Consider the following 107,803-nt stretch of genomic DNA (forward strand, 5'->3'; position numbering starts at 1 on the left):
AATCTGTTCTCAATCTGGAATATACATTTGTAAGAAGTACTGAGTGGAGAAAAAAAAAGAACAAAATATTTCTGAGTGTTAACCCTTGAAACTACTTTTAGACACCTTTTGCAAGTATTTAAACCCTTTAAGCCCTGAGCAAATTGGTGCATTGTTTGTTTTTTTTTAACAAAGATTTTTTTAAAAAAGATTTTTTTAGATTTAGATCATTCTTTTTTAGAAAGCTTGGGGAAAATGTCTACTGGGGGAAAAAGAAAAAAGCTAGGGAAAAAGCTATATTTAAAGCTAAATATCATAATTAAAAAATTAAAATGTTATGGAAATATATGAATTTTTAAAGCACATTTACAGGTCATTCCCCTTTTTCAACATTTTCTTTTTTAATGTTTATTTTATCTATTTATTTTTTATTTGTACTAGTTTTAAGGTAATTTTCTTGTATTTTGTTTTACTATTTTCTTGCTGATTTTTTGGGTCATTTCTCCTTTTGTTGCTCTAGCCCTCTTCTCGTGTTTTTGAAAGAAATCAAGGCAATTTGTATTGGTTAAAAAGGTTCAAAGTCCAGTGTGTAGGATGGAATACAATGTTACAAGTATGTTTTCTTTTGTGTATAATCACCTGAAAACAAGAACTGTCTGGTTTTCTACCTTATAGAACAAGCTGTTTACATGATATCATAGGGAGCAGGTCCTCATTCATGGAATCTGCCATGTTGCATCATTTCTCTACAGTAGCCCAGTATGAACAAACCAAACACTGGCCATTCATAAAAGCCCAGACACACCAATCCAACTTAAAAGCACCAGTGGTGACAAAGCCGACTGCTGGGTTGCCTCTCATTGCCTGTGTCTCAACCAAAAAGTAGCACAGGAACACACCGCAAAGGCTAAAGCCAAATGACAACAAGCACTCTGAACCTGAGTGAGAGCAGAGAATAACTTTCTATACCAGCAGGCGGTGGTAGTCTGTATTTGTCTTTCAAAAAAAAAAGGAAACCAGTAGACTGACAGGGCAGATTCGAGATGTTAGTCAGTCAGATAACAACATAACCCAGTGCTGAAAGAACAAATTATATTGGCCATGCTCTAGCCAACAATAACACAAATGATTAGGAACCATTTCTGCGAGTTCAGTGGCTAAAAACATAATCTATGACAGTCTAATTTTATATTTATAATTTTGGAAAAAAATAATGACAAACAATATAAAATAAATACATATGTTTTTGTTTTTTCCTTTGCAGCACATTTTGGGTCATTTATTTATTTATTTATTTATTTATTTTCAGGTAATTTTCTTGTAACCTCTTACAGACTTTTTGCTGATTTTTGGGCCATGTCTTTCTAAGTTGCTTTTTGTGTTCTCCCCATGTTTTTCAAAGAAATCAACCCAATTTGCTCAGTTTTCAAAGGATTGAATTTCCCTAAAATCTGACATATTATTTACCATATGAAGTTTGGTGGAAATGTTATCCCTGGCTCAGTTTTACTTCTGGTTGCCCTTATAAGTTGTTAGCACTGTAATTCCAGGTATTCAGACACCAACATTATCAGCTCTTAAATCTTGTCATCTTTATGATTCCATGATGCCCAATCGGCCAAAGCCAGATGCATCCGCCAGAGGTTCAACACGGTGAATTCCACGTAAAATCTGTCCGTGTGCATGTGGGTGATAACCACTTTATACCCCGCAGTAGTCCCATACAATTCATGTATATCAGAGCATCTATTATTCTTCTTTTGAAAAAGAGCTATTAAACTTAAAATATAGTCCATAACAATCCCTGCAGTGGTATATAAAGCCCTCAGTTTCAGGAGCTCTCCAGATTTACAATCTAAGTGCCCCTTTCACTGCAAACATTGTACAATCAACCAAAATCACTGAACAAATTAAATCTAATTATATGAACCACTGGAATAACAAATTCAAAACTCACAGAAAAACGATATGCTACACGGCTCTAAAGAGAGACTACAAATTGGCAGACTATCTCTTCAGACGCAGTCTGCCCAAGTATAGACTTAGCCACCATCAAATGAGAGGAATACACAATGTGAAATGGCCCAAACAGGAGTGCATACGGTTTGTATTCACTGCACAACAGGGGATGGTTGAGAAAGAGATGCACTTCCTCCTTTACTGTAGAAAGTTGAAAGAATGTAATTACAGCCATCTGTCATCACAGAGCAATAAAGAGTTTTTTTTTTTAAACTTTAACTTATTATGAAATATGTGTTGATTGCCCAAAGTAACGGCTAAAATGATGACACCATTGCCACTTATTAGATATAGATTGGTTCCCTATAAGCCTCTCTTTTACTATGCAATACTGTCTGTGAGCAGAGAGAATTTCTTCAAAAATGAAGGCTCAATTTACAGAAAAGGAAGTGTGTCAACATTTGCACAACCAAAACAAGGAGAGAACAGCACTTTTGTTTTCCTAGTAGCCATCGGTAGCTATCGCCAGTTGCCAAAGAGTATCAGTATAAGCTTTCAGTTACTATCTCCAGTGGCAGATATGGTGAACTGCATAAATCAGTGCCCCAGTGTGGCCACCACTGTAAAAAAAAAAACATCTGGACACACCACACAGTGGCATCTAGGTGTGACATTGCAGAACTGAAACTCCTCCCGTGCACCAAGAGTGTAGGAGAAATATGGAGGCTGACATGAAACGAGAAAACACAAATGGACCTGTCTAGTGCTTGATTTGTCCCTTCTGCTCTACTATACAACACAGTGCATTCCTTGGAAGAGGACAAGTTATGTATGAAGGTATAAACAGCTCATTCTAGGGTAACAATAACACATTGATTCTTATTTTCAGGTGATTATAAGCCTATGAAAACACAAAAATGTTATATACCATTTCTGCCCTTAAATCCTACACACTGGACCTTAAATAAAGCTTATTGAAATGAGATAGAATGAGAGAAAGAGGATGTTAAATTGCAAGGTCACCTGGTATAACACATCATGAATGCATATTTGCCTCCCTGGAGAAAGCAACTAAAGAGACAAACACCCATCTTGGAAAGGTACCACCATGCACTCTCCCCTCAGCCTTTCATGTCATTCAAACAAACCTCCCATCTCCTCTCTCCATTTTCCAATGAGCAAAGTGATTTATGTCAAGTGAAGTCAAGCATGGGCCAGCATATGAATCAAAATTTGTCAAGTTGGCTTTTCCTACTCAGGTCTATGAATTGATACGGCTTAGTTTTGAATATGAATCCCCGGAGAGCGCAGTGTTGCTTTTAACTGACTGTAGCTTCAGCCGAGCAATCAAACCCTTTGTTTTTTCACACCATCCCACAATCCCACCTGCTTCGGCGAGACGATGGAGGGCCCTTTGAAAACAACGAGGCGGCATGATTTATTATTCTAATTAGGCGAAGTGAGACTTTAGCAAAGCCACAATTACACTAAATCGCCAAAACAGTTTTCTGGTTGGCTGGCTCCAGTTCTGTTCAGATGTTAATCAGAGGCAGCTATTGAGTCAAGGTGCAAACTGCTTGTGAGTCACACTATTGCTTAGTAATATCTTCCACAAACACCCAAACAATCAAACAAACAAACGCTAGAGTCCTGTATTGAATTACAAATAAGCATTTTGGCTTATTAAATAAAATTGTGTTTAACGGTCTAAACCAACACAAACATACAGCTTTCCAACCACCTCTCCATCACACAGAAGGCTTAACGTGCCGCGATACCCGGTTCAAATCTACTGCGGTGTTTAATTCCAGGTCATTTCATAATCTCTTTGATACTCACTCACATCTGCACATCTCTTCGCTCTCACTCACTGACAATCAAACAGCTGCAAGCTGGCATACTCACTAAATCCTCCGCTACAACACACAAGCCACACACACAAACATATGCAATCACCCACCACATGCACACATATACACAAGTGCCCATTAGAGAGCACGCACACAATGCTCATATACCCACATGCCTACGTGCACACAAGCATCCAGGCGCAAACACTTATGCATGCAAGTGTACACACACACACACACACACACACACACACACACACACACACTCAAACTGCTACCGCACTCATGCAAAAAAAAAAAGGTTTTATTCAGCACAGATATTCTTCTGAATTAAAAGTCCTCCATCACGGCATACAGCAGAGACTCTGGAAAAAACTAAATTTATTGATCATTTGTGGAAGGAACACACACATATATTCACAGCACACGCACAGGAAGGAAATAAACACACACTGTGGGCTTTTGGTATGTATGTACGTGGTTCCCACCCATCCCTGTGCTTCTCATCACCTTTTTGTCCCCTCTTCCCCTCTCTCCTTTCCTCTTCCTACATCCCCACACGCCCTCGAAACACCCCAATCATCCTGCATCAACAGGCATGTGAACCCAGTGTTCGGTTCATCTCTTCCTCTCTCTCTTTTTCCCTCACACTCTCTCTCCGCCTGCTCTATTTTCATCTGTGTGCTTCCACTCTCCTAGCTTTCGGGTAATTACCTGGCATTTGCATTGCAAAGTCCCCCGTGCCGCCCTCAGCTCCTCCGCAGGTGATTGAGCTTCATTTCCCCAGCAGATAAGAGAGAGAGAAAGGGGAAGAGAGAGGAAGAGAGAGGGGGAAAATGGGGTATTGCAGCAGGGTGTGATGTTATTCTGGCTTGCAGGATATAGGAACAATGCCCTGGATTCTTTGTTACTGTTAAATTGGCTGGTTCAGAGCATGCACATGAAGTTCCCACATGTAAATAATCACCCTCATTACTACCCCGTTACTGGTCGGGCTCCATCTGTGACAGAATGTAAAGCATTTCTGGCGTTTGATGACTGAGAAACATTCTGGACATCAACATTCAGTGTTGCACAGTTGTCCAGATGATTGATACGACTTGCTTGAAGACTTTGGGCTGCAATTTGCAACTTTCTGCACGTCTAAATCCCAGCAAAGACGACGAAGCATTGGTGGTGGATGAAAATGAACAAACAGATCTTTCTGAATGACTCTTTTAAGTATACGATAAGTAACGGCCAGTCAAACATCAAAGTGGTCATCAATCCCTGACTTTTCCCACTCTCCCACTTGTTGTTATTAATGTAGCGCAGCAACAACACTGAATGAATGAGTGAGTACCAATGAAATCAGGCTCGAGTTAAGAACTTCACTGACTGGAATCAGGGTCAAATTTACCTCAGTTGATAGCCCCTATAAAAACAGAGTTCACAATGTGCTTTGCTCAACAAAGCAAAGCAGAAGCAGGCTATCCCAGTGGCTTCCTGGGACTTATACCAAGACAATATGTTGACAGTCCACACAGACATGATAAACCATTCAGTCTGGAAAATTGTCTGAGACTTTCTGGTACAGCCCTAAACGGGTCCTGTCTGCAGGTGTGTAGGTGGTTTGTGTAAATACATAATACATGATACATTTGAGTGATCACAAATGACATGTCGATTGTTGGGCCTCTTCTGTTCATCTGTGATTGGACATTTCAAAACGTCCTCCCAAATACCAAAGATAAAAGTTCTAACATATATACATAAGACGGATCATGTTTACTTAAAATTACAGAAAACTAAATGATACGAGAATCAAAGGATTGTAAATGCTAATGTTGATTTCACTTCGGACAAAAGCTAAAATTTGTATATTTTTTTTGTTTTACATAATATACAAATTAACTGTTTTGTTATCGTGCAGCTCAAACCTGGAATAACCTTCCAGATAATGTTTGACAAGCCCCGATGCAGACCACTTTTAAGTCAAAGCTAAAGACGTTCTCTTTTACACTGCCTACTTCACCCTGTAATGACAACAAACTTATTTTTAAACTTGATTTTAAATAATTTTAAACAATCTTTATTATCTTTGCGCCTCCTATCTGCACTTTTTTTCAAATTGTAAATCATTTAAAAACCTTGACCTTTTATATCTTTTATCTTTACTCTTTTATTGTAAGTCTCTATCCTCAAATATGTTTACATTTTATTGCTCTGTAGAGCTATTTGAATTACCCTGCCTTACCTTGTGTAATAATGTTTTGGGAAGAAATAAGTGAACACTTTGCAATGATGGTTGTTTCTTAGAGTGGTTTATACTAGTTGGTATGCCTTATATATTTAAAAGTTTGGTAGTATGAGGGTTAGAGTGTGTGTGGATGTCGTTTGCAACACTGTATTGCAAGTTACATATGTGTTTTATGTATTTTAATGTTTGCATGTATGTTGAAATACTGTATTGCATTGGTATCTTGGCCAGGTCTCCCTTGAAAATGAGATTTTGTAATCTTTGTGGAATTTACCAGGTTATGGGATAGTAATAAATGGCAATATTATTTAATCTCTTTCTATAGGAAGCTAAAAGAAACATCATGAACACAATTTGGTTAGTGACAGCTCCTAGCCCACCATACACAGACAGTAGCCATGGGAACATGACCACTTCTTTCCTTAGAGATGCATTTTAAGACTTGTCTTTGCATGCAGAGGTTAAACCATTTTGCAGGCTATTAACAGTTGAGTCTTGAAGCAGGTACTCATCAGGATTAACTTGCATTCCTTGATGTAAAATGCACCACAAAGGGAGACCTACCCATCCATACATTCACACTCCAACCTGATCTACCACAAGCACCTCCCACCAAATGAGAGCTGATAATTGGCGCGAGCTCATTTGCATGCGGAACGGCGTGGATATTTATTTAAATTTAATTTCGTTCCCGCACACGGTGCACTGTAGGCTTTTGTGCCAAAGTCATATTAACCCCTTGATTAGTTAATATGCAGTGCACGACGGTGCCCACGCACGATGAATATTCATATTGGTTGCGTTTTCGCCGCCGTCTCTCCACTCCTCCCCTCCTCTCCCCTCCCCTCCCTCTCTCTGTCCCCTATCCCCGCCGTCAACAGCCAGCGTGGCGCTATGGAGGCATCCCGGAAGAGGCTGTCATTTTTACAGTGTTTCTCCCAAACTCCATCAGAAATCGTTTGCGTTATAATAGTTTCTGTGTCGCTCGCTGCAGCCGCTGACTCAATGGCAGATAAAACTCAGATACCGAGCAGAGACCGCGCTCTGAAAGGAAGAGAGGAGAAAATGGCCGTGGCAGGTAAAGAAATAACACACGGTGACAAGTTGTATCCAAACTGATGGGAGCTAACCTGAGCTGACACCTGATAAACTGTCCATGCGCTCAAAATACGCACGCGAGTTACCTCAGAGGTGTTCACACAAAAGTAATGACAGAAGATGGCTTCATGCTGTTTTATTCAGTTACTGCAATAACAGGCGAACGTCAATATTGAATATTTAACTTCAGTTATTGATGCTTGATTTAACCATTTAAAACCTAAGCAAATTGGCGTGATTTCTTTGAAAACGAAAGTGCAGGGCGACGAGCAGCTTAACTAGAAATGGCCCGATGTGCAGGAAATAAGTTACAAGAAAACTGCCTGAAAATAAATGACAGAAAAAGACCCAAAGAAAGTGCTAAAAAGAATTAAATACACATTTTCTTTTCTTTTTCTTTTTTTGTTCTATGTAACATAATTATGTATATATATATATATATATATATATATATACATATATATATATATATATATATATATATATATATGAGAGAATTACACATATAGTTTCTGGACATTTTTCAATCATTTTTGATATTTAATAATCCTACCCAACAAATTTTAAGATAATTTCCTTGTCAACATTTCCGGCCAAGTTGCTCATAACTGGGTTTTTTTCCCTGCATTTTTTAAGAAGTCAAACAAATTTTCTCAGTTTTCAGACGTTTCACTTTCAATGAAAGATGTCCAAATGCAGCACAAGTGGACTGATGTCTATCTAGGTGTTAAAATGTTAAGACAGAGGTATTTGAATAAAGTAAAAGTATGCCCATACAATCTTTATACACTATTAGGCTACACTTACTGTAAATACTTTGTGTGTGTAGCCTATACATGCAGCCTAAATAAGTGACTATATGTGTTTTTATATTTTATTTTATTCTTTTTGAAATATTTATTGGTGTAGAATGAAGTGGCCAAAGCTTACATTTCATTGCGCAACCCTGTATTGTTAAAAAAACAAATAAGTAACGCTCAAACCTTGATTGCACCTAATATAGATGAAGCACTCAGGCTTACCAGATTCAGTATGACATCATGGGTTTGAGGAAATCTACCCCAGCTTTCTCAGAAAATTGGCTGTTGGTTAGAATTTGACGGAGAGCATGAAATGGCTTATTTTTACCACAAGTTTTAACTTAAAAAAAATACCTTTCTGCAAAGAAGACACACAAAAAAGGGGGGAAAACATAATCTTAATAAAAGATAAGATTCAGGGTCAAAACCTTTCTCACATTTGCATCTGTGGCTTCAAGTTGTTTTTTAATAGTGTGATTCCTTGACATGAGAAAATTTAGATTTTTTTTATTAATTGGAATTCATCTGTAGATCTGTATTACGGCTCAAGTTTTAAGCTCACTAAAGCAGGTTAATGTGTAGTATCTCCCTTCGTATCGCTCCATCCATTTGTCCTTAACTTCTAACAAGATGCTCAGCCCCTGCTGAGAAAAAGCATCCCCACAGCCTGATGTTACCACCACCATACTTCACTATGGGGACTGTGTTTGCTGAGGCCTGGCAGGTTTGCACCACACGTAGTACTTGAATTTTGGCCAAAAACCACTATTTTGGCCTCATCTGACCACAAAACCTTATCCTGGGTGTTTGCTGGGTCATTCTCGTGCTTTCTGGCAAGTTCTGCTTTGATTTGGTTTTTCATGGGTAATGGCTTCTCTGTAGCCATCCCCCCATACAGGCCAGTTTTATGCAAAGCTCCTGATATGGCTGACTAGTGCATCTTCACTCCACTCTCAGTCTCTGTACTGTGGAGCTGCCACAAAGAGATTCTTGGTGACTCTTGGTGAGGGATTTTTGTCTAAGCAATGCGGGGGTGGTATCATGTAGCTTTCATTTCCTGATCCAAACATTTGGATATTGTTTTGTAGCCCTCTCTTAATTTGCGTATGTCTGTTATTGTATCTGCAACTTCTTTGAGACGTTCTTTGATTGTCACACCTGCTTTTGCCAGCCACTGTATGCTTGTTATTAAAAAAAAACTTTCAGAAAAAGTTGAATAAGCCCCCAAAAAGTGTAGATTCCTTCAAACTAAACCTATTGCAGGTTCAAAGTGCAGCATGATCTAATATTTGTCAGGTCTTATGACTCTTTATATAGAAAAGTCAGTCTGACTTAGCAACATCCACCAGCACTTATTTGAGTTTGCAGTCAATATCATTCTTTGTGCCACTGTTTAAACATATAAAAACCGGTTATACCAGATTTTGAATTCAATCATGCATATACTTATGCAGAATGTTTTCTTACAATTTACTTCCTTTATGAACAGCGATTTCTCTCTTTGAGTTAGGGCCATGGGAATCTAATCAAGCATCCTTAACCTTTAAAATCAAGAGTCTGAGGTGCATTAACTGCGTTACCTTTTAGCCTGTTTGGTGTCTTGTGATGTGGGCAGTAATGAAATCTTTGAGTCAACAACAAAATCTGAAGTGGCAGCAAAATCTTGTTGGTTTGTAAAGTGGGTTATATATAGTTGGTGGTTAAATCAACCTTAAACATATCTGTAAGTATCAAACTCTGTTGGAGACACGTTGGTGCTCACAGAAATTCTGTATCAGTTTTCAGTTTTAAAAATGTCTGTTTTATTGCAATTTTCTTGGTTTCAGTGATGTGAACATGCATGCTTTCTGTTTATTCCTGTTTATGATCTCATCCACTCTTGCAATGTAGTTCAGAGTCGTTTCTACTTCTATCTTTTCATTCAGCTTTTCATCGTCCGCTTTTGGGACAGGATGGCTGGTAGGAGTGTACGACAAAATTGAAACATGGTGCGATTTGAACCTTGCCGCTGTCTTCACCTACTCAGACTGAGGGGTCTGTAAAGTGCGATGTGGGAGCTGTGTGTGAGTGCATAGAAAGAAGCGGTGCCGCAGCGTCCAGGGGCCCATCTGGGCATTATGCGCATGAAGGCTCCGCCCCGTCGTAAGTTCCTGCTCCGTCTGTCGGAGCAGCTCGGAGACACCGCATGGCAGAAATCTGTTCCTCCCCTTTCACCGTGGGGGGCAGCTTAGGTGGGGACAGGGTTGTTCTTGTGTGTGTGTTTGTGTGTGTGTGTTGGAGTAGCCAGCTTCTGTGTTTGTCGGTGTGGGCCAGTAAGCATGAGTAATTTAGGGATTGCAAGGACTGTCTCCACATATGCCCTGTGCCATCCCATCCTTGTGTGTGTGTGTGTGTTTGTGTGTGAGTGCACACATTTGTCCTCTCTACAATGAAGATCACTTATTTTGAAAGTTGCTTCTTCTCCCTCCAGCCTACTTAAAGAGGCTCCTTGTTCAGACGTCCTGGCGTCCTGTGTTCCCTCCCTTGCTCCACTCTGTATAATGTACTCTGTGACCTTGGCGAGAATGATCCAGTGGCAGATTGCTACATGGTAGGGGCACAGTAGCTATTATTTTGAGTCAGTGCAGGATTGACTGCCAATATTTCTTGCAAACAGGATGGGGGAGGTCAGCTGACCAAAATCAATCTCTGTTACATGCTTCACTATAACTCTTCAAAGCAGGTTCATGGCGAAGATATATTTCTGGCATTATTGCTCTGTTGTTTTCCCATCTCTGCGGTCTCCAGATGCCCTTGATTTTTTTGGCTTTTGCAATAAGCTCAAAGGGGAAGAAAAGCTGGAAGTAAATGGGAAAGCATGCAAATCGAGTACACAAACAGCAGATAAATAAATAAGTAAATAAATGAGAGAGATTTGCTCTTAGGCAGCACTGTGGCTTACTGATTATGACTGTTGCCTCAGTACAAGAACGTCCTGTGTTCTCACCTAACCTGAAATGCGGAGTTTGTATGTTCTCCCCACGTTAACGTAAGTTTCCATACCACCATCAGGTAGGATGCTGTATTCTCCATCTTGTCCAATACACACTGGGATTGACTCTAGCCATTGAAGAGTATAAGCAGTGTAGAAAATTAGATTTGCTCTCCTCAGATTTTGTTTCTGAGTGAGCGTTCTTGACTTTCATGTTGTTCTTTACAGTTGTAGAAATGCTGCAGCGGTGTAGAGAGAGAGCCTGCATTGTAACGCGAAGAAGTGGTGAATTTACAACTCACAGCAAATTAATATGACACAGTCTGTCTTTTGTTTGTGTTATAGCATCAGTAAAAATGTTGCACATTTGCAATCCGTCGTTAGCACCGTTAGCTTGTTAACTGTATTACATGATTGCCTCTGTCACACTGAGAGTCCTGCTCAGCTCCTTTAAGAGTTTAAAACTTAATACGTAAATCAAAACAAATCATCAAATATTAGTATTGAGCAGATACATTTGATTTGACTGGCATAATTCTGAGTCTGGCACAGCCCTATGGTATACATATTCCATTAGTGTTTCCAATGACGGCCCTGCAAAAATGTAAAATCAATACATGACAGCAGTTGTTTTTAATCAGAGCAGGCTGCCACAAATAGATGAATGTGTGTGGAACCCTTTACTACCCAGAATTTAACACACCATGAAGTTGTTGCCTATTCTCTATGAGTGGTATAGAATATTAGATTTGCTTTGGTATGTTTGAAGAGGAGAGTTTTTAAGATGCATTTTTTTGTGTACTTTCCCTTAACTAAGTTTCTAAAAACAAGATGCATTTATTCATCCCCTTTTTCTCCTTGTGACATCGGTGTTTGAGTAAAATATATTCATGCAGGCCCCAACAGGATGTGCCTCCATCTTGCTGGAAGCGGATAATGGAGCCACTGCTATAGTAGGTAGTCTTCTCCATAGCAACTGTTTCCGTTGCTAGGTTACAGTATGTATGGAATGCATGGATTGCTTCAAAGTTGTACTCCTCTGAGTCGAGACAGTTTCCCCACCCTGAACACAGCCAGCTTTAAATGTTGACTGGAGTTGGGTTGATTGTTTTAAGGCCACAGCAGCATCGTCTCTTTCACTTACCTCTCACTGTTTTTAAAAAACCCACCACCTCCCATCAGCCTCGCCTCTTTCCTCCCCTCCCCTCCTTTGCCCCACTCTTCCTCGCCCCTACCCATCCTCCCATACAGCAGAGGGTAGTTGGCACCAGTATAAAGCTTCAGCCTCCTCCGACGACTCGTGCCTGACTCTCTGCCAACCTGTGTGAAGCTAGAAAGAGGAATAGCGAGAGGGAGGGAAGAGGGAGAGGGAAAGAGAGAGAATGGATTTTTTGGAAGGAAATAAACAGAGCAGCCTGGAAATCGACCTTTCCGTCACCAGTTTTGGCACCCAGGGATAGTACCTCTCCCGTGTCTCTGCATGAGGGGGCAGCAGCGCTTGGACTTCAGTTTTCCGGGTGAGAAACACAGGACCCACGGGTAGAATTGAAGGGTAACAAAGACTAAATACCATCCGAAACAAGTCAAACTGGACGTTATTATCCGCTAATCAACAGATACATTGTTGTGCCCTTGACTGATGCTAACTAGGCAGGGTGGCGGGGTCCGATGTTTTGGTTCTGGTCCAGCCGCCTACAACCACCAAAGCAACAAAAGGTGACCAAAGTATTCCGCTTCAGTCCTGCTGTACTGTATAGCCTGCACTGCGCTTTCCAGATATCCTCGAAAAAACAAAGGCGCACTAAAGAAATTACGCCCATATCTCATTCAAGTTGGGAAAAAAGAATCCTTTTCATGAATCCTTCCCCCATATTCAGCCTGTTTTCTTCTTTTGTAAACTCACTCAGTCACCCTCCCAGCTTGTTTTTTGTCGTCCTCTGTTCTTTCTTTTGCTGGCGTAGTGAGGCAGCGTAGTGAGGGTATTCAGCCAGTTCTTTCTCTGTGTAAGGTGGGGTAATTCTGGCAGAATGGGGTGTGGGCGCTGGGCTGGCAGGGGGGAATGCTGGGCTAGGCACAGTGAAAGGAGCCAGCCTGGCACCACCTGGACCTCTGCCAGCTGCTCCATTGGAGAAATACCCACAGCAGAGTTCGGTGTGCGAGCGATTGTGCGCCTGATTGCGTGCTTGTGTGTGTGCGCAAGAGGTTGCGCACGTGAAGGAGGAGAGTGAGGGATGCTGGGAAGGGCAGTGTGAGGAAGAGAGTGTGAAGTGAAGATTGAGAGGTCGAGGGTGAGGTGAGGGGAGCTGGCTCGGAGTTGGCTTCTCTGGACAGTGCTGTGTCCGCATGTTCTTGGCTGTCTTCATTTTTACCTCTCTTTTTTTGTTTGTTTATTTGTTTGCTTGTTTGTTTTCTCTGTGTTCTCTCTTGGATGGAGTGCTTGGTCTTTTTATATAGCGCCCAAAGGCATGGTGGTCTGAAAGCCAAAAGAATCCTTCACTGCCTCTCTGCTACCCTCATCTGTTGCTTCTCACTGGCTATTTACTCCTTTTATTGTTTTGGCAGGCTGATCTCTCCTCCTCCCACTCCTCCTCCTCTATCGCACACTTGTCTCTCTCTCACTCTCACATTTTCTCTCTCCGTCATTTGGCAACTTCAGTACTTTTTTATCTCCGCGGCCAGAAAATACAGGACAAGAGGGCGAGAGTGAGCAGAGGATGGAGACTAACAGATTCGCAGAAGAAGGATGAATATTTCTTCTGTCCTCCCACCACCTTAAGTCACCCCTGTGGACTGAGAATATTTAGCCCGTAGAGTCACTGACACAGATCTACTTTGATTGCAGCTGACTGTGCCCGTGAACATGACCTGGCAGCGCCAAACAACCTGCTGCTAAAAGACAGAACTGTCGCACAACGGGAGGGCAGGAAGGGACAGCCTGAAGGCAGCCCGGGCCTCTGTGACATTTTCGGAGTCCTTTATGCTTCTGCAGTCCGTTAGTGCACAAAAAACCAAACAGTTTTGTCTAATATCAAAAAGTGCCCTTAAGGTGGCACACCAACACAGGTGTTATCAGCTCAAGTGCTGTAGTGCTTCATGTACTCTTCAAAACACTTGTTAATCTTTAAAGGGTAACTTCAGCATTTACCAAGATGGACCTTATTTTCTCCTCTTTTTGCATCCAAGTCACTCATGGAAACAGCCGTTTTTGAAAGTGGTCCTATATAGAGCAAGAAGGCTGCATCCGGCAGCTGCAAAACAGGCTGTAATGTAACAACTTTGGGCAGTTGAGCACTATCAATCTGCGTCCACTAAAAGTGCTTGTTTTTGCCATTGACAGGCTCATGTTTTTCTAAGTGTTTGACAGCTTCATGGAGTTAATCCCTCCAGACTTCAACCTCTTTTTTTAAAGAGTGAGATCGAATTTTGTTTAACAAGAAGCGGCCTCAGTATAGCTATTATTAAACCCACCAGATTCCATTTAAAAAAACAGCAAGTTCATCATCATGAAACACAACATTTTAAGAAGACAGTCTAAGTCGCTTATGGGAATAACAATTTTTTTCTATATTTGTCCAGTATTGACCAAAACGTAACCACTTAGGGTATTTGTACACTGTCAATTTATGTACAGGACAGTGATAGTGTGCAAAGGGGAGAGAGGGGAGGACATGCAGCAAGGGGCCGAGGTTGGAATCAAACCTGCGGCCACTGCGGCAAGGACATAGCCTTTGTACAGGCTGGTTATATCAAGTGAGCCACTGGTTGCCCCTCATATTGTCATTCTGTGTGTCTGACAACATTATGGAAAGGATCCCCACAGAGAATTAAGTGCAAGATTGATTTTGTTTAACAAGGAGCAGCTAAATTGCTATCCTCAAATGCACCAGATTTCATTTTAAAATGCTACATTCAAAGTTAAAAGAAGCAAAATAAAACTCATTAAAATCATCTCTGTTCACCTATCCATTGTTCCAACAATCACCAGCTCTGGTTTGGTTGATATAAACCCTTAATTTAACCAAATAGATGTGAAAATATGCAAGCTATACACACCAAAATTGCTGTTTATTTAAATGGAGTCTGGTGTGTTTGCCAGTGGCTATTTTGGGTCTGTTTATTGTCAAACAAAAATGGATCTCACTCACTAACAAAGAGGTCTATCTCTGTTGGGATCCTTTCCATAATGGTGTCAGACACTGAGAGAAATGATCTAGGCCTGTCGGTGGCAAAAAAAAAAAGTTTTTGTGGATGTACATTGATGGTGCTCAATTGTGGTTACACTGCAGCCTGTTTTGCCACTGCCGTCTGCAGAGGTCTCACTAAATACTGGGCCAATTTCAAATTTGTGCTTCCCATGATTGACATAGACACAGAAACATGGGAATATAGGCTCCAGGTTAGAAAATATCAAAGTTACCCTTTAAGAGCCAACCACTGTTTCTTTCAATGTGTATATACAATCTGTCTTTACAGGAATAAACTGCAGGTAACTGGGATCTGACCTGTTGTTACAGTCGGAGACCACCCCCGGTCTATCTATAAAATGAACTATTGAAGCTCTATCAGATTAGAGATTGCTTGTATTCAGGTCAATGTCACACATCGCATCTCTTGAGCGGCCAGAGAGCAACCACACATTGAACTTAGAGCAAGCGTCCATTATTGGTATGTGCATAAGCTCTTAGTGTACCCTGTGGCCTGTTTATCTGTAGACTAATATTAGTGGTTGCAGTACAAACCAGCCTTGCTTAGTGGAGATTTGCACGCTAAGTCACCTCAGTCTTCTTAAACCCTAATCCTCCTCACACATCTGTGGGCTACACACACACACACACACACACACACACACACACACACACACACACACTTCCTTTTTAGCGCTCTAATTCCATGCAGCACAGTTGGCAGTAGAGTGCCACCCCCCTGCCACCTCTCAGCACTCCAGTTTGTTTTACTTATCGGGTATTTTTAACATAGTGAAGATTAGGAAGGCATCGGGTCTACTTGCGAGGCCCTCCCCTGCTCGTGAGGTTACGCAGGCGCGTGCCCCTGATGTGTCATCCTTGGTTCGCTTTGTGGATACCCAATGGTGCCAAGCCACTTAATACACCCCATTTGAAGACATATAGTCGAGTCAGAGAGAGATCAGGAAATAACTGCGTGATAGTGTTTAATTGTGGGTATTGAGGAGAGGACAGCGGGGATAGAATGGCGGTCAAAGCCGTGTAATCTCTTAAATGTCTTCCAGCACAGAAGCCTCCGGCTCTGATCCGCTGGCCTGGGTCAGCCTGTAACGAAGTGCAGACCTCGGAGGCCTGATCGGGGCCGCTAATGGGCCTCTTTACACACACACACACACACACACACACACACACACACACACACACACACACACTCTCACACTCTGTAATTTGTACTGTTGAAACACAGTGTTATGATTTGATTTCACATTTGTGCACTGTTTCTCTTTACAGTCAAGCATGCAGTTAATGGGAATCCCACTGTGGAGCCTTTTCCAGAAGGCATGGAGACCATCATGTTTGGTGAGACTGCACAATCACACATTTTTGTAGTCAGAACGAACCCAATATGGAATCCTCTGTTACCAGTTTGTGGTTATTGACACATTTTTTTGATAAAATGTTTAGATAATATGCCAGCACAGACACACTAATACTGTGTGTGTGCTGCACGCTGTCTTGACATCCAGGTTTGGGCTGCTTCTGGGGAGCTGAGAAACTTTTCTGGAAGCTTCCAGGAGTCTTCTCTACGCAGGTGGGCTACGCTGGTGGCTTCACACCCAACCCGTATTATGAGGAGGTCTGCTCAGGTAAGGTGCACATTTTTTTAGGGTTCCCATGGTCATTTAAAACCTGGAAAAATCATGGAATAGTACATTCACATTTTCCTGACCTGGAAGAGTCATGGAAGTAGTAAAAAACATTAGCCGCTTTTACACAAAGATCGTGCCACAATGAAGTTCCCCCTTTAAACCGCCCCTGCAGAACACAGAACCAAAGGACGGCGGCATTATTACACTCCAGTGTGTGATTATACAGCTTCAGCCTCGAGCATGACATGTAATATATGCGCTGGCAACGCTTTCTAAACAGTAACAAAAAACAAAACATCTCAATCACAATCATTTACCTTATCTGTTATACGGTAGCTGATCTCGTCCTCTGCTCGCAGGGTAAGGAACTCTTGAATCTCATTCTTTTTACAATTTGCGAACATTAATGTCCTCTGTTCTGATTCTTTGAATTAGCCGCTATGCCAACAGCTGTTTTTTAAATCTCCCATGGTGGGTCGCACACATAAACACGTCGTAACATTACACCCGTACTGCCAATGTTCACGTCTCCCCGGCTTTACGTTTTACACAGACCTCGTTTTGGTGCTGTTACCAGGCGAGAAAGCTCTGTCCCTCCTGTCCGCAGTTGGACGTTATATACAGGATGGCAAGGCTGCATAACGAGATGATATTCCTGCCTTGAACAGGCAGTGTAAATACAGCTATTGAAAATTTTGGAAACAATTGTTTACAATGAAATTATTACATTAATCTGTATAACTTTCAACATAATGTAACATAACAGCAAATTAATGTGTCGATGCGAGATGCTTTATTTCCCATGTTTCTTCATTTCCTCCCCGCGTCTGATCTCTCTCCTCATGTCTGCCAGCGAGCTGGAATAATGCTTAAACAGAGTTTGAATCTGATTCGTTTGAAAAACAGTGGGCAATTGTGACTTACAAGAATTTTTTTTATTATGGCTCCTTGAAAAGTCATGGAAAAGTTTGAAATTTTCTCCATGAAAATGTGTGGGAACCCTGATTTTCACGAATGCATGCCCTCTACACTTTGATTTGTGTTACCTGATCGTGTTCCCTCCTGGGGAGGAGGTGGAGTGGCCTGGCAGGACATTTCTCTGTGAAATCAGTCAGGGTTCAAGAGACCAAAAAATGCAAAGGGAAAAAGAAAAAGATAGAGTCGGAAAGGGTGTTTTTAAGTACAGCGCTCTCATCCTCTCGCCGCCTTCCCTTCATCTGCAGTCAACTACTCAGAATGCACTGCTCCAGATGGGCTGCACCCCCCGTCCCCACCCCCCCATGACCTACTTGTAAGGATTGGGCTCTGTACTGTGCTGTACTGCGGCGTTTTTGCCAACAGAGGTTACTGTGTATGAAACGCCATAAATGAGCTTCTTTTTCTGCGACTGCGATTTGGCAAATACGATGTCTGAGATTCAAGCTTGAATTCTGTGTATTTGCTGTCAAAGTCCACGATAATATTTGGCTACGTGTCCTTCCGTTTTTCTCATTGTGAGATTCAAAGAGATTCATGTAGGGCGCTGATATATAATTCAAATGAAGATGTCTAGCTCTGTCTTACTCCGTGCGCCTCTCGTGTGTTTTGGGAGTCGTGAGCTGTTAGTTTGGGGCTCCTCCATTTCGAGGGCGCATCATTACAGGCAGGCATGGAGTCTAGGTGCAGGCACAGCATGGGGGACATGGAGAGGAGGGGAAAGACGCTTTGGGCTCGGCTGGCAGACTTTCTGAGCAGAGCCCTTCAAGGGATTGCATGTTTCCTATCTGTCTGCCGCTCCCAGTCTCCCTTTCTGTCAGCTTCCCAGCAACAAGATGGTCAGCTATGGAGGATGAGATGGAGACAGATGACAGAAAAAGAGACTGAGAGCTGCAGCAAGTGAGCAAACGGGTAAAATAAACTTTTTTTAAGAGGAAAGAAAAATTGAGGGGGAAAAAGTGCGTGTGAGAGAGAATAGTTGCCTGTCCATCGGCTGAGAGAGTGCAGGCGTCGCTCCAGTGGCCATGACGGAGCAGAACACTGCGACGGCATGAGACCGAGGAGCTGTCAACACAGCCAGGGCAGGACAGACAGCTGGACGGATAGACGGACGGACAGAAAGAAGGGGCTGATGGAACTGTCAGCAGAGCCAGGGAAGGATGGAAGGACAGACAGGCAGATAGCTAGGTGGATGGTCTGACAGACAGATATGGGAGAGGTTGAGGCGCAGTCAAATTTGTCTCGGGAGGACAGGCAATACAGACAGCTGAGAGATGGATACAAGGAGATGTGATTACCAATCAGCATATTCTATTTTGACTAATTTGCTAGACAGTGTTACTTTGTAGTGCGTTTGCAAAACAGAATAAAGTAATCTTTTGTGCTTTAGCTCGACAGTGTTGCATGGGGTTGAATCCAACAATCCTAATACCCATTTGACAAAATAGGTTGCCAAAGTTGTCTCGCAAACTAAGTAAGTTTTCTTTATAAAGCACACATTAAAAGACAAAATATAAAAGTATTCACACCCTTGTTGCATTACAACCTGTAATTTCAGTTTTTTTTGGGGGGGGGGGGGGTGTGTGACAAACAAACAAACTGTAAAGTGGTGCTTGCATATGTATTCACCTCATAGACTGTATATAAAGACGGACGCGTCCCTATTTACCTCCCATATGCCTAAGTGAAGCTAGAATATCTTGAGTAGCTGCTTCCATCTTGCGCTGCTGACGTCATTCAGAGTCTGCGCAGTGGTGCGAGCAGCCCCACTGAATGTGAGCACATGGATTGGCTGTCACAGCTGTCAATTGTGTGGAATTTAATAACTCATTAAAACTGAACTTAGAAAAACAATCACTTGAACAAACATCAGGGTGATGAGAAATACCTTCAGTGGCAGAAACCATCTTTGGGAAACATTTATTTGGTGTGTACTTTGAGTTTTTAGTTTGGCCTATGTCCCATGCTACAGTTCCTAGGTTAAACAATGTTTTCCTCAAAACGGTACGAAATGGTGTGTAACAGGCTTTGGGGTATGTTTTCTCCCATGTGGTAGCTTTGTCAGAGGTGTACCCAATCAGCAGTGACATTAATATAAACCAAATTCAGGGAAAGCTTTACTTGCTGTTCATAGATTTTTTTGTTTTTACTTCGCACTTGCTTTGGCAGTGTAGATATAACTTTTCCCACGCCAATAGAGCCCCTTCGAATTAAATCGAATAAACCTCACAGTATGTAACAGTAGGGAGCCTGAGTAACACAACAGGGTGTTCAACACACCATTGTGTCTGCTTAAATCAATGTTTTGCTAAGTTTTGTCAGGGCTGAACAGCCCTGGTGTTACCATTTACCTTCAGAAGTCACGTATTAGTTGAATAAAGTTCCCCTGTGAGCAACCTCAGTGTAACATGATCTCAGAATATATAGACCTGTTCTGAAAAGCCACAGAATCTTCCTCACCAACAAGCAAACGGCACCATGAGGACCAAAGAGCTCTCCAAACAGGACAAGTTTTGGAGAGGTACAGATCAGGATTGGGTTATAAAAAACATCTGAAACTTTGAACATCCCACAGAGAACCATTAAATCCATTATTACAAAATGGACATTAATCAGACAGACACCAAAGACACCAGCGAAGACTGGAGTATCTGTCCATAGGACCACTTTGAGCCACACACTCGCCCAGTCCTTGAAGAGCACCTGATTTTTTTTACAATCTTTTTTTTTTTTTTTACCTACAAAAGGCGCTGGTCTATCCATGAATTAATAAAGGAATTTTAACCATAGTTGTTGCACCTCAGATGTATTTTTGGACAGCTGGCTCATACCTTGGACTTTCACACTGCATAATTTGGATAGTCATAGCTTTTTATTCTTGTGACTACTTGCCCTTTCTTTGAAGAGTATCAATTTTCTTTTCTTTTCACTAGCATCTGGTAACTTGAGCCATTGCCGCACCCCTATATTTTTTTCTTCATAAACATTGATTATTTTAAATGTTTGAACACACGGCCAGTACTGCCATTTTTCTGGTGAGAAGTTGAAAGTACATCAAAGCTCTTCCAATGAAATGTAATTGTTGTCCCCAGTAACTTATTCTGTATAAAAATTACGGAAATAAGCTTTTATTTTTGGACAGGCCCAAAACAAATGGTAGTGGTTATTTTATTCTAGTACAACTTTTAGTGTCCGTTTCCCACCCTTTTTTTTAGGTGGTTCGTCCAATCTTGCCCTCCTGAAGTCCTCTGTATAGCCTTGAATTTACTTTAAGTCCTGAGTCTGACCTATAGACACTTATGAACACCTTCAATAAATCATTTTCAAATGCTTTTTGACTCTGTACCATAGAGCCCTGTATGTGGTGACGTATCTGAAGCTTCGTGGAATTTTACTGTTTCCAACAGTGGAGAACAATTAAACAGAAAAGGGCAACATGATGTCGTGATGATTTGGGAGGCCACGCTCACCCAGAATGCTGTTCACCCTGCTGAAGTGTCCTTCAGAAAAACATTGAATCTGTTGCAGCTTTAGTGGCATCACTTCTCAGCCTTTCACCCCCTTCAGATGGGACAAGCGTGGTAAATCATGCTGCATATTCACCTTTTTTTAACAGGTCTCAACAGCTGTTTTGCCACATTTTCCTTTTGTACTGCTTTCTACCATTCCTGTTGACTTTCCTGCACTGTGACTGCAAGCCCACAACCCTGCTCACTGCTGGCTGTAACCACAGCAAAATCTATCCATATGGTGTGAGAGTGTGCATTGTGTATTGTGATGGCGACAATTGGTTGTCAGCTCACCTGGGCCTTTGGCTATAAGAGCTGGCACATGTGCTTCCTCTTGCCTCTCCCTCGCTACAGCTGATGTCCACCCTGCAGCCTCCTCTTTTTGTTTTTGCACATTCAACACCTCCGCAGCACACGTGCCACCCATACATGCATTGCTTTCATAGCTGACAACACTAACTTCCACTTTCTATTCATCATTTGTATTAACTTTAGTTTTAATAAATGTTTAAAATGTGTGTAGTCTCCCTTCTTGTCAAACTGTTAAACATACACTGATAATATTCCTGTATTATATGTTGGTATTTTATTATTAAAAAAAGGTGAAAGGCTCCAGCAAACACAAACTATTAATTGTCCTAAAAAACTGCTAGTATCTACTGAAATGTCCCCATTCTTTATTTTAGGTAACAACTGTTTAAACAGGTGAAGTCTTCCCTGTTCATTTGGCACGAGATGATCCTCTGGGCATGCCAAGTGTCATTTAGAGACAGAAAGTGGGTCTCAGGCCAGATGCATGAATTTGGCAGCCCTTCTCCTATTGTCTGCAATGCACCTGATGCATCTATTTGTGTATGTGTGTTTGTGTGGGTGTGTGTATTGTGTGTATGTACACCTGTGCACGTGTCTGTGTAATGTGTGCGAGAAGGGAATGGCTGCCTATTGATCCAATCCTAAACTAACACTGCTGTATTTACATTAAGCCAAAGGTATATGTTTGCATTGAGGTTTGCAAGTACACTCTTCCTGCTGTGAATGTGTGTGTGTGCATGTGTGTCTGTTCACATGCACCTGCATGTGAGACCCAAAGCCTCCCCCATGTTTGAGAATGCCTGCAGGCAGCTTGTTGAAGCTTTGGGGTCCTGGCAGCTGCAGACAGGAGCGAATGTCTGTGTGCTTTTGGCAACTTCCACCATAAGCCTTAACCTTTACCGTACCTTCTCTCTCTATGTCTGCACCTCTCTCTTTATTACTCTTTCTTTTTCTTTCCCTCTCATTGTCTCTTAAATGTGGTTCAGCCTGAATTCCCTCTACCTCTGGCACATACAGACATCGTAATTTTAGTGTTAGTCAACTGTCTTGTCCAGCATTTTGCAGCGATTTGAGCGTTGACGCCACACAACTTGATTTTGACTAATCCAAGTCGGTCCCTCTTCTTTTAGGTCTGACTGGTCACACTGAGGTGGTGAGGGTGGTCTTCTCCCCTAAAGACATCACCCTTGAGGAGCTGCTCAGGTGCTTTTGGGAAAACCACAATCCAACACAAGGTAGCAACACACATACACAAACCCAAAAGTCGCCCTCAAATAAGACCCGTCCCGAGGGTCACAGGGTGTATTAGAGCAGAAGGATGATGCCCAGACGTGTGCCTGTGTGTGCGTTGTGATGGGGGGGAGGTCTCAGGGGTGTAAGTCAATGCCAGACAGTGTTAATGTGTCTGAGATCCAGCCATCCATGGAGAGACGCACCAGTGTGGTGCATGTTCTAACTGCAGAAACCCCCCTCTCTATGTTGGAGCATGTGCATGGCATGTACTTTATCCAGCCTTTTGTCATTCACTTCTCATAAGGGCTTCTGACTGATGCAATGATGATACTAAATTTGGTCTTTTCTGGGTTGAATAATGTTTGAGAATTTTTGTTTTGTTGTGCATAGTGCGTTTGATGGGTGGGTTTAATCCCTTGACGGCAATTCTGAAGTTGCTAATCACAGGTGAAACTTTGCCATGGTGTAACATTTCCCCCAAATGATTCAACAGAGTTGTCTGCAAATATTTTTTGACTCAGGTTGATCCATATTCCTAAACTCATTACAGTTTGCCAAATATGATTAACTTCATAGCATTTGAATCCAGGTCTCCTCAGCTCTCCTCTTTAATGACACACGTCTCGTCCCCACCCGTCTCTCAACCCCCCAACGGCATCAAGAACCCCATCCCCCATAACCCATCTCTCCATCTCTTCAGGTCTCTTGTTTTTTTCTGCTCACTGGAGGAGGTGATGTAAGAACATTAATGCACCGGGAGGGCACAGGGAGGGTGTGTGTGTGTGTGTGTGTGTGTGTGTGTGTGTGTTTGTGTGTGTGTGTGTGCGTGTGCGCATATGTGTCTGTGAGAGAGAAAGGACAGGCAAAGAGGTACTCTGCTCACTCATATTGAATGTAGGGAGGGGCATGACAAGTTGGAAAGAGATGGATCAAAGATTCATAGGCCCGACCTTCAGCCTTAAAAGTAGCTCACTCACACACACACAAACTCAGTGACGTTCATATCAGTTCTGTCATCTCTTTTGCATCCGTCATAGATGTTTTCTCATACGCCACGTGACCTAGATACACTAAAATGTCGGCCATGTTTGTGCATCTACAAAAAAAAGCTGACAGACAGGCTGCACGTTTTGGTATGTTCTTCACATTCCACTTCACCTGTTTGACTAGAAGTGGCAGAAGTAACTATCTGACATCACCCCGATCAGAGGACATTCTCCTGTTCACTGTAGCCAAGGGCAGAGACACGTCTTACTACGGGCAAAGGCACAGGCAGAGTTGAGCCGACATGCCATGGGGCGAAGGCAGTGAGGCCAGAAGTGTAGTCATGCATTTCCCCTGACTCACTGCCTTGTCTCATCTCATGTTTTATTAATAGCATGCAGCTTATTGACGACAAACTCTGCTCGTTGTTGTTTTTTTTTTTTTTGTTACAGTTAAGACCAGGCGACATATTCCGAAATAACTCAAATATCCTTTTTTTTTTTTTTCTAGGAGTGTTACTCCTTGTGCGTGACTTAAATGTGAATCCCTGCCACTTCTCTCTCCTCGGTTTCTGGGTTCACGTGTAGCAGAAATTCCTCTGATTTGACAAATGTGGCGTGGAGTGGTGGAAAGGGGCCCGCTGGCTGTGCCTTCACGCATGCTTAAGCTCCAATTTATTCTGTCCACCTTAGAGCCGGGCTTAAAAGAGAATAGAGAAATTAAGGAAGTTCGCTCGTTTCCCTTTTAACTGCACGGAGTCACCAGAGATCATTATATATGGAGACAAGCCTGGGAACATTATGAATTCTGTTTCCGCCTGACACAAGCCCATCCTGGTTTATACATACACACTATGCTGTGGAACTATCATGTACAGATGCATATTCAGTTGCATGCAATACTTCCTTTTAATGCGTGCGTGTGTAGTTGCAAGTGTGTATGCACATATGTGTGTGTATGTGTTTTGAGATCTGTGCCTCTCTGCTTTGCCTCAGTTCAAAAGGGTTTAGTCCCGACAACGTGATGTCGGGCTGCGTCAGCTCCACCAATCCCAGCCTGGATAGCAACATTAGCAGCCAATCAGAAACTCCCAGCAGCCTTTGCTGTGTGCCCTCTTTCCATATTCAGCAACACTAGTCTCAATCTGCTGGCTTCCCTGGGATGTTGCATAAAGACCCCCCATTCAACATGCTCCCATATTATAAGTTTCTTACGTCTTCAACTCTTCAGTAACATACCTACACATGAGTGTGCGGACACACCAGAGCACACATGAACTCTGAGCAGTGACATCTGTGTGTCAGAGGGCAGCAGCAGAAGCAGCAGCAGCTCGGTTTCATCGTTGAAAACATGATTTTGATGCATTTGGAATGATCACTGGTGAGATGCAAACACGTCTTGCTGTTCTTTCACACACTGCAGATCAATTGCGCACACATTTCCATACACGAGCATACTGTTCACTTCACATCATGCACAAGTGCTCATTATACCTACTCATAGACAGCTTTACTCCATTTGTGCGTACATGCGAATAGGCACACACATACTGTGCATGCAAAAGGGTGCACACAGCTGCACCAGTGGCATGTTAGTTATTCGACACTTCGTTGTTGCAGAGCGTAGGCCCTGTTTCACTCCCAGTACCCCCGTCCCCTAACTCCCAGTGGAGGATGGAAGCACCTCTTTACTAACTTGTCAAGTCATGTTTTTATTTTACTCCACTGCTACTCCAAAGTTGCACTTCCACACATTTTTGCTCCTTGTTCAAACGTAAGGCCACCTCCATTTTTCTATGATTTCTTATGCCTCTTTTCTCTTCCACCGTTTAGTTCCTTCCCCCCATTCCACATTCTTTCCCAGCTTCCTGCTCTCCTCCTGTCTCATCTCTTCCCCCGTCACCCGTCTCACCTGCACCCCCCCACCCCTGTCCTCTTTGCAGCGAGCAGAGCGGAGGGGCGAGTGAGTGAGCAAACGGCCTGGAGCCCGTCAGCACATCCGCAGAGCAGCGCAGTGAGTCGACCGCTCCCCGAGGCCATCCGCTCATCACACAAACACACTCGCATCCACTCACTCCACTTTTATCTCTTAGTCACTCTCTCCTCCCTTGCTCCTCATCCTCCCTCCCCACCCCCCATTTCCCTGTTCTCACATCTCTTCCTCCGTCGCCCCTCCACCCTCCTCCGCCGCCCTTCTTAACAACCGAGGCTTTTCCCCTCCTCTTTGTTTCCTCTTTTCCTCTCCTCTCCTTCCTCTCGCCTCGTTCCCTCCATCCTCTCTATTTTTTGAGGCCATGCAGTATTTATGGTGTGGGCTGCTGATGCTGCGTCAGTGAACAGCGATAGACACAAAAACACAAATGCACAGCTAAGATGGCCGAGGCGGCTGTCCTCATTTGATAACGTCTGCACGTACATGCACGCTCAGCCTTGTAGGTAGATGGTAGAGTCACACGGTAGAAAAGAGGTACATTATAAAATAGGTGGTTGCAATTCAAAAATCAGTCATAGTGGTCATTTTTATTCATTTGAGCTGTTTATTTTGAAAGCTGCCACGTGTAGTCGCTGCATAGGGTATATACTCAGCCTCAGCTACAAAAATAGCTTATGACAAAGAATACAACAATGGCTTATCACACAAACACACAGGCGGGGATAAGGTCATATCACAAAATAGACATAAATCAAGCTGTCTTCCATCTGCCGAGTCACGCTAGTGGCAGTTACCTTCTAACAATTAAAATGAGCATGAATATTCCCTTATATAATATCTTCACCCCAGCTGGCTGTGACACACGCCAATTCCCTGTTGGGGTCCCCCCGTGTCCCCCTTAGTGTCACCACATCCTTCAATTTAGGGTTGCCCCAGTCATCTAAAGTCAATCCCCACAGGAGGTGACCTTGACCCCTGACCTGTGACCTCTGCCACCCCCCACACTTCTTTATCCAACCCGCTCTCTCTCCCCTGGTTGGCTGAGAATGGCATGCTTATTACCAGGTGTCAGTTATTACACCCTCACACACACTGACAATCCTAATTTATGGAGATTGCGGCACGTGTGTGCATGCTGTGGGGGTTGAGTTATGTGTGTCCGTTTGATTATGTTGAGGTTATATATTTTATACCTAAAGAGTCTTTTTACATATGTCTGCTTATTTTTTTTAGACAAAAGCCTCAGTATTTTTGTTCGCTCATTCACCTTGGAAATAAATAAACGTAATTAAAACAATGTGGGAGATATAAAATGAAAAAGGATGAGGGGGTTGTTGTGATGAGGAAGAAAGAGCCAAATACAAAGATGGTTACAACTTTGAAAAAAAAAACAACCATCACATCCGAACCTGAGCTGTTATTGCTGATTAGAGACAGAGACCTCAGCATCAGTGTTTTGCATAATAATGACTGACACCAAATTATACACACGAACACAGAAATGCACACAGAGCCTAAATATTTGCAGCGTTAATTTCAGGCTGTCAAAGTTGTTTTCTGAGTGTTGGGAAAATTGAGTCGACATCACGCAAAATCAGATGAACTGTAATTAAAAGATTTTTGCTCTGAAAGAAGATGCGGCATTTGAAAAAAAAAAAATACTTTTTTTTTGTGCAAATATATATATATATATATATATTCAATTCCGTAGTTTTAGTTTACTACATTTTGAAATTGTTAGATAATGGATCGAAATTGAACTCCCAAAGCTGTGTGTCAGCTGTGAGAATGATGAGTTACGATAGAAATACCCGACATGTATTTGCATGACGCAAACATTTTCATGGCCAAACTTTAACATACAACATCACTGATTGAATACGTGAAATTTAACTTGTGCTCTCATCTGCACTGATTTGAGTACAACAGTAGAACAAGCTCTACTTGTTAGATTTAGATGCAGCTAAAAATAAACAGCGTAAGGGCCAGAGTCACAGTGCTCTGACAACATGCCCAGAACCATGAAGTGATCATGTTAGAGAGCACAGCTTCAGCAGAGAAAATAAAATGGAAGCTGAGGAGAGATGGAACAGATTTTTAAAAGACATGACGATAGTAGCTGCAGCAATCTACATAATGTGCACGTGCAAATCACACATATATACACACATGCACAGTGCTAAGGCCAAGAGACACATAGTTCAGCTGTTGGTTTAAGGTTGCCTCTGCATGCGTTGTGTCACCATCTGACAGCCAGCAGCGCATGGCTTTCTGTTTTGCTCTGTATGTTTGCATATGTCACATATTCACTCCCCTTAGTATATATATTCTGTCTGTGTGTGTGTGTATATGTGTTTGCACGTGCAAGCGAGTGTATGTGTGTGTCCGCTGGGGATGCTCTCACCAACCCAACTCCGTACTCTGCCTCTGTCTCCAGCGCGTCAGGAGCAGCTTACATAAGAACAGGGCAAAAATAGCAGCTGAGAGGGGAGAGGAGGAGAGGGCTCTGCTGGCACGCACACAGTCGTAACGGGACCGCGGGGCACGGCACAACCCTGAGTACTATCATACGCACACACACACACACACACACACACACACACACACACACACACACACACACACACACACACACACAGGGAAGACTGCAGTTATCAGGCATTATATTTCCTTTCATTTGCAGTTTACTTTTTTGACAGAATAGTAGAAATAACGATAGCTGGTCAGACTTCATCAGCGTGAAAAATGACAAATAATCCTCGCTGATGTCTCAGCTTGGGTGCCGGGTTAGGGGTGCTCTCTCAAGACCTGAAGTCGGTGAACAAGTACTGCATCATGTGACAGTGTACAGAAATGCAGGTAGGAATAAAAATGAGAAAAGAAACTATTTTGGATTGTTCATTAGTGCTCACTCTGCTGCAGTCTAATTGGTACGCACTGCCAAGTGCAATAATTCCGAATTCACTTCAAATGTTTTTCTCTCCACGCTCAGAAGGATGCAAAAAGTCACCAATTACGCCGAAACATTTCTTAATTGCGGACACTGACAATAGCTTGACTGCTGAAATGTTTATTCTTTCGTCTCCATAATTAAATGGGCTTTTTTTTGCCTCATTTGCAATCTTTTCTTGTTTTACATCTATGTGAATGCTCCTGAAATACAGAGGGAGCTGAAAGAGACGGAGGGAAAGGAGGGGACCATACATAAAGAGGTGGAGAGGTGAGGCTAATCTCAGCTCTTACAGTTGTTAACGGATGAAGGATCGTCTTGTAAAAAAGACGCCAGGGGGGAATAAGCCGGGGTCAGGCCACTGGTTCTGGAGAGGGCCGTTACACGCAACGCTACAGCGCTCTCACTCTATGCTGGCCGGTAATTTCTACCTCCGTCTCTTCATCTTCTCCCTCCTTCCCAGTTCTCCACCAGCATCCCTTTTAATCTGATTACCTTCTTACTGTTTTATCTCCTTTTTTTAGCCTGCAACTTAAAATCGTCTGGCAACGCTTTGTGCATCCCCACCCCCTCTTTCATGCAACCCTCACTGCGCGTATGCACACATAACGTATATTCGCAGAGAAAAAGGAGCGGAAGGTAAAGGGAAATGAGTGAGTAGGGAATAAGGAGGGAGCCAAACACAGAAGGTGAATGAGCACAATTTGCAGATGGAAGGAGTGAAGGTGAAGTTGGAAGTGGGAGAAATAGCAGGCTTTTATCCTCAACAGCCAGCAGGGACAAGCTGAGCGCTGCCATTTTTTTGCGTGCCAGGGTAAACACTGGAAGAGATTTTACAGACTTGCAAGAAATCTCAGCGGGTTTAAACACAACAAGCCCTAAAAAGTGTATGCATGTACATTTGTGTACGCAGGTTTGTGCACGAACGTCTGCTGGAGAGAGCAGCTACTCCCTCGGAGACTCGAGAAACCCCGCCACCCTCCCACTTTGTCTGATTTTGGCTTCCATTTGTGTCAAAGGGGGTACTTTTACATTTTCTTGTGTAGGTGGGGGAGCAATTAATTAATATTTTTGGCTTTGTGGGCGTAGGTCAGTGACCCTGAGAGGAGGTGTGCATATGTGTGTGTGCGCGTGTGTGACCCGTAGCCCCTCCCCTTCTGTCCACCCCCCATTACCCTTTGCTTTCAGAGGCAAGGCTCTCATGCATAATGCAGAGAGAACAGGGAGGCTCTCATTAATAATTACTGCCGCCTTTGATGGATGGAGAAAATAACGAAGGGGGCTGTTAAAAATGGAGAGAGCAAGAGAGAGACGGCGGCGGCGGGTGGGGGGGGATCTGAGTTTTTTGGGTGGTATTTGTTGCCGTTGTAGTTTTTTGAGGAATGAATGCTTATGGGGGATGGATTTGGACTTAGTATAGTCGAAACTGCGGCTGATGTTTTGGATGGTGTTAATATTTTGATTAGGGAGTATCTCCTCGTCTGATGGTGGAGAGATCTCTGAAGATGTGATGAATCTTAATTGTCTTTGTGTTGGAAGCAGCTACAACCACTCAAGGGTGTTTGTCTCTTGACTTTCCTTTGATATCCGTATCATTAAGCATTTCTTTGTGATGAAAAGACTTCTTTACTTTTTAAATTAGAGATATTAATCGTCTACCTCTCTTGCAAGGTTCCCATGGTCATAGAAAACCTGGAAAAGTACTTACATTATGTGCAAGTAACCTTGCACATAATGTAACATTACGAAAAATCTATTTTTTGTAGCTGTTGATGTAACGTTGCTCTGTAATATGAGTCAGTGTGTGACGTTTCGTTTACCATCATGTTATGTTTGTTAATTTTTTTTCCCCACATTACCTCTCTCTTTTCATTTCAAATTATTTTTGAATAGAGTTTGAGTGTGACATGTTTGAAAAACACTGGGTAAGTTGGGCAATGAATCTTTTTTTTTTTTGTTTAATGGGTCCTTGAAAAGTCATGGAAAAGTTTTGAAATTTTGTCCATTAAAATGTGTGGGAAACCTGCAGTAGTTTCATCATGTTTATCTCCTCTCAGAATCAATATGCATGTTTTGTTCACACATGATCTCGCGCGCAAGCATAGCTGTGTGTATCTGAGGACGTCGGGGTCAGCAGGGAAGGTCACAGGGAGCAGCAAAGCTACCAGACCCCTGCCAGCTAGCCAATCAGAATGAAGGCTCTGGTGGACAGCCAATGGCAGAGTGGCTCGGTGGTCTTTGATGCAGGGGCCACCATTAGCCCCAACAGAACAACAGCGCTGGGGGCAAGATGGCCGACATCCAACACTGCAGAGATGGAGAGGAAGAGGGTGAGGGTAGACATGGATGCAGAAACAGAGGGAGACAAACAAGAGAGTGGGTTGAATTGGGATGGTACAACAAGGAAAAAATAGATGGAAATATAAAAAATGCACAATATATATTACTACTATCTTCAAGTAGTAGAATATGAAATCAGGGATGTTTTTAGCCACTCTGGGCATGTTTTTCGGGATGGCAGCGGTGGTCTGCAGATTGGTCCACAACTTTGTTGCAAACTGAAATATTTCAACAATTATTGGATGGATTGCCATGAAATTGTGTACAGACATTTACCATTCCCAAAGATGAAGCCTAATGACCTTAATAATCCTCTGGCTTTTGCTCTCACAGCACCAGTAGGTTGACATATGAAGTTTTCAGTGAAATGTCTCCATCAGTATTGGATGGATTGGTAAAAAGTTTCTCGTGTTTCCAGCCATTGCACTGAGCTTAGCGTTAGTTCCAGTTCATTTAGCTGAACAACTTGCAGACAGAAAATAAACCAAATATTACAGGAGTGAAGTCTATCATTCATGTCCATCATTGTCTCAACAAGAAGCTGTGGCTATCAGCAGCATGCCACTCTCCTTCCTTTCCTGTCAACTCCTTGCATCTTACCTCTGACAGGCTGATGTTAGATAAGACCAGCCCACTTAAGGCTTGGCAACCAATTGTGAGCATGTTGGCATTTAGCGACAATCACTACTGTGCTTATGTACAGCCTTGCAGATCCACTAGCATGAGTGCAGATTCGAAGTCATATTTATATTATGCTGAAAGATGGAGCACGAAATGTTTTCATATAAATGAACATGTTGTACGTGTAAACCCTTGCTCAGAAAGTTCACACAAAGCTTGTAAAGAACCCAGAGAATGAGTCCTAAAACTTTGAAATCTGCAGCACCTCTGGTTCCCTCGTCTCAAAGTCAGCAGGTTTTTTGAATGGGTTTTTGGTTAGAAGCCTGAAATAAGGTCTGTGGTTGATACAAGCTGAAGAGACTTTAATGTTTTGTGCTACAACATAAAATATGTCAGCACAAACCCCACTCACAAAATTTGAAGCTTTTATGTGTCTTGAAAAAAAAGGTTGCTAGCAAGTGGCTAAATGAGACTACACAACGTCATCAGCCCAAACCACCCCGAACACGACTTTACAGCCTCATAGCGGTGGCAATGCGATCGTAGTGTAGTTCATGTTAGCCTAACAATAGCTTTTTACTTCTAGCAATTACATTTGGGCTTCAAAAATCCTCAATGTGGTGTTCATTTGTGAAGATTATCTTGCTGAACAAAATGTTTAAGTATCATTAACGTTTGTTTACCACAGAGCTTATTTTCTGTAATGACCCAAAGAAAAACATCATCCCTGGGGAACTCTATTACGCCAATCACCACTAGGGAAAGTTCTCTCTATTTCACATAAGAACAAAGATGTGGTTTGGATGTTATGCATTTCACGTCAGCCAGTCAGAGCGAAAGGGTGGCTGAAGGGGGAAGAGACACTGGTGACGGAGCAGCAGATAGGAGTGTGGCAGAAGCTATGGCAGAAAATCCAAAGAAGCTTCCAAGAAAAGTGTCTCGACTGGATACTCCAGATAAAAAAGAAACTCTGCTTTAAGAGCAAGGATTAAAGTCAATTTGTTGACGAGACCACCAATGGAGATGGAATAGTGTGAGAGGTTAAGAGTGGAGGGAAAGACAAGAGACACAGATAGTGTTTGGTTCAAAACTTAAAATCTGCAAGGGTGCGCTGTATCTCTCAGTTTCTCTCTCTAAGGCCATTTACTTAAATGTGATAGAGATGTCCGTTTGCTTTACTCAGGGCTGCTGTGAAAGATTTAAAAATAAAAATGTATTGCTTTTTGATAAAGAAGATATTAAAGGGAAAGCTCTGTACTGAGTGACTGATACGCACACATTATGTTCAACATGGTTATCTCCACAACATACTGTTTTATCATATTTGAACAACTCAAGCATTTAATATTGTTGAGGAAATTTCCAGTGAAGCATATTCTCTGAGGCATTCAGTGTGCGTCGGAGAGCGGGCGACGTCTGCTTGTCTGCTCTCATTTGAATGAAGACCAGATGAATACTTATAGCCGTAATATCTGAACAGACTGTGTCACAGATAGATTGTGACACTCTGTGATGTAAGGTAACATTTAATCTAAAGAGAACAAGATATGCAGATCACTGTGTCAGGGAGATGCCAGCATCTCGTGGCTGCGGCTTGTCAGCACATTCAATGGAAATCTGTTTTCCTCCACAATATAAATAGAAACAGCACAGAGAGATATTAACAGGTGTCACGTACGTCTGACAAAATGTAAAACACATGAAAGCTTATATGGGAAACAGACCTTATCTCCTGAGGAAATCCTATGAGGAAGAGCACTATAACTGTGGCAAGGGAACACTGTGGCATGACAATGGCCACTTCTGATTGGTTAATAATGTTGTTGTTGTTGTTTCTTCATCATAGGTTGTTATTAGAGCTTCCTATATATTATAGCTTGACATATATCTCTTTTCTGTCGCACACATTTCAACACACTAATTGACTACCTTTACAACACACTGCATTTGAGAGAGGTACTTATCAAACACTTATCAACATTTTATGTAAAGGCTGCGGTCACATGTGACCAAATTTAATGCTGATGAATGTTAACCTCTCATTGGCTTTTAATTCAATGCAAGCAAAGGGGTGACTAATACATTCGTAGGCAAAGAAAATTTGCAGCCTTACATCATGTGGAGTTAAACTTTCGTGAACTTTGACCAGTGAAGTCAAAGAAGTATGTGTGGTTTGACCCAGCTTGTTGGCATGTCTAATTAGCTGACATTCTATGATATTGGCCACGAGAAGCTGCAGCAGTGTGTAATCTGCAAACTGCATAGTTAGGGGAATATTCATTTTCATTAGTCATGTAAACAGCTTAGAAGGAATACTGTCTTTTGGAAAATCTGGAATATTGTGTGCATGTGAATGTAGGCATGTTTACATTGTCATTGTTGTGTTTACAGTTTGTATTTCTGCCCCTTTGTAGCCAAATTATTTAGGTAATAGCGCTTTAAAAAAATTCACTGGAAAACAGGAAGAAATGGACACAACAATAAGACACAAAGACTCTGAAATGGAAAAGACACTGCGTACATAAAAGTTCAGAGTACTTCAGCAGAGACAGAACCAGCTCCTCCACTCATGTAGCCTTTGATACCACTAATCTGAGCAATCTCTGAACAAAAGTCAAAGTTTGACCAATTTAAGTGACAGTCGCAACACAGAGGGGGAATCTGTTGTTCAAATGAACTAAGCCAATATTGCTGTCTGCAGGCTGAAAGGAAAAGCTGTAAAAGCCAGAGAGAAGAACACGCACTGTACCACTGCCCCAGCCCATATTCAAGAGGCCAAAGATTGAGAAAGACAAGGATTTGGGGGGATAGATAAAGAAAGCATTATGCTCTTCAGTAAAGAGGAGAAACAAAGACTGAGTGGGTGAGAGGGTTAGAGATAAAGACAGACAGAAGCTGTCATGGAGTGGTCCATGGATGCCAGAGCTGCTCAGGATTGTAGCCTCTGAAAAGCATAAAAGTGATGGCAGCGGTTTGGCCTCCTAATCAAGGTACATTAGGCTTGGGCCTCCTCCAAACACACTGATGTAAACCTGATGAAAATTTTGACAGTGCCACATAGATGACAAAGAGGAAAATACACCCACCTCCACGAGCCCATACACCTCCACACCGCAGGCCTCCCTAATGAAAGCCCAAATCTGCTGTGATCTCTGAATTCATTTGGCTTCATGAATTCAAGATGCAGGATGATGACATAATTGTGAAAACCTTTTACATGCAAATGACATTGTGTCCATGGCAATTGTGGTACTTATGCTTATTTGCGGGGTGTCTTGTTTTTCTTTTGTGTGTGTGTTTACGCAGGTATGAGACAGCACAACGACCGTGGTACTCAGTATCGTTCAGCCATTTACACATCCAGCCCCACTCAACAGGAGCTTGCATTGAAGAGCAAAGTGGCCTTCCAGCAGGTAAAATACCCACACACACATCACAAGGTTTCATTATGACACGTACTCAAGCATGGCGTTGCGTATAAGCAAACCATGTGTGAAGTACGGTAGAACATCTGTTGTAAAAAGTGTGAATAATGGTTAACATTTTTTTGTAATTTGCTGTTCAGTGTTGAAGCATAACACAAGCTGCTTTGCTCCAACTTCACACACATCATCTGTGTTGTGCAGTAACTTTCAAACATTAGATGTTTGTAATTTGAATCCTGTCAGTGACAAAATGAGAATGATCAAAAATGTCTTTTTTTTAATGTGCTTTTTATTTGCAACTTTTAAAACTACAGCTATATAAAAAACTGTGTACAATACTTACAATGATAATTCCTGTATAATGCAGATGCAGCATAATTTACAGATGCATTTCATTTCTTTCCCTTACTTTTTTCCTCATTGCTTTTCATCCACATATGCTTATTTAGTTACGTATAAACATGTGCACAAGCATTCACAAACTTGTGTATATCTAGCCATCTCAAGCTCTTTAAGTAAACTTAATTATTTACATTTGAACTGCGGAAGTGTACATTGCTACAGGTTCTATGGCAAAGAGGAGAGGAAGTTAAAACAGTAGTAGGTCATACAGAGTCTTCTTGAATGGGGTTATAAATTCAATCCATTTATGCTTTAGAATAAATGGTATTTAATCTTTTGGTTCCTCGAAGAGGGGGTTAGCTTTTTCATTTTAAATATTTCTGAAATTCAATACCAGCCTTCCAAGAGCAAAACATAATTTCAAATTAATTTTTTGTCCGTTAACGAGGGCTGCCCTCTGAAAGTCGGAGATTCGAATCATCAGTTGGAGACCCTTAGCCAACTAAGATTGCTTCAAGTCGGACAGTCTTTGCTCGTTTTTGTTTTGTTTTTTGCTTGTAAGGTCAGTGTGCCATGCAGCGTGCCTCTGGGGGACGATTGGGTCCCCAGACTGCTGTACAGTGAGTGATCGTGGCTTTCATGCTATTCTTTTGAAGTTGGAGACATGCAGACAGCGGCACAGAGGAGGACAGACCTTCTGCTTAGAAGTGGTGAATTTGCAGCTCACACAGCTTAATACAATGTACCCTCTGACTTTTGTTTCATATTTAGTGTTGGCCAAAAGTGTTGCTGCACATTAACAACCCGCCATTAGCTCCGTCAGCTCTTTTACTGTATGACATCAGTTCTGTGTCACACTGAACATCCCGTGGAGCCCGTTCAAACTTTAAAATTTTATACGGAAAACAAAACTAATCTTGGAATATTGTTATTGAACAGCCAAATCTGATTTGGTACAGCCCTGCTGTTAAGCTGTAGTTTTGGGTTGTCCCAGTTATTTGACTCAGAATTAAAAGCCAGTCTCTAGAGTGGTGACCTCTAAAGAGTTTGATGCTGTTTAGTCAAGCAAAGCCACCTCTGCTGACTTGATCCCCATCTACATCCAATATTTGACGTCCTTTTTCTCAAACTGAAAGAGAGGATAAGGGTCGATAGGTCATCAAAACTCATTTCTAAAGCTCGTCCTTTCAATGGGGCACGCGTCCCCCTTTTGTTCTCCCATCCATCTGTCCGTCCCACCGTCCATTAGTCCATCCATCCGTTGATCCCTGCATCACTTTGGTGCGTCCGTCTCTCTAAATGGTATTCATGGACAAGCTGGCAGGGGGGCAGAGGGGAGCAAATTATGATCGTCATGGTTACTTGGGGGGTCCCGGGGTCAGCAGTCACGGACCACAGGGCTTTTCATGTTGCCATGGCGACAACCTCCCAACCTTGGCCTTGGGCTGAGGTCAGAGGTGACAGAGGAGTGGCAGCTGAGACCAGGAAGGTGGTGAATGAGAGGGGGAGGGACAGCAGGGGAGGAGAAAGAGGGAGGCAATCAGATCAGAGGGCCATGACTGACTGACTGACAGGCTATCAACTGACAGTGACCCCACACGCACACACACGCACACACGCACGCATGCACACCACTTAGGTGTATAAGCCGTTAGCCATCTCACTCTGGAGTGGGATGAGGAGTGTAATATGTAAAGTGTGTATTGAAGAATGCACATGCTTAATAATATGTATTGCCTAAAGCTTGATTAAAAATGTTTAGAAATTTTCATCACAAATAGAAACTAGAGACCATCTTGCAATAGAATCTCTACACCGCGGTGCCCTTCCTCAGAGCACACCCATGTCCCAACTTGGCCTTCATTTTGCTCTCAGTTACACACCTGTAAAGTCAAGGATTCATCTTGCATGGTTGCGATGTTGTCACGTTAACAAAAATTTGTCCTCAGACTGGTCAACTCAAGTCTGTTTTGAAGCTGTTCTAAGGCTTTTAGTCATATGACATGATCTTCATCAGTAAGAAGTAGTTTATGTCATTTTCACTGAATCATAGTTGTTCAACTTTTTTATTTTCAGCACTGTTACAAGTTTGTCTTTGAGTTAAGTTCTTTCTAGCAGTTGATAAAATTATCTCATTGTATGATATATATGGATTATTGTTGTTAATTATTAAATGTTAATGCAGTAATCATTAAAGGAATAGTATGCAGGAATTGTCAGTTAACGTTTGTAAACAGTGTTGCTAGTGAAAATATAAGCCAACCCCAGCTTTGTCTGCTTGGCCTTTCACCTTACCATTTGCATTTTTTCAGCACCGTGTCTGCAATTTTCATAGCTACAAATTTATCATGCGCAGCTGAAGTTGGATAAAGGTATTGACCAGGTGCCAGACAGTAAGCAGTGTCTTCTTTTTAAGAAGAAACTATGAAAGTTGTGGACACAGTGTTTAAAAAAACTATGTTAAAACTCAGTACTGAATCTATCTAAATCCATGCAGTATATATATCTATGCTGCTGAAAACATATAAATATTAAAGGGTAAAAAACTGTCCCAGGATACTGATAGTACCACTGACATCCCAATTGATGACATTTGTGTATTTAACAATATAAAATATATAATATAGCAGTATAACAATATAAGACATGTAATGACTACACTATATGCCTGTGAATTAACTGTATGAAAACCAAGCAGAACCAGCCAAAGGTTCAGTGGGTTCATGTTACAGCACAGAAAAGGCCATTATATCAAACATTATCTTCATGTCACCTCGATGCCACGGAAAGGCTGAGAACCTCAACCCAGTTTACAGCTGATTCTCAAAAAACACACCCATTTACGAACATCCAGAAGAGAAACGCACTCAGACTCTCCCCTCCTTCTCTCTCGTTCTCCCCTTCCCTCTCCCCACCAACGCTGCTGACACCACCGATCTGTCAACCACTTCAGTGGCACCCCAGTTTCATCTGAGGGCCACTGGGACACATATCTTCTCAAAGCAGCTGACACGCTCTGAACCAAAATGGCAGCTTCCTGCCCTGAAATGGTTGCCTTGCCGCATTGATGCTGAGTCTCAAGAACGCCCTGGCTTGAAAATGGCATCTCTACAGAGGAAGGGCTTCCTGTGTGTGTGTGTGTGTGTGTGTGTGTGTGTGTGTGTGTGTGTGTGTGTGTGTGTGTCTGTGTCTGTGTGTCTGTGTGTCTGTCCGTCCGTTTGCGCGTGAAGTTGTGTGTGTTTTATCCTAAAAGGCCAACGCTCTCTTATCAGGGAGAAGTGAGTGCATGTTCGGTAGAGTGACAAGAGCGAGTGGGTGGAGGCGATCCAAGACGATCGGAGATAAGACAGGCATCACAAAATCCAGATTCCACCCCACTGCCAGCCCGTGACTCACACACACTCACATGTACGTACAGACACACAGAGAGACATACATTTGGCACATACACGCACAGCCCAATGAATAATTAACCCATACGAAGAGTCTCTTCTGCAGGGCTTTCAGTTTCTTAACTTCAGCATTGGGTGGAGTGGGGGTGGGGGTGGGGGTGAGGGAGTGAGGCAGAAAAGCTTGTTTATGCGCGAGAGCAGAGAGGGGGAGGAGAGGGAGGGGAGAGGAGAAGGGGGTTCTCTATAATGAAATTTGAAATTTGCAGAACATCAAAGGCTTCTGTAGCCAAGCCGCTGTGGCAGCAGAGCAGAGAGGAGGAGTGCATCTCTTTCTCTCCCTCTGTCTCCCCTGTCTCTCTCTCTCTCTTTCCCCTTCTCTCTTTTCTCTCTATCCCTCCCTCTCTGCTAAAATGTGTCTCCCCAGAGCTGGGTGAGTTGGGGGGTTGAGAGAGAAGGGATGGGAAGAGTTGATTAGGAGGAGAGTGCGGGGTGGGGTTGGGTTAGAGATGGGTTAGGGTTTGGAGAGAAAAACGGAAGAACAGGGGTTCTCTATATATAAATGTGTGTGTGAGAGAGGGTGCATGTATGAACAATAGGTTTTATCAAGCCAGCTCGAATATTGCATGTGAGCGCGCACATGCATGTGCGTAGGGCCTTGGAGGGGTGAGTGTGCCCTCTGATAAGGCATCCCAACTTAATGAGCTTGAAAGGGGGAAGCAGGGGAGGGTGCACAGGGGTTCGGATGATGGCTGGAAAAAAAAATGGGGGGATAGTTTGGGGCTAGAAGTCTGGAGGAGAAGCCCGGGGGTTGTTAAAACGGGGCACAGCATCAGCAGGTTTTGTAATCAGGCTTCAAGTCACACACGTCTCTCATTTTGGAAAGTCTTCAAAAGTCAGATTTACCCTTCCAGCTATTCCCCAGCTCCCGCGTTTTATAGTCGGCTTGTGCTTTACACGAAAATATTTTTGCTGAGCTGATCGATTGCAACAAGATGTCTTTCGTACCGCAAGGCAGTATTGGTTAAGATTTAACCGTTAATAAAAAATTCTAAGACGTGTATTGTTCACAAATAACTTTTATAATTGCCAGAAGGTAAATGTCCATCCCTTGGTGAGATATTGACAGTAAGGTATTGAGTACAGTGCAGCTGAAGTGTTAAAAGGGCGCTCGCTTTTCCCGAGAATGCAGAGATGATCTTCAGCGTTTTTCGGTCTTCAGATGTTGCGCTACTTGTTGTCTGCCCCTGGAAAAAAAACAACAAAAAGAAAACAACAACAACGTAGGAGCGCGCACCGCCTCGCTCCGAGACTGAAGTGTGTGCATCCTCTCTCCCTCTCAAAATGTAGGAGTGTTGGCTTCGTCGCTCACAAAATGTAGGAGCGCTCGCTGAAGATTAGAGCCCAGCTAAAATGGATGCCTGACCCGCACTGACGAAGAGAAAGAGATATGAACAGAGTAGGGCAGAGGGGGGGAAAAACTCTTCATCCTCTGTGCATAGACAGACACACAGAGGGAATGCACATCCCTTAGCTCACACACACAGTGATGAATGTTTTACATATATGGCATTTTACAGAACCTCACAGAAGCATTATACCACTCTTTCATTATCTTTTCTCTCTTTCAGACATTTTTTTTTTTTACCACAGTCTGTTTTCATTCTGTCAGCCTCTGGATAATCTCCAATGCTCTCCTCCTTTACCTCCCTCCATCTCTTCCTGCGTGTCTCTGCACCATCCCTGTGTCTCTTTCTCTTCCCCGTCTGTCTTCCCTCCTCTGTCCTCTCTCCATCACTCGCGCTCCGTCTCTCTCCCTGAGGTCATGGAGGGCAAGCGTGGTGCTGCGGACTAGTCGATAAGTATCATGTCAGCCTCCTTCATGTGTTTTCAGGCAGAGCCACGGTCTATCTGTTATCAGCATTGTACCGCAGAGCGAGCTTTTGCTTTCGGCGGTACTCAAAGTGTATTTACATTTTTAAGATGTTGAAGGGCTTTTTGTGCTCCGGCGTTCAGGTGTGCAGCTGTGGTTGAGCGTTACATCGGTTTTAGGACTGTGCAAATGAGATCAAGAGTTTGCAGTAATGTGCAAACCATCTGTTGTCTTTAGATTTTGAAAATTAAGTAACATTTAGGGACTAAGTGCTTCACTTATGTACTGTATTTTTTTATTTTATTTCTACTTTATACTCTAACTCCTCACAGATTTGACAGGTAATACTTTATTTCATTAAATTTTTGGGGCAGCTGTCATCAACAGTTAAAGATCAATATTATGCATATAAAACATGCAATTTGCTGGTGAAATTTAATTCTGTTTTCATTTGGTTATGTTATTATATTATGCAATCAATTAGTTAAAATTACCTTCATCTCAGTGAGCTACAATATCAAATGTTGCTCACACAGCAAGGGTCATGAATTCAGGACACGTTAGTTTTGGGTATGTGTGTATATTTATGTAACAGTAATGGAACAAATCCCATCCCAGAGCAACATTATGGGAACTTAATGGATTTATGGGGACATTATGGGGACTAATACATCAATAATTATAATACCCAAAAATTCAACACCTTTACAGGCATCATCCAGTTGCCTGATGAGTACTTCTGTACTTCAATATTATGAATTTAGGGCTTAAAACTTGTAATGTTGTGTTTTTACAACAAGGTTTTGCAATTTTGCTGGCAGCAGAAGATCTTAATACTTTTTCACTGCTGCTAAATCTTTAGATTTACATTGTAAACCTTGTAAAACATGCATTGGCACTTCTGTACTTCATTATTTTAATGCCAATAAAGCAAATTTTAATGTGCAATCAAGACTGAGACAAGGACACTGAGAAAAATTAATAAGACGACGAGAAGAGGGGAAGAAGTGAAATGGTAAAAGGCGGTAACCGCATACCAGTAGCAGGAGTGGACTAAGGGATGATTACATAAATCACCGAATTGAGGTCATATCCCTCTTCAAATGTCTTCACCATGAGTCATCGGGTGTCACAAACTCTATGTCAATGTGTGTCTCTTCCCCACCACTCTGCAGCCGTAGGCCTTCCGAGGGCAAAAACAGAGACAAGACAGTGGGGTAGGACAAGAGGAGAGAGTACATTTTTTTCCTCCTCCTCCTCCTCCTCTTCTTGCTCCTCCACCTCCACCCTCTCTCTCGGGGTGTCACGTCCTATTTGTGTCCCGAGGCCGTCTCTCTGGCGATGGTGATGGCGAGAGGGGCTCTCTCGCATGGCTGGAGAGCAGGGAGGACTTGGTAGCACGAAGCGGTGGTCTGTGCTCACATGGGAGGGAGAGAGAGCTATGGAGGGAGAGTGAGGAAGGAGGAGAGAGAGAGAGATGCACCCGTTCAGCCATGCCTTTGACAGGGGAGTCTTTCCGACAGGCGTGAAGAAAGGAAGGGCTGACTGGGCTGAGTGAGCTCAGCCCCGCGCACACACAAACATGTTTTTGTCACTTAGGAGGACATTGCATTGACTTGCATTCATTCGTTGGCGATTTAACCAAAAGCAGCAGTACATGCCTAATCCCAGCCATAATCGTAACCAAAAACCAAGTCTTAACGTCAAAATTCAAATGTTTACCTCACGGGGATCCACTTTTTGTCGTCAAATGGGATGCAAGTCCCCATAATGTGGCCGTGTGACGTGATTTGTGTCCCCACGGTTATACAGAAATACACACATGCCCTAAACTACACCCGTCCTGCATTCATGACCCCCTGTTTCAATCCACACACACACACGAATGCATACACAAATGCAGATATACACATTTCTCTCCCTCCATTATTTAAACATCGTCAGCATCAAAATGCTCAACTTGAGGACCTCTCGTTGGCTCTTCCTCTCTAGAATTTTCTGTCCTCCATCTTTGGCGTTTTTACACTCCACATCCTTCCCTCCATTCCTCTGCTGCTGCTGCTGCAGTGAGAGAGAGAGAGAGAGAGCGAGCGAAGCCACATAAGGTTATACACAGTGGCGTGACGCCATGCATTCTGATTTATAGATCTAAAATGGCCGCCGTGTTGTGACTGCTGTAGAGGGCTGGATGGAGAGCGAGGGAGTCGCGTGGGGGAGTCAGGGCGGGGGTGTACGTTTGCGCGGGAATAGCAGACCTTTTCTTGGACGTTGTGTTCTCCTCTGCCCTGGAGGGTTTGCTACTACAGTGGTTTGGTGATGATGAGTGATTAATTAGGCCATGATGTACAAAGCGTCCATGCTTGTGTCTACGCTTGTGTGGCTGGTTTACTACAATGCTGTTGGACAGAGGCAGGGAAAAAAAAAGGGCTCTCCTGTGTCAGACTGCACACAGTGTGTATTTTAAAGGTAAATGCGTCGGTGCTTGTGAGGCTGGTGTCCTGGCTGTAGTTTGGTTTGTGGACGTTGGGTCCTTCCTGCAGGGAGATTAGAGTCCTCACATTGTAGCGGCAGCCACTGAGGACTTAGAGGTCAGCCGCTGCCTCAGACTCTCTGTGGGGCGCAGAGCTTTGATTTACTGACTCCACTGCATCACCTCCAGCACACACACACACACAGAAACACACACACACAGCTGGTACCACACTGCCTCCATGTGGACAACATGATAAACTACCCCACTTTCTCTCACTGACGGTTTTCCTTCTCATTATAAATCGGTGGTGATTCTCTTTTATATACATTTCTTTCATTTATGCGCAATTCCAGATGACCTAAAAGTGCCAACCTGTTCTGTCCAAAATAATGATTTACATCCTTTCATAATTTCAGTGGCAGCATTAGCAACAGATGGATAGTTACGTATGTATCATGTATGGTTTTAATAGTTTTCTCACAGATCCTTAAAAAGTCTTAAAAAGCATTGAATTAATTCATCTACAAATAAGGCAGTAAATGGTATTCAATTGACTTCAATTCATATTTTAAAAAAGTCTTAAAATTATTAGACATGGGAAGTAGGATTTTATGAATATTTGTTTTTCTGATGTTGCATTGTAAAATCTCAAAATGAACGGTAAAATCTATTTTTTTGTTATATAATTGAATACATTTCTCTTCTTAAATTTGTTGCGATGGGAATCCAAACAGTGAAATCTCAAACACAGAGTGAGAAACACACAGAAAACTGGCCAGAAATGTCCTACTTCTGTTGGTTAACTAAATGGGTAGGTTTATGAATATGAATATGTTCATTGTCTTCCACATATTTGACTCTAAAATTGATTTTTTTTTTAATTAATTTTTTAAAACATTTGATGTAGATAATCTAACTTTTTTTACAGGACAAAAATAACCATTTTATGTTACAATAAACATTTAGGCAAAGTAAAACTTCTTAAATTTTGTTTATTAGAAATTTGGTTGTTTGTTAAAGAGCAAGAGCAGAGAAACAGTCTTAAAAAGCCTTAAAAATGAGAGAGCAAGAGCAGAGAAACAGTCTTAAAAAGCCTTAAAAATGAGAGAGCAAGAGCAGAGAAACAGTCTTAAAAAGCCTAAAAAAATTGTTTTGATTTCTTTTGAAAAATTGGGGAGAAGAAGTGAGCAACTTGGTAAGAAATGTTCCAAAAATTCCAAGAAATTAGCAGATTTGGAAAAATGTCCAGGGAAAAAGAGAATAAAGATAGGAAAAAGCAATATATTTATAATTATCATAGTTACATGCACCTTTTCCAAGTCATTTCCTTGTTTGTTTGTTTGTTTATATTTTTTTATTTGATTTTGTTATTTGTTTGTTTGTTTTTCCTAATTTTCAGGTAATGTTCTTGTACTTTTTGCTAAATTCTTGCTAATTTTAGGGTTATTTCTTTTGTCATTGCTCATTGCCTTCTTCCCATGATTTTTGAAAGAATTCAAGCCAATTTTCTCAGGTTTCAAAGGGTTAATTAAAGTAAGATTTTGATTTTGGGACTTTTAATTGTTACAGAGTATTTTTAGATCGAAGCATTGTTACTTTTACACGCGTAAAAGCAATGATACTTCTTCCACCGCTGCCTGCAGAGGGTCAAAGGATTGTCAGTATTGGACTTTTAATCATCACTTGTCCAGAGACGATTCTTTATTAATCCAAATATTCTGTCTCTGCTGAGTTAGCTGCTTTGCTAGCATGTTTGCAACCTCATAGAGTGATAACATGTTAATGTTTTGTTTACAGGTTATTCTGCCTTCCCCAAGTGCCAAATAAAATCAATTAATGAAGCTCTAAGAAAAAACATGCATATATGGCGTGACAGTTCAATAGGAAAAAACAACAGAAAGCGTCTCTGTTTTAAGGGAAGGGATCAACGCAAACCTCCAGAAACTCCCAGTGCTGTTTACCTGGGTTGAGATATGATGAATGCCAAGATCATAGGATACTAAAGACACCATTGTCATACTCATCAAACATAAAGTGACCCTTTATGACCCGTATGGAAACATTAGTTCTGTTCCTCCACACATTTACTTAGGTTTTTACTTTAATTTGTCGTCCACCTGTGACTAATAACTGTGAGTCTTCTCATTCCTTACATCTCAACTGTTGATCAAGCAGTCACGAGCTGCGATTAGTAGCAATTATTTCCATTGTCTATTAATCCAACAGTCATTTTTTATGGATTTGATTTGTCTCAAACAGTCTTTAAAATGTCATAAAATAGTGAGAAATGCCCACCACAAGTTAATCACATGTGAGAAGCTGGAACCAGAGAATATCTGGCATTTCATCGATTAATCGATTAAGGTTAACGAGAGCAATGAGAGTGAACCAAAACAGTGACACTGCAGTTCATAAAACCAAAACAATGTGCCAAAGGATTGTAAATTTGGGTAATTATTTTCTGTGGGTTCAACACTTCCAGCAGCACCTTTTTACTTTACACACAGTTGGAGACATTGAATATGTAAAAAATATTGATTAATGCAGCTTTAACGCCTTTGAAGCCTCTGCAAACTGGCTTAATTTCTTTTTTTTAAAAACAAGGTTTGAAGGCAATGAGCAATTTGAGAAGAAATTACCCCAAAAGTAGAAAGAAATTAGGACATGTACATGAAAATTAGCATAAAAACATGAAAAAGGAAGGTAAAAAACAAAACAAAGAAAATACTTGGAAAAAAGTGCTAAAATGTAATAAACATTTTGTAACTTAATTTTCAGTATATTATTATGATAGTTATTAGGGCTGTCAGTGTTAACGCATTAATTGTGATACGATAAATATCTATAATTAACGTACTGATTTTTTTTTTTACATCGCGTTAATTGCCTTCTGAGATTCCTGCCTTTCAGAGGCTGTACCGGGTTGAGCTTTTAAAGCTACAGTGATGACTGATGGTATCATATGAAGGGGGAAAGAATAAAGTAAGACTAAATTTTGGCAATAGAAAAACAGCATGGCCATTTCACAGGGATCCCTTGACCGCTGATCTCCAGATATCTGAATGAAAATGGGTTCTGTTGTTATCCATGAGTTTCCCTCTAAGCAGGTTTTTGCTGATGTTTGATTCCTGATCAAAAGATTCTGGTAACAACTGGTTTACCTTTTCAATATGGACTTCATAACTGTGTTGTGATGTGAAATAATGGAATTAAAAACATGCGATTAAAAGAACTGATCAATCACAATTAAAAAGCTAAACATTTAACATCCCTAATAATTATAAATAAAGTCTTCTCGACATTTTCCCTCAGTTATTTTTAATAAATTTCTAAATCTACTAATTTCTTGAAATTTGTGTAACATTTCTTGGCTTTAAGGCATCTTAGAACAGGATAAGAAAAGCTTCAATCCATGTTTCAAAGGGTTAAAGTGACGTGCTGTCTCACAAAGTCTGCATTGTTGTGCACGTGCATTAAAACAAAGGCTATATTTTACTAAATTTCTGTAAAAATGTGACTTTTGTGAACATGAGGAGCATTAGTGTTTGACAGTGCAAATGTTGACCAAGCTGAAGTCTCTTGAGGAGCTTAAATAAGACATTTTGGAATGCTTTTTTTCCTGCCTTGAAAACTTTGCATCCATCATAACCTTCCTTAAATTCTCCAACAGTATCCTTGACAGTATCATGCAGAAATGAGACATATGCAGAGGCCGATAAGAACATGCAGAGCCAGAACTAGATGCATTCAGCTTCTGTTTCATGGTGCTTGCTATGCCCTGCCAACTGACGCCCCCATAAAGCAAAGCTTCTCAGTGCTGCACACAGTTCTGAGGTGTAGCGCACTACATGCAAGCTACTTGTTGCCCACAGACACTCCCAGTGCACCCTGAACTTGTTGTTTTGTCAGCTCTCAGGAGCATTGATCTAGAGAGGACCGAGTGCTTGTATTATTAGATAGAGAAAACCACTCAGCTCAGCAGGTATTTGATAGATCTGTCAGAGGTGTTTAGAGTGTGTGTGTGAGTGTGTGTGTGAGTGTGTGTGTGTGTGTGTGTGTGTGTGTGTGTGTGTGTGTGTGTGTGTGTGTGTGTGTGTGTTTGTGTGTGTGTGTCTATGTGAACGACTGTGGTTTTTTTTCTTTCTTTTTTTAAGTGCGTTTGAAGCCTTTTCTCAAGGTGTTTAGAAAAGTGTAAGTATGAAAGTGTCTTAAGGAGTTCTCAAAGAGAGCGGATACTCTTTGATGCTTTGTCCCACAGAGAGAGCCACAGAGGCAGGCTGCACTACTGAAAGAAAAAAATGTTCCTTTCTTCTGTCACTCAATCACCCTGCTTTCTAGCTGAGGAGCAAAAACCCTTTACTGTATTAGCGAGAGGTATTGAAAGTTCACATCCAATACACCACAGAATAAAACAACCATTTAAAGAGGTGTGTTCATTTTGAGGAAGTTAGAGAAAATGCAGAAAGTAGTGCTGAATGTATGTCATGAGTTAGGCGGTAGGAACAGGCTATATAATCTGATCACAGATTATGTAGCCTGTTTCAGTGATTTTAACTTTTATCAGCACTGCTGTTGATCACCAAGGCAGGAATTTCTGCATCCCAAACTTTTAGCGAATACACGTCTTAAACCTTACCTCAAAATCACTGTCACTGTGTGTGGTGCATAAAAAAATAGGTTTAAAAATGTTTGTTCATAAAAGATTTTTAGTTAAACAACCTAAATTATACAGTTTATTTAAATGAAGTCTGCATGTCATCACTTTGGGTTTTTTTGTCTCAAAGCGACAGGCGTGTCCAGAGGCATTATGTTTCTAGGCTGTCCATCCATCCAACCCATTCTCACAATATCTCAAGAATACCTTAATGCCTTGAGTGATTTTTTTTTTTCAGATTTGGCACGAACATCCACCCCGACTCGATGATGAACAGATACAATTTTGGCAGTCAAATGTCCAGGTCGCTGTTTCCTCATGTCAGTCTCATTCTCGTGAACACAAAATCTTAAGAACACCTTGAGGGCATGTTTTCAAATTTTGCACAAACGTCCACTTCGACTTAAGGATGAACTGATTCGATTTTGGTGGTGAAAGGTCACTGTGACCTCACAAAACATACTTTTGGCCTTAACTCAATAAGTCATACACTAATTTTGACAAAATTTCACACAGATGTCCAATAGAATAACATGATAAAATGATGGCATTTTATTTTCAAAAGGTCAAAGGTCAACATCACTGTGACATCATAATGTTATTCAGAATAGGACACAATTGGCCAGATACTGAAAACTGTGCTGACTGTACAGATCTGATTTGCTGAGGGGTTGAAGATGTGTGTGAAGCATCTGGGTTTTAGAATCTGTTGCATCTTTGCAGTGACATCCATATCTGATGCATCGTCTCCTGTCATGGCTGCATATAAGTATGGACAGACATGGACATGAACTGTAACTGCAACTTGACTGGTAACTGTACAGTAACAGTTGTTGGTTATGTTTGTGTTTTGTCCCTAGGAGCTGGATAAAAAAGGCTATGATAACATCACTACAGAGATACTGGAGGAGAAGACGTTTTACTACGCTGAGGACTATCACCAGCAGTACCTGAAGAAGAAACCTAAAGGCTATTGTAGCCTCAAAGGCACCGGAGTCTCTTGCCCCATTGGAGCCGGGAAGGATGAGCTGTGAAAGATGTGCGGTGAGACACAAATGGATGAGGATTTTTTTTAAAGCTAATACATCATCACTTATCTTTAATCTTAATATTGATCGTAATCAGAATCAGAATCATTTTTAAAAGTATTTGATACACTGGTAAAATTGCTAGTCAGATTGCAGATATTTTACTATAACTTTTATGTTTGTCAGTTATGGAGAATGAATGTAGTGTCAGAATCAGCTTTATTGGCTGCTTGTGTACATGTAAAAGGAATTTGACTCCGGTTTGTTGTTGTTCTCAATGTACACACAAAGAAATAGATACCGCTAAAAGGACATCTGGCTGGACAAAGATAAAATATTAACATTTGACCACTATGTACAGATAAATGAGTGAACAACAGTTATCATCTCATTATAATACAGGGAAACCTTTAGTCCTGACATTCATGTGGATGCTACTAGACACTCTACCCACTCAAACACAGTTTCAGACCAAGTACACACTGTCATGGCAACAGCACTCCCCAGTAGCAGTGGTCACCCCTCAGCAGGACAGTGTGCCATACCACACTACAAAAACTGCTCAGGAATAGTCAGCAAAACATGCCAAAGAGCTCAAGATGTCAGCCTTGCAATATATGTGCAATAGATTGCATATGCAGTTTGGATTATGTGCATTTTATGGGTGATTTGAGACAGCTAGTGCTGTTTTTTTCATACGTGATTCATTTTATTGTGGCTGTGAAGCATGAAGGGGCGCAGCCTCTGAGTCCAAGACAAATTTATCCACCAGGACAATAAAGTGTATCGCATCACATCACATTGCACTGCATTGTATGGCATCGCATCGTGTTGACTTGGTCTCCACTTTCGCTAAATCCCAATCCAGTTGAGCATCCATGGGACGTCCCGGTGCCTCGAAGGGGTCCTGTACCCCAGAGGTCCTGTACTGTGTGGCACCAGGGCGTTGGTAGCAGATCCTTGAGTCCTATTATGTGAGGTGGGGTAGCAGCACGTCCCCAGGATACTCAATCAGATTGGGACTTTGGGAATTTGAAACCCAGGTCTACACCTTGAGTTCTTTGTCTCTTTCCCCAAGTCATTCCTGAGCAGTTTTCGCGTTGTGGTACGGGTGCGTTGTCCTGCTAGTAGATGATTGCTGTTTCCTTGAGGTCAAAACTCTGGGGCCCAAAAAAAAACAGGCCCGTCCTTGATGAACCCGTACAGTTTCTGTCCAAGCCTGATCCGAGCCCAAACCATGGCAGTAATTCTGGGCACGAGCCCAAATAAAAACCTTAATTTCAACTGTAAAAGCCAAGGGCTGATGCGTTTCCTTGCACCACTTTGTAATAAATGTTTTAACATATATATATATATATACACACACACATATTACATATGATATATTTTGGATCCCCCCTCAGTTGCTCTACCATTTTTACCCTGTTAAAGGGTTGTTGTTTTTTTCTCTGTGAGGGTCAGAGGGATTTCATAAAGTTTCATAAAGCCCTCAAAGGCTAATTGTGATTTGTGATATTGGGCTTTATGAAGATAATTGAACTGAATTTCTTTTACAGTTGTAATTCAAATTTTAAACTTTAATAGTTTTTAAAAAGGTGGTTTCTTTGCACCACATGGGGGGTGCATATAAAACAACAAAAATTGTTAACAGCAAGACAATCTTCTGCACTGTCAGACAGCTTTTCTGTATAGCATCTGTCAAACACAAAGGCTATTAAAACTGCTTTACTTAAGACTTGTTGTAGTGCAGGTGTAGCAGTGTGTTGGACTGCAGAAGCAGGCAGCTGCCACAAGGTGGCATTGTTCTTCAAAGAACACAGTAGAGCCTTAGCAGAATGTTTGTATTGAATCGCTTTTAATGTGACATATTATAGCTGAGAAACCATGTGAATACTTTGTCTTCCAAAATAGGTTGATTTTATTCCAATCAAAGTTGATATTTGTGCAATCCAGCAGTCTTTTATCATCCACCTCAAAGCCAGAACACAGTGACAGTAACAATTCATAAAATGTCTTAAATGCAAATTTTTATATGACAAGTAGCTTTGTAAAAGGCAAACACAATAATGCCAACTCTTACCATTTTCATTTTACTATCAATATCTGATGTCAAATAATCAACGTCAGTTGAGACAAACTGCCTTTTATTCCTTGAATGTATCGCTTCAGAACTAATAAAATCTACCTCATCCAATCTTTTGTTTTATGAACCGTGCACATCTGTTGGTGTGCTCATGCATGCATGTGTTTACCCATGCAGCTATATATATTTTAAAGATAAGCCACTGTTTATTTGAAAAGGGACCATACCAACGAGGGACACATGGGTATTACTCACACACACAACCACTCATTCTGGATTGCAGAATGACACACTCGAGGCACTCATGTATGCAATATGATACACACTTTGCTTAAACAATCACTCCACTCCTTGTAGTTCCATAATGTATTAAAGTCGTGTTGTGCTTTACATAATTACTGTGCATATCAGAGAGAACAGGAATTCCTGAATTGTGTTCGGTGCTTTTTATTATTAAACACCTAAAAGTCTATTTAAAAAATGAAAATCACACGTTACTTTCCAAAATACAGAGATGATATCTAGAAAAAGCTTTTTGGTCGACCGCAGCAGTGTGATTCTACCCGCTCTCGTTTATTCCCCTCCCTCTCTGCTATCTCTTTTTCTCTGTCTGTGTGTGTATGTGTCACATCCTGACACCTGTGTGTAGGTGTGGACCAGGGCACAGGTGCAGGTGCAACCTCTCAGGGCCTATTTTGGTATTGGGACAGATATTTTTTGCATGTGTCTGCATGCAGCACCCGTGTGTGCGTGTGTATGTGTGTGTGTGTGTGTGTGTGTGTATGTGTGTGTGTGTGTGTGTGTGTTGGGGCATGTGAAGCTGTGGCTTGCTTGATCGAACCGCGCTGAGTGGTATGTGGTCAGGCCAGCTAGCTGTTTTCCAGCGCCTGCCTATGTTTTTGCATGCAGTTGTGTTTTGCCGTGTGTGCGAGAGGAGATAACCTTTTTAATGAACTGATCTTCGTTTCCTTTACTTTGAAGGGACGATGGCGTTTAATTGCTCAGTGAAATCATGTTTTTCTGCCATCTGCAATTCTTGACTTCAACAAGAGATGCTTCAGTGCACTATTGCACGAGTCAGTTTATTTCTGCCTCGTTGCAAAGATAGCGTTATCACCAACACCTATTACATGTAGAGAGAGAGATGCTGTGGAAAATTAACACGTTTAAGTGCAGACACATTAAAATGACATTTCGAAGCCGCGTGAGGAAGTGTACATTTTCTGTGTATTCCTTTGTAATAGATTAAAATGGGGCATGGAAATGCATGGCACTCTCATATACGCATCCATACACAAACACAGTGAGGCAGGGCAGGACAGGAACCAGGCTGTGTGTGCCCTTCAGACAGAGCCTATTGTCTGCAGATGGGCCTTTAATGGCCCCACAGCTGGCCACAAAGAGCATACCGCTCCAGCTCGGTGCTATGCCTCTCACTGGCCTACACTCGGTCACCCTGAGGAGAGGACGCAGCTCACAGGCAACACCACTGTGTACATGCATGTGATGTCTTATTCTATTATAGCATGCGTTTTCCTTCTTGTAAAATTCACTGAAACTGAAGAATAGATTTGCGAAAAACGTGTGGCAGAGTGGGCTGAAACGCTGAGAAAGGTGCTGCTTGTTTATCAGAAGAACTTTACACTCTTACCCCCCACACACACAAACACACACACATATAAACACCCGTCCCAACCACTACCTCTAACTCCGTCCTGTACTGCCGCCTAATGCAAAAGGCAGCGCCTACGCAAAAGAAACAAACACACCAAGAAGACACCTTGCAGAGACGTGCACCCACACAAATTTCTTGCACTCTGATATGCTCTCCATTGTGTCCTCCTTTCATAGCTTTTCATTTATCTTCCCCTTGACAGCTTTAATAGATCTTACCCTATGCATACATATACCGGGTATGTATACATCATTGAAAATGGCATTGTTTTATACTATTTCCTCTTTAGCTGCTAAATAATTTGTTTCTTTAGACACCAGCATGAATTTGTATGGTGAGCTATATAAATAGAACAATAGCAGTGAGTGGTGTATTCTGGTGCTGTCCTACCATCTGGAGAATTGTTGTGACTTCTTGTCCTGTTCCTCACATAATTGCTTTTCTAGATTGTAGAGGTAGCGGGCACACAATTGGATATGTGTGTGGGTGTGTGTATCTTCTTTTGCATGTGTGATAGCAAGGCAAACAGAGCTTTACTATATGGCCATGTACATGATGATATGAGAGTTGTGTGCAGGGTTTTTTGCAGATGCCAGATGTGTTTGCATCCCCCTCCCTTCCCCTGTGGTTCCTGCATGGGCGCAGGGTCTCAATCAGAGCATCAGGGCTCCAGGAACCGGAGCACAGCAGTGTCTCTGTGCTGCCCAGAGAAGTGCAGCCTTGTCTGGGTCGGTGCATCTGCGGCCTGGGGGCGAGCTGGGGGAAGAGGGCGAGCCCTGGTGCCCCTGCATGCTGGTTTCACTCGAGGTCTTCTCCGTCTGCGTAGCCTGACCCCTGAACTCTGGGGGAGAAACTTATTCCAAATAGAGTTGATTAAAACTTTTAGACTTACTGTATCCTCAAACAGGTTGGTGCAGCAATCAAAATAGAAACAAAAAAAGGCAAGCTCACACACGCTCACTCATACACAGGCGTGCGTTCTTTCCCACAGAGAAAATGTCACAAGCCTGTTCCTCCTTTCCACTGGGAGTAGCAATGGGTTAAGGGTGGGGGTGGAGGGCAGCACGTGCTGCAGGGCCCTAGTTGGCTTGCTAACTGGCCCATTGGCTTTCTGGCTGACAGCCCACACTGTGACACTCTGCACCTGGGAGCCTGTGTGTTGTCAGCCATGCTAGCTAGCTCGAGCTACCACCACATGACACACAGGAAACACAGAAATAACTGCTCAGTGTCTTCAGCACAGTAACCACTTAACTGGGGGTGTGCTGCTGACAGAGAGGGGTTGAGGAGAGGATTAAGGGAAGTAGAGAGACGGAGGTAGACTGGTTGGAATGGGACAGGGTGATGGCATCGGGGTGTAAGAATAGAAAACTAGAAAGTGAAACACGAAGATGGTTTTGAAGGTGCTTGCACCTGTGCAGTCTCGCGTTTGAGGAAGATTCCAACAGACTTAAATGAGACTACATGGTGCATTTACATATTCTCTGACAGATGCAGAATATCCTGCTTATCATCTTGTTTTTTTTTTTTTTTAAACCAAGCCTCTACAAAGATGATTACGCAACAATGAAAGATTGACATTTTACAGCTGAGGGTCTGATGCAACTGTTAAAATTCCGAACGTCTCTTTCTTATGTTCATTTTCTGGTTTTATCTGCTGTCCATCTGTGCTTGCGAGTCATCCGAGTCTCACTTCACACAGGTGGGAGAGTGGTTTCACCAACGAGCCCTCGATTAGAGCTCAACACAGGAAAGAGTTGTGCAATGTTTGGGCTTTCAGATAGTGATGTGCTGGTGTGTCACTATTCTGAGGAAAGAGGACAAATGGGACACACACACACACACACACACACACACACACACACACACACACACACACACACACACACACACACACAGAGACATTATTTGCATTGCAACATGCACAAACCATGCTTTCTGTACTCCAGCTAGTTTCTGCCAACAGCGCAGATTTAAATCTTGTTTCCAGCTTTTGGGTAAGATAGTGGCATGATGGTGGTATTATCTGTTTCTGACTGAATGTATGTTTCTGTCAGTGTTTGAGATGTGAAAGAAATGAGCAGATAGAGGGAGAGAAAAAGAGAAGGGAGGAGAGATGCTGGCGGCACCAGGAGGAAGCTGGGTCTGATGCTTCTCCATGCAGCTGCTCCCAAACACCCACACTCTTCCTGTTGGAGTGTGTGTGCGCAAATGTGTTGCTTTGAGTATAGATTTAGTGTTTTACTTCCACATAAGGAAAAATGAAACTAATTTATCCTACAGACGTTTTTACTCTTTTCTTAAGTTTTACAGATGTGCTCATTTTAATTAATATGTCTAACAATCTGTGAGATTTAGTGGCATCTAGCCGTGAGGATTTCAGATTGTGAATGGCTGAAACTTCTCCTGGTTTGAATTCCTTCGGTGTTCATTGTTCAGGATTTTTTTTTTACCAGGAGCCAAATTATGCACGGAGGTCTCGTTCAAATAGACTCCTATAACCGCTGAAAAAATCAGTTTAAGGTTACAAATCAGTGTTTTATTCGACGCTATTTGACTTTTCAGAGAGGGGCCGCTAGCTCAACACCTGGCAATCTGTGCTGACCTTTTTTTTTCTTCAATCCAGATGATCAGGAGGTTTTAACCAGGAGCCTGATTATCCACAGAGGTCCCTTCCACTCTAAAACAAACGGACATGGTGATTTAAACAGGTAAAACACTGAATAAAGCTGTTCCACCTGGAAAAAAAGTTTTTCCAACGACAGCATTGCAAAGGGGTTGCTAACTATTGTGGCCAACACAAAAACATGAATGGCCCTATCTAGAGTTTGTCCATTCTAGGCTACTGTAGAAACATGGCAGAGCGACATGATGATTTCTGTTGACATAGATCTGTTCCCTATGTAGATAGAAACGGCTCATTCTAAGGTAACAAAGACACTGTGATTCTCATTGTCAGGCTATTATACACAAAAGAATACAAACTTATATCATACTTAATTTCTGCCAAAATAACTGCTCCTACACTGCTCCTTGAAGCTCAGGCCATGTCATGCCAGAGGTCTTGCTCTTTTTTGTGAAGCATTTCTTAAGAGAAATACATTTTTAAACCCTGTGCTCTACGGGCAGATCAATTATATGCGATCAAATGGAAAACTGGTTTAGAACAAAAGAAGTTCAGCAGTGCAGCTTGAAAGCTCTTGAAAAGTAGAATTTCAGGTATCCTCCAGAAGACGCAGTCTAAAATAGCTGATGTAGGTTTCTTCTGCCTGGCTGAGGCCCTCTGTGTCTTTTCAAAGAAACACTGGCCTCAAAAAACATCCGCTGGTGGAAACACTGGCCTGACAGTCAGTGAATGGAAAGGTTTGAGGTGAGTGTGTGTGGCCACACTGAGGTGTCAGCAGGGTGTGCGATTGTGTGTGTATTTGTGTTCATACAGATATGTGTATGTATTAGGCTGTCTCTCTAACTTTCCATTACAATGAAATGCATAGCCATTTTTCATCAAGGACATCTTTGTATCTGTTCAGGTTGACCTCAGATGGCACCAGCTTAACTTTCATTCAGTGTCATGTACTTTTGCCTCTATTTCAATGCTTTCTATTTAAAAAGTTGCATCACAAAAATACATCAACAATGTGACAAAATTATGAGCAAACGCATCATAGAATAAAATGTTTTGGATTGTTAATGACGTTACATTTTGACTATGTAATGTAATAATTGGATCTGTTTTATCAGTGATGTAATTTCTGCAAACAGGCCAACAGCAAGCTTAGCTTTTCAGTTAGATCAACATAAAGTCAACACGTTTAATTGAGCTAAACTAAACACACACTAGTCATTAAGATAACATTGTCAGCTCAGCTGTTACAGCAAATCCAAACATGGAGATCACAGCCAGCGTGTCAACTGATCAAATGTTGCCCAACTATTGAAATATATCAAATTGGGGATGCTGTGATGTCTTTGTCTTGTTCCTTATTTGTGAGTGCTGCTGGTGCTGGTTACTGAGGGAGGATGCAGTACATCTGCTTCACGCTCCATAATGATGGGGGAAAAGCACGTGCTCAGCTCCAAAATATGTGTGATAGACTATTACATTACAGTGGTGCCAGTTCAAAGTGGATTGCTATTATTGAAGGAAATTAGAGTTTTTTGGCAAATTACAGAACAGGATTGCTCTGTAATGTTTGGGCTGATTTTTGACCAAAGTCAGACATTTTGTTTGTAATTTATTTGGCTGAAAGTCAGCCCGTTCTGAAGCGACTTTTACGTTTAAAATAAATGTCAAATTTATTTCCATTCAGCACTGCTCTATTCATTGTTGTCAGGGGTCAAAATTAGGTCATGTCAAAAATAGAGCTGAAAAAAAGTTGAGTGGTTCAGGAACATAACATTAATCTTTTTTTAAAACGGATTAATCATAATTTTTCAAGAAATAATGCGATACAACATGTAGTCCCAGCCTTTCAGTTGTGCAAACGTGTAACTTGTCTTTATCTTATGTCATTGTAAAGTGAACAATAGACCCGATCTCACTCCCAGTTCCTCAAATACCAGCACTTGGTCAGTGGCCTGTAGGCCTCAGACACAGACGCACAGAGGCACACTCGAGCGGCAGGATGAGCTCGGCATTTGTTGATGTTCAGCGTAGTTACTGTAGCATTAAGAGTGACAAAAGTCCAGATTGGGTGGGCAAAAAGGGAGGAGGATTGGTCAAAAAAACTCTGGACTTTCACCTGGGAGCCCGCTGTTCCTGTCCAGTATGACACCAAAAGTCACTAGAGTTGTTTTAACATTGACAGTGTGTGCTAGTATGTTTAGCTTACTACGGTAGTGACGTGGGTCTTAAGGGTGGGTCTGCTTGAGCGACAGGCTGGCTGCAAGTCGTTGCTACATTTGTTATTAAGAAAACAAGATCAGTTGACACGCTGGCTGTGATCTACATGTTAAGATTCACTGTGGCCTGCTGGCTGAGTCATCGCTACTGGCACAGCTCCCACCTCTTGTCCATATTTTGACACTTCAGGCTCCAAAAAACCCCCAAGATGGTTATGGCAGAAGTGCCGAACTGGAGGATTCCAAAATGGCAGTCCACAACTCGTGGTAAGATACGCCCATTATTTATACAGTCTATGTAACAAATGTACTTATTTTAAGCCAAACCATGATATTTTTTTCAAAACCCAACCACGAGCTTGTGTTGCCTAAATCTGAGGAAGTAAACATTAAAACAAAGTTATTTAACCAACATTATAACTATGCATTTCACTAGCAGAAACTGTACTTTCATCATGAAAACAGAAGTTAATTTTGAAAAGAGATGATGCATGTAAGCGTAAATTGGCACGCTGGTCCTAAACGTCTAAACCTGCTGCAGGAGGAGTACCTAGCACGTCGTATTTTGACGTTAGAGGCCACTGATCAAGCTTTGTTGACGAGTTGATAGTGAGAATGTTTTGCAATATTTTGGCTGTTTTTGATTGTTTAATGCAATGCAAAAAGTCACGTTTGGCTTTAGGATATTGTCATTGGCATTTTTTGACATTTTATAGACAAACAATCAAGAAAATAATTTGCAGATTTACTGATTATAAAAATAATAAGGAGTGACGTCCTAGCTAAGTAGCTGACATTTTTTTGTTTTGTTATAGGACGGTGTACATTTGATATCACTGTATTATTGCAGTTAGAATGATACTAAGTATAGAAAGAGTATAGAAAGAATGAAGTACTTGTGAACTTCCCCAACATTCAGATGTGACTATAATTGTTCATCTTAAAAAGATGTTTAAGAGAAGTACGGTATAAATTGTGTTGAAAAGAAACATGAATGGTTCACAGAGCATGGGGTGGCTACTGACTCATCACATGAAACTCATATATTGCCATAACCTTTGATGACAAATACTTCTTCCTCCTCCCCAGCCTCCTCTCCTTCTCTACTTTTACTTATCTTTGTCTTTGCTCACCCGCTCCTCCGTCTGTCACACTCTTTCCCCCCTGCTTCTCTAGGGGCCATGTGAAATGAGTAAAAGACAGGGGAGAGTGTGAGCTGTGGTGAGCCACAGACCAAAATAACTGGTACTTTTTTTTATAAGAACACATGTGCATTCACCCACACATAAAGTCACACATGCGTGCACAGTCACACACGCTCACAGAGACAAGAGGTCTCTTTTACTTGATGATCCCTGGAGAGAGGTGTAGTTGGATATGTTTGGCTGTGCCAGGAGAGATTGTGTGTGTTGATATCCCGTGTTGGAAATGGACCTCCGTGGAGAGTGAAGTAGGTCACGTGTAGATGCTGTTTGTGAGCTAAGAAATTCTAAGATTTGTCAACTGTCTGGACTTAAAACTAGAGCATAATGTTCAGACATAAAGTGTCTCATTCTCTCAGTTTCCACTTTTTTTTTTTTTTTTGCTCCAATCAGCTGCGAAATGTTACTTTCCATCTCACTTTCTCTCTAGTGACAGATCCTGCAGCCTCCCTGTCAAGCTGGCATAGTGGCATCATTCTAAAACTGGTATTAGGCATTTCCTGCTGCGTCCGTTGGCGGGTGTGAGGGTGTGTGTGTGTGTGTGTGTCCATATATATGTGTATGTGTGTGTGTCTGTGTGCGTGTGTGTGTGTCGGGGCGGAACGCACCTGGTCCGCGCAGCTGTGGGGATCCTAGCAGGGGGGAGAGAGAAAAAGAGAGATAGAGGAAGGAGAGAAAGAGAGAGGGATGGGAGGAGACGAAAAGGGGGCCCTGTGTGCTGTACTGGGGACCTGATGAGTTCAAATAGAGAAAAAGATGAGGAGAGAAGTAGCGCTATTTCTAGGCACAGTATAGCATGCACAGGCTTACAATGTATCTACAGCGTTGCTAGGACTGTCCTTTAAAAATTATGTTAATGAGAATGGTTGTACAACTCCGAGAAAAGTTCCCTTTTGACTCATAGATAGTTGTCTTTTAATGCAAATTTAGTGCTTGTGAATTTTACTTTGTCTCCCTTTGTGTGTTTGTTGTCACTGCTGACTGTCTTGGCCAGGTCTCCCTAGAAAAAGAAATTTTTAAATCTCAATGGGATTAACCTGGTTAAATAAAGGTTAAAGGAATATAATAAATAAGTCAGTCTGTAGAAGACAAATTTGTGAGGTAAAGTTTCTGCATCTGTGACACGTGACGGAAATCTGTTTCTCCCTTCTAACAGTTTGACAATAATCTTAAACATTCTACTCAAAGTAATAAATCAGTTCAGTGTAATAACGGTATTATGTAAGACCTTGTCAAATTTTAATATTCATCTCTCATGAGAAAGGAAGGAAGTGTGAGTGAAACAGTTGGTTTTACCTGCACAATGCATCTCCCCATTGTTTGTAAAATATTGCATGTCAAACAAAAGTAATTCTATTGTGGCTTTAAATGCAACTTGCAGTTGTGGTTTGCCAGCCCAGTTGCCTAAGTCTGAAATACATACTGGAAATGTGTCAGTCCATACTAGGATGCAGTTCCTCTATCCTTCTGCAGAGGGGGCAAGGAATCTGGGGGCGGGGGCAATGATAGAAAGATTTTTACAGTGCAGATTTAAGTGTGAGCAAATAGGCCAGCGATAAGAGGAAACCACGTCAGAACCCACACTACGAGGAAACAAACAACGGTGTCTGTCAGGCGTTTTCATTCAAAGTGCACAGAGAGAGCACAGATGTGCTTGTACACACACAGAGTCTATTTCACAGCTGGACGACCAAGGAGCAGTCAGTGCTGGGAAGGTCAGATGACCAGGCCAAAGGTCAAGCCACAGAGAACTGCAGTAGAGGAAAGGGGAAGCACGAGGGCATCAAGCACACACATTTATTAAAGTTATCATCAGCACTGTTGCAACGCCTGAGCCTTTGCTCCAGATGGGCAGAGGAGGCAGAAAACATGAGCATGTTGAGGCGGTTTGGTCTGAAGTGAAATGTTGGACACACACAAACACACAGACTGACCCTCCGTCAGTATATCGGTCAGAGCTGTTGTCATTTGATAAGAAGCCAAGCGGGACAACACAGGTCAACATCAAAGCAGCAATTTCCCATACGCCTCCCTTTGATTCTTTAAAGGTTAAAGATTTAAAACTAGCTTTTGCCATAAAATATATGGTTTCAAAAGGCCCTCTTGTATTTTATTGATAATATTTCAGGATGAAATAGTTCTTTGAGTATGTGTTTGATCACTCCTTACAGTAGATTCTGATGTCTGTGTGTTGATGTGAAACTTTAGCCCTTTTTTCACAGAGATTGCGTGATAGGGCTACTATGAAGTCCTTTCATCAGGCCACCTTTGCTTTCTTATGAAGAAGAAAACAACAGCTGTATAATCCCGCTCCGTTGTGTGGCGGGACATGTAGCACCAGCCTTTTAGTATGACATAAAACATATGCATCGACAGTGCTTTCTAATTAATGATGGCATAACAATACAATATTTCTCTGTATATAATATATTTCTCAATATTTTCTCTATTTCTCTGTGGCTGCTGATCTCGTTCTCTGCTCTGAGAGTAAGGAGCTCCCGAACCTTATAGTTTTCCCTATTTTTGGACGCTTTTTGTCTCTGTTACCTTGTAAGAGCCTGCACCATGTTGAGAACTATATGCAGACGATCCCGACTCGGGCTCTGAATCATAGGTACACTCTGAAAGTCACGTACAGCTCCTTTAACAACTGTAAGAACTATTAACTGTGGCCTTGTTCTGTTTCCTAATTCTCACAGGAAATCCAGAATAGCTGCTTCTTAATAATATTCAGGAGATGTCGGGTCACAGCAGGTGAAATGAAGCAAGTCTTAATTTCCTACAAGTGACCGGCCTAATGCATTACACATTGGTGTGCTGGTAAGTGATCCAATTACAGCAAAGTGGGTTTAGCAGCTATTTCAAAATGCCCAATCACTACCTAAAGTGACCTTTGGATAGAATAGAATTTGTGTGAGCGTGGAGAGGACTAGGTTGTTGGTGTTTCTTCATGTGGCTGTAAAGATTATGTGAACGTCTAATTTGAGAGTGACAAGAAGAGTTGGGATCTGTCATATGAGGACAACAGTAAAGACATGGCAGGGGAAAAGTTGTCTCAAAGTCTCTTCACTGCAAAAATAAACCATATGTTTTAACTTAGTGTTGAGGCGGCCTGAAATTATTAAGTTTTAGAAATTTTACAAGACAAGTTGAATCATTACAAAATTACCTCAAATTTAGTCAGCTGAAAAATTTTAAGGCAGCCCAGACACTAGCTTTTTCAGGTTACAACAAATGGTTTATTTTTACAGAGTTGACATCAGAGCAAAAGTTTTCATGCTGGATTTTTGGCTCCTTTGTTTGGAGCACAAGTTTCTTGTGTTCAGTTGAATTTATTCCTATGTGACAAGGACTTATTAACACATGGCAGGTCCTTTCTCTGTATGTGTGTGCTTGGATGAGTTAGGGTTTGTTTAATGCCAACCTGCATCTATTTCCAAACCTCTTGTGCTCTCACAAACAGCCAGGCAATCATGTTTTTATCTAATGAAACAGAATCAACATGTTTCAGCTGTTTTTATGGCAGCAAACTGCGAAAGCTGCACTCTTTTCCCGTAGCATAAAGCAATAACACTTGAAACCACTAAACTCTCGTCTTTCTACCCCTTATCAACTACCTCTTTGTTCAGTTTGTTTTTATTCTAAATTACACAAACATATACACACACACACACATGTTCTTATCAGCACATTAAGATATGCTTGGTAACATGCATGGTCAACGATGCGCGTTAGTGACCCCTGAGTTCAATTAGCCCCGGCATGCAGCCTAATTTCACAGTGTGACCCCTGCTGCTGCACAGACACACTCACACAGAGTACCACTCCCTTAAATGTCTATTTGTGTCTGCCGGTGATCAATGCGTGCTTTGAAGGGAGAACCAGCGAGGCAGCCGAGGGAGGGGACAGGGTGAGCGAACGCAGGACTCGAATGGATGACAGAGGGTGAGAGTGAGGAGGAGGAGAGATGCAGTGTGGGACAAGAGGTGAGGAAGGTGACATTGTATCCACAGTGATTGATGATTGTTCACATATAGAGAGATAGTATCTTTAGAGGGGAGATGAACTCTGACCCAGCCCATAAGGCCTTATGTGAAGACAACAACTTCAACAATTGTTTTGAAACGGAGAAAGAGGTCATGAGGCAGAGATGTGTGTGTGTGTGTGTGTGTGTGTGTGTGTGTGTGTGTGTGTGTGTGTGTGTGTGTGTGTGTGTGTGTGTGTGTGTGTGTGTGTGTGTGTGTGTGTGTGTGTGGGGGAGACGAGACTGAAGTCTCAACAACAACTAAAGAGAGAAACTACCAACAGGCTGACCTTTTTGACCTTTCCTGACCTCTGTGTCTATGGAAATGTCTGTAGGAATTCCCTCTGTTGTATACAGTATATATTTCAGACTACTTGCCAGATGGATGATGGCGATATTGTGCATCTCTGCAAAGCAGAGATACATTACATTTGTACGTTTCATGCACATAATTTCTAAAGTTTCAATTTCTTGTGTATAAACAAATTTTAGGAAATGGATGGGATTGTGTGTGTTGCGACACCTAGTCGAGACAGCTGCCGAGCTGCACACCACTGTTAGTACAACAAATAACAAAACCTGTTGTTTTGTAGTGAGACATTGGCAGTATTTCCAGAGGAAACAATATTTTTGCAAAACATTGCTGGCAGTTCTAGTGGCGACTGTGCCACCAAAACTGGATGTCTTGTAGTGAGACATTAGCAATTGTGCCTCCAAATTTGGTTCTTTTTTCTGTTACATGGGTGGCATTTCCAGTGACAATTGTGCCACCCAATTTTTATTTTTTTTTTTTGCGTGAGTTGGTATTTTAGTGTTGAATGTGCCACCAAAAGTGGGTGTTTTTGAGCGAGACATCGGCAGCACCTCCTGCAGCGAATGTGCCACCAAAGCTGGGTGTTTTAAGCCAAGTCATTGTTATCTTTTGCTAACCATAACCAAGTGTTTTTTGTGCCTAAACATAACCATACGCTAACCATAACATGGCAGAAATGTAAACAACCTTAAGTTTCAACATATTTAATACATAATAATGTACATATGATATATAACCGTGGTAAGCAGAAATGTACAATGCCAACATTTATTCTACTGATTGATTTAAATATTTCCATCACCATTTAGTCAAGTTCAAATCTCTGTGTCCTACAAGAGCTTATTCTTATTAAGGGTGTAGTCTTGACAACCATATAGTTATGAAGTGTGTTGTATTTGTAAACTTTCACTTACTTGTATTTACATCATCAAATGGTATGTTGTGTTTTTTCAGGTAGTATAAGTTTGAGGGGAGGAGAAGGAGGTATGGGAAAGCCCTCTGCCCTCTCTGTCTCCAGCCAGTCTACTTCAACATCTGGAGCTCACATCAGGCTTCCTCAGAAACTGGCACTGTGGGGAGAGAGAGGGATGAGAGGGCTGACAGGGAAAAGAAAGAGAAGAGGAATAGTATAGAGAGAACAAGGTGAGAGAAAAGAGGTAAATGCGATGGGAAGGTAAAAATAGATAAATAGAAAGATAAAAATAAGTCGAGGAGGGGAAAAAAATACTGCAAAAGAGAGCTGAACAGTTGCTGTGTTTGTGTTCATACATCTGTGTTTGTGGTGAGTTTGTGTGTGTGTGTGTGTTTTGTGCTGATGATTTTCCAGTGATCATCTTCAATGCAGAGCAGAGAGAGCATGAAGACTGGTTAGCTTCTGTGGCGAAACACTCTGTGTGGCAGGAAACAGTACAAGCTGTGATCTCTGCAAAAACACTAATGGAAAACCTCACTCAAATAGAAAACGTGGGTGTGTGTGCATAAAAGCACAAGTGTGTTTATGTTCCTGTGTGGTTTTTTTTTTTGTTTTTTTTTTTGGGGGGGGGGCTTGCCTTGCAAGTTGTCTATAATTATTTCAAAAATTATTCAATTATTTCAAAAAACTATGCAAACCTAGGTGAATAAATGCAACATACACAAGCTCTTGCAACAATTAGCTTGAGAACCACAGACTTTCCTTTAGAGATAAGAAGTGACACTTCCCTTAGAAATGTGCAAACAAAACAGACAAGACAAACCCTAACCTTTTCACAACATTTCTTAACAGCTCTTTAAACCAAAAAATACAGCTCTGTTCTCAAAAGTTGAGCTATATTTACTTTAACTGCTGATTTTGTATAAGATTAAAAAACTCATCAGCTGTGAAGCTTCATCTGCCATTCAGTTGTTCATAGTTTAACCTTTTTTTAGCCGTTTTTTATTGTGCTCACAAATTCTGTGTGGAATTTTCAATGTTTTTCTAGTGGCAAATTGTGCTGCTGCTGAAATAAACTACATCCATCTGGTGTTCCTAGTGGGTAAAAAGACTTTCTCTGAATTATTTTTAAATTCAGCTGGATTCTTGTGTTCTTGTAATTGAGTTAAATATGTATCACCCTCTGTTGTCTGAACAGAGCTACACTGAGCTAGACATTCGCGTTGTCCAGGACTCAGGGGTGTACCATGAAGCGAGATTAGTGCCTTAGCGAGGTATGTTGAGTCTAAAGCTGGGGTTTTCTGACCTACGAAGGTGCCTCTATTTAACTTTACTAGATCACCGTGGCAACTTATGCCACAAATCTAACCTGTTTGGAAGGTTATGTTCTGAGTTTCAGCTTGAAATCAGCTGAAAATTGCCTTAAACCACTTCTGAGTAGCATCGCTCAAAACTGTCAGTAAATGAGCTGAAGTAACATAGTAGTCTATATAAACTGACTTTTGTCATTTGCGTGGTGGATGGCATGTTACCTAGGAGAGATGACTGCCAAACTGCAGACCACTGTTCGAAACCAACATTACCTGTTGTTTTATTGGCAACCCAACAATAGGTTGCTGGTGTTTGTGGCACCTGAACCAGGGTGTGTTTCCCCGGCACATTGCGGTGTTTCCTAGCAGCTCTTCAGCCACCAAACCTGGGTGTTTTAAGCCTGCCAAGCTCCAGACCACTGTTCAAAACCAACAACACTTGCTTTTTGTTTTTTTTTTGTGACCCTTAATGGCGTTTCCAATAGCATTTGTCACACTCAACACGGGTGTTTTTCAGCAACATTTGATGGCATTACCCAGCGGTGTTTCAGCCACAGAATCTAGGTGTTTTTCACCAAAACATTGCCCAGCGACTTTTATGCTACCAAACATGGGTGTTTTCTTGTGCGCGGCCCGTTTCAGGGGTTCTTTTTGGGGAGTTTTTCCTGAGGTGATGTGAGGGTCTCCGGGCAGAGGGATGTTGTATGCTGCCCTCTGAGGCAAACCATGTTTTGTGATGAATTGATTTGACTACATAATAACTTACAAACGTCACATATCCATGGTTTGCGAACATGTACTATACAACATTTTTTCTGGTGATTGTGTTGCTCACTGAAGACATTTTACTGGTTCAGCACCAAAACAAGAGGTGATGGTGTGTGTATGTGTGTGTGTGTGTGTGTGTGTGTGTGTGTGTGTGTGTGTGTGTGTGTTTGCAGGGGTGGGGGGTCACAGGGATGTTCTTGACTGTGTCATCTCCAGCAGCTGTTTCCCTCAAACCCTGCCTCTCCCCCTCCTCCCCCACACACCCCATCGGCTTACAATGAAACCAATACAAAGGAACAGGAAGTGCCTCCAGTTAACTGGGGCCCAATCAAAGCCATCATTATTCCTGTGTCAGAATTTTTACAGGAAATAGCTTCTCAGAAAATATGCCAGCTGTGCAGGGAGTGTGGTATTATTGTCTCATAGGTCTTGTCTGTTTTTGCTTTTTTTTTTTCACTTATCAGGCGCTGCTAACAAAAGGACACATAGACCCGTCTCGACCACGTGCGCGGCACACTGTCACTGCTGTGCACTCACAAGGCAAGCCAGGCACTGTGTTCTCTGGGGCTGGGTGGTTATTGTGCACGCTGTGAAAAGGGCACCCCTGCTGTGCCTGCACCGGCTTCTTTGGTTCCCATCCTGAACCGAGCAATTGTCTTTTTAAAGCCGTGCGAGGAGAGCCGAGCACACAGATGCAAGAGAACATACATGATCTCACACACACGCACACAGCTTTGCCTAGTAAAGCCGCATCTGTAAGAACGCTGCTCGGATTACAGCATAAACGGTGGGTTCAGGTGAAGCCTAACGTTTGCCAGATGCTGCGATAAAGTCACCAGGAGGTTAGCCTAACATTGGAGTGTTGTTGTTGGTCGGGGAGGGTGGAATCATCTGCCTCCCTAACAAGAGGGGGGCACACATCTGGCATGAACAGAAAACTCATTTATGAGCATTATCTTAAACGAGCGTGAACAACAGCACTGATGCTTTGCTTATCTGCGATATTTAAACAGCAGAACCAGAAAATCTTGAGATCGATCAGCTAAAAAGAAAGGTAGCCTCTCGGCTTATCTGACCTTCAGTTTGTCCTCTGCAATCTCTGTGTCTCTCTGAGGCTTTGCAAATGTCTGGAGGACAATAATTAACTCATTTACTCAGCGCGTAGACACAGGTGAGCACTACTCAGGTTGTTAAACAGTCATTATAGGGCTGCTGTGATGTGTATGAACACACTCATTCGATTGACTAACATTGCCATAGCTTGTCTGACACATCAGGCTGAAGCCTATTCAGTTACAAAATGCCACTGTTGACTGTATTGCCACTGATTAGATAAAGGAGATGCCCCATCTGACAGAATTATCCTCTAAAACCAACAGGGAAAAAATAACTCTGTGAATACAGTGCACAGATGCTGTGATTTCTAACACTAATTCTCTCCTCATAAATTGGGCTTTGTCAGGCCTATCTCTTGTTTTGGCCAAAAGGAGCTGCTCTGCGTCCTTCACTGTGAAGCTTATCAGTGGTGTTTGAAGTGCTCATCTTTATCTGAGCTCACTGTGCTGAGGTCACCAGCCTGACCCAGTGGCTCTATCTCTGACTTCACTTTTTCTCCGTCCCTCCTGAGTTTAAAAGGTTGATTTTATCAGAATTACAAAAACAACATATTTTCTCACTTATAACCCCAAAGGTATCTTGCCATCCAGGTCACTTTGGTAGTGTATTCCCAGGTTTTGAGATATCCAGCAAGAGCTTTGTGTTGTTTGTAGTGTTCTCATCTTTAATTTGAAAGTATGACAATATACACACAGACAGTAAACAAAGAGAGAGGGGGATGACACATGACAATGTTTCCTGCCTGGAACTGGGAATGTCGTAGGTGTGTGAGCAGCTGGTCAGACCGAAAATAGCACAGCAGTTACAAATGCTTCAGGTACAAGTAAAAAAGTAAAATACAATCCAGCACATACAGAATGAATAATGAATAATATATCTATGAGTATTATAGCTTATCAGATGCCAAAACACAGCCCAGTGATAAGGTCATAAACTGTTTAAAATAATGGACATTTTTGGAAAAGAGGGTGGAGCTGTGGGGAAGCGAGGGATGGGTCTGACTTGAGCCTCATTCCCGCTGCACAAAAAAAACTGCAACACCTGCTAACATCTGGCTTTTAAATGCAATGGGAATGCAGTCAGTTGCTTAAATATAGCAGGTTTACCAGTGTTTGAAAAACCTGCATACATGCATTATTTTGTTGGGAAAGGGGTATTATAGACTATGGTGACATCTTGCAGACAGCTTATCACTCAAGTGTCCCCACCATTAATTATGTGTAACTTTAAGTCTTCATAAAATTTAAATGGCTGAGTTGGCTGAAAATTCACCCCCCTAAAGATTTTGTGAATGTTGAAAGTAGAAATAGATACAAAACCTTTCCTTATACCAGGCTGTAAACTTGTTTTTCTTCTTCTTTTCTTCTATTTCTTCTGTCACCTCTGACATTTTAACATTGGGGAGTTTATGAGGATTTACTCATTCCTGGTGCCAGCCTCAAGTGGCTATTCAAGGAACTGCAAGTTTTGGCACCTCCGCATTGGCTTTATTTTATAGTGCTGATGTTGCTGCTTGGTTGGTTAATAAAAGAACCAGAAATGGGCATGTGTAAGTCTTTGACCCACTAAAGCAGTGCTTTGCTGGATGATGCTGAAATGTTTAACTTGGTTTAATTTTTTAATTTTTTTTTTTTTTACCAAGACCTCTGTTGGTGTCCTTGTGCATCAATACAGAGGAATCAAATTTTATGTCTAAAATTGTGCCTTGAAGAGCTTTTTGTTGTTGTTTTCATTTGAGTAAAGCCACTTTTCTTTTCATTCAAATCTTAGTGCTTCCAGTTTGTGAGAACTGGCTTCTGTAGATCATATTCCTCTTTTGGCCATTCTGGAGTTGAGAGGAAGCAACATTTTTAGCAATCTTGAGTGGCTTTGACCCTCCACTTTGGCCAGACTCTTAACATAGAGGTGCGGGGATATTTTCAGTAAATTACAGAGTAGCCAGAGAATGTTAGCAGGAAATGTCCATAAAACAATACACACAGACCAGACATGGCCAAACAGATATAGGCATTTCCTGGTAGTGTTACTCTGTTTAGGTGTGACTCATGATTGTCCTACTTCAGCTTTTATTCTCGGAGACAATACATAGATTTTAAAGCACGTTTGTGAGAACAGCAATACGTTTTTTGGACCATTACATCTTCAATGACGTCATGTGTTTCTGTTGGTTTTCACACACTAAACCCAATTAAGGCTGTCTCCTTAATGCCCAGCTGAACATGGCAATGCATAGCTGACCAGCTGGCGGAGTGTCCATTTTCTCTCAGTTCTTATGGCCTTCCCATGATGCCGTGCACGTCACGAAGACATGAATTAAGCCACTCTGGAGGAAGAGGCCATGTTAGTGTTTTGGCGGTGGTATAAATCATTCTAAATGGAGAGAGCATACAAGCAGACAAGTATATGACAGGCAGACAGAGTGAGAGACAGTCCAGTGGTGAGGCCCAGGGTGTGTGTTGTCTTTGATTGGTTACGGAGCTCAGTAGTCTGTGGAAGAGCTTTTAATCAGGTCACTGAGAGCCCAGACCCCTCTGCTCCCACTCTGCCCCCTCCGTCTGGAGGGCTCCGACAGGGGTGACCAAGAGGGGCACCACTGACCCAGATTAGGGAAGGGTAAGGGTGTGTGCGTGTGTGTGTGTGTGTGTGTGTGTGTGTGTGTGTGTGTGTGTGTGTGTGTGTGTGTGTGTGTGTGTGTGTGTGTGTGTGTGCATGCATGCATGTGTGTGCATGTGTGTGTGAGCAGTGGGAATCAGCTGTGTATCGTGTCTCAATCCCCACTGTTTCAATTCATTAGCAGCACAAGGAAGAGATAGGAGAAATGAGGAGGGGTGGCAAGTGTGTGCTCATGCATGTGTGCTTACATATTCTTTTGTACATGCAAGTGTGTGTGTGTGTGTGTGTGTGTGTGTGTGTATGTGTGTGTATAGGGGATGGGGAACAGATGAAAAGGCAAAAAGAATACAAGGCCAGTGACAGAAGGAAAAAGTCACTGCTGCAGCATGTCTTAGATGTCAGGGACCCACTTGACCTAGAAACATATGACACACACACACACACACACAGGTGCAGAGATACCCACCAGGGACCTCATGGCCTCTGTCTGTGTGTCTCTGTGAAGCCTGACCAGCTGAACCCCTGCAGCAGCCGTAGTCAGGCTCTATTTTGTCTTTTCTTCTCTCCCTCAGTCTCTGTCTTTCTTTTTTCTCCGTCTGTCTCTTTCTTCTTTCTGTCACTTGCCCTCAAGTTTATCCTGCAGTGATTTAACACACTAATACTGTCTACTTCTCTCAGCTTGTTCTCTTCATTGGGCTTCCTGATCACAAATTTCCTGTTTGTATCTCTCCATCTTGCTCCCCCGGCCCTTGTTGTCTCCTCACAAAAACACATGCGTGTATTTGAGTTGTGTGGGGTCTGCGAACAAAATGAAGGCCTTGACTTGCTTGTCAGGCTGGCCTGCTGAACTTGTCACTGCAATATAGAACTATATAATATAGTATACTATAATATATTATATAACTATAATATACAATACTTATATTTTCTCCCAGGAGCAGTTTAGCAGCCAAATTGGACTTCGCTTGGAGTTGTGTAAGTGCAGGAATGGATTTGGATCGTGCTATCAAACACTTTTTGCAACTTTATGTACAGGTCACGCTCTGTGTGGGGTCTCACAAAGTATGGACTCAAGACTGTCTGTAATTACAAGGTCAAAACTCTAGTTCATGTGAGGTTAAAGTGTATTTACCACAAATGTCCCACTTGCAAAACAACAGTAAGAACAGCAATTACACAAGAGTATTTTTGTCATTATTATGGTCATCATCTGGTAGTCATCTGCAAATTGTTGCATAGGTCTGGAGTTGGGTTAACGATTAAAGATGTAGCTCCGCACTTGGAGAGAGCCCAAGACTGAACGTGGATCAGACTCATTCTTCCCTGGCAATGTGGAGACAACTAGCAGACACACTTTGTCCCTGTGCTGTCTGCAGACACTCATTCTGGTGTTTATTTGCTGGTTTTGAAAGCAGAGGATGGTTTTAGAAGAGAGATTAGGGCCTGCAGTGCTTCCATTAATGGTCATGCAAAGGAGGACTACAGGAGTGGCTTTAAATAATCATTCTGAGTCTGACTGCTTTGACAGTCTGCTGGGCACGCTGAATAATACAGAGATGTCTCTCCTGAATAAGTCAATTCATAAATAAAAAATGAAATCAAAACCAGCTCCAAGTTGTTAGAGAAAAATGACGGAAGGTGTAATGACTAATTAGATCACCCTCGCCTACTCCAGCTGGCCCCAACCATAACCACCAAGTCTGGCCACAACTATGCAAAGCCAGGGCCCGTATTCACAAACCCTTCTAGTATAAAGAGTTTCTCAGGGTCTCAGAATTGTGACTTTTAAGAGGCTCCAGAGTTTCTTAAGCAGGGCAGAAAATGGTGGAAAGACAGAAGTAGGATAATTTTTCTCCAAATGCTGGATGACAATGAGTTAATGACAAGCTACAAATCAAGTGTTGGATTAGAGATTCACTCACTTCTCCCACCCAATGCAATAACAATATAACACCAGAAATAAAGCGATGACAACATATTTGCAAATGGAAAAATGTTGCAGTGCAGGGGTGTGATCACACAAAAAGTACTTCCACAATCTCATCTACTGAGTGCCCCCACCTTGCAGACTTACAAATGGACTTGTCTGTGATAACCAATCACATCTTTTAAAGGAATGTGTAATAGCTAAAGGTTTCTGTTCCTTCATTACTCAGAGTTGATTTGAGAATTTTCATAAATCACTCTTAAGCTAGGACTCCTTGCTAGAAGCTTTGAGGCCAAGTTAGGAACTCCGAGAGAATTCTCAAAATATTTGTGAATATGGCCCCAGATGTTTATCCTCATTGGATGGCTGCAGAGTAAACGAACTGTTCCAGTCAGGGACGATGAACACGAAAAAACAATACCAGTGACCAACAGCTGCCAGCGTCTCCGCATGCCCACTCACACTGAACATTACAGTCAGGTTGTTATGGCCCTGTGTGGTGGTGGCCGTGGCCTTCTGTGGCTGGTGTCACACCTGCTATACAGTTGTAAGGCCTCTATTTATTACTGCGTGGACCAGTGAAATATTCACACCCAAGGTTACAGACAAGGTCACCCGACAACATAATGTCAACAGCAAGGTTCTCACAATGGCCAGCCTCAGTAATATAAACCTCTTCCTTTATATGAGTGTCTTCTGCAGGGTATTACGCTTTAAGGTGCGTTGTATTTGCCCAAATCTAGACCTTGGAATCCATCCACTCCCCCGAGTTGTCTGAATCGTCTGGCATCATGATATGAAACAGTGGTTTCTCGGTTGAAATGAAAAATGGCCAATGAGGGCTGCAGATGATTAGCCAATCAGTGCCATTTGTTGGACTAATGCTGTAGTCAAGTGTTGTTAAGCAGTGCGTCAGAACGAATGAGGAGTTATGAGAACAGATGCAAGTACGTAGACAAGATAGATGCTGGTAACAAGGCTGTTCTAAATCAACATGCCTTGTCAGTATCACCCCAACATCATAGTTTGTTTGGTTTTGCTCCGTCCTTAAAACCCTGGTGAAACGACTAGGCCTAGCTATGCATCAGTGTGGACAGGCGGATATGTCAGTCTGTTGATTGGTCAGGGAAAATCGAATCCCCCTCCGCAGCAGGCATGGAGTGAGCGGGCGTAGTAACAAGAAGAAGGGCAGCGATCGTAAATCTCTGCACTCTTGTAAAACAAAGAGATTTGGGAGCTCCTTACCCTCCGGGCAGAGGGCAAGATCAGTTGTCATATAACAGAGACATTAAATGATTTTGATTGACATGTTTGTTGTTGTGTAGAAAGCACAGCCAACACATACATTATACGTCACACTGGAGGCAGATGCCCGTGTGTGACATGTTACACCCGTCATGCCTTTTTTGTTTGCGGGATGCCGCATTGCGGTGTGTAATCACACACTGAAGCTGAATGATGCTGCCATCGTTTGGTTCTATGTAACAATGTAAAGATAGTATGAAGAAGGGACTTTGTTGTGGCCCTATAGTGTAGTCTCTGTGTAAAAAGGGCATATATTTAAATCCAGCTGAGACAGACAGTAGTTGATTTGTGATTTAGTATTGCACTACCATAAAGTTGGTGGAATTAAGAGAGATAAGTTCCTCTTGAAAATCCATCATGATCTAGTAGAGGCCAAGATATCCGGATTTTTATGCCGTTTCTTAGTATGGGTCAATCTCGTGATGAGTAGACTGACCTACATGCATAACTTGTGAACACGTGTTAAGGGGCTTTGCTACAGCTGCAAAGACAGATTACTCATTGTTCCAAAGTGACACATACCGTATAACCACACAGGTGCAGACTCAAACCAGGCCCAAATTGTTTTTCATTTTATTAATTTGTGACTATTACTTTTACAGTTTGTCCACCACTAGATTTGGTCTAAAATGTACCCGCATTTCTCAAACGCGAGGTTTTTTTTTGTAATTCAAATTTTTATTGATGTTGAATGAGTTGGTACATCACAGGTTTACATATCAGATGAGAAATCCCATTGGCAACAATAAAAATAGAATAGCTACAGAGTCAAGGACATCTGTAAAAAAATGGGCACAACAAAAGTCTAAATCCCCCCCAAAATAGATTTATAATTTCAGATAAAAATGGATAAATAAAAACAAGAATAAGAAAAAATAGGCAGAGGAAGACAGAGCAGTAGTCATATTTCAAGGTTTTCAGACCATAATAATAGTACATTTAGTGTTAACCAGATAGCGACAGTGTCAAAGTTTTTAGTCTAACTCACCAGCCACAGTGGGTGAGTGAATGAATCAGTGAATGATGTGCGTGGGTGAGTTTCTTTCTCAATACATCGGGTATCCTCTCATCTAAAAAACCAAGCAAGATCATTATGCACAAGCTTGAACAATAGCCTCAAACATACTATAACAAGTGACCAGCACAAATCAACAATATGCATAAAATGTCATGTCACCGCCCGGGTCACGAGGGACAAAAGCTCAGGATCTGTAGGCCGTTCAAAGCTGATGGAGAGCACTGTAGCGTCTTTGATGAGTGAAAACAGGGAACAGAGGAGGAGGAATCTAGCATGACACACACCGGAGATACAAAGAATTAAGTTTCAGTGTTTCTCTTGCCACTTAATTATCCCCCCCTTCAAGATGGGCCTGCACTTGTGGATGAAAAAGATACCCTTCTGTATACAACACTGCCTCTCCACATGACAGTGTGGTGCTTTCCCTCCCTCCTTCTGTCTCATCTCACAAGATGACCCCCATTACTCTGCTCTGTTGTTACCAGAAGTAAGAGACACTTTGTTTATGTTGAGCGAAGGTGCTTTGAGAGGTAATGACGAGTGGAGGAGGGAGATTTAGATCCTGCAGGTCTGGAAACACAGTCGTAGAAGTGGAACAGATGTTTTTTTTATTATTATGTGATAATAATTTAGTAGTATTTGGGTGTGAATAATATATAGAAGATTTAAATTTAATTGAGAGAGAGAAGGAGAGAGGAGGAGAAGAGGAGGGGGCGCTGCTAATTATGCATGGCGATTGTTGATGGCTTGATTGTCTGCGTCCAGCTGCACGGAGGAGCGGGGAGAGGGAGAGGGAGGGCGGGGAGAGAGGCAGACTCACTGACGCCAGGCTCGGAATTCTCCCATCCATTGAAAGAGAGACCCGATTGTGTCCGGGGCCTTTCCGACAAGCACCTGATCCCTGCCCAGACACACTAGTGCGTGTGTGTGTGACAGAAAGAGAGAGAGAAAGAGAGAGAGAGAGTGTGTGTGTGTTTCGCACAGATTTACGCACTGTGAACTCTGGAATCTGCAGACAAGCGCTGTCATGGGAGGAAAATACGCTGTTGGCATTTTTTGATATCCTAGAAATAGCTCCCAGTTCTCAGAAATAAGTATCAGGGGCGGTGCTTCCTGTGGTTCTTCAGAATCAGAATTGGATAATGTTTATGTTGACTTCCCAATAATCTGTACTGTCAGTCACCCCAGTTTAAATTAGCAAACAAGCATTTTCCCACCAGACCTGGGAAGCTTAGCGCAATATTTGTCCTCCCCTCGACATATAAGATATTTAGGGTCAAAGTCTTGTTTGGATACACTCCACAGCTCACACAATATGTCTCTAAAATAGCACTGGACTGAAGTCCTGTCTCACGGTTCAATGGTGTGGTTTGCTCTAAAGTGAGGTCGCCGAGTGACTCTTCATACAGGGTCAATGGTTGTGGGGAGGATGAGGGGGGTGTTATTGCCAGGAGGAAGGCAGCGAACATCTGTTAAACCTCTGCATAATGGGGAGGATATTTCTCAAGCCGTGTGCATTTACGCACAAATGTTACCAAAATGAAGATAAGAATGTGACGTGTTACTGACTGCACATCATGCTTTTTTTTTATACAAGTGTGTTTTATTGGATTTTTTTGTATAGGCTACTGTAGGTATTACAGCAAAAGAAAAAGTAAGATACAGTACTGAACATTTATAGTAAGGTATCATCTTAATACAAACTGCTAAAACAGGACTAATTTTTAACCCCTTGAAAACTGGAGCAAATTCACTTTAATTGTGCTGCTTTCACATGCCTTTCACAAGTATTAAAACCTTTGAAACCTGAGAAAATTGGTGCAATTTCTTTCAAAAACATGGGAAACAATGCAATGAGCAACTTGGTAAGAAATGTTCCTCATATTGCAATAAATTAACTGATTTAAAAATATATATATTTTCAAAAACAAGGGAAAATGTCTAGGGAAAATGGAAAAAAGATAGGGAACAATTATATTTATAATAAACATAATTAAATATTTTAAATAATGTTACAATATTATTATAACTCTAAACACTTTTTCAGTCATGTCCTTGTTTTTTTTTTTTTTTACTTTTATTTTATTTTTTATTTTCTAATTTTCAGATAATTTTTCTTGTAGTCTAGTATAGTATCTTGATAATGTTTGGGTAATTTTGTCATTCATTACTCATTGCTTTCTTCCTATGTTTTTGAAAGAAATTTCTCAGGTTTCAAAGGGTTACGGTCCAAAAAAATTAGTTGATGGTCCAAAAGAAATAAAAATAATGGAAATGCACATAATTCTCTTGTCCTAAAGAGATTAGGCAAGTAGACGTCTGTAGCCTTCTTCCCTCCTAGAAATGTCATAAAATATCCCCATATATAATCAAAGTCAGAATATTTACCCTTAATACTAAATTTAAGTTTTTCAAGAGCAATAGAGTATGAAAGACTGGCATGCCAGGCTTGTAAGCTGGGTTTGGAGGGAGATTTCCAGGATTTTGCTCTGGTGTGTTGTGCTTGTAATGAGCATCATTTTCTTATCTACTTTTCTTAGTTTAAAATTTACAGGGAAGAGAATAACAAGAATACATAGTTTGGGGAAATGCCTATGACTTGTGAAAGGATATCCAAAACCTCTATCCAGAAAACCTGAATATTTGGGCAGTCCCATAGACAATGGAATAATGTGCCTTTTATGTCAATTTTCAGTTTGAATTTATTCAACAGAGTCTGATAAATAAATATATATGCCCTTATTATCCACTTTTATTTGGGTCATTTGAAATGGGTATTTTTGGGTTGTGTTTGGGCTTTTAAGCAGGTTGTCTGCAATGGTTTGATACATTTAATTAGGTTTTTGGTAGCATGTGGCGCAACATGATATCAAATTTGCCAAAATCAAGATGTCATTAGTGGTTGCAACATTAACATCCCGCCACCCACAAACAGTTGAGCAACCACTTTACCAAACTACTGTACATAAACTTGACAGCATAAAGTTGAAATTGTCCTTTAATGATAATCACATTTTGCTCAACTGCCACTTTTCATGATTCATCTCCAGGCCATGTTTTCATGATTACACAATTATGGAGTATTTACTGAAAGGTTTTCCTCTTAACTTTCTCTGGTGTGACTGCAGATGGGAGGAGGGAAGCGTGTAGGCCACAGAGATCCATGAGTGACAGAGCCGCTCGTCCAATCGGATCTCCGAGCGCCTCTGCTCCTCTCCCCTCCGCCGGTGGACGGGGGAGGGCGGGCCGTCTGCCAAAGAGGGGAGTGCGCGTCGGGGTGAATGGATGACGTCGGGAGGCTGGCGCCAGCATGTCTGGGACTGGCGCGTTAGATCAACACAGCTGGGCCGGGATAGGACACACAGCTGGCTCAGGCCTGCATTCCTCCACAAAACAGGATTGTGAGAAAAGGGGAAAATAAGACCCAAATAGGAGCAGAACGGGACGTGCTTTGATGTAAACTAAAACGGAGCAACATTTGGAATTGTTAAAATGTAATATCGTAAAACCCTTTCACCCCAAAGAGGGCTAGATTTTAGAAGTCTATTGAATGGAAGAAATAAGTTCACCCTTTATTTCCTTTGCCAGTTTGAATTATTGTCGATTATATAGGCATATTCAATAGTGTCTATAAGAGAAGGCCTATAAGCTACCAAAACATAAATAATCAGTCAATAAATCTATATCCAATGATAGATCATCAGAATAACATGTTGGCAATTAACTAATGAAAAAAATTGTCTGGCCTCTCACTGACCTTTTACCTATATCATGTAAATATCTTATTTTCAACATTATTTTCTTGCATGTGCATTTTTGGGGGCAGTATGTCTTTAAATGAGTACATACACTACTCAAATTTATGCTATCTATGTATTAGTATAGTATCTATCTATATAGTTTTGAACAAATTCAGTTTAGGTGTTTACATGAAGCCAAACTTCATGAAATTACAGTAATCAATACATCTTAAAAAAGTGGGCCATTGTTATGTCAAAATGAACATGACAAGTTATCACAAGCATCCATTTGAGCAGAGTTTTCTTCATCTGGAATAATAGCTCTTTATACAATCATTAAAACAGACACATCTCCTTGCATATATACTCCTGTAAAAATAAGTAGGTGTTACTAAAAGTATCCATCTCTTTGCTGGAGATTCAATTTAATTTGCTGAAGGAAAGTTGACAGCAGAAATGAAAACAAAAAAATCAGTTCAAGTAAAACAAAGATATTCCTTCCATACTGAACCAAAAAATAAAGCAGTTTGAAAAACAGCACTGTAGATAAAAGCATCCCCAAGTCAAGTAAAGTACTGTGCAGTGGCAATAGATACAATTATCAGTAATAAATAACCAAGGTATACAATTCAAAGAACTGTCCATAAAAGACAGAAGTGAGGCTAGTAGATTAAGCTTGTCCTCGAAATGATGTGCCCCACTTTAAGGACTTTTTTCAAGCTATTTCAAATAAATACAACCACCTGCGAGAGGTAACTAATTGATTGACAATCCCCTGTAGGCATCCCAGCCCTAATTTCCTCATTCTTTCCAAACCTTCCACAAGGTGATATCAACCAATCAGAGCGGACCTGCTCTTTACACTGACCAATCAGAGCGCGGTGCGAAAAAGTGGGCGTTATCAGGCGCGCAGTGTATAAAGACCTAACTGTACGCCGCTGTCACATCACTGTAGCCTCTCAGGACCGCGATACAGGAAGACCAAAAGAGCTCCAACTTAACTCGGAAATCTAGTCGAGTCGTCATTGTTGTTGTTTTCATCATGAAAGCCATCAGTCCCGTCCGCTCGGTGAGGAGCTGCTACAAGGCCGTGTGCTGTATCTCGGAGCAGAGTCTCGCCATCAGCCGGAATAAACACTCGTGTCTGGAGGAGCCGGTGGGCGCCCTGTGCGACATGAACGACTGCTACTCCAAGCTGAAGGAGCTGGTGCCGAGCATCCCGCAGAACAAGACGGTGAGCCAGGTGGAGATCCTGCAACACGTCATCGACTACATCTTCGACCTGCAGATCGCGCTGGAGGCGGAGGACACGGCCGCGCCGGAGATGGTTTTGTCAATAAAGGTGAGGGGAGATGCGGGGCTGCAGGCTGGACTTGATGCCTGTCCCTCAAAATCAGACACACTTCCATTCACTAACAGTAAACGTCTCGTGTAGCTTTTTGGACTCTCACTGGATTTTATATAAGAGTGTAATTATCTGTGGATTTGGTGAGGTTACTCCCACATAATGTGCATACCTGCTTGCATGCATCGCGCTCATATTGTAGGCTTTTTTTGTTAAAAAGAATATTATGCAGGTAGCAGATGATGTTCTCTCGTGTGATATTGTAGCATACATAACACACTCCCGTATACAGTTATTTTTTGTTTACATGCAATTATGATAAGGATTTCTACGTCTAACACTTCTTTTTGCTTTCAGACTGCGGATCTTGCTCGCAATTTCTCCAAAGAAGAAGGTCGATTGTGCCATTAGGACGATGCCAGATGACGGTATGCATTCATAATTTCATCTCAATATGTGGATAAAAAATTGAATCACAAGATGATTGTGCTGAGCAACATCCAACCTCCGGGCCAGTCACTTAGAATTAAAACAGTGTCCTTTTTGGACCGTCAGCCCGAGTTAACCTCAAAGATAAAACTTTTAATACCAGAGAATAGTGTTGGCATCTATGTGCTGGGAGATTAAGGTCTTTTTTACCCTCCACATTCACCGCGGTTGCCAATTAGACAGGCCAGTGAATGTGTAGCGGATTCATTGCTATCTGCCTGGGGTTAATGAAAGTTCCATGCTCGGCGCCAGTCTGTCTGCTCTCCTCTGCAGGGAGGGGAGGGAGGGTGAGAGGGAGAGAGATCTGACTTCACTTTTCTTCCTTTCTCTCCATGCAGGTGCAGGGAAACACATGTCTCCACTTCACTCCGGGCAAGAGGACAAGAGGGGCAGAAAGGGTGGGATAGGTATTTGGGAGAGAAGGAGAAGAAGAAGGAGGAGGAGGGAGGTGGATGGGGTTTTAAAAGAAGAAACGACAGGAAAAAAGTGGACTGTTTCTAGATGAGTGGGGATCAACAGTGGTGCATGAGCAAGAAAACAGAGACTCATTCTTTGGCCCCTGGACAGACAAATCAACACACCAAAGCAGAAGCCAGGAATGGAAAGCAACCGGCTTTGTATGCCCTCCTCCTAAAAAACAAAACAAAAAGGAAAAAAAACTGAGATCCCCTGTCAGTAGAAGTAGAAACATTGGTACATTGTTGTTTCTTTTTTTTTGTGTTGCATTCCAGACCAATTTTATGTGGGTTAACCCCTTGAAACCCGAGCAAATTGGTTTAATTTTTTTTTTTTTTTTTTTTTCCAAAAACATGGTGCAAAGGCAACATGATACTTAAGACAATGCCCAAAAAGGAATTTAGTAAAACTTTATGAGAAAATTACACAAAAATAAGTAATGGGGGAGAGGGGGTGGTATTTTTTCCTCCTAACATAATTTTAAATATATAACTGTAATTATTATAAGCATAGTTTTCTGAACATATTTCCCTATTTTTTAAAATATTTTTTCCCCCTCCATCCTCTTTAAAAATAATTTTAAGTTCATTTTCTTTGTCAACTTTTGCTATTTTCTTGCAATTTGTGGGACATTACTTGCCAAATTTCTCATTGCCTCTTTCCCCATGTTTTTGTAAGAAATCAAACCAATTTCTGAATGTTTCAACGGTTTAAACAGCTTGTGAGAGGCATCTGGACAAGAAACTGATGTCCAACCAAGTTTTAATGGGTTAAACTCCACTCACAGCCTGAACCCTTTTCTCCACCACATCATCTCACATAATGATCCCGGCATTATTACCCACCCCTCTAATCTGATTTCTAATGATCTGGAGACTGTTACAACTTCATTCGAATGTGTACATATCTGCTGTGGGTATGTAAGGTGTGAGTCAATTTGGATGTTATTTTTTCTGACTGGGAGTTTGGGTTTTCTTAGGTATAATCAGAACTCTATACTAGAGTTAATTGTAAATGTTTGTAGGGATTGTGTTATTTCTACAGACAATTTGCTGTGAGTTTCATAAACTCTTTATTATAAAATTTGCTTTGTATGTATGTATGTATGTTCTTATGTAATGAAATTAAAAAAAGACGTGAAAGTTTATGGCTTGAGATGATGAATGAGTTGTGGTATTCAGAAAATAAAGGTGATGCTGACGTGACTTTTCGGATTTGGATGACAATGAAATGCTGATACAACAGGATGTTTTCAGATGAATCTTGAGGTCGAGTGGTTGGAAATCAAACGAAGGGAGTTTCCTGTGAGTGCTTCTAATTTTCCAAAGAATGAGTTATCACCCGTTTTAAAAGCAATTGAACTTCCTAAATGCTGTAAGAAGAGAGGATGTTATGTGATCATAAAACAGCCATTCTGATCATTCATAAATATTGAAAGAACTGAACATTTCTGACACCAGGTCAGCATGTGTGTAAACGTGTTGCCTTGACCTTGGAAGCTGGAGCGCATCACTTGAAATGTAGTAATCATTCAACTCACTAAGAACACTTTTCAGGACCTCTTATAGTATGTATGAGTGGAAGTTCCAGTTACGTAATGTGATATTAATTAGGCAGAAAAAGTGCAACTGTCAAATGATACACGGGCAGCCTTGTAAATGAGTGTTACTGTACTTAACTCCCCTCAAAGGATAACCAAACTACTGCAGCTTGGGGATTGATCTGGAATTTCAGGAATTAAATGTTAGCGTATACTTAAAGTGCCTCATCTGGATCATTGACATCAATAAGCAATCTTGTAATTTATATTCTTACAAAACTTTTTAAGATGCAAGTAACTGAGCAATCAGACTCAGAATCAGATTAAATAAGTTCACCCTGTTAAACCTTCATACTGTTAATAGTGATGATGTACCTCCACCTAGTGGTAAAAATGTGTTATCAGCCTCAAAATTTTCATGCAAGTGAAGCAAACATAATGTACAATAGCAATACTAAACTTATGGCCTGTGGGCCAGAACAGGCCCCTGATTAGGTACTGGGTGATTTTTGTATTCACAATAAAAATAGTGATTCACTCCCAGTGATTCTCATACAAAAACCACTCCCATTCTCACTGGGAGTGGTTTTTGTATTTAAAGTATACATAAGGTGACAGAAAACAACATGAAAATAGCGCCTGTTTATTAAAAAAGACTGCCAGTGGAGGATCCCTCGCAACCCCTGACAGAGGTCCTACCTAAGACCTTGTTTATCAAAAAGTGGCCATAGGAGGATTCCCCTGGACCCCATGACTGAGGTACGGCCTGAGCCCAAATTTCCTCAACTCCGAGAAACTGGCCCCTGGACTCCTGATCCTTTTGTACAAGTGGCCCCAGGGAAAAGCAACATGGGCATCCCTGCCTTGCTGTTTATTATTATTTGTATTACCACCATACACATGGACATTATTCTGCACTTTACTGATCTTTGGACTTCTGGTTAGATGCTAAACTGCATTTCACTGTCTCAGAACTTTGTGCAATGACAATAAAGTTGAATCCAATTAACTCTAATGTAAATTCAGGGCTGCAGTCAGACCAAGTGTTGTACCGGTTTGTATTTAACTATAAGGCATTTATGTCATTTGTACCTTACCTCAAGTAAACTATCGAGGGGAAAATATACCGTGAACACCAAAATACACCCACTGAACAGTTAGAAACAATGGGCAATGAATTAGCATAGAGTAGAATCAATGCATAACCGACACCAACAGAAACATCAGTTTTACAAAAGCAGCATTGTATTTAACTGCATTAGACACAAGTTCATGATATTATAATATATGCACCGGCATATGCATATGCAACAACACACAGCACCTTTTGTGTTTCAACAGTAAGAATCAGAGAGGGAATGAACCACAAACAGTGCTTCAGGCTTCGGTACTGAGGATCAGATCCCAGTCCACACCACAAGGTGGCAGTGTTGAATGAGGATGCAGCAACCTGTGTCCTCTTCCTGACATCCCAGGAATGTGAGCACTCTAAACACAAGATAAGCTTGCTGCTTTGGATCTCAAAATGAACTTCTGTAGGTCAAGTGATGCTTTGACGCAGAGATGCAACCCTTTGACCTTGCAACAAATCCAGATTGGATTGATTCAAGACAGAGATTATTGAGCATAAAGTGAAAGACAAAGGTATGTAATCCATCCAAACCCTCAGAAATGAATAAATTTTGTGTCAAAAACCCATCACTGCTGTTACGTAGTACGCATATGTGACAACACTTTTTTCTGTTTGTATTGCCCCACAGTGAGCCTCCACTGTGAGGTGCTTCACACTGTAGTTTAAACACATATGATATATTGACTTTGCATCATTTAACTTCCATATAAACTTGGTGGAGGATTTTTTCAGTTTGGAAAAAACAGGTAATGTCAGAATAAAAATGATGTCTCCAAAATGTCATAATTATCAGTGAGGTAATTTTAATTTATATAGCCAAATATATAATTGTGCTCTGCAGACTTATACCAGCCAATGCAACATCTCTAATGAGTTTGTTCTTGATTCTGTAGTTTGGTATAAAAGAGGAAGAAATGGAGGGTGGAGATGGTTTAGTAGCACTGTATAATGTGACGATTACAACTGTCAGTGTTTCTGGTCTCTAACATCTGTCTAATGTTGCCATATCATGTGATCTGCAAAGCAAATATTTCGACTACCAGACAATTAAGAATTAGCTTATCTTATCTGGTGTAATGAGAAAGCAACTGTGTCAGCTTTTCCCCTGACCTTTAGTCTTTTATATTTACTGCATATAAGATCATAAGGAGGAGCTATTTTGTGCAAATAATGTATAATTAACATTCTTGTATTCAGAACATTTTTAGATTTAATGATTTGAAATGATGATGAAATGAAGTTCAAATGGAGGCATGACAAAAGAGCTTGCTTTGGAGAGGAGTCTGCTTGGCCTTGGCCAATGGGGGTCAGGTCATATGGCTTGGGTTGGTCTTGTAGCTGCGAATGGGGGGAGGGGTTGTTTTCTTTCAATATCTCCTCAGAGCCAATAAGCAAGAGTAGTACTGAATGAATCCAATTATCATCTACAAAATCCTCCCCAGCAACACCTTGCATTAGGCCACAAAACACTTTCATCGAGTGAATAATATGGTCTCCCATGTAAACAATGAAATGGCTCTTTTATTACTATAGAAAGGATCCATGACTAATTACACATTATTTATTTAACTTTTATTCATTCAACACAAAGACCATACATAGAACACATAACACAGAGGAAATGTTTACAAAAAAGCTCACATACTTATATACTTTTAGTCTATTCATGTCCATATTCAACCCCTCTAAATACATTTTCAATGGTGATATTACTTCCCAAAATTAACCTACTAATTTGGCCTATAGGCCTACCCCAGACTTTACTGTTTACAGCTCAGTGAAGCACAAGAAAGACACAAATATGTATGACAAACAGTAATAATAATGATAAAATATACATTAAAGTTAAAAACAAATACAAAACAAAAGAAAAAATATTAATCTATTTCTTTTGATGCAACATGTCCCTAAAACCTCAACTGAAGTGTCTTCAAAGTTAAATAAAACAGTTCCCTGTTTTTTGTTTTCTATTAAATGTCCCATTTCTTTACTGGGGCTTGACCTAACTCATAGTTAATACACATTTTTTAAGAAATATTGAGTTTAGTTTTTATCAAAACACAACTATTGTGTGTACAATTGCACCATGTTAGAAATTCTAAATGTTTTGAACATGCTATTCTTGTAATTTTCCTCATTTGAAATAGACCTGAAGGGTCTAATAGTTGGTCATTATGACCTGTAAAAACCACACAAAAGGTGTGGCAACAACAAAGTTACCAGTCTTTTATTAAATGTCTGATTATATAGCCTAAACTCATTCACAATCAAATAGTGAGTGGTCATTGTTTGCAACTCCAGCCTGCTAATAAAAGAACATTATGTCCCAAAATTATGCTACTGGCCCTTTAAGAAGACCAGCCCCGTCCTCGTACAACTGTTTTATGCAAATATGACAAGCCGAACGTGCCGTGAGCCAATCAGAGCCGCGTTCTAACCGCGGGAGATCTAAATTTCGCGGGACGAAGTTTGGCGGTAAAAAAGCTGTTCTTCTACCAGCCAGCTCTCTTGTCCTGTTGTATGGAGAGCGGAGCTCTGAGCTGGACGGGCTGAAGTCTCACACACCCGGACGTTTTCCGCATCACACAGAAGTCAGAGGAATTTGTAAATCTTAAGGTGGAAACTGATCTCAATGAGACCTGGAAGCCTTCTTTTACCGGACTTTAAATTACAGGACGTTTTAAGTAGATTATTTATTTACTGATCACGGTTTTTGTAACTTGTTCGACAAGTTTGGTCTGCACTTTGTTACGGAACAAAGGATATCAACACCGACCAGTTTTGCTGCGTTTGATGACGAATATTATTAGAAAATAGGGCTAAATTGTGTGTTTAACCCATGCACTTTGCATTGAATAGGCTGATTTCGGCTGCATGAGTTGCTCTTTTGTTATTGTATTTGCAGAGTGAAGATATATGTTCTTTCTATAGCAGAGGCAGCAACTTTCTAGTAGCAGGAACCGATTTAGCAGAGCATTGATCGTGTGCTTAGCTTGACCAATCCGGTTAAATTTAGTTTACTCAGGAAAATGATGCGGATGCCTAAAGGCGTCTCTCCGGCATCAGCTCGGCCAGTGGTGGGACTTGCTTGCTCTCAGCAGAAGATGAAGGTTTTGTCCACCGGAGGAGTGAAGACCGAGTTCTTCAGCACCGGACTGTCCAGCCCTCCGATGAGCACGGTACCGGCCGGATATTTCACCCAGATCTGCAACACCGCCGTGGCCGAACAAAGAGCCAACAGCCTGTATTCAACCCCCCACGGACCAGAGGCTAAACCCATCAGATCATCCTCCGGGCGACTGCCGGTAAATAATCAAACACACACTGCACATACGAGCACTGCAAACTACACACTCAACAACCTACATATCCACCAGTACATGTCACCCAGTTTAACACCAAACACACAGCCACGACATATCCCCCCTAATGGCAAACAGCACACATTGGGTACACAGGGAAGAGACTCAATAAACAAAAACAAAGAAATACCAGTTGCATATAGAAACGGTTAACTTTGCTCTGTAAAATTGCCGACTACATAAATCCCGTTAATCCTCCAAAGAAGAGGTACAATTAACACTATAAGTATCATCTCCACTATCATTATTCAAGAAACATCTGAAAAGGACTCCAATTTGCAAAGATGTATAGCACCTCATTGATTGATCTGTAATCCATTTCACTCTGTACATGCAAACTTTTTGTCGTTTGCACATTTTGATCTGCTCTGTATTACCACTTAGTCTTGAAATTTGATCAGTTATGCAGTCCTGTCTTTATCTTTTTTCCTTGTATGAATGATTACAGATATTTCATAGGGGAGGCATCTCCATAAGTCATTTGTGGCTACTAACCTCATCTGCACAGTTTTTTTTAACCTTGTTTTTAATTTTCTTATTCTATATGTGTATGTGCAAATAAAAATAAAACAAATGGAAACAAAAAAGACAGAATAGGGTCCCAAGTGGTATCAAAATGATTGCTGCAGCCCTTTATTTTCTGGACTTTGTATCTTTCATTCAAGAATGAGAAGGTGGATGATTTTGGAGAAGAGAAGCAAAAGTATTAATATTTCTCTCTTTGGTAGTGAACTTTGTAATTTTTTACAGTAACACCTGAAATAGAAATCAAGGTGTTTGGAACCACGGGATTATTTGGGGGCTTCTGACAGAGCGTTATAAAAAATGCCCAGAATGAACCCAGTATTGGACACGAAAAAAAAAACACGATTGTAATTGGCAGGTGCCAGTGAGCATCTGTCACACTCATCACTTGTGTTAAACTGTTTTTTAAGCTTACCTTTGGACAGGTATGTCCTGAGTAGGACCTTAAACTGAATCAGTCAACTGGCACAAGGTGAATTAACCCTATAAAGGGCCCCCTGACAAGGTATTACCGAGCCCCTTTTTTCCCAGGTATCCATGGGAAAAAGGACTTGATGATGATGCGATAATAAATTGCACCACGACTGAACTGATTTCAAGGACACCAAGCGAGAGATGAAATGGTATCAGTGAGACACTGTGGTGGTCAGTGGGAAAATGTTTGAATTTGTAATAGCTGCATGCAAAGTGTATCCAGTACAGTGAGTTATGTGGGTGGAATAATTGTTGATTTCCATTGGTATGCATGTGCGTTTGGGGCACATTCAAATATGTTTTTACGTGATAAGCCTCAGAGGAGCCACTGTGACTGCTGCTGCTCGATGTGTGTGAATCGTGTGTATGCCATGTTAACTTGTGTGACATCTTTTCTCCGCAGTCCAGCTGTAGCTAGACAAGACCAGACGCCGTGTGTGTAAATGTGTGTTTGATGGTTTTGGTAAGGGAGGGGGGTTAGTTGATAGTGTTTGGAGAGTGTTTGGGGGCCCCTCGCTTGTGAAAAGGAAGGATGAGTGGCCTCCACAGTGGGAGATAGCCAGGGCAGCAGGGGTAGCTTTTACACTATCAAACAATGAGCAGTCTGGTGGCAGACATTAATGTAAACACAGCTTTTGACTGGTCGGTAACCATAGTTACTATAGTAGTTCTATTTTTGGATTATTATTATTATTTTAGGAATAATTCCACATTGTGTTTTCATACAGAGAGAGGTTGCACGAGGACGAGGCTGGTCTTCATGAGAGTACAATTAGTTCCTACTTGTTAGGGACAGCTGAGTGTGTAAAAGACTCAAGTTGCCATGTGTTAGAGTTGAGTGGACAGAGAAGCTGGATGTCCACTGTCTTGCTGTATTGGTGTCAATTAAAGAAGGTCAAAAGAAGAGAAACTGCTTATTACTCAGGAACCAGAGGAACTGGAAAATGCTAATGAACAAGAAAGAAGGGTTATAGATCTATTAAGCATTTTGTGCTAAAAATTAACTATAATTTGACAAAAATCACTTGTATTTGGACAGCTTTTTTTGTGATTACACCCACATGACAGCTGCCCCAACTGCACCTGTCACTGAGGCAATACAGGACCAGTGTAACCTGTTTATATCACTGTGGGAAGGAGGTGGAGGTCAGAGGTCACAACTGGACAAGTGGTGTTTTCCTGAGAGCTGATGTTTGTCATGTCAAGCGATAGAAGCTCCTAAAAACATCATTCAGATTTTTTTTGGTAAGAAAAACTCAGAGTTCCTGCTATGCCCTCTATGCGTAAAGGATTATTTGAAAAGCTTTATGATCTGAGAGGATTGGATCGCACCCCGCAACATGCTCCACACCTGCTGTTGCTTGTTATATTTGGTCTTTTCTTTCAAGCCAGCCAGTCGGTAAGTTAGTGAATTGCTGTCAGGCTAAAGGGGTTAGGGGTTAGAGTGTGTACAGGGTCTCCAAATCTCATGTTAACCCCCTGCCCTTGGAGCCTGTATTCACTAATAGGCCCCGCAAGAGGATTAGCTGGGCGTAAGTAAAGTGAGAAATAGGCTACCACCTGGCTTATCATATGCCAAGGTGAACTTAATTACAGTTAAGTGTTGTGTATGCATTCTTGGATTTGTGCATGTCACATGTTTGAATTCTCAATTTTGTCTAGTGACTTACAGAAATGTGTTTTTCACATATTAATCCAGCATTAAGAGCAGTTCATGTGACAGATACTTGCTCATAACTGACCCCGGCTAATACAGAGTGTTATGGATGTGGGCTGATAGGGTTTATTATACTGCTGTGTAATCATCAGAGGTTGGTGACATGTTGCTGATATGGGAGCCAAAGTGCTGAGTGTGTTTTCCCGCTGATAATAACACTGTCCATTCATTCTCGCTGCCATACATACAGTACATATATACATGTTTGAATTTGTTGGGACCACTCAAACTTCTTTTTTTAAGTGACTTGAAGAAAAGCAGTTTTTCTGTTATGACACGTTGCAAAGGTGATGCAGGAGGTCTCAGTTGAGGTGCACTTTTGAAATTGCAGAGCAGGTTTCAAAAGTCCCGAAGTCCCACGATTCTGTAACTTCCTCAGCACGTTTCAGTAAATTAGGTAAACTTTTAATCAAGGGGGAACTTGCACCTAAAAGTCTTAAAAAACAAAAGATGCTGAAATGTGTATCTTGTTCATGTCACAAACAACTAAAGACACATTAAGATGAGTAATCCTGTTTTGTAGTAAAGGATTTAAAAGCTTCTTCCTTCCTTCTGCCCTCATTCAAAAACATCAAAGGTGATAATCAAAGCTCGCTTTTTTTTCGTCTTGCTTTTCATGTGAGCTGAGAAGACGTACATATTCTCTGGGAAACTCAGAGGTAGTCATTGCTTTTCGTCTGAGAGTGTTACAGTCTCTGACGCACTCCTGAATTTCTAAATTACTGTTGACTGCACCTGCAGTGTTTTTTTTAGGGTCATGTGCCAAAGTCTACAATATTCGGTCCACTCCAAATTCCTTAAACGTGCTGTATGTAATTCTGGAGAAAGATGGCTGATTGTTGAGTCTCAGTGCCAAGTTGGTCTGTTTATCACTCCAAAAATGGATCTAAATTATCTATCTATCTAAATTAAGGTGAGCTTTAGTTCTCAGCCACAGATCATCAGTGCTGCAGCTGGTATGGACAAAAATGAAAAAAAAAAAAATATATATATATATATATATATATATATATATATATATATATATATATATATATATATATATATAAATATATGGAAGGATGCCATTATTATGTTCTAAGGGAAACACTGAAGTAAATCTGTGCAGTATTATGTGCTGGAAAGCTTGCATTTTTAACAGAATTGTAGATATAAAGTCTTAGGCCACCATAGAAAAAAAATATGTGTGTATATATATATATATATATATATATCTTCTTCAGACCTAAGTCACTATCTAGTTTGACCTCCCTTTACAAAAAGCATCTTCAAGTTATCTTAAATAATCTTCTGGTATACCAGAAGATTAGTTTTGCAAATCTCATATTGTCTGCCCAAGAGAGTCCAAGACATACTAAATGGAAAGGGAGGTCACACTAGCAACTTATTGTTAAAGGTGATTTATTCTGAAGTACTCGTTTTAATACTGTATACATATTTTCTGTGTGTTCTGGTTGTATTTTAATAAAACGATTACTGAGAAATGAACACGTATGATCCCTATAACCTTGCTAAAATGACAAAAGGTTTTGGGCGGCTCAGGCCTTTTTCACAGTGTTGTAGTTGTGACTGTAGTGTCGTCTTAGTGTGTTTGCTGACACAGCAGCTTGATTGCATGTTCAGTCTTCTGTTTACAGGAAGTGTTGCTTCTTCATGTACAGCTCACTTCCTTTAACTTAAACAACAGTACTCAGTACCCGCTGTCTTTCGAGCTTATTTTTTACACTTGGTGACAGAACATTTGGCTCAGCATGAAAACCTGCGTTCCTTTAATTACAAACCCGTCTATACAACAGCCGCGCATAATCCCACGTTTGAAAGCTTACTCATGGGGCACGTGCTGTGAAAAACACTGAGAAAAGGTTAATGTTTGACTGAATGAAGTTAGCTTAAGCTGCAGCGATCTCGTCTTTACTTTTTAATCATGCTGACTGTAGTAAAAGGCAGTGTATCAGGGATTGTCATGTGGCTTTTAACCAGGGTGTGTGGACTGTTGATAATGTGTCACCCTTGTTTCCTTTCGCATTGATAGAGATGTAAATGTGTTACAGGATTCAGGCTTGCGTCAGTATCCAGGGAAGTCCTCTCTCTGTATAACGGCTACATTTACTACAGCCAAATGGCAGTCCGGCAGCGACATGTATCTGCATAATGTCAAGCAGAAACAATGTCCTGCTTATTCCCTGCTTATGTCACATGTGCGTGTTCCCAGATCGTCATGGAATGTGTGCAATCTGCCAAAAGTGCATCAGCGTTCATATCAACTCTGCCTCTCTGTGCGAAAACAAACTCTTCAACCGCCAGTGAATCACCTTGTGTTTCCAGAGATCCTTCGTCTGTTGATCCCCCACTCACACCAATGTCACTCGGGTGTGACATTGGCCGCCAACTGTATGCACTCACCCAAAACCTCTGTTTCTCTTTTCGCTCTCATTCACCTCGTTTTACCTCAGCCTCAGGCCAGCGCTGGCCCTGAACATAATGTCCTCAATAGGGGAAGTTTAGCATTTCAAAGCAGTATGTTCCCACCCAGCCCACCCCTCTCTATCTCCACCAACCCAAATGGGCAGATACACCCTTCTCTTTTACCTCCTGAGAGCCATGTTGACAATCTCATCAGCAATGCAGACATTGTTTTTCCTTTGACTCTCTGAGGGTGTGGTGGTGAGAGCTTTGTGTACAGAGGAGTAGATATTTGCAGGCATACTGTAACTTGCCCTTGGCTTGAGTGGAATCTGAGTCCCACGCCACCGCAGGTTTGTTGGTTTGAAGAGAGGCCCAACTGCAGAAGTCCTTCACGTGACTGTGACTTTGTGTGTGAAATGCCGCTGTGGAGATTTCACCACAGCAGCAGTAGCGGGCGGCGGGAATCTGCCAAAGAATGTAGAGCAAACTGGAGAAGCCACGTGCAGTGCTATGGGTGTAACAGGCCAGGCGAGTCTTGGAGATAGAGAGTTAATAGGGGTGTATTTGGCTTAGCCCTTTCCTTTTTCCTCTCACAGCAATTGGCCTAAACAGTGGCTGCACAGTAACTACACGGGAACTGATTTTAAATTGACAAACATATGCTTACAGTGCACGCAGTGTGCAGCTTTCTGTGTAAGACTGATCCAAATGATCACATTTAGTCTTTAAGGATGTTCTCATGTCCCTGAACATTTGCCTACAAATCAACAACGTGTCTTTCCACTACGTGAAACAGTGTTTGCGCAATATGGTTGACTCACCAGAGAAATCCCTCATGCAAAAAAGGGAGCCCCCACCCTCACCCATACAGCTGCAGGGTGAAACCGTTGGTTCCCCTCTTACAGCGTGTCACCACCATGCCTGTGGCTGTGTGTCTCTCAAATTTTAGACCTACAAGCCTGAAAAATGGAGACACGGTGCAGCTTCATCTGCATGTTAAGGCCATGGAAGTTCATAACGTTATTCTAATGTAAAGGCTGCTTTTTTTATACAATACCTTATCTGGAACTGAAAAAAATGGACAATCAAGTAAAGCCAGACAGATCTTTCTGTTGGATCTTCCTCTGGTGTCTGGCAGCAGCTGTCAGGACTCTGAGCCAACAGAAACACTGCTTTTAATCTCATAAATACATGCTGACAGTCACCATTTTGTTCAGAGGAGCATATCACTGTAGTTCTGTGGGTACCGTGCCATTGTTCAGGAGCTCCAAAATACCAAAATCCCCATTTGTCCAAAAAATGTCCTGTTAGACCAAAAGCCCATTTCTTAATAACCCGCTATCTCAAAAACAAATGGCCATTGCATCAGAGTCCCCTTTCTTTGAAAATAGGCACTCACTGCAGTAAGTTTCAGTTTCCCGGTGGCGTATGAACCACTGATCCCGGGCAGTGTTGATACAGCAGTGTTTTAGATACTGAAACTTGGTGTTTTAAGAGAAAAACGATCTTTTCCTCACTATAACCAGGTGGTTTTTGTGCCTACACCTAACCACACATTCACCACAGTGTTAATGACAAATGTAATGTATATGTGGTTTACAGAAATGTACGATGCAAACTTCTTTTTCTGATAATTGGGTTATCTAACTGCGGGGGGGTGGGGTGGGGGTGCAGTGACCTGCTACTTTGAACTGTGAATAGGCTTCCGGTCCAATGGGACATTTCTCGACAAACTGGGCTTAAGAAGTTTAGGCTGTTTGAAATATGGGCTGCCCCCAATTCTGCGTCCTGCTGAGGTCACTGTATGGCCGTCTGTGTGCTGTAGGGATTAAAAGCTGCCCCACCAGCAGCACATACACTTGCTGTGCTGCTCCAGATGTCACAAGTCAACAGGTGGACATGTCAGAGAGCACACTGGGACAATGGCAGCCTTCATTATCCCCAAACTCACACAGGCGCATCCACACGTGGTAAAGTCAATTCAGCACTTTTACCCTCCTCAGAAAAAGTCAGTCACCTAAACCTATTAGCTAGAGCACCGCGGTGACAAAAAGGGATTATTGTTGCCAAGTCTTTGTGGAGAGACGTGAAGGAAAGGCGTGTTTGTGAGAGAAAACAGAGCTGAAAGGATAAGAAAGGAGTGAGCTGAGGTCCTAACCAGATGCGACAAATTACCCAGCAGCTTCAGTAATGTCTTGCTGAAATCCTACGCCCCGTTAGCTCAGTCACCAGAGTTTTTCTGTGTGGGCGCACTGCGCAACGAGGGTAATGAATACAGATTGACTGCAGACATTCTCGTCCAGCGTGTTGGAGATAACACTTAACTGTCAGGAATTACACATGTCGGGGTGTCACCGATTTGTGCAACTTTTTCATTTTTCACACAGTTGGTCATTGCTCAATCACGTAAGCGAAACTTTCAGTTTTGGTACGTTGGGCCTATGTAGGTCACTGGAAAAAAAGTAGTGGTCATATGAAGACTGGGGTCCAAAGGTTGTGTGTGTGTTTTTGGTTGAAGTTGCAGCTCTTGAGTGTATGATGCAGTACAGTTATAGTGAAGTGAACATTAGTATGAGTGTGTGGAGAGCCTGTGTGTTAACGCTGTAGAAGAAAGGGGAGCTTGGGAGGCTCGAGAGGGGGAGGAGAGGTCATTGAGTAATTCCAGGGATTGCCTTGCATTTTGCATGCAGTGGGTTGGGAGCAGATCACTCCCTTCCCCTATCTGCCCCTACAACTCCACACCCACACACACACACACACACACACACAGACAGCCCCTCTTGAAGTGCTTGGGAAAGTGTGACGGGGGTGCTTTGTTCCTGCACTTGAGGGCTGTTGGCACATTTACGACACTTTTCAACAACCCCCCTATTTAACACTTTTACCAGCACTGTTTCATGGATTGGCTGGACGTGCCCCACACACTTCATTCTCATGATTTAACTACTAACTTGCCATTACGTAAAGTCAAGTAGGATGAAAGATAGTTTCCAGCAGACCATAGCCAAGTAAAGAACTCAAATGAGGATTATATTTACAATATATATTTTCTTACGATGCCAGAATGATTAGGTCACAGTGAACACTGCAGCTGTAACAAACACTCTTTGCTCTTATATTTTCTTAATTTACTGACGTGTGTATATATATATATAAACTCTTTCCATTTTAGGCTAAGAGGAAGCTGGACCTGGAGGACCCTCTTTACCTGCCAGAGTTCCGAACACCAAAAGGCAAAAGCAGCATCGCAGCCAGGATACCAAGTCCAAGGAGTGAGTACAACAGCTACCGATCAGAAAATACATGAATGTGAAAGAGGTGGCTTCATGTAGTCGGGTTTAGTGAATAGATACTTGAGCTGCACCAGAGCTATTAGTGTTATCTGTGCTGATAACATCTCTGAAGTGCTTCTATTCAAGTCAAGTTTACAGTACAACAAGGGAGAAGCCAGTCACTGACAGACCCTTTACTCCATGCAGAGGAGGCGCTCTGGGAACACTAAAACAGCACAATGGTGACAACAAACAACAACAACAAAAAATCAACTAAAAGTTGCAACATTTTGGTAGAGTTATATTAAAGGAAAACTTCACCCAAAATGTTTTGTGTATAAAGTACTAAACCAGTGTTACACTGAATTCCCAAAGAAAACGTTATTTTTCTCCCATGCCTCCATTCAAAAACTAAGAATTCATGATTAATTGTATTCATATGGGACCACATTTACCAATAGCAAAACTGTATCAAAACATCCATTTACATGCTCTCACACAGCTATTGCAGTATAATCCAAGTCTTGCCAAAGTCATGCACCTTTACTAAACCATTTATATTGAAACCACTGAGCACAAAGTGAAACTTATTCACTCTATCCTGCAGCCTTGGTCAGTAGTTTGTTTGTGTTAATATTTAACTTTGGCGTTTTGAAAGGTTAGTCTGGATTTCCCAAAGTCACACAATAACACAAACAAGCTACCAATTGTGGCAGTGGTCAATAAGCAACTTGCATGTTCTGAAAAATAAACTGACTCTTCTTGTCAATTGAGTCTGGCTTTGAAAGGAGCATAGATAAGTTTTACTTGCTTACTTACTTTACAGTACTGAGCATACATTTGGAAAAATGAGACTTGGATTATACTGCACCAGTTGTGTGAGAGTTTGTAAACAGATGTTTGGTGTGGTGTTGCGGTTGCTCAACACGGACCCATTTTTACTGCAGTTCATCAGAACTTTTCTCAGATTTTAGGCTCTCGGTGTAACAGGGTGAGCAACTGACGCACAAATGGTCATTTGGGGGGTGAAGTATTCCTCTAAGTCCAATATAATAATAAAGAAGAGCAATATAAAAAGGCCATTAAAAAAGTGTTAAGTACAAAGAGATAAGTCACAGGAAGTTGTGTAATTACAGTTCTTTACAGTGGTGCAAGTCCAGAGAGGGGACGGTAGGGGAGGGTGGATGGAGCAGTTGTGCGGGCGACTGTTAGTGTGAGGAGATATCTGTGGTGTGAAGCTTGTTTACAGTCAGTGAACAGGATCATAAACACACAATGCTACACGAGTCACATTCACGTAGGAATGAAGGTTATTGATGCATTTATATGATAAAAGTTGGCACTTACAGAACGTTTATTTGCTTACTCATCTTACATTTTGGGGGAAAAGGCTGAGCTGTGGGAGAGATTTTGAGTTTCTTTGTAACAGCATTTATGTAAATAAACCTAATGAAGTACAGTTCTTTGTTTTGACTTACTTTCATGATTGCTTCATTTTCTGTTAAATATCTACATATATTTGTCTGTTTGTACTGCTTTTAATCTCTAACTGTTCACCTCTTCACATGCCTCTGCCTGCGTCTTTGCTCTCAGCTCCAAAGTCTCCAGGTGAGCGGACACGGTACGACACCTCCTTGGGCCTGCTGACGAAGAAATTTGTGGGTCTAATTGCGGAGTCTCCTGATGGAGTCCTCGACCTTAACTGGGCCACTGAGGTTTTGGAGGTCCAAAAGAGGCGCATCTATGACATCACAAATGTCCTGGAGGGAGTTCAGCTCATACGAAAGAAGTCCAAGAACAACATTCAGTGGCTGTGAGTATCAATACAGAGGAAGACGTATAAAACGGGAAATGGAAATAGTTTTCATAATAGACAAATATGTATGTCTAACTGGCTCATGATCAGAGCCAGATGTTAGAGGGAAAAAAGTTAAAAATGCATAGTTAAAATATTTAAATTTTATCTTCTAAACATTTGCCAGACAGTGCAAAAGGTTACGTTCAGACTGCATGCATAAGTGACCTTTTTAATCTAGTTTTTTTGCTCATTTGTGACTCATATCTTTTTTTTTTTGTTAGTCATAACCTCTGCAGCACAGGTCATGGAATCTGATCTTTTCAATTCTGCTTTCGGCAACTTTTATATGCGGTCCTAAACCAGATAGAGATATTATATTTTGTTATGCAACCTCAGTCTGAACAGTCATATTGGCATTTGACCCACATCAGTGTCTTGCTGTGAGAGTTTTTTGACAGATGTAGTTAAAAGCGGCCCTTGAGATTCTGAAATTATGGATGAGATCTGTTTCAGTGAAGCCATTCATGTCACGATCCCATCACTCACGACTCCACATCAACACATTCCTTCGTACAGAAATCACAGCCATTGCACCACAAAGTACCATATTTGAAAATCCGTCTCTCTTTCTCGCTCACAATTCTCAGGCTTTCACTGCACATCATTTTAAAAACAACACCATAAACGCTGCCTTCACTGGCCTCTGTGTTTACTTCCCTGCAACAGTGCGCTGCCAGTAATGTGTTTGTTGTTCTTTTGTGCATATGGGACAGTTCAGGACTGTGACTAGTTCACACTGGAATCTGATAAAGGCCGCATTTAAAAAAAGTAATATGAACAACCAAACAAAAAAAGATCTGAGCATAAATTGAGCATTAAGGCTAAACATAGCCAAATAAGTCCCCCAACATGAAACCTTTACCAACATTTGATGCTTGGTGGGAGTTCCAGACCCCAGCGTGGTCTTGGTTAAACTATCAGCAGTACAATAAAATGTTTTTTCGGTTGTTAACCACATGACAGCCACAGTTCAGCTCTATAAACACAGCTTTCAACAAACTCGGATACAGTTTATTTACTTCTGTCAAACGGCTCCGATGAGACTTTATCTTCTAAGCCAACTGCCAAACATTTTTACTGACAGTAAATTGCAGAATAAGCAGACACTCCTCATGTTAAGCAGGGGTCAGAGTTTCCCACAGATGAAGTCTGAATAGCCCTTCATACTGAGGGACCAGTAAAATCGAGAAATCTGTATCATGTAATGGAAAGCAACACAAAACCCTGAATTAAATACTACCAAATAACTACCAATGTTTTTTTTGTTTTTGTTCTGGCTGCAACTAATGATTATTTTCATTAACAAGTAATCTGTTTTTTTTAAATAATTAATCTATTTATTATTTAGTCAATAAAATTTAAAAAAAATGTGAAAATGCTCATCACAATTTTACAGTCTAAAGTGACATTTTCAAAGTGCTTCTTTTTTGCAACACAAAGACTCTTTAATTATTTATTTTTATTTACTATGATTATTTAAAAAAAGAAAAGCACGCTGCAAATTCTCACATTTGAGAAACTTGAACCAGCAAATGTTTGACATTTTTGCTTGAATAATGACTACAACAATTAACTGATTATCAAAAGAGGTGGTGATTAATATTGTTTCAAACGACTAATTGATTAACTTTGTAGCTCTACTTTAGTTGCATATTGACCATAAACTTTACTGAATCAGTTATGCAGCATGGCCACTTTGCTTAACATCTTATTGAAAAGTGTTCTCAATATTTTGAGCGCTAATTACATGGACTAGAAATGATATTAGAACCAAATTCAGTACATCATAAACTACATCTTCACCTCTGACACAGCCAAAACCAAAGGTGAAAATATATGTTTTTATTGTGTGATTATTGAAAAGCCATTGTGTGGCTACAATTGAGTGCATTTATCCTGCTTACATTTAGTTTATCTGCCCCCTAGTGGCTGTTTGGAGGCATTACAACACCTTTGTCCAACATTGAACAACCTCTGCCAAACTACGTGGAGTGTTTACTGTCTATTACACTGTTTTTGAGTTGTTACAACAGCTTCCAAGAGTTTTTACTGCAATAACATCATCACAGCTTTCGTTTATTTATATTTTTATGTGTATTCTCATAGGGTTGGAGATGTATTTGAGGGTGGTGCAAGTGGAGGAGAGAAGGCTTGCGCCCTAAGGAAAGAGCTCGGAGACCTGGAGAGAGTAGAGCGATCTCTGGATGAGCTGATCCACTCCAGCACAGCTCAGCTCAAACAACTCACAGAATATGAAGATAATAAGAGATATCCTTTACATCCAGCCATGTGTGCTTGTGTACGTCGTTTTGTGGTGGTCTTGTGGTTACACACGCAACTATCTGCTTAATTTCGGCTGCTTGTTAACACCCTTGACCATATACTGTACATTGGGCTATGTGACATATCAGGATATCCGCTCCATCGGCAGTCTCAGAGACCAGACAGTTATTGCCGTTAAGGCTCCGGCTGACACCAAACTGGAGGTGCCAGACACGGCAGGGGTGAGAAAATGGATTTTGAATAAAAACATATTTAATTGCAATTCCAAAAGAAAAAAAATACATTGTATTGTATTGTATATGTACAACTATTATAACTTTTTCTGCGTCACTTTCTCCCTACAGCAGGGGTCGTTACAGATCTATTTAAAGAGTAAGAATGGCCCTATTGAAGTCTACCTGTGTCCAGAAGAGGGTCTCGAAGATGCTAGCCCGGTTAAAAGTGCTGTCACCCCTAAAAAGGAGTTCCCTCAACCACTCGGCCCTCCATCCACAGCTCCAAGTTTCAGCATCAAAGAGGAGCCTGCTGAATGTAAGCGAGGCTCTCTGTAGGGTCATGCACAGTACAGTAGGATTCTCACTCCAGGAACTTATTGTGTAATGACTCACCTTATTCCAACAAGGAGTTGTATGTGAGGCTATGATTGCATCTATGCACTCGTTTTGGGAGCTGCTTTTCTTTTGGAAGCAGCATGCTCTAGCTAGCCTGACTATAATGTAACGACGGAAACATACGTTTATCTTGTGGTAACAACGAGACTGAGAAAAACTTGCACCTGAGGTTGCAATAGCTACTACAAGCATGATATACCTGAATCTGTGCATCCGTGTGAATCGAGTCAAGTTGATTTGTAGGTAATGTCAACACCAAGTTTTGACAACAAATGAGAAAATGTCGAATAAAATAGCTCCACGGTTTGGCCCGACTTAACTCACTTTTGGTACAATGTGCGTTCTCTATTTTGCTTTCCAACGCAGATAGTACCCCCTCAGTGTAGGTGGGATTTTTAGCTGATCGCCATAGCAATGCTGTATGACAAAGCAGTGACCTCATCTTCACCATGACAATAGATCCTCCCATTGGCAACCAAACAGAAGGACGTCTGCACTACGTCAGTTCATAGTAAATAGTGTATGCCGTAGTTTTGCAGGTTGACTTTTTAAAAAAATCTGGGACGAGCGACCCTTCTCCTTACCTCTGTCGCCCTAGTGACAGCTCGCTTCGCCCAGTCAGTGGTCTGTAGTTGTTTAACTCCACCTTCTAGTACCCGTTCAACCCAATGTTACCTCAACTGTAGTGGCACCAAAACAAGGACTGGGTACTACTTTTGAAAACCAAATACAAGCACATTGAGCCGAGCAGAGCTGTGCTGTACCATGTAGTGTAAATGTGGCAAAAAAAGATTATAACTGGTTACGCTGTATCTATTTTGATCCTTTTTTAAACTGTCCACTCTGAGTCCAACATTGTTAAATGAGTACTGGAGTAATCTTGACAATTATCTTGGCGAGTTTTAAGGGCATCGGTAGGTGTATTTTTTAACTATAGCGCAGACATCAGAGATGTATCCATGTTGTCACATAACTTCTTGCAGGAAAGGAAATGTCAGTATATTCCCTTAAAATTCTCAATCAACCAATCAAAAGATCAGTCAGCTAACTGTAATAGGTATCAGGCATTTGATATACCTCAGTGCAGTTTGAAGTGCTGTACAAGTCCTGGTTGGTGGAAATTATAAGAATAAAGGCTAATGTGCAAAAAAATAAAGATAAATGACCAGAATTACATAAAATGTAACACAGAGCACAGTATAGGCATACAAAATAACCTGGCCCAGCATTGGCCCAAACTCGGCATGCTGCCCAACTAGCTGAGACTCGGCGTGAATGATGCCCCAGATTAGAGCCAAACATACTGACTCAATACTGGCTGCTGACACTGCCATCACTTGGAAGTATTAAGTTGAAAAACAAAACTTGTAGAAACTGTATCTATATTGGCAATAATTGCATGTATTTAAACATTCAAGGAACATAATAGGCTGAATAGATGAATTTATGTTCTGTCATTTTTTTCAATCACAGCCAACATATCGACAGCAGCTCCAGCCACCTCCTCAGCTGCAGCCTCCACCTCTACTCTGCTGGACGTCGAGGGTCTGCTGGGTCTTCCCCCTAGCCTCCTCCAGATCACGGAGGACCAGCTTCCTTGCACCTCCTTCACGCCAGACCCAAACACCCCCTTTGTCAGTTTCTCTCCACCTTTAGACCACGACGATTATCTCTGGAGCCTGGAGGATGGCGAGGGTGTGTCAGATTTCTTTGACACGTATGATCTTGGAGAACTGTTGAAGAGCTGAGATGTAAGTGAAGGAAGGGGGGAAGGAAATTTGGGGAGATTTGGGGGAAATATTTAATTGAATGCCTTCGCGAGGTAGGAAATATTACACTATGAAGCCATCACTCTTTGTTTTTAACCATACCTGGTTTAATGTTAGTAATTTCAAAGGAGTTCCCCTTTGTTATTTTTATATAAGTAAAATAATTTGTACATAATTTTGTAAAAATGACCATTAGAAAACTGTTCAAAAAGCAGGAATTGTGTCATATTTTCAAATTTCGCTAAAAGATAAAAAAAAAAATTAACTCATACAAACACATGGGTTATTATGCATATCACATCCCCATTAACAAAATGAAAGTTATGCGTTTAGTTATCAGGCGGTGTTTACAGTGTGACAACTCAGGAATTTTTTCTTCCTCGTCTCCAAAGTCTAAATGTTTAGTGCCACTCTTTGGCCCGTAGGGGGCAGCCTTGTATTATGTCAGCTTTAACTGCCATGCAGCTTTACATGACTCAATCACCGGATGAGAGTAAGCTAAAGCCACCAAAACCAAACACAGGGTGTGTTTTTAGGAGTCTGTCTACTTTCAACACTGATAAATTAAGCTGTGAATGATACCAGTCCTCGTAGATCCTCTACATCTACCTTTTGAACACACAGTATCGTGTGAAATCTCATTTTTACAGTGCTCATGTTGCTTCTGTCTGATCAGGTTTCTGTCACCTGCCTTAAGCTTTATATAATGTCAGGCCTTGTACCTGTTTGGTGCTGCGTTGTGTGCCAAAATGTGACAGGCAGCTTGTGACACCCAAAGGTGGAACCATATCCAGAGTTAAAGGCTGATAATGGGTACTCTGTTAACACTTACACTCACTGTTGTTGGTTTGGCAGCTTTATTTCAAATCCAGGTGCTCCTCTATTGATAAGAGTTTGCTGATTTTAATAGTTTTTTTATGTAGTGGTATAAAACTACTATTGTATTTCTGAGGAAATTACCCCAGATAAATGAAATGCAACATCTGTGTTGCAGGTGTGTTGGAAGCAAGGGGTTAATTGATGTAATTAAGGTTTAATTAGAGTAGCGATTTGCTTTTCCTCTTGTTCAGAAATGTTGATTTAGGAGCTCAGAAAAAAGGAATTTATATCCTTACTGTTCAAATTTAAAGGCTATGAATGCTTTCCCACATGTGGTGGTGCAGCTCGTTTAAATGTCAAAGTCATGTAGTTGTTTTTTCCTTCAATGCGTTCCAGACATTTGGAAATTTGAATTTCGTGCTGATGTATTTTTGGCTTTCCCTCTACACTGCAGAGATAAGCTAACTGTCCTGTCCTAACAAAACTTGAAAATGTGTGTTTGTGTGTGTATTTGACAGCTTGGGAAATGGGTTCCATTGTGTGTTTGAGTGTGAGTTTTTACAGTGTAAGTTAGAGGATGTGAATTCAACATTTGTAGGTTTTTTTTTAATGAGCATTATTTTTCTGGTATTTGTACATAATGATTTTTGTATTTATACCTATTTAGTGAATTTTTTTGAAAGTTTTTTACATGAGGCATAACTGTTTTTTTTTTATGACATGCGGCACTTAATATTTTGTAATATTGTGTGATCTGTTTGAAATTATTAAATAAATACTGAAGCCATGGTTTACACTTGGAATCTTGCTCGATTTTCAATTTACTCACTTGTCATCCGAGGAACCTGCAAGGACCTGTACTTCCTGGAAAAGTATCGCAATTAACTTCTCCAGCAAATATTTTCAGCAAAACTGCAAAGGAAAATACATCTAATCTTCATCCATCATTGCTTTTAATGTTTTTTCACCAACCCTGTGTAATTTCTTCAATAATATGACCTGACTTCTGCTGAAAAATTCAATAACAGAAGAGATTTCAAATTCTATAGTAGGAACCCAGGGGTTAAATCTGAAAATTAAGTGAAAAAAGTTGATCGGGTTGAAGGGAAGCACCTTGGCTTCCCTTCAGGCAAACTAACACTGAACCAAGAATATATGTTTAAAATATCTTTTATTTAGTCCCAGCAAAACTGTTAAAGGTTACAAAAGGAGAACACTGAAAACCCACTCAGTATTTTCCTCATGCTGCGACCAGAAAGAGGATTCAACCAGACTGGAAAGTTGTATTTTCCGATATAAACAACTATTGGCCAGGAAGCTAAATTACAACAGCAAATCATACAGTAAATGTACTACATGTTGGCTATGCGGAAGAGAGGTTATATTCACAGTATTATTTATAACCATAACAATAAACTTAATGATTAAAATGACCTCAAATATAACAACAATAAAACCTAGTTAAAATAAAGGGTGTGAAATCTATTTCCTCATTGAGGCCTCAATGAGAAAAGCATCAAATTTAAAATCCAAATAGTCTCTCATAAGTAATTTTAGTAAGACAATAAATACCCTCCACTTGCAAAAGGCTGTTTTTGGCATTATTATAGTTATGGGAATGGTGTGCCAAAGGGAAATCTACATTTTTGGTTGTAATGGCATATTTTGCCACTCCATCTTTCAAACACAGTTTAATGTAAAAAGTCTCACATGGTCAGGTTGACTCTTGTATTTTATCTCTGCCTCTGTTTCTTCTTGCTATTGCTGCTCTGCATGTCTGCATGTTTACTTAGTGTGTGTCGTTGCTTCATGCTGCATTCATGACTGTTTGTGCTTAAAAGTTATATGTTGTTGCTTCATGCTGCCTGCATGGCTATGTTGTGCTAAAATTCTATATGCTGTGGTGCTATTGTTTTGCGCTGCTCTTCTATTGTTTCTCGTGGCTTCGCATTGCTTGTGTTCTATCTTGGGAGTTCCTGTTTGTTGTAGGTGTTGCTGTCTTACTGGTGTCCTGCTGCTGTTGCTATGTGAATTTGATCATTTTAAAGGTTTCAAAACATCTTGCCAAAGGATTACAGAAAATGAAAGGTGGTACACTTCACTTACAATTAACAGAATGTTTTTTTTTTGTTTTTTTTTTCAATGTGTCCTTTGTCTTGCGGTGTGCAATTTCTGATGTTGAATAATGTTAGATCGGCAACTACAAATGGTTTGCAATTATTTGAAAGTCCCATTAGGTCTCTTGAGCCAACTGGCACAGAAAAAAAATCTAAAAACTGTCTAAAACCAGCCAGTGTATGACCACTGAGGAAACTGAGCTAATAAGAAGTGACATTCCCAGAGCAGAGAGAATAGGTTGACACAAAGAGCGACAATAACACTGAATGAGCTATAAACACATTCAGACAGGTAGACAAAAACCACACATCATTCTTTGTGTGTTGGTTGCCGTGGGAACAAGCTCACAAAGGGGAGGCGACACTCAAGAGGTCAAAGTTCAGTGGGTCACTGGGGAGTAGTGCTAATGGGTTGTGGGGCGAAAGACATTTGCAAGGAGACGCGTCACAGATATACAACTTATAGAATTCATAGATTTGCACATTTTTGTGAAATATTACACAATGTAAAGTAGAATGTACAATGCTCATTATGTGCTGATTTTGAATGATTATTTTTTGAATGAAAAAAAAAACAGCTCAACCTACTGGCTTAATTTTTCCTAAACTTATTTAATATATAAATTAAAAGTCTAGACTCTGTTGTGTATAATCACATGATAACTACAGTGGACAACATGTTAATGCGAATGGCCCCATCAAGAGCTGATATTTAAGTTTGTCTGTTCTGGGCTACTGTAGAAATAACATGGCGGGACTCATCACCAGCACCAGGCTTTGAAGCCAATCTTACAAAAGGGGAATTGCACCGTCTGGGTCACTTGTGTGATGCCATGGGGCCCAAAAAGTCTTTTTGACATTGACTTACATTTGGAAAGAGACATCTGTAACTCTGGTCATGATTTGACCATGTAGTTTGATAACATTTGGAAAGTTTTTAGAACAGCAAGTTTAAAGACTTATGGTGTGCTTGGCCACCGTAAGTCTCTGGTACACTTGCATATGAGCCCCATAATGCAGAAGATCTATGCAATTTAGGCCCCCAAGGAAAGCCTAAATATTATTAAAACCAACGATTCTAGGTAGTTAAATGAAAACATATAAATTAATTTTAAATTCCTTGTATGGCAATACAAAAATCTATTACAGTCACCATGTTTCCAGCACAGTTAAAGAGAGGTGAAAAAATAGAGCTTGCTCAAGCCTTTTTTAAACCCCACAGCGAAATTCAGTCTCCTCACAAACCACTTTTTTGTAAACTCTTGCGCCTGTTGGCTTCTGAACCAACATCAGGTGTCTATTAACGCTACGGGTCTATTAACAGACGTTGCCACAACAGCGCGTGTGTTTAAAAAGAGGTGATAAACCCAAATGTCAGACGCCACGTACACATACACAGCCTTTGAGTGTGTGGTTCACACGCTATCTAAACAGCAGCCCTCCACACTTCTGTTAAACTGCACCATGAGACCAATTTCCGTGACAACAAGGCAGCTGAAGTAGATATTATTAGCCTAAATTACTAAGAACTAAAAACACTCTTTGTTTTCTGGCAAGTGACAGCTCATCAGCGAGCAGCAACGTACCTGAGGCCAAAACGTTGCATGTCTGCCTTTGTTAAGGGCCACAGTGACGCAACGGACACATAATGGTGGCATTATTTTGGGAGCAATTTACCGTTGGTGTGTTTAAGGCCACACGCAATCTTATTTAGAGCCACTGAAAGCATTAACTGACTTTGGCACCAAAGTATGGCTATAGATGTTTATACAGATTGTGTTTGACCTTTATTTTTTGTTTTTTTTAAAAAATTGGACTTTATTAACTCTTTAACACATGGATCAAGCAACTTGGCTAGAAATGCCCTGCAAACTGCAAAAAATGATTAAAAGGTGACAAGAAGATGATCTGAAACTTACTTGGGGGATTGTTAGATATTATCAAAAAAAAAATGGGGGAAAATGTCAAGAAATTTATATTTTTAACTCTTAGCTCTAATTTCTTGCTATTTTTTGGCGGCAATTCTTATTAAGTTGCTTGCTGGCCTCTCTCAGTCTTTGAAAGAAATCAAGCCAATTTGCTCAGGTATCAAAGGGTTCATGTTAAATGTATGATTTAACTGCAATTTAACTGGTAGGAAGAATAGTTTAAGGAAAAAGTGAAATGAATTTTTCTTAGACTTCCTTGTCAATGTCTTGAACGCTGAGACTTAACATAATGCTGCATCTATAATTATGAATCACAAACAAGTTCGACTACCTGTTACAAGTATGGAAACGTTTTTGTTGCCATACCAACTGCGATGACAGGCATGCTGGAGAGGGTGTCTGTCTGAGGGTGTGGTTATGTATCACTAGCTGCTGTGCCAAAGAGGACATGCATCACTTTGAGGAGATTGATAATGCTCCGTGTGTTGAGTCAGGGATGTATTTTTCCAAAGCAGAAGCTGTCACAAAGTATCACAATTCTGCCTGAAGTGTTTCCAGGAACTTCTTCATGGTGCAGTTGTGCAGGTTCTTGAGGCAGATTTTTAAGGGGCCCTGCCCTGAACAAAGCACTTTATATGCTTATTCCAGAGGGAAACCATTTCAAACAATAAATCAAAATTCTCTTTCTCTCTCTCCTCCTTCCAGTCCTCCCATTTTCAGTCAACCGTGTCGACCAGAAGAGGGGGTATTTTACGGTAAGCCTGGGCCTCCTGGCTTGACAGGGGTAGTAAATTGATAGCAGGACTAGTGGAGCTGAGTCAACAAGCTGAGTGGAGAGGGAGAGAGAGATTTTTTGGGGGTTGGAAGAATTGTGCTGCAACTTCATTGGGCTGCTGGGAAGCAGCGAGGAAATCCTGGCAGCTGTAATCTTTACTGGAAGACGTCGCTGTGACCTGTTTGCTGCTGCGTGTGTGTGCGTCAGAGAAAGAGAGAAGCTGCGTTTAAGTGTGTCTCGCTTCCTCACAGGAAAAGTGAGAAATGGTGCGAAGAGAAAAAAGAATAATTGATGATATAAGTTAAGAGTAAAAGTATCATTTGCAGTGGCAGGAGGGAGTATGCACTGTAAAATCTGACAAGTTGGTTTTAATCTTAATTTATATTTACTTTATATCTAAGTGTTAAATTGACTTAAAATTTAGTTATATTCACCTATTATTGTGAAGTTGCTGCAACTTCATTAAAGTTTCATTAAATCAATCTTTCTAAGTCTTAGCAACTTCAGTAAACCAAGTATACTGTGCTTTAAGTCTGCATTCTGCTGATTGCAAATTAGCCAGTCATGTTTGCATTTTCTCAAACATGTTCAGAAAACAGAACTCGCAAATCTCCTTACTTCATCATCGCCAAAATCCTCTATTTCATGATCAAGTCAGACTTACTGTTTACTGAGGTTGCTAACACTTAGAAAGAACAACATAATTCCACCTGTTATTTTTAAGTTGCAACAGTTTCACAAAATTGATTAAATACAGCTAAATTTCAAGTAAACGTAACACTAAGATTAATAGTTATATTTATTTTCCTTTTTAAAGGGAAATGTTTTCCAATATTATTTCAAATGAGATCAACTTGTCAGATTTTACAGTGAGGGAAATGACAATGAATAGGTATGTGGTTTTAAGGAAGGAAAAAGGTGGAGACAAGGAGCAAAAACACTGAGTGAGTCACTCCAGTTTTTTTTGTATTCAGACAATGAAGTTTCTATCTATCTCCTTTCGTCTGTCATCCCACCTCCCCGTGCTGAGCATCCCCCCTCCTTACCTCCCTTCACCTTCCAAACTATTTTCCTCTGTCGATTTTTTCTCGTCATCCCCCTCCCGGTACTTGGACTTCTCCACTATATGTGCATGCATTGCCTGAGCAGACCGGTTTGCTCAGTTTTACAATAGCACCCAGGCTGAAAGGCTGGCAGAGGCACAAAGCCTCTGCTTCTTTACAAGGGGCTGCAAAGAAACTGAAGGAGAGTATTGTTGGGACACAGTGAGCCTCTGCATTACATCAGCTCAGACACCCATGCAAAAA

General features: G+C 41.3%; 3 protein-coding genes across 8 annotated transcripts; all 3 read left to right on the plus strand.

Moving 5' to 3' along the window:
* Positions 1-6,884: 6,884 nt before the first annotated feature.
* Positions 6,885-77,146, plus strand: msrab (methionine sulfoxide reductase Ab). 5 transcript variants are annotated; one of them, XR_015778788.1, is made up of 8 exons: positions 6,995-7,105; positions 16,371-16,439; positions 16,607-16,726; positions 22,656-22,760; positions 34,892-34,998; positions 48,602-48,785; positions 55,154-55,238; positions 57,560-57,613. XR_015778788.1 is itself a non-coding variant. In XM_088087878.1 (7 exons), exons 1-6 carry the CDS (start codon positions 7,033-7,035, stop codon positions 48,773-48,775), a joined length of 648 nt encoding a protein of 215 aa, XP_087944004.1. In that variant the 5' UTR covers positions 6,996-7,032; the 3' UTR covers positions 48,776-48,785; positions 77,007-77,146. The 5 variants fall into 5 exon arrangements, 4 of the variants coding, with proteins under 4 accessions (XP_087944005.1, XP_087944004.1, XP_042357380.2 ...); XM_088087878.1 differs by lacking the exons at positions 55,154-55,238; positions 57,560-57,613 and adding an exon at positions 77,007-77,146 and having other exon boundaries at positions 6,996-7,105; XM_042501446.2 differs by lacking the exons at positions 55,154-55,238; positions 57,560-57,613 and having other exon boundaries at positions 6,998-7,105; positions 48,602-50,963.
* A 1,514-nt stretch (positions 77,147-78,660) lies between these two features.
* On the plus strand, positions 78,661-81,113 carry id3 (inhibitor of DNA binding 3). Its single transcript, XM_042501362.2, has 3 exons — positions 78,661-78,960; positions 79,321-79,391; positions 79,791-81,113. The coding sequence occupies exons 1-2, from the start codon at positions 78,661-78,663 to the stop codon at positions 79,372-79,374; spliced, it is 354 nt and encodes a 117-aa protein (XP_042357296.1). The 3' UTR covers positions 79,375-79,391; positions 79,791-81,113.
* A 3,961-nt stretch (positions 81,114-85,074) lies between these two features.
* On the plus strand, positions 85,075-102,479 carry e2f2 (E2F transcription factor 2). Of its 2 annotated transcripts, none has more exons than XM_042500893.2 (7): positions 85,075-85,885; positions 94,237-94,336; positions 95,930-96,149; positions 98,301-98,462; positions 98,584-98,698; positions 98,825-99,008; positions 100,562-102,479. In XM_042500893.2, exons 1-7 carry the CDS (start codon positions 85,610-85,612, stop codon positions 100,834-100,836), a joined length of 1,332 nt encoding a protein of 443 aa, XP_042356827.1. In that variant the 5' UTR covers positions 85,075-85,609; the 3' UTR covers positions 100,837-102,479. The 2 variants fall into 2 exon arrangements, with proteins under 2 accessions (XP_042356827.1, XP_042356826.1); XM_042500892.2 differs by having other exon boundaries at positions 85,077-85,885; positions 98,822-99,008.
* Positions 102,480-107,803: the final 5,324 nt, after the last annotated feature.

Source organism: Plectropomus leopardus, chromosome 14 (assembly GCF_026936395.1).
Source record: "Plectropomus leopardus strain MGB_pleo_1.0 chromosome 14, ASM2693639v1, whole genome shotgun sequence".
NCBI classification, from domain to species: domain Eukaryota; kingdom Metazoa; phylum Chordata; class Actinopteri; order Perciformes; family Serranidae; genus Plectropomus; species Plectropomus leopardus.

What these genes read in the sequence shown, in the direction of transcription:
- msrab (XM_088087879.1), top strand. Translation starts at nt 6,922, where the DNA reads ATGGAGGCATCCCGGAAGAGGCTGTCATTTTTACAGTGTTTCTCCCAA. An exon ending in CATGGAGACCATCATGTTTG is followed by an intron (nt 16,440 to 16,606) that starts GTGAGACTGCAC and finishes CTTGACATCCAG; the next exon opens with GTTTGGGCTGCTTCTGGGGA. An exon ending in GCAAAGTGGCCTTCCAGCAG is followed by an intron (nt 34,999 to 48,601) that starts GTAAAATACCCA and finishes TTTTGTCCCTAG; the next exon opens with GAGCTGGATAAAAAAGGCTA.
- id3 (XM_042501362.2), top strand. Translation starts at nt 78,661, where the DNA reads ATGAAAGCCATCAGTCCCGTCCGCTCGGTGAGGAGCTGCTACAAGGCC. An exon ending in AGATGGTTTTGTCAATAAAG is followed by an intron (nt 78,961 to 79,320) that starts GTGAGGGGAGAT and finishes TTTTGCTTTCAG; the next exon opens with ACTGCGGATCTTGCTCGCAA.
- e2f2 (XM_042500892.2), top strand. Translation starts at nt 85,610, where the DNA reads ATGATGCGGATGCCTAAAGGCGTCTCTCCGGCATCAGCTCGGCCAGTG. An exon ending in CAGGATACCAAGTCCAAGGA is followed by an intron (nt 94,337 to 95,929) that starts GTGAGTACAACA and finishes CTTTGCTCTCAG; the next exon opens with CTCCAAAGTCTCCAGGTGAG. An exon ending in AGGTGCCAGACACGGCAGGG is followed by an intron (nt 98,699 to 98,821) that starts GTGAGAAAATGG and finishes TTCTCCCTACAG; the next exon opens with CAGGGGTCGTTACAGATCTA.